Below are 118,599 nucleotides of genomic sequence, written 5' to 3' on the forward strand. Positions count from 1 at the left end.
AATGTATATTAAAATATTTTAATATTCGTACAACAATTTGTACAACATTTAAAAGTCTGTGTTGTGCACTGAAAAAAATGGTATTGAAACTAAAAGTAAATAATACATTGAAATAAATGTAAACAATTTTAAGTAGAAATACGATTTGATATTAATGTATTTATTTTGTAAAATGTACTGCATCTTTGTATTAACAACCTAATTTTTTTTTTTTTTTTTTTTTTTTTGCTGTGCAACCAACATGCAGGAAGGTATTTTGTTGTGATGTGACATGCAGAGAGAATTAGCACTGCTCACTGTTACACAGACAGCATGGCATTTCATTATATTTTTTATGAATGACAATCAATGGCAGAATAAACAACACGTTTGTCTCGCTCTTTCTCTCTGAATTACAACATAATTAGTTTTGCTTTGGGACTAGCAGACACAGTGGATTTGCCACTGATTTTATTTTAAACCCATAGCTTTAATGAATCTCTGGGGACATCGTCTTTCATGGCTGATTTACTCTCACTACAGTGAGTCAGTTGACCATTCCCTTCTCTGTCAGTCTCTCTTTTAAAAATCCCTGCTTGCTGTGTGCCAGTGTAGAGGAACGGCACAGAGTTCTTAGTGAATTGGGCTGTGGGGTATTGGTTTGTACATTAATTCTCAGCAAAAACAGGACCACCAATGCTAAGGAAGGCTATTTTCCCTGCTGCTTTTGAAACTGCAGTACCTAACTTCATTATAACTCCTTAAAGACATTCAGAGCTTTGCCTCATTGCAGTCAAATTACTAAGAAATCCTACTGGGTCAGTTATATGTTATTTTATTTAAAAAACTGGTTGCTTAGATGATTACTCTTCAAGGTGAATCGGATGTCAAATCAGTCAATCTGAACTGTATCTTATCATTTGAAGTGCTTCTGCAAATGTACTTACTGCCTAGAATATGATGACTCATTATTATGAGTGATTCATGTGTCTGGGTTTGTATCGGGGATGTCTTTGTGTCTCATTTTAAACCACAATAAATGAAGGCTGAAAGATGCACAACATACTGTATATGTCTTCATTCATTTCTAACTGTTAATAGCATATAATGTGAAAGCGTTTATAAAATGAGCACATCAGGGAGCTGTAATGTGTGTCTGAAATACTCTCTGTTGAGTAGAGGAGACAGGCGCTCAGCTGTCTGAAGTTCACAGTACACGGGTTCACCACACACCGTTTTCTGCTTGGTCACCTGTTCTGAAAACATGATGCAGAATTAAAAGAACATGACATTTATGAATAGTATTGCCGTCAAGCCTCATTAGTCGACAAAACCCAAACAAGGGAAATATTGTTATAGCATAAGCCTAAACTCTTATTTACTGCATTGGAGCCCAAAGCGCTGTCAAGTCTTTAATAAATCTGCAAACATAGATAATCTACTTTATTTTGCAACACTAAAGTAAGTGAGACTTCTGATTCATTTACTGCAACAAATAGCGTGGTAACCTTCAGTTTGTAATATCAAGCAGCATAAATAACTATTTTTGTACAGATCAAATAACCTTGCACATTCTAGTTACAATATGGCTGCACCCGTTCTTACATTAAGAATGAGCTGGATAGATTTATCTAGTTTTTATATCTGACTGCACAGACAAACATAAGGTGAGCAACCGGAATTACAATGAAGTTCACAAATCTGATTTGATCTGCTGGTGGACTGGGTGCAGAAGATAACATTCCCCATGTTTCTCTGGGCCTCCCACCAGCAAGGAAATGAAGACTGAAGTAGAACATGTGGGGATTAAGCAGAAGAAGAGGAGCGGAGTGCGGATCAGAGAGATGGGGAGGTCTCTGTCATAATAACTGTGCAAAATCCTATTCCCACTGATCCCATAAAAGCACATATAAAAGTCGTCACTGCAGGGCAAGGGGCACAGGCACATGAAAGTGTTAGACCCACTTCTGAAGAGGATTGTGTGTGTGTGTTTGTGTGTGTGTGTGTAAGTGTGTTTGTAAATCATCTACAATTCAGCTTCAGAACTGTTAACAAGGCCATTTCCATTTCTTCACGTCAAAAATATGATTTGATTCCATTAACGTTAATGCAAAGAAGTGATTATGGTTGCACAAATCTTGCTTTTCTTAACAGTGGGAAATTATAATACAACGATGAACACTGCAACAGTATAAAACAAGATTAGCCTGCTTAAAGGGTTGGTTAAGCCAAAAATTAAAATTAAGCCATAAATTACTCACCCTGAAGTCATCCTAGGTGTATATGACTTTCTTCTTTCAGACGAGTCCAGTCGGAGATATTTTAAAAATGGTCTTTGATCTTTCAAGCTGTTTGATGGCACTCAGCGGGTGTTGCACTGCATCGGTCCTTGAGAATTTTAATAAAAAGAGCATCCATTAAAAAAAAAGTGTCTCACATGGCTCCGGGAGGTGAACAAAAGCCTTCTTTAGCGAATTGATGCATTTTTGTAAGAAAAATATCCATATTCAAAATGTAATCACTTTAATCTAGCTTGCACTCACTGTTGAAAATGAAGCAGTTCTGGGGGAATGACGTATTGAGGTCAGCTTTGCGCATGCGCCGCTCAGAAGAGACCAAAGAGATCAAAACTGTCACTAATTAGAAGTACAAAATGAGTATTTGTAAAGAAGAATGTCAGATGATTTCGATATAAGCCAAGAGGAGACTGGTTTTCTTTACTAAAGTAAGGAAACTTTGCTTCCGTTGCTCCTGTTAACAAATTTGGCGCTTTTGGCGCATGCTGACCTCATGCGTCATCCGCCCGAAACTTTTTCTGTTTTACAACAGTGATTAAAATAATTTTTACATTTTGAATATGGATATTTTTCTTAAAAAACCACATCGGTTGGCTATTTAATGGAAGTGCTTTTTATTAAAAAAGCAACACCTGCTGAGTGGCATCAAACAACTTGAAAGATCATAGACAATTTTTAAAATAACTGGATTCTTCCATTGTCATTCATGTGCAGTTGATGTGCATACAACCGCTTATCTTTGCTGTTACGTGTTTTCCTTGTATATGCCACGTTTCCACCGAAATTACCCGGAACATTTGTACCAGGAACTTTTTCCCCCCAGACCTGTTGCTTTCTGCGTTTCCACCTGTGTAAAGTACCGGGAAGATTAGGCAAATAGACTCGTGACGTAGATCTGCGCGTGTGCCGCTCAAGGCGGTGGGCTGGAGTGAGTTGCCGGGGACGGGCGAGCTCGCTGCCGGCCGCCCGTGATGTGGAGGGGCGGCTGCCATCCGTGAGGGAGCGGAGGTGTCGGCGCCGTTCTTCCAGGGGGCCGGAGCCTGCTGCCATCCACCGGAACGGGGAGGAGCAGGGAACGGGGGACTCCTGCCGTCTGGCCAAAACCAGTGGGGCCGTCGCCATCCACCGGGCGGCGGAGGAGTGTTGTGCCGTCCGCTAGGGCCATCCAGTGCCACCGACAGGCACCGTGTAGGAGAGCACCCAGCTGGTGGAGGGCCAAGCGGCAGTGTGTCGGGAACCAGATTTTTTTTTCTCTCTCATCTCTGTCGCTCCTCCTTCCATCTCCTTTTCTCTCACCTCGTCTGTCCTACCCCAGGTTCCCGCAGGTCCCCGTGAATGTTCCCCCCGGAGGGAGGGGGGGGAGTAGAGCGCAGTCTCTCGGCAGATAGATGAGGACTGAGCTCTCGCTGATCGCGTGGAGCTCATCGTCTCCGAGATTGCCAAAACACATTTTTAAATAGGCGCTATTTTTATAAATAAACCACAGATTTGAGTTTTAAACAACTACATTCTCGCCTGAAATACTTTTAAAATTACATTTCATGACACATTAACAGTAAAATTTTGAAAATGATCCGAATAAATGGTGGTTGAACTCAACCAAGACTGTGTGACTCAACAAATCAGGATGTTTAGTGCCTAGTCCCGCCCCCGAAAGTTCCTGAACTTTGAAAAAGTACCACCTCGCCAGCAGGGACTTTCTGAGGGGCATTTTTTTACCCAGAACTTTATTTCCTGGTTCCTGCGGTGGAAACACACCGAGTACCAGGCCAAAGTCCCTAGTTCCTGGGTAAAGTTCCTGCAGTGGAAACGCGGCAATAGTTGAATGGAGGATCGAGGAAGTGGCATGTCTCTTATAAATTGTCTCTGATTTGTCTCTCTTGGATTCATCTAAAAGAAGAAAATCATATACACCTAGGATGACTTCAAGGTGAGTAATTTATGGGTTAATTTTCATTTTTGGGTGAACTAACCTTTTAAGCCCTTGGAGGTCATTACAATTGTTAAACTGAACCACAAGATGGTACTATTGCTTTTTTTTATGAAAAAAGTGAGCATGGTGTGATCATAAACAGTAAAAGAAACACAAAAGTAGCACCGGATGTAGTTTACGTGGTAACGTTAAAAACACTGTAGGAAATATCTGAACGCTGAATGTTGCGATTGACCTGCCAGAATCACCTATTTCAGAGAATACATTTCAGATAGAAAATTTACAACTTCATGAATTAACAACTTCATAAATTTGTTGTTTTCTGTCAAAATGTCACTATATCTATCAGTTAAAGATGTTGAAGTAAACAATTCCACCCACATTTGTACTTTAAGGCGAGACACTGCAGGTGAATAGGGAAAAAAAAATAACTAATAGTTATCACCTTACTTACCCAGTTGATTGATTACCTTGATTATTGCAAACATTTTTTGTATTATAAGTTTTCAAAAATGTTATGTTTAAATATGCAAATGAGGCATTATTTAATGAAATATGTGCTAATTTGCATAAATTTCTGGTGCAAAAATCTGAACACTAGATGAAGTCAGTTTCACATTTTTTGTTTAATTTTTTTGACATATTAGAGTCAAATGTTTTTACATAGGGAATTCTGGTTATCTTTTTTTGTCACTCCATAATTCAGAAAATACTTTGAACAGCCAGAAAACAATATATTTTCACAATTTTGGGGGGAATAAAATGTTGTATATAATCATGGAAAATATATGTGAACAAATCCCTCTGTAAAAACCTTCAGAATATAGACAGGAATAAAAATGTCATGTTTGGTGTGTGTAAGTGCTACTGAAGTGGAGATTTATGGCTCAGTGTTGAAGAAAAAACTCATTTTGAGAAAACGGCCTTTAAAAATATGTTTTGTAATTGAAATCTATTGACACAAACAGATAAAGTGCTATAAAAGAAACACTTAACAGTGTCTTTTAGATGTTTTCCTTCCACTTATTTGAAAAAGCACTTTATGAAAAACCAAAAAGCCCAAAATCTCAAAATTGACAGGTGCTTGAAAAAACTGTGTTTTTGCCTGCAGTGTCTCACCTTAATGTGTAAATTAGAATTGTTGAAGTAAACATCAAATCAAGGACAGCCTTTCAGAACACTTTCTTCCACTTGTACTGAAGGATGAATCTCTAGCACATGGACAGCTGCAGATATTAGACCGGTTTATTAACTCTAGAGATGCTTGTTACTAGGCTTGTTCTTTCTGCTGCAGTAGACGTCGTGCAGTGCTTTTAAGAGCAGATCGTCCTAAACTTCCTTTTGCACCCCATGCACTGATTAAAATTATTTTTTTGGTAAATAGTACAATAGTAAATAGGCTACTACATAAATACATATGTAATTTCTACATTAAATAAGTTAAGGCAAGAATGAAATAACAAAATTAAGTAAATTCTATATTATTACTCAATTTAAGCTTGTAGAAATTAAAGTTTGAACTTATACAGTAAGTATATTTTACTTAGAGTTGTTTGTTATGTTTGCAAGGATAAATAAATAAATATCAAAGTTATGATCCCACATTTCCTCTGTTGAGGTGGCTATACACTAGCACATCATTGGAATGAATCTTCACAACACAAAAACAAGTACACTCTTTGTGGGAGCCATTTTTTTTATTATTCATATTGCAGTAACACAATTTTGCATCAGGGCCACACATCTCCAATATTAATAACAGATCAAAGAGCTCTGGACATTGAACACTGGTCACAGAAACCATGAATGAATGGGCAGGCAAAAAACGAATAAATACATAAAACAACATAAAAACAATATCTACACACACTACACTTACACAGATAAATACAGCCACACAAATTAGTTCACTCTAAAGCTGATCTGTAGCATTTTATTGATGCACTAAATCAAACACACACACACATACACACTCATGTAGTGACAACAGCTTTTCAATCCCCTGTACAACTGATCAAGGTTGTTCTCAATGTTCTGGCTTCTGCAACACTAGTTAACATGAATATACTATATATTAACAGCTCTAACACTGTAAAATTAAACTACATAAAACTGAAACAAATCAAACTAGTCATATTTTTAACCTATGTACAATATCAAGTAACACTGTGATCTATATTGTTTTCTTGTTGTGTTACCACAACACAATCACAAAGGAAGGGTTCAGCGTATGCACACTACGGACAGCACGTCTCATCTTCACAACTGTATATACACACACACCAACAGCTTTCTTATATCCTACTTACAGATTCATAAACTGCATGATATAGATATGCTATATATGTTTTGCATCCAGCAGCATATGTACATGTTTTTTAATCTGATTTTTTTTTACATCTTCATGGCTTTGAGTAGACTGAAATAGATATATTTATGTAAACAAACAGGGTACAGAAATTTTACACAATGCACAAGACGATATCTGCTATTGGTTTGATATGAGGGACGGCTGTGTGACCTCTGCCAGGTTGTCAGTATTGTGAGGGTGTGGTTTGGGTGGAGTGTGCTCATAGTTTCCAGGGGAACATGCAGTTGGGAGGAACCTCTCTCCTGTCCTCTGTTACTCATATACACCACGATCTCTGCAGAGAGAAGGATGGAGTATGAGTGTTTACTCTGTGGGAGAGTGTACTGTATGTCGGTTGGTTTTGGGTTTCACTTCGGCCCCTTGGTGTTTGGGTCCAGTCCAAATTACAGACAAGCTCTGGCACACAGACTCTGTGACTTTGATGGCTGCCAACTGAAAGTCAACCATTACCAATACTGACTGTTTTTCTAAGAGATAATGTCAATATGTATTCAAAATCAACCCTACTATCTGTTTTATACTGCACATTTCTACTCTTCCTGCACATGACTGGTGCACATTGTTCTAAATAAAAACATTCATGTTATATTCTTTTAGTCTGCATCTAAAGGTTTAGTTTATGCTAAAACATTTTATAGAACAGTCAATATTCATACATTTTTATATATTAATAAAAAAAATCATGTGAAAACTCTCCTTGTTGTGAAAACCACAACCTCTGATATAAAAAATATGCACTAATTTTTTGAATTTTTCCTTTCCTTTCCTTTTCTTTCCTTTCCTTTCTTGAATATTCTGTTTCAACTGAAAATATCAGATTCTAGAAGTAAAATTATTTGGAAACAGTGTGTTGACTAGATTGCGATGATTAGCAGTGGAAAAGTCTGACCTCTGCAGGCCCTGAGCAGGAAGATCTAACAATCTTATAAGTAATAAAGCTAATAGTTGATTAGAATAAAATACATATATGGTTCAAAACAGCTATTAAAGCAGATGAAGAGATCAGGCTGGCTTGGAATGGCTACAGGACTCTAGTTTTTAGGTTCTGTGTCTTTAAGGGAAAAACTAAGGATCAAAAAATGTCAAAGCAACTACTCTGATGGCTCTGAATACAGCACACATATTTACCATGACACCCTTACCATCAGTTTTCACCAGCAGTGTTAAATTCGAATGTGATTGTTTTCATCCAGCCTGTCAATTAACAAAATCAAAAATAAAGCAAACTTAATGCCTGTTTAACTCCTCGTCAGGATCCTGATCCAGTGAGTCTGTGGCAATAACTCTTTTATCAGACATTGATGTGCCAAATATGCAACATATTATTATAGTGGTGAGTACTCACGCTCCCTCTTCTTTGAGTAGAGTGAGGAACTTGCTGACTCTGTACGCCTGATCCATCTAGAGAGGAGAGTAAACACAACATGCTATAAATAAACTTTCATTTTCACGTATATGGTTCCCTGCATGTGACTGTCACGAGATGAAGTGAGCTCATGAGATTGCTAGAAGGCACTTTAGATGTAGTGTGAGGTTCTTCTGTGCATGAAACAGCTATAAAAATTGAACTACTTAGACCGCTTTTCAAAAAGTATGCTGGAAAACTACTTGAGCTCATTGAGTTTCAAGTTCTATTTCTACATTTCTAGTTTCTAGAGAAAATTTCCAGATGAACACTGGATACAAATCCAAAGATGTAATGGGTTTGAGTGACTCTTAATAGTCCACAGTAATATTTACAGACTTTGTCTTGCCTCGTTCTGAGGTAAACACAGACGAAGCTTACCTGTAGAGACATCTCTATAAGCATGAGAAGCTTTTTAATGCCAATCCACACTCTTTTTCCTTTCACATTCTGGGCGATGGTGGTTCTCTCAGCATCAGTGAAGCTGCCCAGGAGCTTGGAGTGAACAGAAAAAAGATAAGTATGAGAGAAACATTTTGTGCCGTAAATGAAGTGCCAGAAGAGTGGTATCGCCCTCTACTGGCTAATGCTGAAAAACATTAAATAAACTAGAACGCTGAAATGACATCCTGAATCTCCTGATTTTATGTCATGTATCTTGCATAGCTCAATACTAGTTTTTCTTACATTTGTAGAACACATCAGCTTAAAAAGAAGCTCTGACTTGGGTTTTGTCTCATCTCACCTCTAGAGCTTCAACCAGATGTTCACCACTGGAGATATTGTGCACATGGATGGTGGTGCTGAACGCATCCAGCATCTCCATCTCCTGCAGCACGTCTTTACGGCTGGTGGTACCGATGATCAGCAGCTTACGGCCCTTTAGATCAAGAGAAGAACACCAGGCGTGTTATTCCCATAATCTAATACACTTACAGTACATAGACAAATGCATGTGCAGTGACAGAATAAAAAGATTAAATCACTGTCACAAATGCACATATAAAAACATCAGATTTACATGAGGTGGAGTCTTCTTCAGCAAGACCAGCAGGGCCTGAAGAACCAGGTTGGAAAATCGAGGACCAATCGGCACGTAATCTGTTTCACCGCACATAATTCATAGTATGCTGTTAATAGTGCAAACAGTAATAATGTCTGCATTCAAAAAAGAAATAAAAATCAACAATCTAAATAATAAAACGGTCTAACCCAACAGACGCTCAATGTCATCAACCACAACACAGCTCAGCTGAGACTTGTAAGCATCGTCAAAGACCTGAGAAGTAATATTGAACATTTATTATTATGGTGTGCAAAGCAACAAGACTGTATTTAAATTTATGAACACGCAATATGTTACCACTAACCTTCTTGATTGCCTGGCATTTGGAGATCTCTGAGAAGCCAATCATCTTGTCTGGAGAGCAGATCTTAATGAATGGGAACTGCGAGTCCTCTGCGATTTTGGCGGCCAGAGCTGTCTTACCACTGTGAGGAGGTCCTGAGGCAAAAAAACAAGATCTGTCAGAACTGCAGTCTACATCAGGGTTGAGTACAGAGATTATCCTTACAGGAAGCGTTCCCACAACTTTAACATTCATACATTAACAATGTAAATATTAGAACAAAACATTCTTAACTTTCCTATAACATTTCTACATTAGATGTTTGCTTTCTGTAATGTTCTTATTACTTGATGATAAATCACGAACATTGAACATATTGACAGAAAACGTACTTTCTCTGAATGTTCTTATGATGTTAATAATGTTTGCTGAATGTTTTTGTAATGTTAGCATAAAACATTGTGAGAACATTTTCAGAACGTCCTTACTATGCTTTTTTATGCAAATTTTCTAATAATGCTGAAAGAAAACATACTTGGAACCACATTTTCATACGGTCCTTGAGATGTTAATATTTGCATAATGTTTTTATAATGTTGGCATAGGACATTCATGGATCATCCTTACAAAGTTCTTTCTACTTAATGAAGGTAAAAATGACAGCTGACCCTCGAGAAGCACAGACACGAGTGGGGTGCGGTCACTGTTCTTAGTCTGCTGCACCAGTAGCTCTCCGTCCTCCAGCACTCGGGTCACTGGATCACCCCACTTAATGATGCCGTTCATGATGTAACTGGAGTAGTCTTCCTGGTTGGTGCCAAAAGCCTGACAAAAGTAAAAGAGGACATGGTTTCATTTGACCAGTTCAACTACAAATGACTCTCTGAATTCTTTAGTCCTTCCGCTGATGAAAACGAACAATTATCCAACAAGGCAGATACTTACAGGTTTAATGTCGTTATTCAAGGACCCCATGAAATCTGATCGAGTGACTTGCAGCTTTTCTGCTCGCTCCATGTCCACCTCTACAGTAGATGTGGCCTGGGATACAGTTCAACACAGGCTTAGACCTTTCAAATGGGGTATTATGAAAGATGCATAGATCAGTATACAGTATTTTGTACCTTAATGTGTCGGTTCATGGCAGTAGACTGGGCCGCTCTGACCAGGCCCTCCAGTTCAGCTCCACTGTAGTTCTTGGTCTCAGCAGCCAGTTCTTTAACATCCACATCATTAGACAGAAGGTTAAACTCTCTCATCTTCGCTGTGTGAATGTTCAGGATCTGAACACGGCCATTTTCATCTGGCAAACCTGGGTGATGAGACGTAGACAAATGGGTAAGAATGAACCAAGATAGAGAGAGTGTTGAATTGATCTATTTATTTCGCTTTCTTGGTTGCTGAACAAAGAGCAAGGTCCTACCAATTTCCATCTTTACTTCAAATCGGCCAGGTCTCATCAAAGCATCATCTATCAGATCAGGCCTGTTTGTCATGCCTTTCAGATAAAGACAAGTGCACAGGTTAGAAAACAAAAACAAAAACAAAAGAATAATAAAAAAAAGATTATTTGAATTTTGCAGTGACTTTTATTATGAATAATGTTAAAAAAATTCCTAACAGTAATTTAATAATAATAATAATGTAATAAAAATGTATTAAAAATGTAAATTATTTTATGAAAAATTTATTTTTGTTATTATTATATTACATTTTTTTAGTTTTAAATAATAATGATATTTCATAATTATAATCATTGTTATCAGTATTATTATTAAAATCAAAAGTTATTTTTTTCCAATAATCAATCACTTCTTTCAAGCCAAATTAGATTAGATATAAACTTAAATAGAAATAGCTAAATACTACGCTAATAATAATTAAATACTATACTAACAACAATAATAATAATAATTATTATTATTATAAAATATTTAGCTTTTAATAACAATCAAAAATAATTGATCATATAAATGTAATATATGCATTTCTTTTGATATTATTGATATTATTCTTTTCATGTTATTCATGAAAACTACCGACCTTTTGGTACATTAATCACTCTTTATTTTTCTTCAAAAGTCATTAAATTTGCACAAAAAAGGTATGTATGTAGTATGGTATGTATGTGGTATGTAGTATTTATTTGCATTCATAGATTTAGAGCTCTATTATGACCACCTATTATTGCAAAGCAACAGAACATATAATGACTTCTGCTATTCACCGATGACAAGGATGTTGTTGAGCTGCTCCACTCCGTCGATCTTGGACAGGAGCTGGTTGACCACAGTGTCGTGCACACCTGTGCTGCCGGCAGCTGTACCACGCTGCTTACAGATTGCATCCAGTTCATCAAAGATGAGGATATGCAGGCCACTGTTAGCACCCAACTGCACAGAAAACCACAGATTTATAATGAAGCAATAGAAGACAGCATGGTATGCTATAGTATAGTAATTTATGGTATCATGAGGATAGTGTGTTTAAGAGGGCATTTTGTCATCTCACCCTTTTCTGTTCCTCCTCAGCATCTGCAAACAGTTTCCTAATATTGGCCTCAGATTCACCAACATACTTGTTGAGGATCTCTGGTCCGTTGACTATCTTTGGCTCTCTGGCATTCAGCATCTTTCCGATTTGCCTGGCCATCAGTGTTTTACCACAACCAGGAGGACCGAAGAGCAGGATGCCTTTCACATGCTTACACCCTGCAGAGAAAACAGCTCACTTTTACAACACATGACCCACAATCAATGCATCTGAGTAGTTACAAATAATAACATAAATGGACCGTTCTGGTCAATGGATGCTTTTAACATAAGATTACACAACAAAATGAAAAGGGAAGACAACACATACCCATCTGCTCCACGATGTCTGGCGGGAAAACTCGAGAGGCAAAAGCCCTGCGGAAGATATCGGAGAACTCCTTGTCTAGACCACCGATGCCCATTTTCTCGAAGTTCCAGTCAGGGTTAATGATGGACTGACGGGATTCTTTGGTCTTGGCCTTGCCTAGTGAAGAGGAGGAGCCGAGTTACAAGGCTGTTTATATGACAATGAATAGAAACTTATTGTCAAAAGTGTGACAAAACTCACCAACTAGAGTAAGAGACGAGCCCTCTGATTTTTCGAAAATCACTTGACTGTTTCCAACCAACAGACCGATCTCAATCTGAGAACAAAGGATAATTAACTGTGTATTCACATACATTTTCATAATGACATTACAGTGCAAATTCAGAACATCTTGTTCTCTTTCCAATACCTTTTGCTTTTTGCCAGATTCTGGTTCGCCCTTCAGTATGCTGGAGTCCATCGCCTCAATGTCTTTGATAACTAGGCCAAAGAGCTTGTCGCAGAAACTGAAGACCAGCTACGAAAGGAAAATCAGAAGAGAATCCAAAATGAGCATGTATAATTAAACATCAGATACCATTTATTCAGTTCTTGTGACGTGATTCTGACCTGCTGTCCCACAGTGAAACCCTGATTGTTGAAATGCTGAATAAACTCAGCAGCCATATTGTCTGAGTCGTAGGGACTGGAGTCAGTGCTCTTCTTCTGCAGGAAGTCAATCTCAATGGTCATGGCACCAATGCACTGCTTGGATTTGTCAAAGTTGTAGTTGGCCACTGGAAAAAATGCATTTCATTTTTATATTATTTGATCTAAAAAAATGTGTTTTTGTTGCAAATGTTCATCCAAGAGCAATGTACACACCTTCTATTTCTTGTCCGATGGACAGGCCTGCCCATTTCCTCTTTAAGAAAAATAAGAAAATTAATAAAGCAGCAAAACGTTGCTGTTTGTAAAAATATAAGCACTGATTATCCTTCCTTAAATGGACAGTTCGCCCAAAAATTAAAATGATTTCATAACTGATTTACTCTCGTGTTATTCCAAACCAGTTATTTCTACTGTGGAACATACAATAATATATTTTGAGGAATTTTTCTGTCCATGCAATGGAAGTCAGTGGCAACCAAAACTGTTTGGTTATCAGCATTCTTCAGAATAACTTCTTTAAAATTCCACAGAAGAAAAAACATTTAATTTAAATCTGTTGGGTTAGCTGTTGTTTGGGCCACAATGTGAAGTGTTTGTCTTCTGTTGTGTTTGTATCAAAAGTAAAAGATCTTGGCAGGAGTCTTGTACCTGTGGCAAACTGAAAGCGATGGTCCCAGGAAGCACCGAGTGGTGACACTTCACTGTGAACAAAAACTTGTGAGCGGGGGTTGTCCTCACAGTCACATGCCTGGCGAGAGAGGCAGAAGATATTCAACTTCTAATGACACACGGATCCAAAAATACAATGTGTAACAGAAACTATGGTGGTTTTATGGCCGGAAATATCATTTTAACATGTTTAACAGTTTTCCCCCACATTTACAACTGCACCAATCCAACACAATCTGAGATTAGTACATAATATGGATAATATGTGAACGACAATTAATTCAGTTTAAGCACAGGTTAATCATAATCATGGATAACATATTTATTCATGTGATGACTTAATGGTTAGGGTCTAACTGGAAGCTTTGGCCACTATTTTTATTTTTATTTTTTCCACCCCAAAAATAATATAATAGTAATTAATAATAATTTAATAATTTTGTAATGATTATTATTATACATAATACTAATTGTTGTAATTTAATTTGGATTAAAGTGTATATATTATGTATATATTTTCTTTTAAATATATTTTTATTATTTATTACAGGATATATCAGTTGACATCACACACTAACATGCCATACATCAATAATATGTCGACACAAACCCACACAAATCAGCCCTCAAGTTGTGATATTCTTGGACATGAGGCATCAGCAAGAGGCACTGCGGCAGACTCTGTCGGCCTGAGTTAATGTCTGGACTGATTCAGCATTCAGGACACACACACCACACACACACAACACACGCACGCGCACACACACACTTGAAGCCTAGGGAAAATCACGAGCTCTGCTGCTAGAGCACTTATTATATGTTTGTTTAAACTTTCCCTACAGTGTTAGATACACCCATATGATAAAACTGCTAAAATATAATGTGTACTACACATTACATATGATTAATGAGTATCCATTGTCAGGGGTCCATGACAAAAACGACTTTATTAAGGGGCAGTATTTGCCCCATAGAGTAGATTTTTAGGGTTATTTTTTCCCTTATAAATCATGTTTAGGCTTTTTTTCTACTAAACCTATAAGAAATAAACTTTCTACTAAATCCATGAGAACTGAATGTTATGACATATGAAATGTTTCACTTTGGTCACTTTCATTTCTTAGCGCTTTTAGCAGTGTACATGGGTCATCAAGGTCATTAAGACCGTCGGCCCCATACACAACAAACTGTTGGACTTTATTGGACTAGACAGGCTAGCCTTTGCTCCCCATGTGGATCAGCGAGCCTTGGGGGCCAATGACCCTGATGCCGGTTCACCGGTCGTCCTTGCACCGTTTTGGTAACTGTGAACAGGGAACACCCCACAAGAACTGCCATTTTTTAGATGCTTTGACCCAGTCGTCTAGCATCACAATTTGGCCCTTGTCAAAGTATTAATATCGTATCAAACCTATGGAATTCAAGAACTGACTGTTTACTTCTTGCTGCTTAATGCTGTTTATCCCAGCCCTTGACTGGTGCCACTGCAACAATATAATCAATGTTATTCACTTCACCTGAATAACATTATAACATTATGTATAATATATATATAGAATCATTTCCTATCTACAATAATGCTAAATTGCGAAGTATCTACTGGCCGTCATATTTCCGTGTGCAAATGTGATGAATCTGTGGTGCGGGTAAATACTCACTGCCCAGACTGCAAGTCTTTCTCACTCACAACTGCACAGTTCGTCAGTGACAGCTCATCTGTCGGGCATCGAGCAGCTTGCATCGTCTGCACAGAGACAGATAATAATAAAGAGAGAGAGTAAGATGGTGAGAAGCAGAAGAGAAGTTTGCCTTAATGCGAACAAGACATCTGGTTATTGATGTTGAAGCTTGAAGGTGATGTGTGTAATTTTTTTCTTCCGTTCAGTTAATAGCAGAGAGAGGTACAAATCTGTGGCACTTTCATTTGAGAAGCAAAACAGAACAACATTGGCTCAACCAATGGCATGGACTGGGGGGCGGGACTATGTGACTGACTGGCCAATGGCATTTAAGGAGAGTCTTCAGGGAAACCTGTTTGAGAACTAGCAACTTTGTAGTTTCACTTGGTGGCACTAGTGGCACAGAAATTACACACTTCAGCTTTAATATTTGCATCTTGCTAAAGCCTATTAGCTCACTGGTTATCATTTCTCATGTGAAAAGCTTTTTCTCCTCATGAAAAATTTAAACCACACCATATGATAGAGTTCCCATGATTCTCTGCAGGGTTTTAAAAATAGGAAATCCCATGCTGAAAAACAGCAAGATGGAAAGCTGTTTTTACTGTACAAGCTAAAAACTTGTTCAACAATTGAAGCATCGAGAGTCTTTTAAAGATCTCATCTAATCATCCCTTCCAGGATCACATGCATCATGTTTTATTGCAATAGAGATTCTACAAACCCCAAAACAATAATACTAGGGTTTAGACATAAACCGTGCTGGATAACAACACAAAGGCGATAAACAAAAAGGCAAGGGAACAGTAGCAAAAAATATAATCATAAATCTGTCTACAAGAGAGCAGCATTCACCTAATGCATTAAACATGGGTAAATGAGAAACATAAAAGACAAATAAATATTTGAAGCAAAGACTGACAGTGAAGGTTCATGGGTGTTCTAGCTTTATTTGCTCCTTCTTTGGCTGCAACCAGCCAAAGAACCATAAATAAAACAGACTACAAAAGAAAGAAAAAGAAAAAGGAGAGATAATGGAAAAGCAGGGCTGCACACTGTTTCCATCTGGATATATGATATATGAACAGAAAGAAATGAATGACTCAACAAGAAAACAAAGCTTCAGTGTAAACAATTCGAGATTAAGAGAACAAAATCTACATAGCTCAGATTTATAAAAACATTTTTAATAGATTTTTGCATTTCCAGTTAGTTAAAGCCACATTACATGAACCTAAAATCAATGATTTCACTGCATTTATTCATCAAAGTTACTGCTTATTTCTAGTATCAATTCATAATTAACATTATGAGATACATAAAGAGAGAGTGAATTTCTCCTAAATGTTTCATAATTCTTGGAACATTTTATCAGAGCTTTAGCATCCTAAAGACTTAGTATTGTAAAGTATTGTAGTATTATCCTTAAAATTGTGACAATAAACATCAGTCCATTGCGATAATTTAACAATGACTGTTGTTAATGAAAACATGGCAATGCTTTTTCTGTACATAATGAAGAGCACTTGCCTATAGAACAGCACATGATTAAAACTTAAACTTAATACAAATAAACACAGAAAATGTAACCTACACTTAGAATTTTGGAAAGTTAATAACACTCTCAGACAAAATATGCAAAACTTTATACCATTATAAGATTCATAGTGCTACTTAAAGGGATAGTTCGCCCAAAAATTGAACTACCCCTTGATTTACTCATCCTCAGGCCATCCTAGGTGTGTATGACTTTCTTTTTTCAGACAAATACAGTCGGAGTTATATTAAAAATGTCCTGGCTCTTCCAAACTTTATAATAGAAGAGAATGGGGGTCAAAAAAAAGCTTCCATCCATCATAAAGTATATGTCGTGCATTCGTCACTTCTCACCGGTGCTTACAGTACACCTACGTCCTTCGTCATCCACTGGAACGCCACTCTCTTGGAAACATGCTCACGACAGTTAGCAGAAACTAGAAATTATGGTTTGTAAAGTTTTAAATATGGATATTTTTCTTACACAAATGCATCGATTCACTTCAGAAGGCCTTTATTAACCCCCGGAGCTGGATGCACTTTATTTTGTTTCAAAATATTGACCAAAAAGAGACAGGACATTTCTCTTTTTTTTTTTACACACACACACACACACACACACACACACACACACACACACACACACACACACACACACACACACATATATATATATATATATATATATATCTCAGATTGTATCTCTTTAAGGGTACATATTAGGTGCTTATGTATACTTCCATAATATATACTTTTTAGAGACATTTTTTAGAGGAGTGATAAGCTGTTAAATCAGCATTTTTGCAAAAAATAAATAAAAATAAACTGTATTAAAGTCAGCTTGAAAGCTTTGATCTTCTTTTGTCCTTATTGTGATGTGTATATACACGAGTGACATGGCTTCTCAAATGAGAAAAAATTATGGGACTTGACATGGTCAACCTGAAATTCAATTAAAAGTTGGGTATTTGCTACTTTTGAATTGAAAATGGTGACTGACATATTGCTGGAGGGGAGGCCAGTGCACACGTCATCAGAGAAGAGTGATTTTAATAAAAGTTAACGAAGACAAATGAATAAAAAAATAAAAAGAAACACTGCAATGTTCCATTGCAATATTCCAACACTGGTTTTATTCCAGTGTGAGGCCAGGAAGCAGAACTAGAGGACAGTAAATGGCTCTTTGAGGGCTCATATCTGATTGAAAGCCTGGGTGTGGATGTAAACTCAACAGGCAAACATAATCCCATTAACGAAGACCAGTCCAGGATTTAGACTTACTTTAGTTGCAGGTCAGAATAGCAATAATCCATGTCTTCCTGCCAGCATGCACAATAAACTCACCACAGGCCCTCACACCATTCAGTCGTTAAAGCTTTAGTGCTCAACCTCAAATCAACATTTATTTGTCCTGAGAGTGAGAACAGAGCCAGACGATCTTGATTTGAACGGTTTGTGTCTATGGCATTGTGACGCAGTTCGGGCATTGTAACGCTTTAGTGCTCCCTCGAGTCGTTGTTACTAAGAAGTGTCATGGCAACAGGTGTTACATCCTGTCAGCTCTCAGGACACTAAAGGCGATGCAGAAAGCTAATGTAAGGGAAGCATACAGCTCAATCTGGCAAGCGAGACAAGCAGAGGCAGAGGGGATTTCAGAAAGCATACATACCTTGAAAAATATTACAACCTTGGAGGCCAATGAATGCACGCAAGCAAGAGGTAGGGCAGAAGGACATAAGACAAACAGTTGAGACAGCCAGCACCACACTGAGCCAAAGACAGCATGTGGTTGAGAAACAATAGAGTGTGCAGCATGAAGCAGCATGCAGAGCAGAATCAGGATCAACTGCAAGTGTGCTTGAAGGAGCAGCAAAGGCAAAGCACAGGCGAACCAAACCCTGATATGGTAGTGGAATGTATATATCCTTTTGTAAGTCATATGAAATATCAAAAGATGCATTTAAAAGGTTTAATGTATGGGGGGCCAGAAGGTCCAAAAATAGGGCTACTGACTTGTTGCGTAAATTCACTATACAATTTCCAGTAGCTACTGAGTTTACCACTTATTGGCCGGCGGTCCATCTGTATACACACTTTCCCCACGCAGTGGACGACTCACTTTCCCCACGCAGTGGACAACTTAGACATTTATTCTTTAGACATTTATTACACCTTTAGACTTTCATTGCAATATTATTTCACAATATTACCGTTTTACTGTATTTTGGATCAAATAAATGTAGCCTATGTATGAGCAAATAAATAAGCTTTGAAAAAGACAACCGCAGTATAATTCAAAACTGAATTTACTAAATAAAATGCTGCATGCCATTTCGTCAGTCAGTGTTGTGAGTAAAAATCTATTTCAAGCAGCACTACTATCCATGTATAATGAGACTGGGCCTCTAGAGAGATATTCATTGAGGAATGAGGAGAAGTCTGATCAATACTGTTGAAAAGAAACTCCTGACTGCACAGAAGACGTCCTGTCACAGGGCTGAAAACAACTGCTCTGTTAACCAGCTAATGACTTTATCTACCCTGAGCATATGATTAAGCATCATTAGTTTACTAGGCCATTTCATAAGTGGCAGAGTTAAGATCAACAGACAAACAAAACTTCAATCAATACAGAGATTTCTGGATGTCACAGATGCCTCAAATGGTTAGACTATTGGATTACACTGGGATGTAGGGGTGGCTTGTATTACTTTTGGTTTATGGATTGTACCCCTGATGTATCACCCTTAATGAAGGATGATCCTCATATCACAGCAAGCAAAACAAGAAGATTAATGTAAAGAACCCATAACCCATTATAGAAATTATGCATTCAAGCTTCCTGATTGGTCAACTGCAAAAGACTAAACTTCAAACTCAAAACCAAGGACGGTAGCTATAATAACTATATAGTTTAATTATCATTCAAATTCTGTGAGAATAGGGCAATCCACATCACAACTATAATGACAACAATAGAACCACTTTTGCACGATAAAAGCACTGACAACCAGTCAGAATCCACATGACTTTAAAGAGCTTGAGCATTGATAGCAGACGACAAAACAGCAGCACACTCTTATAATAAACAGAACGATACAGTGTGTTGGTGTGGACACTGATATAATTATCATTATTGTTATTATTATAGTTTAACAGGCTTAAACTGAAAATCATTCTGAGAAAAACTACAGTCACAGCAGTTTAAAGAAAAATAAAAATGTAAAAAGGTGAACAAAAAAATTAACATTAAATTAGCCTGATGTAAATTTTAAATCACTGTTAGAACATGACTTGCCATTTCTGAAACACATTTCAAGCTTTTCCAATTTATCACTTGCTTTTAATTATCCCAGAGGAAGATTTTAGTGATTTCCGGGACTGAGAGAAAACTTTAAATCATTTCTGATCAGTTTATTTTTATTCATTTTATTTTATTTTTTTGCCATGCATTTAGTTGCTTGATGTGAAGTAATTGCATGATGAAGATTGCTGCTTGTCAGTTAATTGAAGCAAGAAAACCATTAATGTCCACTAAGACTGGTTTTAAAAGACTTGAAAAGAGATGAATGTCAAAATGCTGCTTTATATGTATAGATGATAATAAACCTGATATCATGTTTATTAGCTAAATGGCATTCATAATGATACAAAAAAAAAAAAAAAAAAAAAAAAAAAAAGCTTTCATGCAGGGCTTTGATTAAAGCCACAAGTGATGGGCTGGATTTCTCAACAATGTAAATTATTAATTCAAATTTAATAGAGCTTGCCGGTTATTCTAGTGCCCATGCCACTTTTTAATGCTTACAGAATCCTTTTCACTAATATAAAAAGATTTATTTGGTAGCCATTTTTTATTAAATAAATAAAGCAATCTATATTGGTGCTACAGAAGCAAGAAACATTTATTTAAAGCAGAGGAAATGGGATATAAAGGGGAAATTCTCTTAAGAGACGACCAGTGCTCACGGGAGACACTCACAAAGGAAAATCACATATTCTTCCTTCAGTTCATCCTAACAGATATTGAGCAGAACTCACCCTGTATCTCACATACATCTAGAGTGCATTGTGATAGACACAACCAGACTGTGTATCATTCATACTCTCTGTGAGAAGCCAGTGAAAGTATTCACTCATTTAACACTGAGCTGAACTCTGTGGGTGAAGGATGCCCATACACAGTTCATCTGCCTTGGTCTAGTTTGATCAGTTCAGCTTACAAGATATGTCTCATTATTGATCAAAAGAATCAAAAATGTGTTCTGATGAGAATGGCATCTCAGCAAATACAGCCTGAATAACAGATTTCCCAATGTTCACTCTCTCCATTCTCATCTTGATTTATACTCTTCTTCAGAACATGATGCTCACTGACACTTGTGTGACTCATAAATGCTAGTCTTTTCTTACAGTTGTTCGTGGGTGTGTGACAGGCATTTACACATTTCTGAACAGCTTTCACCTGCTCTTTCACTGGCATGTTCTGTCATATTTTAAGCATACTTAAGCCATTAAATACAGTGACAGCTATAGTAAACTGTGACTATATAATCTGCCATCTTTTATGCACAAATATGGTATATATATATATATATATATATATATATATATATATATATATATATATATATATATATATATATATATATACACAGTATATATACACACACACACACACACACACACACACTCACACAAACATAGAACAATTATGACAGAGGCAGATTGCATAAAAGATAAATAATTTAATGGATCAAGTTGTTTATTTTTATTGCATTTTGATTGTGCCTAATTTCCATTACATACCACAATAATACCTATTGTGATTTATTATTAAAGTCAAGTTATCTTTATTTATATGGTGCATTATACAATACAGATTGTGTCGAAGAAGCTTTCCAGTGTTAAACTGGAAAAGTGTGTGCTGATAATGCAAGAGCTCAATGGAAAACAATCAGTTTATCAGTTAAAAGTCAGTAAATTGTTGATTCAGCAATGTCATCGTCCAGCTCAGTTCAGTTCTCTTCCTATAGTGTCTGTGCAGTCAACAAAGTTGCCAGAAATTGTGTCCCCAACCAAGCAAGCCAAAAGTGTCAGTGGCAAGTTGCCAAAACTCCATCGGTGACAGAAAATGAGAAAATAAGTAAATAAATTGGGTAAAACCAGGCTCAGTCAGGGAGGCCAGTTCTCCGCTGATAAAACAAAAGCAGCATGGCTTGCTTTAATTCCAGATTGAGCAGAGGTCCCTATATTAATACTGCAGTGCATTTAGAGAGTATATGAACAACATGATCTTCATTATTTATAAATCATGAAATTATCATTAAAATAAATTATAAGGTAAACATAAGTAAACAATGGCTTAAATTAATCTCAGATTACCCACAAATAAAATTAAAGACAATGATGCCATTTTGAAAGCATTATTCTAAATGAGAAGCAAAGCACCCGTTCAGACCTACAGAGCTCCATCCTGCAGCACGGAGAGGGAGTGCTGTAGTACTGCGCACAAGATACATTCGTTTTGATGGGAGCAATGTGTTTCTGAGGGGATTTGGACGCGAATGCGCGATTTTAGACGGGAAATCGCAGGCTTGCACATTCATCGCGAGCGTTCAAAGCAGAAACAGTGTGTTGTGAGATGAGCTTAAGTGAGCATTACGCGAGCCATGTCAAGGTTAAATCCGCTGAAGGAGCACAGTCCTGTCATTTCACTCTTCATGACAGCGTTCCGCGGCACAAAATACGGTACATGGCTACTGAAAATAGACATTAATATAAACGATATTAAACGATTAATATGAAACAACCGCCTGCGGGCTTACGTTTTACCTTATCGATGGGCTAAAATAAATGGACAACCTCATCGGTTCTATTTTAAGCTTTTGCCTGTTTACCGATGGGCTGACACTAGAAACAACCAATCACCACTATTTCACGATGCACCTAAATGCTGGAAAAGTGCCACCACCGAGATTCGAGCACTCTTGAGGGTGTATTATTATTATCATTGTTCAAAGCTTCCCGCGGTAGCCATTTATTAGCATGCTATGAATTGTAACATAAACCAGCAATATCTCTGCAGATCTGCATTGGTGGTCACAATAGACCGTATTGAAACCTGCTACTGTCTGTAGAGTGTAAATTGTGGAAAGATGTCAGTGGCTGGCATCAAAAAATGTTTTGTCGTTGATGTTCTTTTGGTGAAAAAAATAAACGCTAAAGCTCTTCTCCAGAGCGATTATTGTGAAATATTATGTTACATTTAAACGAATATCGTAAAAGATTATCCGTTGAATAATTCGAATAGAAGCATATCTTACCCGGGTCGCCATGTTCGCGTTAGGTGATTCCTCTCAGAAGAGCTCCACGCAGCAGTATTAGAGCAGCACCACAGCAGCGGACAGCGACACAGACGAGAGCTGCGCATGCGCGCTTCGCCCTAGAGACGGGGATTGAGACTCATTTCGTGAATCGACTCTTTTGAACAATTCGTTTCAGAGAACAGTTTCAAAAAACGAAACGAGTCAGTTGTTCTTTACGTAATCACGTAGTACTTAATGAGGTCATGGAATGGCATGCTCGAAAACGTTCTAATAAGATAACACTTAAAACATACGTTATTAAGAGATACGGGCATAACTGACCTCTAGCTCGTATAATATATCTATAATCAAAAATATTTTATTACTACTAAATAAAACGTGGAATCGAAATTATTCAATTTAATGATTATTTTGCATTACAAAACTGAATATTTTATTATTATTGGGGCCCTATCAATCAAAACGTTTACTAGAATTGTTAATGGGTAAGATGCTTTATCAAACAGGGTGTTCTACACGTTTCAGATGTATCAACAAGCAAATCTCTTATAAGCAGTCATAGTAAGCTGTGAGAAGAAACAGTATTACACATCACTTTCATACAGACACAGAATAATTAGGGCCCGAGCACCGAGGTGCGAGGACCCTCTTGTATCTGCTTTGTTTTCTATTATTATTATTATTCCGCTTCTTCTTCTCCCGAATGAATCGCATTTTTGAGGGCTTAAACATGCTCAAAAAGTCATGAAAGTCATGAAACAAAATGGCTCGACAGCGCCACCTATACTAAGAAAATCAACAGCCTTCCAGCTATGTTTCACGTACATGCACGAAAATTGGCACACATATGTAACACACCAATACCTACAAAAAAGACTCTTGGAGCAAAATTCTAAACCCAAGAGGAAGATTGGAACATAGTGTATATGCAATGTACTTTGATATATTCCACTTATATTTATGACTTTAAATGCATATTTCTCACTGTTCACCTTTTTACTAATGCCACTCATTGGAGGGGAGCCCGGGTAAGAGGGCCCGTTCATCGCTGCTTGCAGCTTTAATTCAAATTAGAATTTTGTAGAGTGCAAGTGAAATCCCCAAAACATGCCAATCAGGTGATCTTGTACAGAAGCACTCAGAATCTTGTTTTCTTGGTGACTTTATTATGATTTTTAGCGTTATAAAAAAAGGGAAATAGCAGGACAGGCCATACAGAGGCGATTGGCAACATTATGTACAAAGAGGAAGATATAGGATGGTCAGGATGGGCCAGGGAGTGACAACAGTTTATGACCCCTTCCTGATGACAGCATCTTATCAGAATATTTCCACCAAAAATAAAAAGTCCAAGTATCTGTCTGCACAAGAGGTAGGCCTGAAATGAGGCCAGGGGCTTCTTTAGGGGACCGGAGTTTGGGCTAAAACCGTTCGAATGGTGATGCAGGGAATCTTGTTGACAGCTTAATACGATTGCCCCTGGATTGGCAAGGGAACTGAACCATTCTCATATCAGCTTTCCTCTATGAGAGATTTATGTATATACATTTCAAATAGAGTTACAATGCAAATGAGTTTTTATTTTTTGAAGATTCCCTGATGGCCTATTATAGGCACAGCCAATATTCAAAGAAACGCATTACCAGCAAAAATAAAAATAAAATGAAATAAGTGGACAAAAAAAAATCCCATGATCCCATGGTTGTTGAAGTTGTTTGAGGAATGTGGTAAAAAATGTCCAAGTGTAAGCCAGAGAGGACACAGCAGGAGTCAGTCCATTTTTGGGGTGTTAGACATTTTTTTGCAGTGTCTATATCACATCCCACTCCCTCAGAGTCCCTTACACTGGCCATGCTCTCAGCTGCAGGGTCCAATGCTCAACCTGCACAAAATAGATCAGCCAAGACAAGCCATTTTTCAACATGATGCCATGTCACTCTGAGGTGTATCAATATAATGCACAAAGCACACCATGCACTTGCCTATGTCAGTTTTTTGGCTTTGTTGTAGAGCGAGTCCACTACTTTGCTCATGTTCTGAATTGTTTCAAGGGCGGCTTCATACGTTTTGTCAACTGGAGGTTCGTCAAATACAATCAGGACACCTTCCCCTTGGTCAAGGATACCTAAAGGCATTAAGAAAGCAACACTATTACTCAAAGTGAATACATTTGGAGGCACCACAAATATTTCATTTTATACATGCATGTTTGACTAGGGCTGGATAAAAAAAAAAAACAGAACATAATATTCAGTGCATCCAGAAAATCCCAATTACTGAAATTCATTGCTTTTTTTTTAGCCATTTCTTGTAATATTCTTGTTTGAATCAGTCTGAAACACTGCTCTGTAGACTATAAAGTCCATTTTATTTTTTTCATGTTATTATTTTCAATCCAGTAAAGTTTCAGCTTTACCAGGTATTTGAAAGTATTCATAAATATTACTTTTGTAAACTTAAATGGTCCGAGGCAAACAGTCTCAAATAAATAAAAATCAATTACAGTGCATAATTTACAGCATTAGAGATAATTTATTTTATTTGTAACTAAAGTATACCCAAATAAATCTAAATCGCAATCAAATATGTACATCTGTATTGATACCCAGCACACTTCTCAAGTAAAAGATAAGGATGAGGGCACACCATGGAATTTCTGGTCTAGAATCATCTGTGACAGTTTCCTTTCAACATCCCCCTGAAGAGAAAAGAGAAAAAAAGATAATTGCTTACAGCAAAACAGCGCACAATACTGACATGCATGGCAATAAAAAGAACAGTGAGAATTTGCTTGCCATATAAAGCAACAGGTAGAAGGTACTGTTTTAATTGCAAACTTGAAGGGACGAGTCCTTACCATGGAGAGTTTTATTAGCTCAGAAATGTGTTCAATCTGTCGGAATGAGAACAAGGTTAGTACACAATGTTTTAAGCACACATTGCCTCCCACTCAGGTAAACCATGTCATTACCTGCACTCTGGAGAAGGGCTCGATGACCCTTATTAGGTTTTGTTCCAGCAGATTGTCATAGAGTGTGGCCAGGTGGGTGCTGATGATAGGATCATCCCGTAGCTCAGCTTTGTATTCCGTTAAAGCCTAAATGCAGATCAGAGAGTAGGACATTAAATGTAAAAAACAGGAGGTGGAATGAAAACATGGAAACATTAAGTCAGGGCATCTGACCCACCTTCTCAAAGTCTGCAAGTGACCTGTTCTTGCTGGCTTGGGCTACACATTTAAGTGCATCTGTCTACAGAAAGAGGGAGAAAGGACAAGTTAATCCACATAAAAGAAAAATGTTGCCTTGTCAAGCAGCACACAGGGTCAGGTGCTCTGGCTAATTGCATATAAGAATGGGAAAATGGTTGGATACTATGAAATGTGTGCTGCAGTCTGGGATGGTATTTTAATGTCAGTCTAAGTACCAGGTAAGTATCAGGCTCCTCCGCCCCAGGCAGTAATTTAATTCACAATACACTACTATTCAAAAGTTTAGGGTCAAAAGATCTTTTTAAAGATGTTTCTGAAAGAAGTCTCTTATGCTCACATAGGCTACATCTATTTGATCAAAAATAGTTAAACAGACCGTAATATTGTGAAATATTATTACAATAGAACAATAACGATTTTCTATTTTAATTCATTTTAAAATGCAATTTATTCCTGTGATGCAAAGCTGAATGTTCAGCAGACATTACTCCAGTCTTTAGTGTCACACGATCCTTCAGAAATCACTCTGATGTGCTGATTTGCTACTCAAAAAACATTTCTTACTATTATAGCTGTTGAACAACAGTGCTGCTAAATATACACTGTTGCCCAAATTATTATGCAAGTGACATATCAGTAGTATTTCGGTACAATAAAGAGTCAGATATTAGTTTGTGTTGTTTGGTATCAATCTCAGACTGGTTTGGTCAAGAGTTTGCCAGGTCTTAGTTAAATGAAAACCCCACTTAAAGAGGTTGTTCCGATTTAAGCAAGTCCCAGTTCTCATGAGATATGGTGAGGAAAAAAGAGCTTTCTGAAGATGAAAAGTATGAAACAATGCAATGTCTTGCAAAAGGTATCAAAACAAACAATACTTTGTTAAAAGCAAACAGAGATTATTAAACCGTCAAACGATTTGTGAGTGACCTAGAGCACAGAAGATCTTGGTCAGATGAAGATTTTTCAAGGAAAGTTTCTGTCAAACAAATTAACTGTATTGTAATGCCAGCTGTAAAAAAGCCAGTGCTGAGCAGCAGACAGGTGTTTGAAGCTACTAGAGTCTCAAGATCCTCTTCATGCAGACTGACAGTTGTGTGTAAAGCTGTGTTTCAGGCACTGCTAACCAAACCTCACAAATAGAAACCTGCACAGATTAAGACGCATGAAGAGGATCTTGAGACTCTAGTAGCTTCAAACACCTGTCTGCTGCTCAGCAATAGCTTTTTTACAGCTGGCATTACAATATAGTTCATTTGTTTGACAGAAACTTTCCTTAAATCTTCATCTGACCAAGATCTTCTGTGCTCCAAGTCACTCGTGAATCTATTGTCAATTAAAAAATCTCTATTTACTTTAAGCAAAATATTGTGTTTTGATGCATTTTGCAAGTTTCATACTTTTCATCTTCAGAAAGATCTTTCTTCCTCACCATGTTTCATGAAAACTGTGACTTGCAGACCAAACCAGTCCCAGATTGATACCAGTTAAGTGAAATTATGTTAAAAACACCACAAACAAAAATCGCACTCTTTATTGTACCCAAAATTGTTCGATATTCTGAATTTATTTGAACTTTTTTTGTAACATTATAAATGGCTTAAGTGTCACTCTTGATCACTTTGATGCCCCCTAGCTGAATAGAAGTATTAATTTCTTTAAAAAAAAAAAAAAAAAGTATTAAGCCCAAACTTTAAAGATAAGTGTAAACGGGCATTAAGTGCAGTTATTTACTACAATAAAAAGTTTAAGCATGGGAAGTTTTTTAACATAACATTTAAGATAATGTACATGCAAGAACATGCCTGATTTGTTTGTGGTAAATAACCATATCTGATTTTGACCTCAAACTATTATGAAAAAAACCCCCACAACAAATAACATCATAATGTGATCTGAGTCGCCGACTCTTTTCTTGCAGAAGTCATGGCTCAGACATCTACCTGTCTGCCGGCATATCTGAGGGCAAGCTTTCCACTGATCAGGGCCTGCACGTCCTCTGGCCTGTAAAAACAAACACATACAGCTTTAACATGCTCAGAGATTTTAATAAAGAGAGGGGGAAAAAAAAGGTGAGAGACAGTAGAAAAACCCAGTACTCACGAGTTGAGCATGATCTTGCAGAGGAGCATGTACTTGAGTGCAGTGATGGCACGGGGACTGTCGATAGAGTCATAGCCTTCAAAAGCCTCATAAAAGTATGAATAAGCCGTCTTCCAGTCCTTCTCCTCAGCAGCGTGAATAATGCCTGCAAGTGGAAAAGAGAGGATGTGATGCTCTCAGTACAATGACTATAGGTATATCCACAATTCTTATGTTGACAAATTGGGTAAATCATTTTAGTACACACAATCGGTTTTTAATTAGCTTACGCAATGAACTGAATTGACACTGTAACTTTACTTTGGCATTTACAAGCTTCCAAATGTGATTGCATATATGATTAATTAGGCCATGTGTTAAAAAGAATAAAAGATTAAAAACACTTGCAACTGACACACACCGAAGTGGAGGTGATGTAGCATTATAAGCAGCACTAAGCAGAAGCGTAGTGTCCATTCACAGCAAGCATTTGGAGACTGAGTGCATGTGTGCTGCATTAATACCTTTTCTATCAATGCATGTGAAACAATACAAATAAATATATTCTGAATAGCTGCTATTGTATCATGTTGAACAACAATTTAGATTTCAGTGTGGAGGAACATATTAGGTGTCATGCCTGGTTAGGACCAGTTAGGATGTGATAGTGAGGGTCTTTGTGGAAGGACTTTGGAAACGTACCTGACTGCATGTCTAGAGCAGCCTGCAGCTTTGGAGGGCAGTAGATGGCGTTTGCTGTGGTCCTGGCAGAGGTGAGAGCCGCTCTGGCCTTGGGCAAGTTGCTTAGTGCATGATATGTCTTGCTTTCCAGCAACTGGAGCTCCACCAGCAGAGCTTTATCATCCATCTTCTTCAGCTCTTGCAGGAGCTGAGTGCCTGATTGGCGATGAGGAGGAGGACAGTGGTTACAGAACGCAATTACATCGCTCAAGAATATGAATGCGTCAACAATAGGGGTGACAATGTTTTGTCAGGGACTCACCGAGCTGTAGAGCCTCTTGGTAACGTTTTGTCTCAAAGTATAAAGAGACCAGACGGGCCTAGAGGATTGCAGTAACAGTGATAAGAAATCAGAACTTGTGTGGCATATCGAACTCAAATCCGTTTAGTTTTAGTAGCACTGACAGCAAAACAATAACCAGAATCCAATGTTTGCAAACACTCTCCAAACAGCATTGATATGTGGTTAGAAATCTGATTCAAATCTGATTTGGGCTTTTGGACAGTAGTGTATACAACATCACAAAAAAAATGCACAATATTGAATGAATTTGTTTGAATACACTCAATCCTTCCTCATACAGTGGCCTGGTGACAGTCATGTCAAGATCACATCACCAGTCAAATACTAGTCACAGTAATACATTGTCCCAGCTCAACATAACACAAATAGGGTGCACCTTCTGAAAAAAGACTATTCTTGCAAAAGAAAGGATGATATTTACGGTAGCAAGCCTCTAATTCACAAAACTAGTTGTGCTCACCTCCAGGGCCTGTCGGAGAAAGGTCCTCTTCTCTGATTTGGCCCATTCAATGCACTCCAAACATAACTCCACCTCCTGACCAGTAGCTGCCTCCATGTCCAAGAACATATCGAGCAGAGAGCGCACCAACCGTGCTGCCTTTGCTTTGCTGATGGAGTTCAGGAATGGTCGGACATACTTCAGCAAACCTCCCAATTCTGCAAAATAAAACCAATACATGTGCAGTAGTTACTAACCTTGAAAAAAATAAGTAGCTGACTTCAAAAACATCAGATACATTAATATTAATACATTATTATGTGTGTATACTGATTGGGTCATGACTGTGACTAGATCAGTGATCCTCAAATCTGGCTCGCGAGATCCACTTTTCTGCCGAGTTTAGCTCTAACCCTAATCAAACACACTGGAGTTCGCTAATCAGTGTCTTCAGGATCATTAGAGAATCACAGGTAGGTTAGTTTGATTAGGGCCGGACTAAACTCTGCAGGAAAGTGGATCTGGCTCGCCAGATTTGAGGATCACTGCTCTAGATGAAGATGTTTACCAGCAGCTTGTCCAGTCTTGGCCAGCAGTCCGCCCAGCTCCAAGATACTCTGTTCTTTGACTCGCACAGCGTCTTCATCATTGTCTTGGATGTCTCGCTTGACTGTGAATGCATACGAAGCATATAATTTTACTATACAGGCAAGTTCATCTTGGGCTTCATGATCTTCAGCTAAATTACTAGTTAAACTGGTGTGCTTCAAAGGCTGTTGATAACAGCAAGTGAACATGGATAACTTAATAAAACAGTAGCAGATTTTTTTTTTTTCATTTATAGAAATGTAGATTCCCTAAAGATGCCCCAAGCTAAATTAATTCAAATTTTAAAGCAGATAAAAAGAAGAATACATTGAAACTATCTAAATTACTTAATTATAATTATTTTAGAGATTTTTTTGTCTATGTATGCTGCTTGGATTTACGGTGTATAACAAACTCTATCTGTTTGTTATATGAAGAGATAAAAAAAGAAGAAAAAAAAGAGTTAAACTTGAAAGATGATATTCGCAGCAGATTTAAAAAAAAATGGTGTGGCATGCTATCAAATTATCCGTGACAAGCTAACACGTATCAAACTTGAAGCCAAACAAAATTTGCTGATTGTCAAATCATAGCAGAACCAAGAGATAAGAGAAAATAAGTAAGTTATTTGACTACTGAACGTAAATGTAAATAACCTGTCAATCATGTTACTGACTCATATCTGCCACAATTTAGTTAAAAGGACATTTCTCGGACGTTGTTGAAATTAACTGCCTTCCCACTAACGTTACATTAATTTATACCTAAATGTTATAAGAATAGACCAAAATATATCACTAAGTTAGCTAGCGAAACTAACGCAATTTCTTAGGCAAAGTTGTGGTAGTTTCTTCAAACGACAATTGTGTAGAAAACGTCAAGTCATTTCTCTAATTGTACATATTTCAACACATTTATGCGGCCGATCACATAAACACTTATATATGCCTGTTTTTCCAAACACATTCAGATCAGTAACTGTTACATAGATTCGCGTTCTTTGGCTACCGTTAACTGTTTACACTGGTGGTAGCTCACTGAAAATGGCCTTTTCTTCCACTACTGGCTACGAACAGAAACTTCTACATTTGAGGACAAAGTCTAAAAGAGTGTAGCAGCTCTTCTGAAACGTTAACAGTTAGTAGGAGTACAGTGTTTTTGTCCAGCTATAAGTTAGTCTTTCTCACTTCTGTCACAGTGAGTCAGCAGCATGAAACCGGCTAACACATTTAGCTGCTGTTCTACAAATCACATGAGACATGATCCTTGTGTCGGAAGCACAGCCTCTTCTGCTAAAATCACACAAGCTGTTCAAAGGCCGCAGGGACACAGGACGCTTACCGATAGCATGTAAAATGTCAATGGACGCATTCCGATCCGTGCTGAGCATCGACTGTGCTCTCTGAAACTCTACCGCCGCAGCCGCCATCTTACCAATTCACCAATTGCCTGATTCACATAACAATCATGATTACACACGCTACCGGAAGCGCAGCTGAGGCACGCTGGGAGATTGAGTCCACGGAGACAGTAGGCGCTTGGTTTGCGTTTAGCTAAAAATTATCAGTAATATGTGTTTTTTTTTTAAATAAACAATTACGAGCCAATTTTATTTTCACACAGTGAGCAATTTATGTATGCTAAATTCTCAAATTCTCAATTGTTTTAGCACATAATACATTTAGGACTTTTAATCTATATATTCTTTTCTCACTCGCTCACTTTTCTCACGCTTCTAAAATTCTTCAAACTTAATTTAAACCAGTAAAACCATATCCCTGATAGCACACGTACATCACGGAGATGTCTATTTGATGCATTCACTGCAAAACATTTTTCTCCTCTGCAATAGGTCTATATAGGATGTTTCCTATCAGATGTCAAACAGACGTTTTGAAAATGTCTTTAAGATGTTTATGATTTAGAATGTATTAAAACAGACATCTTAAAGATGTCTATCTGATGTTTGTACTCAGCAGATGCTTTCCAGATGAAGCGATCTTTAACAGACATATTGCAGACGTAGGCTACATGTGCTATCTATGTTGTGAAATCTAAAAAAAATTCTCATAATGAAATACAATAAATACAGAAGTTTTTGAGAACCTGCACTGCAGCAACATGCTCGTGGAAGAGCAATTGGAAGGAGTGTAAGAATACGCGGTGGTGGTAGAGGAAGAAATAATCGAGGAAGAGGTGGAAATAGTCAGAGTTTTTTTCCCCATGAATGTTATTTGTTGTTTGTGTATTTGTGGTAATACACAAATTTGAAATGTAAAGTGAAATCTTGTTACTCTTGTCAGTTACTTTACATGTACAGTAAATACACTTGTATTGTGTATATACACATGAAGTACAAAAATAAACACTGTAAAAATACAAATGTTCATAGACTTCTTTTTTTTTCTACATGCTATTGAATTTTCTCAAAAGAATATGAGATTTTTGTTTAAACCCTTAATTTTGTGGTGACTGTGGTGGTGAAAAAACAACTAAACATTTTGACCAGTGTGGGTCACACAATGACAAAAATACTTTAGATTTTGGTGGCCTTGGCCAAATTATTGACACAATAACTAGGTTTTGAAGCATGAATTAAATGTTTTGGGTGAGTAACTACATTTTGCAGACATGCTATAAAGTTTTGAAGTTCCTGCAAACAGTTGTGACATTTGCACTCACAGTTTAGAGAATGTTAAGACTGTTTCGAAAAATGTGCCAAGGCAATTGAGAAAAACTGTAACTGCTGTGCCAAGCAAAAAGTAAAGGTAAGGAGAAGTGTGTGATAGTTTTGGAAAACTGAACCAAGTATTGACAAAAAATGTGTCCTAGCGATTGTAAAAAATATTTTGTTGTTTGATGCAAACTGTCTTAAATGCTGTAAGTGACTGAATTTTGGAGAATTTTCTTGCATCACGTCATATATGTAGCCTGATAGACAGACAGACAGATAGACAGATAGATAGATAGATAGATAGATAGATAGACAGACAGACAGACAGACAGACAGACAGACAGACAGACAGATAGATAGATAGATAGATAGATAGATAGATAGATAGATAGATAGATAGATAGATAGATAGATAGATAGATAGATAGACAGACAGACAGATAGACAGATAGATCTGAAGTTGATCTGAGATTTAATCTGAAGTACTGTTTCATCAATGACTTCAGGATGAGATAAGCTTAAAAATATGCACTTAAAAGGGTGTAACACACTCAGATGGGTCGCCATTAAAACTAACTGATTGAAAAACTGTTGCTTACTATTAAAAGGTCAGAGCAGGATGATTGGATCAGCAGAAGAGACTGAGAGAGAGTGTGGGTGGGTGAGAGAGAGAGAGATCTGAGGGGGTGGGGGTTGCCCATTCATGTCAATGCGCCAGAGCTCTACAAAGCCTCGGCGACATTACTGCACATCAGGATTTAATTTAATCTGTCTCGAGCGTTGCGTGAGAGATTTTTACACTCTTTGGGTTTTGATTAATTAATCTGTGTCAACAGCTGTAAAAACAGGGCGTCTAAAGTCAAACGTCCACCTTTCATGTTCAAGCTCAGGAGGTGTTATAACAGATGCTGGGGCTGTGGAGAGCGATGTCAGCGCACACATGACGGACAGCATGGACAGATAACCAGAGGGAGCTCAGCCAAGTTCCCACCCATCTGAGACTCAGCATCTCCATAAGAGAGCACCAATGCGTCCACCCCCCGAAAAATAATGAACGCAATTCATCGACTTCATTAAGGGATTAGTCTTTAGACCTTTATTTTTAAGAATTTCCAGTAACATTCAAGTGTAGCGTGTTATTCATACGCCTGCGCAGTTCAGCAAGGATATCACAGACGAGCAGATGTGTAACAGAGCCGAGATTCATTTTGATGAAAGAGAAAAACAACAGAATTGCCATGTATTGAGGGTTTTACGTGGGAAGACGTGGCGTGCATCTGGGAAGAAACATTAGCAACCAAAGAATCCTGATCATCTTGCAGAGCTGCTTTACGTAGAAGCATTATTTCATCGCCGACATCCCATTTTCAGCACCTTGGACAACGACGAGCACGCTTCACAGTGCGAGGGAGAAAAGGGTAATCGACGAATATTTCTATATTTAACAGATCTTCTTCTTCTCTATCTACATTTATCAGCACGAGGGAGATTAATTGATTAGTAGGCTGAGTAACAAATATTTTCTATGTAGCCTATAACCTATTTATGCTTGTTTTGAATCAAATTATCTTCATTTCAAAAACGCCTTTAAGGGGCTGCTCTTAAATAGTTCGCGAAATGTGAAAATCTCTATTGTACCGTCCAAACGAGCCCGTCGTTATAAAGATTATATCTTGATTTACAACAGCTCGTTTTGTCTGAAGCGTGATGTTCTCATTTCCTCGCGTTGACCTGCTAAACGCATTGAAGATCTCGATCAATTATGAGTTCATAAACGTGTTAAAGCTCAAATTGAATCATTTTTTAGTCAGCTAACAATTTCTAATTGATTTTTCTTACGAATAGATATGAATTTGGGAATGAATGTGTTTACATTCTTGCCTTCCATTTTGAAGCTAAGATGGATGCTTTCGCATTTTCTGCTTAATCTCATGGTGAATAGCAAATCAGAGGTTCAGTTCAGTAGGAAAAAAAAAGAAACATTTATCTGTATGTCTCAAAATATAATTGTAAGATTTTTACATTTGGTTTTCTATACACACTTTTCAATATATATATATGTACATATATATACAGTTCTTCTATATTTTGCACGTGTGTGTGTATGGTGGTATCATCAAAATCATTGCTTATTTAGATCTGGAAACAGTACTGTGTCTCTAAACATCCATATTTATTTATTTTATGGACAGATTCCGTATCTAAAGACCCTGTGATAATCAAGGCAACATGGGAACTGTGCTCTCAGTGTCCCCAAGCTACCGAAAGGCAGGGCTGTTTGATGAAATACCACCCCCACTGGCACATTATACAGCTGTGCAGAACAGTAAAAACGCAAAGGACAAGGGCCTGAAACGGCAGTCACTCATCAATGTACTGCCATGGAAGCGTATTGTGGCAGCTTCGGCCAAGAGAAAAGGTTCTAAGAAGCTGGCCTCTGGGGACAGTCAAGATGAAGAGAGCCTGGGCACCCTTAACAGCCAAAATCTGAAGAAGTCCCAGTCCTGTGCCAACCTCTCCGGCTTTGCCCAGGACCCGGCCGTGAGCTCCATTCCCACATCGAAAACCACCACCAATGTGGCCTCCACTGCGAAGAGGACCTCCATCACCGGATCAGTGGGCCAAGCGACTAACGCGGGCACACCCAAAAGAGTAATCGTGCAGGCTTCCACCAGCGAGCTCCTGAGGAGCCTGGGCGAGTTCCTGTGCCGGCGCTGCTACCGACTGAAGCGCCTCTCCCCAGCCGACCCTGTTCTGTGGCTACGCAGCGTGGACAGGTCCCTTCTGCTGCAGGGCTGGCAGGACCAGGGCTTCATCACCCCGGCTAACGTGGTCTTCCTCTACATGCTCTGCCGTGAGGTCATTTCGGGCGAGGTGTCCAGTGAGCGTGAGCTTCAAGCTGAGCTGCTCACTTGCCTCTACCTGTCCTACTCCTACATGGGAAACGAGATTTCATACCCGCTCAAGCCCTTCCTGGTGGAGACGGATAAGGATGCCTTCTGGAATCGCAGTCTGGCGATCATCAACCGCATGAGTACCAAAATGCTCCAGCTTAACTCTGACCCGCACTACTTCACACAGGTTTTTGCTGACCTGAAAAATGAAAGTCAAAAGGAGGAGGAGAGCAAGCTGCTTATAGGCCTGGATCGATAAGTAAGGCACCTGTGCATAAACAGAGAAAAATAATGTGCATAAAAAGTTTGTGCACAAAATTTTATTTTTATTAGTATTAAAAAAACTTCTGATAGTTTTGAAGCTTATTTGTAGCAATGAATGCCACTAGATTGGCCATTCTAAGGAATAGTTCACCTACAATGAAATGTTTTTTAATTTTTTACTCATCTTTAGGCCATCCAAGATGAGACTGAGATTTATAGAAATTGAGCATTACATCACTTGCTCACCAATGGTTCCTCTGCTGTGAATGGGTGCCGCTGGAATGAGAGTCCAAACAGCTGATAAAAACATCATAGTTATCCAGAAGTAATCCACAAGACTCGAGTCCATCAGTTAATGTCTTGTGAAGTGAAAAGCTGCGTGTTTGTAATAAAAAAAAACTCACCGTTAAGACTTTAATCTAAAATAAGAATCTTCTATCCATATATTATTGCTTTCTCCAGTGATCAGAAGAGAAACCAGGAGAGAAACGTGCACAGTTAAAGAACCATTTACATGTGAAATGCCATTCTAAACAAAGATGTTGGTGGATTTTGATATTAATGGACAATGGGGGATGGACTTTTTCACCGGAGGAAGCTTTAATATGAATTATGGACTAACATTTTAAAGTTAAAATGCCTTAATAATAAATTTGTATCTTACAAACATTCAGCTTTTCTCTTCCCAATGCATTCATTGAAGGACTGGAGTCATGTGGATAATTTGGATGTTTTATCAACTGTTTGGACTCTAATAATGGTGGCACCCATTCACTGCAGAGTGTATATATATATATTGGTAAGCAAGTGATGTAATGCTGAATTTCTCCACAAACTCATCTACATCACGGATGGCCTGAGGGTGGGTAGTAAATGTTCAGCAAATTAGCATTTTTGAGTAAACTATTCCTTTAAGATCTGACCAAGATTCAGGACAACACCTTCCTAAACAACAAGGTGTTCATTGACTGGTCTTGAGGCGTTCCTGAAGTCAACGGATCAACTGCAGGATATACCGACCGTGCAGCATGTGGACCTTTCCAAGTGATTCCATCCATACAAAAACATGAGCAGCAGTCTTTATGGCTCCCAATAAAAAAAGCTTCTTGACTCTCAAAAGAGACTGAACAGCATTAATTGAAAAGCACAGCTTGTGCTGTATTCTCACAACAAATTGAGTAGTTTGAAAACGAGAGCCAAGCTAGCAACACTTTCAAAATGATACAAACCAAAGACTTCAGTCTGACCTTCTGCGATTTGTACATTGACAAAAAACCTCCACATTGATGAAGTGATGTATGAGGTCCATGAACTGCTGCTCTTGCATGGCATCACGTTTTCAACATGTTAACATTTGTTTAGCATATCTTAGTGGCCTTTATAGAAGGTCTGGGTCTTAAACTGCTGCAGTTTCAAGGCCATTTAATCTGGTGGTCTGTCCAAGGGACATTCTTTTAAGGAAATTTATGAGCTAAAATGATTGAAAATGTATGATGAAGAAACAACTGCATAGCTTCCAAAAGAACAGAATCTTTTACCTTGAGCAGGAGATGTGTTTTCCAAGTTGGCTACCTATTGTCATCATGAAAAGAACTGAAACGTCTAATAGGGAAACAAACAAATGGAGAGGTAGATATTTGATGTATTTTCAGCAGCAAGTACTGTATGTTCTTATACGGGTGTTAATGCATGCTTCTTTGACCAACCACACACTTTTTAAAGATATTTGTTTATGATTTGATGGTCACAGTTTTTGTATGACATTCTTTTGGACAGGGTTCCAAAGATAATGTGCCATAAAGACATAAAAGTTATAAAAGTCAGCTAGAAGTACACTAAGTTTTTGTAGCCTTCTCATTATGAAAGGGATATTTTTGAAGGAGCAAAGGAGAAGGGACATTATGGAAAGACTTGAGCGGAAGACATACAATGTCACAAATATTTTGTTAAAAAAGAAAGGAAAAATTAGAAAATTGCCATGTTTTAGTTCATCATAGGTCCAGGATACTATTTTCATAATTATTAACCCTACAGTTATTTTAAATACACAAAAGCCCTATATCAGATACAATAAACTATAAAAACCAGTACAAAACATAACAGTGCAAGGGTCACATGCAAAATTAACCATAAATAGCCATTGTTAATTAAGTTAGAAAAGGATTTTTTTACAGTTTTAAGTCAGCCTGTTTAAAGAAAGCACTTACAAACATGATAAGTGTTTATTTAACCCAAAATGCTTCTTTTAAATCTTTTTTTCTGCATTTTCATGCTCTCTCATGGAATTTGAGAGGACAGTTGATTTTGCTTCCATAATTTGAAACAAATTGCAAACCAGTGTTAATATTATATTGGTTGCTGATGAGATATTTTGAAGTGATGTGATCAGTAATCATCCTGAGAACGAGGTGCAGTCATTCTGTGAATGAGAGATTTTTCTCGATACATTGCTCACTCACTATTCAAGCTTCAACATGTGTTGTTAGAAGTGATGAACTGATGGAGGAGGGACTTTAAAGCAGTTCACATGTGTATTCTTAACATTTACAAAGTGTGCTTTGAATAGATTTTTGAGGGGCTTCTATAGAAGTACAGCAGCTTTTCAATATGCAAATGAGGAGATACTGATGACATAAAAATGAATTACCTGTAGCACACAAAAACTGATGAAATCAGCTCAGATGGCAGGTCATCTGATTGCACTACATTTAGCAATATGCACATTTGAGGTTTTAAAGATCAATGACAGACAAAAGTTAACAGAAACCCATTTATTTGTCTTTTGTCAGTTAAAATAGCTCCCTTTTTCCGTTTCTGTATAGGATCATTTAAACAAAAGTCTATTTACATACTTCCGATCACTTGCTGATAACACATTTACATTTATTCCCCATATTTGGTGTTTGGCCTCATTCTGATAAAACACTGATGGTGCTATTAATGCAGATATCACATATTACCCATAACGAGATCTTTCTAATTGGTAAGCTGAATGTAGTGAAGTTTTGTGTATAAGGCAAAAAGACTGGACATTTATTGATGCTAGAACAAAACTGGCTCTGTTGGTAGAACGGGATACTGGATGTGAAACTGGCCATAATATTTTGGTGTGGAGAAAGGCCATTAATTACTACTCTGTTCTTGTCATAGATAATGAAAGAGGCAAAATGTGTTATGTTTTATAAAAATTTTGTGGTTGATGTAACATTTTTCTTCTTCTTCACAAAAAAAAAAAAAAACAAACAAACAAAAAAACAGCTGTACAGCAACAAAAGACTGAAATATGGTTTTCTCTTTTCTTTGTTTCAAGCTGTGTGAACTTTATTGATCAAAATAAAACAAAAATTAGATGTAACTAATATATTTAAAGAAGCAATCTGTTACAGTATATGGGTGTGTATGAATATGAGTTTGTGCAATGACTTTGGTCAACTCTTCTATCTACTTTATATAAAAATGTGCATTTGCAAGCAAAAGCATTGATTGTGTATCTTGTTTTTATTCAAATTCATATACAAATGGCTTCCTATACCTTTTCAAGTTTTCCTATTTTATTTTAGTTATTTTTAAACAGCTTTAATTGTATTTCAGTGTATTATTTTTAGTTTCAGTAATTGTAGTACTTAAATACAATGTATTTATTTCATAATTTTAGTCCTTGAATTTATATTTTATCTTATTTTATTTCAGATTTATTTTTCAGTTAGTTGCCAAGGCAACGCTTCTATTTTTTTACTTCTTGACTTACTGCTTGATATTTGCACAACATAGTTTAATTTCTTACATATATCTGATATTTGTCTCCTAAATATTTTTCTATTTTTTTATTTTCTATTATTTCAGCCTCAGCACACATTACATATAAGACACAAGCACGTGCAACCCATTGACTAGTAATGAGGGGTAACTGCAGTATTACGTAACTCAACATGGGTGCACATCACAATGCAGCAAACTGCCATCTGCTGGAGAATGAGCCGCGTCCGAAATCGCATACTTCCATACTATATAGTAGGCGAAAAACAGTATGCGAAGCAAGTAGTATGTCCGAATTCTCAGTATTCGAAAAACAGTAGGCGAGATGTACCCGGATGGCCTACTACTTCCGGCCGAATTCCGTAGTATGCATAGGATGGACACTTCTCTATCCCATGAGGCACCGGGAGAGGGCTCGTCATACTCATATTCGAAAATAACGGAAAATCGGAGGATCGTGACGCCGCTGTTTTGAAGTGTAAGTACCTTATGGATAAACGCTGTTCATTGTGGTAAAAGTGTACTTGTTTAACATAATCCAAGTAAACGACTGATTTGTTAAAGCTTTACACATTGTAAACTGATGAGACTATTTTGTAAATTGAGTTAAAAAATATGTTTAATAATCATTATCGATCAGAGGCTGTGCCTCAGCTTGTTAAGGCTGTTTCTACAGACGGCTCGTTAAGTAATTTAATGATATAAAGTTACAAAATTTTAAGTAATTGAAACGAGTTAATTTACATTTTACTAGTGTTGATATTTTGATTAAAAAAATTGTTGGATAACTTACAAAGCAAACTATTGTAGGTGCCTCAGTCTGATTATAAATCATCAGTAATGTGTAAATCCTGTTCTGATGTTACAGAGACTGATGAACACACTCTTGTTCTCATCCACTGATGAAACCCTATTCACTGGAAACCATAATTCAGTAAGTATATAAATTAAAATTAATCTTAACTACACACACTCTTTACATGTATTTATGTTAGAATCATCACTGATTTATGCTGTTTTTTTTTTATTATAATATGAATTTCCAGGTATTTCCAGTTGCTATTTTGTCAGTTGCAAAGTACTTAATAGCAAATAACTTTTGAAGCAGTTGTGTGCACTGATTTTGTAGCAGTTTCCAGTTGTTTTTTTAACATCTGAAGAATGTTGTCTTGAGAATGGGTGCCACACTTTAGAGAAATACTCATACAAATTATTCTCTTTATGTATTTATTTATTTATTTTTTCTACATGGATAAGAGCACAAAGCTTCAGACAAAACCACATTAACATTTTCATAAAGTAGTATAATAGAGCTTAAAGCAACAGCAAAAGGGAATTTCTTTAGACGTTTCTATAATAATGTCAGGAAAATAAACTTCAGCAGCTTAATTTCAATAACGTTTAAATTTAAATACATGTGTATTTATACATATTTATGTGATTTTATAGTATTTATATTTCTTAAAAAACTAATACATGTATATCTTGATTTGACAGTCTTAAAATTAGTCTTAACCTGTTCGACTGTCCTACAGGTAATCTGCTCTTGAAGAGCTGCACACGGTCGTCTGCTGTGACACAGCTGTGGACAGATTGTCCCGCACATGCTCTCCTGTGCTGACTTCTGTGTTTTGGGGTTCCAGTGTATCATCGTCATGATCCTCCACAACTTCTGGATCAGCAATGTCCGCATTCAGAAGATGGAGGTTGTGGAGCACTGCACAGCATGCAACAACATCTGCACAAAAGCAGAACTCACTTCCAGGGCCTTGAAGAAGAAGAAGATGGAGCACAGCTGGTCTTCATCATCCTGAAGGCTCTCTCAACAATGTTCTGTGCACGAGCATCATTGGTGTTGAATCAAAGCTGTGCAGGATTGTGTTCAGACTCTCTGTCTGCTGTGATGAGGCAGATGTGTGCACTCAAACAAGGATACCCACCATCTCCCAGGATGTGTTTTCCTGCAGGTGGATAGGCCTCCAGAGTTCTTCAGCACCCTGGCATCATACACAGACCCGGGATACTCAACAAAGATATCAAGGTACTTCCCATGGTGGTCACCTGCAGCTGAACAGAATGAAACCACTTCCTGTTGAAATAACATTGGGCTTCACTTGCTGGAGGTTCAGTTTGTATGTGACAGCCATCTATTGTTCCAGCTACCAGAAGAAAAGCTGCTTCCACTGCCTGTCATCTGTGGTGGAGAAGGCAATCAGCCTCCTCAAAATCCCCATGACAGACCTGCTCATTCTGTGCACAATGTTATGCAGCTCTTGGATGTCAAAGGCCAGGGACAGCAGTCTGTATGATGCTGTTCACAGTCTGTAAATGTCTAGTTTTTGTTTTTTAGAATAAAATTTCAATAGGTTACACATTTTTTTGCTGATATATCTATATCTAACTATATATATTTATATATGTGTTTATATTGTCTATAATGTATATATTATGTATGTATTTATGTATATATTGTGATGTGTGTGTGTTTCTGTGTATATTTCTATAATGTATTTGTGTGTATTTATGTGTGTGTGTGTGTGTGTGTGTGTGTATTTGTCTAAGCATTCATTCAAGTTTATTAATTTATGTTCGTTTTGTGTAATTTTATTTGTATTTATTTATTACAATAAATTACTTTATATCCTTACATAAAATCAGTCTGTCATTCTGTTCACAGCTGTAGCTGCTGTTATTCTGAGGTAGAAAATTAAAAGCTAAATTTATTTTAGTAAAGGATTTACAAGCTGTCAACGAAGGCATGATCTGCGAACAGCTGACCGACGCCTGCTTTGAATTGTTAATTCAAACGACATAAAAACCCAGATGAAAGTGGTAAGAAAAACATCACCGATGTTCGCTCAGTAGATTGGGCTCTTTAAATTTACGCGCTTTTGTGACGACGTATGTCATGTGACAATGTCAACATGGCGAAGTACGTCCGAATTCCATTCATACTACCCACATTCATACTATATAGAACGTACTTTTGTAACGGTCGAGTAGTACGTTCAAATTCAAATGTAGTACCCAGTATGCAGTATTCGATTTCGGACGCAGCTCATGTCACAGACTTAATGAAGAAGCTTGTGTTTTCACATCAGTGGCTGTGTCCAAATTCAGGGTCTGCATCCTCCTTAGGATCCTTCCTACCCGGTTGAAGGAGGATGGGTCCTCCGACGACCGCAAAAACCGGAAGTCGGTGTTTGTGAATTTGGACAGCCTACACTTCTTTCAGTTCCCTCCCTTAACCGTTGCTCATATCCTGTCGCCTAGCAACCGTGACAGCGCCAAGCAAGACGCCGGTGAAGAGCTCATCGTTCTCTCCCCGGAGCTTTATAAACACTTCTGTCTGCTCTTTCGTCCTTAGAAGCGTTAAAACAGCTTCAATCACTAACAAATAAGCTGTGTGTAAGGGGATATTCACACAGGCAGTAAGGCAGAAGCTAGTTTACAAAAGTAAACGTTCAGTTTTTTATTTTACATATACACGTACACATGTAAAAAAATGCTTAACGCTAAAACAAAATGCCTAACTAGAAAACCACTGAAAATATATCTTTTTGAAAAGCCAGTTTTTAAAAAACATCGAAAATAATACTCCTCCCCCACTCCGCTACCGCTCGCTTCGTCCTGCCGAAAAGAATTATGGGATAGGTAGGACGCGAAAGGATCCATCACACCCATCCTTCGAATTCGGGGAAAAGGAGGACGCATTTGTGGGCCGCATTTGAAGGATCCTACGAATTTGGACAGCCTTCGTCGCGGCGCTGTGACGTAACATCCTTCAAATGCGTCCTCCGAAGGATGTAGACCCTGAATTTGGACACAGCCAGTGTGTATTTTTGTGTATATGAGCGGAGTGACGCTTTCAGTGCCGCCTCCGTTCTGGTGCTACCTGTCATCTTCCCCCCGCTAGAAATAAAGTAGCAATTCGCGGTTATTGGATTTGTAAAACGGCTTTATTACAGTCCCTTAATTAAATATTAAATTGCTCAATATGTTCAGTAAGGTTTATTTAATTATAATAATAATAATTATTATTAATATTATTATTCTTTATTATTCTCTTTTTGTAATTGAAATACAGGTCAAATAAAATATAAATTATACAAATGAAAACTTTAAACAAATAAAAATGAGAAATTTTATTTTAGTGAAATAAACATATTTGTAAAAACTGATTAAAAAAAAAATTACAAAAACAATAACCAAATCACTAAACTAAAATAAAAACTTGAAATATAAAAAATCAAAGCCCATTAAAAAAAATAAAAAGCAGCATTGTCCAAATAACACAAACATTTTATTTAAATAACACTGGGCACTGTATATGTCATGATGACTTTAAATTCAGCGATACAGGGAATTTGTCTCCCAAAACTTAGGTTATATACTCTGTTCTGTGTCTGACATGTCCTTAAATATCCCTTTTTAAAATATGTGATATTATTAGACATCAAAATGTAAATGCCTTTTAAATTGTGTAACTCATATCATAATTCAATTATTTATAATTTGTTCCTTATTTTGATTTCAGATTGCACTCAGTGTCAAAAACATAGATAAAAAATAAATATAAAGTAACAAAGATTAATAAAAAATAATTGTACAAATATTATCAAAGATCAGAATTTACATGACAGTCAAAGGAGAAATATTGATTCTAGTTCACATTCATTTATCGACATCATTGCTCTGGGTTTTACCATATAGCCATCACTGTCAAAAATGCCAGTAAGTGTATAAGCATGCAAGCTACATTCATTGCCCAAATAAATATTATGACAGGTTGTGACCAAGTCTCTGTAAGCTGAACACCTATTTGAAATCTAAGTGCATGGACACTGTTCAGCCAGCTGTTAAAACAACCAGCTGTTCCTAAATATATTCCTACCTTGTACAGCACACTGCAGAACACAGATGGAACAGGGTCCGTGTACCTTCGTATAATTCGTTTTTTAATTTAATATTGAAATCTGAAAAATGAAAAAACTGCACATTTTTCTTTTTTTCATTTGTCCAAACAAAACGAAAAATCAAGACTTCGGATTAATTTTTTCGTTTTTATGTTCAGGGACAGAAAACGAATAAACAACTTGAATATTCGATCCCTACATGTGGGCGGTAATGAAACGCCCCCCTCCGCTGATTGGTCAACCAAAAATTACAACATAATAATAGTCCTAAAAACATAGTAATAGTCCTACAGATTCTTAATGTGTTTATTTCTACTACATTTTATCTCTTTCTCTTCATCATTTTGGTCCTTTGGCACACGGCTGTTTTATTATAATAGGTACACACCTATCAAAATCTGTCTGGCAAAGCTCCGTGACGCACTGCAGGGCGGGGAGAAGTGCAGACCGCTTTCAGTTTATGTGAACATGTAGTCATAACTTTTGTTTTAGACAATATGCTGCATTTTGAACTATGGGGTCAAATAGGTTGCTGGTTTTCGTGCAAGTCAGCAAATCATTTACAGATTATCAATGTATAATTTTGGAATATATTTCCTACATTATGTGTATTTTTATTTTTTCTGCCTTTTTTAATTTTTTCATTTATGAATTCATTTAAAACAACAGCAAAAACGAATAAAAAATTTACAATAACGTACAATCAAATCCTTATAATCACATTGCACTTGCATAAAGTTTAATGTCTAATCTGCTGATTGCCCTGCAGGTGACCGCATAAATCTTTCTTCTTACAATGTTTTTTTTTTTATTATTATTATTAAATAATTAAAAAGTGAAGAAAAAAATAAAAATACATATAAATTAAATGATTGAACAAAAAAAATTTATAAAATAAGTAATGTAGGAAATATGCTTTGGGGTGGGGGGGGGGGGGGGGGGGGGTTCTGTCAATAACTTGCTGACGTGCAAGAAAAACAGCTTAAAATCACGTTTCTCTCTCTATATATATTTATTATTGTTAATATTATTATTATTATTATGTAAAGTATAATATTATACACTATACCATAATAATATAATATATATAAAATATATAATATAATTGTTATTATATGCGAGTTATCTGTAACGCCGAGATATTAGGTAAACATTTCAATAAACGATTGTGTAGGCCTAAAATTCTGAGCCATTCTTCAAGATGACATTTCATCACTTGACAAACGGATAGAGACTCCTAAAAGTAGCACTTAAAGCACGGCTACGTGCGACTGTGTAAGTGCATTTTTTGGGAAACGCACATGAAACAATAACGGACGATCGTTAAATGACTCGTAGAAAACGGTCTACAATAAGCTGAGTTTATTTAATTCATATTGGGTACTAGCCATCTAACTGATAGCATAGAAAAGTTTTATTTTCGCTGCCCACTTCACAGAACCGCTGTGTGACTCACAGTACGAGCAAAGAATGGTGTAACGTTCCTTAAAGAATCAGTCTTTGAAAGATCCATTATTATAGACAACAATTCACTGACCAATTATTATAGACAGCAACTTGATTTTATTTCTGAATCAATTAATGAAGAATTTTGAACGAATAGATTGAATAAAAGGCTTATTTATGAACACAATGAAATACCGCCACCTAGTGGTGATATTACTATCATAATTCAAGTTTCATTTTCATTTCATTAAATAAAATCATATTTCTGTATAAAAATTTTTATAAAATGTATAAAACATTAATCTTATATCATTATACATTTGTAATTGCTATGTAAATGCACGTACAACTGTCTGATCAGCATTAAACTAAATACATCTATAAAAGTATCTTCAGACACAGGGTCTATACTATTTTTTTTTACAGTCTATGGGTCTATATCTCTGAATACTGATTTAATTGGTAACATCCTATTGTCATATTATTCTAAATTATTCTATATTTTTTATGTAAAAATGTAGCTAACATTAAATATGACATACTAAAGGTAAAATGTAAAAAAATTTAAAAAAAACAACAACAACAACAACAACAACTGAAAATCAGGTGCCCCTTATGGGAAAGTTAATTTCTGACACTGATCTATGGTTTATTGTTGGAAGTGTTATTTCAGGGTTTTGATATGTTCTTATAACTCAAATGAGTTTACATTCAAATCATGACGTCGAATTCACATTAAATTCAATCACTGGAACAAGCACTCTGATGAACCATTAGTCCCATGCAAGTGGGAAAACAACCTATGATTTCCGAGATTTGCCTAAAGTGATCTATGAATAAAACTCAAAATAGAAAAATAAAATATGTGCTAATTTCTATTCATATCTGTCATTTTATTTACGTTCCCCCATAGTTTAAAATGCATCATATTGTCTAAAACAAAAGTTATGACATGTTCACATAAACTGAAAGCGGTCTGCACTTCTCCCCGCCCTGCAGTGCGTCGTGGAGCTTTGCCAGAAAGATTTTGACAGGTGGGTACTGTAATAAAACAGGGACCAAAGGACCAAAATGATGAAGAGAAAGAGATAAAATGTAGTAGAAATAAACACGTTAAGAATCTGTAGGACTATTACTATGTTTTTAGGACTATTATTATGTTGTAATGTTTGGTTCACCAATCAGCGGAGGGGGGCGTTTCATTACCGCCCACATGTAGGGATCGAATATTCAAGTTGTTTATTCGTTTTCTGTCCCTGAACGTAAAAACGAAAAAACGAAGCCGAAGTCTTGATTTTTCGTTTTGTAGGGACAAATGAAAAAAAGAAAAATGTGCAGTTTTTTCATTTTTCAGATTTCAATATTAAATTAAAAAACGAATTATACGAAGGTACACGGACCGAACAGGAGCCACATCAAAGAGACACACAACAGATTGTCATGGAGCAATAACTGTCACAGCAGACACAGCACAGCCACTGCGGTCCGTGTAACGCTTTGCAGTGCTTTGTTCAATTTGCACCATCAAAATTAACAAAATGAAAAATTGGTTTCAAACTTTCATTTTCAATTTCTTTGGAAGAATTCACAAATGGATAATTGTTTCTCAGTTTAATTTTCAATTCTACAATCTTGGGTTGTTGCGTCCGAGTCTGATTTTTGAACAAACATAAAAAAATTACTCATTGCTCTGATTTTCCATTTCTCTGTTTTGCTCGCGGTTGGACCGTACCAGTTCCACCGGGGGGGGGTGGAGGGTCAGGCAAACCGTTTACCAATCACGTTTCGCAATCGCACACGCCTCTACCAACACGCGATGGGTGACTCGCGAAGCAATGTTCCTCCGTGTTTTCGGATCGCCTGCATTTATGTCCAATAACAATATAACACGATATAATAAAAATCAGAGATGGTTTAAATGTCCTTTGAAACAACGCTAACCACTTGTTTTGATATGTGGGATATTTTAAGTAGATCATTAATTATTACATTTATATTAGCAGACTATTTTATTACTAATGAGATCAATAAAAGCAGTCAAAATTAACAAAAGAGCAATAAAATGCAGATGCTATGACAAGTCTCGATTAGCTCAATGAAGTTAAAGTAGCAAGTTTATATATATATATATATATATATATATGATAACTTTGGTTAAAGGATTTGATCTACTTCAAATGTTGACTACTGTACACACACACACACACACACAAAGAAAACAAGTAGTTATAATAAATATATAGAAAGAACGTATTTTTTTCATGAAAAACAAGTAACCTAGAAGACGAACAGAGAGCAAGTAGTGTGTCAAGTGTTTTCTTTATTTAAATGCAAACATGTAAACAAATATGTACAGAATTATGTGAAGTTACATATTTACATTATTTTTACAGTTACATTGTGAGTAGTTCTCAGAAAATAATGGGGGGGGGGGGCATTTTCTTGACGTCATCAAACCAAAGTCATGCACTATCGAGTATCTTACCTGACTCCTGATATGAATCAGTCTTTGAAAGACCCATTATAATAGACAATTCAGTGACAAATTATTAAAGACAGACACTTGAATTTATTCCTGAATGAATCAGAATCTTGAACAATTAGATTGAATAAAAGGCTTCTTTATTAACACAGTGACTTACCGACACCTAGTGGAGATATTACTTTCATAAGTATCATAATGTAGGCCTATCATTTCATTTTGTCATTACATATTTCTGTGTTAAAAATGTTGCATTAAACATTAATCTCATTTCATTATACAGTTGTAATTGCTATGTAAATGCATGTACAGCCCAGCATTAAACTGTAAATACATCTAAAAGCAGCTTCAGAAGCAGCTTCTATCTCTGAAGGCTTGATTAATACTGATTTAATTGGTAACAGCCTATTGTCATATTATATGTATTCTTATTTAACATTATCATTTAATAATTTAACATTAAGGATGACATACATATTTAGGCCTAATACGACATTCTGTTTAAATGGTTAATAAAAATCAGTTCCCCCTAATGGGAAAAAAAATTTCTGACACTGATAAATTTCAAAGTAAACTGCGTAATAAAGGTGTTCTATTCTATAAGTTCAGTATAATGAAAGTGTGTAATATGTTAAACTGATACAGTAATTGTCAGGTAAAATACTATTACAAACATTATCACATTGCCAACCATTGCCTTTTTAATTACATTGTTACCTTTAAAATTGTTATATAGCAAAGCAAAATAAATTTTACATGCAGTACATGCATCTTCAAGAAACATCTAAAAACACATATCTTCCATCTTTATTTGACCCTCGAACTCTAGCACTGTCTATTCTAATTATATTTGATCTATTTTTATTAATTTTATTTAAAAAAAGAAAAGAAAAGAAACACTTGGCACCCTCTGGCACTTTTCATTCATTTTCTGTATTCTTTTTCAATTATATGTATTGTTTTCTTTGTATGTGTTTATGTATGGATGTGTGCTGTGTCTGTGTATATATATATTAGGGCTTGGATAGACTGGTCGAGTAGTCGAGTGATCAACTACTTCAACCACTAGTCGGCGCTGTCGGAAACAATCGACTACTCGAGCATGCATTAACCAAAATGCATGCAAAGAGATAGCAAGTACAATTGAATTTTAGGATTACAATACTTTATGTAGCTGTTACTTTGTATGACTTTATCTATGTTGCATGTAAAATTAAAATATGTAATGTAATAATTAGGGGTGTGTCCGAAGCAGAATACTTTATTTGGAATGGCAAGGATAATGTCTTCAAAAACTGACAAGGAATTCTGCCTGAATATTCGGCTGAAGCTGGCACAGTCTAGTGTTTGCTAGATAACAGTTGAGGGGATCAGCGCGATATTATACACAGACCACTAAAGTCACGTAATAAGTGTGTGAAATGAATGAATGCAATCTTTATGAATGAAAAGAGCGCAAATCAAACACAGCATTGCTGTTGTCTCCCCGTGCATCTCTCAGAAATCAGAGCTTGGCAAGAGAAATATCACCTATAATAATACATAATACACGTTCTATTATTTATATATATTTAAAAAGCAATGATTTAAACTACGATATGAAACGAATGAATGGAACAACAGCGCGCTCACCAATTAAACAGCCGCGCTGCGCGTCTCAGTCTCTCAACGACCAAACCAGTTCTCTCTCAAGAGCAGGCTAATAATCAACTTAGATACGGATATTTTTTTTATTTGGTATACATCTTTGCGTCTTTATATTTTGCTGGTTTGCCTGGCACACGCACATTTGTTTAGTGAAGTTCACAAAAAGACTCGCTAGTTCTGCGTTATGAAAATGTGCGCATTGAATTAATTCAGTCGTGTTCAAACGATCACTTTGTCATGGTATCTCTCTTTGCATGATAAATATATTTTTAGAAATTAATAATTATTTTAGTTTAACGGTGATAACTATGAAAAAAAAAACATGTAAGACGTTCTATCCGAATGCAGATAGGAATAATTTTGTAATTTTTAATGATGCAAATACAGATACAAATACTGGCTGTTAGCCTACATGAAAATGTAACATATAATATCATAATTATGAGGTTTTTTTATTATTTACATATGTAATTAGGATATAAATTAATACGCGTTTATTGATAAGAACTATTTAATGTCTTTTCATTTACAGTAGCATGGAGTAGTCGAGTAACTCGACTAGCAGAAATCAGTAGCTGTGCAACCCCTAATATATACACACACAAGTGCTTTATTTCAAAGGACATTTCAACCATCTCTGATTTTTCTTATCGTGATATATTGTTATTGAACAAAATGCAGGTGATCCCCCCAAAAAAATCGTGTTCTTTAGCCCCGTAATGAATATGCGGAAGTTAAATATTTTAACTGTTGCCCCGCCTTCTACTTCTCAAACCTCGTATTTTCTATGATATAGTGCTAAAACACGGAGGAACATTGCTTCGCGAGTCACCCATCGCATGTTGGTAGAGGCGTGTACCACAGATTGCTTTGCTGATTGCGAAACGTGATTGGTAAACGGTTTGCCTGACCCTCCACCCCCCCGGTGGAACTGGTAAGGTCCAACCGCGAGCAAAACAGAGAAATGGAAAATCAGAGCAATGAGTAATTTTTTATGTTTGTTCAAAAATCAGACTCGGACGCAACAACCCAAGATTGTAGAATTGAAAATTAAACTGAGAAACAATTATCCATTTGTGAATTATTCCAAAGAAACAGAAAAATGAAAGTTTGATGCCAATTTCTCATTTGGTTAATTTTGATGGTGCAAATTGAACAAAGCACTGCAAAGCGTTACACGGACCCACTGCACACACTACACCGGACATATGGCAAACTCACTATCTTGTAAGCAGAAAAATACATGTTTGCATGGGGTGACTGCATTTTATTAGGCAATAAAAAATATCTGTACAATGCATTGAGTGGCCAGCAGGTGGCACTCAAACTGCACGTGCTCAGCCTCAAATGGAAGACTTCACATAAATCTGGAGTGTTTTCCTTACACTGGTAGACATGGAATGCCTAAAATAATCATAAATTACTTAACATATCTCTTTGTTAGAATATATGATATAATATAGGCGAATAATAATAACAATAATGATCCTTCTTTGTCAAATCTTACGCAGTCTAACAATCGATGACACTGCATTTACATTTAAAGTCTCTCTGTCAGAAAATACAGTTTCTGAAAAGATGAAAGTCTGTTCATTTGTTGCATTTAGAGACGCTTTTGGAGAGATTTATGGAAAACCCGAGCCCTCATAATGAAAGAATATTACTCATTGCTCAATGCTGTAGTCGCTTTTGAATTATTGGACCGATAAATTACTGGCGAAAAATTTGTGTCGCTGCAGAAGACTTTAGGGCTCGGTAATATTGTCTGTAATTAACATTTCCTAATTATTCTCTCCTGATTATTCTGTTAATATCTTAAAAACAGCTTGGTTCGTTAAAATTAACATGCTAAACACTTGGTAATTGTCCTTTTTCAGCTATGACTTCTGAACCCACACAAAACAACTTTACTAATTCACCGGCCTGTCAACACAATTATCCTAAAGCACTAGATTATCAAGAGGAAATAAATGAGGTGTAAAATAGATGAACATGTGGAAGTCGTTTTCACAGTACACTCTAATCCAGGCTGTGGTCTGTTTCACAGATGTTTATTCAACTTCGCCTGACAGTAATTTAGAGATAGACTGAGATCGATATCAGAAAACCTTCGATGTGACACACTGTCTGCACTTTTACCACAGATAAACAGCATCCTTTATCACTAGAAGTGGTAGGGGGTGGGGGGATAACTGAAACCAATTCTGCTTTTTGTGTCTCTCATATCACACATTGCTCATCCCGATGCCCTAATCAGCTAGAGATTTGAAGGGATTGAGGGTGATGGGAACCAAAAAATGTTCCTTGGGTCCATTGTTATACAATTAAATAAATGCAAAGAATCTTGGGAGCTAAGTGTCCATCAGTCATAACCTTCAAAATCATTCCGAATGGCTCTTTAAAAGTGGCCAGTTTTGAGCACTTAAGTTTGGAACAACCCTTTAATATGGCAGCCATGATTCATCCCATTTGGAACACAAGGACATTCTCTTTTCTCATATGCAGTTGGTGCCATCTCGAAACTCAGAATGTAGAGAAAATGACTCATTTTGCTGTGTCTCAATACACCTACTTATATGTCCTAAAAGAACATATTTTTGAATGTGCAGCAGAAAAGCATGCAAGCTTTGGGACATACTCCTTCATCATAACTGCATGTTTAATGGCCTGCACTGTCCCTTAGTTAGTGTCTATCATTCCAATCGAATCTTCGTCCAACATGCAATGGGTTGTAGGCAATTGCCTCGTCCAAATACCCACACTGACGGTCTTTGCACTTGACCACTTGACTGTTTCTATGACGTATTTCCTGTATTTGGTCAAAGTGTTCAAGTGAGCATGAAGACCCCAAGTGTGTGTCGCACTTTTCATTACCTGATGGGACACATGTATAGTGTTGAAAAATGCAAGTGTTTACAGACCTTTATTTTTATTTTCAATATTTTGCATTTTAAAATCAACTTCTAAATATCAGTTCAGTAGTCTCTATAACAGATGACCCAATTTAATACCTTTTAGGCCTTTATAATTTGATTCTGGTGACACTCAGTGTTGTAATGTAACAGAGTATTTTTGGACTTTACTTGAGTTTTATATTTCAGGCAACTTTTACTCCACTACATTTCCTAATTAAAATGTACACTTTTATTCCAATACATTTCCCGTAGGTATATTCGTTACTTACTACAAAATAGCCAGAAGAACACAGACTGCAGGAAAGCAGGTTTGACGAATCAGTGGTCTGGCGTTTGCAAGTTATGCATGACTCATAAAAACACCTTTGCTCACGTGCACAACCGCGGATAATTTAACTTTTTCATTCAAGTCGAGGCTGGGGTGTGCGATATACAGCATCATGTGTGATAATATGGTAAGTGTTGTTGTAATGATGTGCAATCTGACATTATCAAGTACTAGTCTTTATCACCGAATCATAGACAGAGAGCACGCACATTAATTTATTAGTCTATTAAAACACTATATTGCAGGCATTCTACATTTTAGACTGCAATCATTTCTCTGTATGCTTTTTATATATATGTATAATTTAATGTAGGCCTATTTAGGGTCAGAGTTGAGAACTTATCATTTTATACAAGTTCAGTAAAGCAATAAGTGACAAACATAATATTGCTCGTTTTAGCTCAATATTGCTAACTAACAAGAGTAGTTCCAAACAAAGATCACAGCACTGTTTTGCATCTCTGAGCAATGGACTGTGTGTACTTATTGAATGAATTAGCTTTTTGAATGAATTGTTGAATAAATTATTCAGTGATTCACTCATTAACACGGTCAAATTGCTGTTTGAATAAATCGGTTAAATCTCAATGACTCACTCATTAACATTCACCTACTGGTGGTTTTTATTTCACATATGGACTATTTTTTCCCCCATATTTTAAATTAATTCAAATATCAGTATTCAACGTTTTTTGTTAAAAACTAATCATTTAGCCTATTTCTGCATCTGTAATTGCAGTTTAAATGAATCCATGTCCTAAATGCTATTTCAGGTGCACATGAAATGAAAGACACTAAGTACAGGATGAAGGGCTTCTTATTCTTATCCAAAAATACAAAATGGAAGAAATAGTTAAAAATGAACGCTACTCAAGCTGTGCATGAACACACACACACACACACACACATATGTATATATATATATATATATATATATATATATATATATATATATATATATATATATATATATATATATATATATATATATATATATATTTGCTTTTCCATTTTGTATTTACTTATACTTTTACTTTCAATACTTTAACTAGATTAAAAAAAAAAAAAAATACTTAGCCTAAGTACAATAAATATCAAATCCTTTAAGACTTTTACTCAAGTAATATTCTAAACGGTGACTTCAACTTCTACCAAAGTCATTTTCTGGTAAGATATCTGTACCTTTACTTGAGTATGACTTTCAGGTACTTTATACACCACTGGTGACACACACGCAGTGTTTGCATACTTTATCACAGATGAAGTTAATTAAATGCGATATTTGTCAAATACACTGACATTTCAGAATCATTTCCATAAGCAACAGAAACACTTTTTATACACTGCTTAATACATCCCTTTAAGAATAAATTTCAACATAATCATATACTATTTAAATACTAATAAAGTGGGGGAATATATGTGTTTATCAATGTTATGTGATTAACGTGACTCAATAAAAAAGCTTTTACCATTCTAAAAACACAGATTTGTGGCCATTATTGGAACTGAAAAGGTTTGAATAACCCGAAACATCCGTGATCTTGTTGTCATGAGGTGAATCTGGCCAATCATGAAACAGCTGTGTCGTCATCAGCGCTCCTGCAGTCGCTCTGGAGAAACTGCGGCAGCCAGTGATGGGAAATTCAGATCATTTTACTGACTCTGTCCTTTGAGTTTCTTTCAGCAAAATTAATGAAAGTGTTACTTCCCCAACACATCTAGTACTTCCACAAACGTTAATCACACTACAAACAATACAAAACTATAATGCTATAAGAAACAGAAAAGATTAATTACTTATTTACCTGGGTCTTTAGCCTATGATTAGCTCACCTCACCTCTTATCTGACAAGTCTTCGGGTTTGAGCCTTTCCTTCATCACATGACAACCCCATGAACTAAACCTATGCAGTCCGAGCCGGAAAGAGAATTCATTAGTTCATCTTTCGAGTCTTCAGGTTATTCGAGTCGTTCGTTCATCATGTTACAATCCCATAAGCTTACAGTCTGAGCCATAAAGAGAATTGATTAGTTCACCTTTCGAGTCTTCGGGTTTGAGCCGTTCCTTTATCACGTGACAGCCCCATAAACTTAAAGGGGGGGTGAAATGCTCATTTTCACTCAATATCCTGTTAATCTTGAGTACCTATAGAGTAGTACTGCATCCTTCATAACTCCAAAAAGTATTTAGTTTTATTATATTCATAAGAGAAAGATAGTCTGTACCGATTTTTCCCGGTAAAACACGAGCGCCTAGAGGCGTGACGTGTGGGCGGAGCTAAAGAATCACGAGCGCCAGTAGGCTTTTGCGTTGAGAGCATGTGGAAGCTGTGACAACTGTGAAGGCTGAAACTGAACGAGAGCAGCAGCAGCAACGACTCGCTCCGAGCGGGGCTCGAACCTGGGTCTCCGATGGGAGGGGACGCACTAACAAGGAGGCAGAGATATTTTAAGCAGTTTTACTCACCTCCTGTGGTTCCAACACACGATCGTGACCCTTTATCGTTGGGATTGCATCATCCTTAAGAAATAAACGATACGCAAATCCGTTGTCAAACTGGGCTTTGTTTGTAAAACAAGCATCTTCGAAATGCAGGGAACAAACACTTGCACAACTCCGTTGATGCTCTGTAAAAATAAACTCCATCCACTGGTCCCTTGATGCTGTTTTTTCTTTGGTAATCTGTGCAGGGTTGTCTTGCCCTGGCAACCAAAAAAACACTCCTTTTGTGACATTTCGCGACGCTCTCACTCTGATCAGTGAAGTCTGTTGTGCTCTCAGTGCTCTGCATTTACAGGAGTGCGCGCTCTTCCGGCAGACGTGCCTCAGGACCCAGATAAGGAAATTCCGCTCCATCTAACGTCACACAGAGCCATACTCGAAAAAAACTTTCCGAAACTTGTGACAAACCTGAAGGAGGATTTTTGGAACAGAAATACTCCTTCAAACGTACAACTTAATTTTTGAAACTTTGTCCATGTTTAGCATGGGAATCCAACTCTTTAACAGTGTAAAAAACTCAGTATGCATGAAATAGCATTTCACCCCCCCTTTTAACGTATGCAGTCTAAGCTGGAAAGAAAATGTATTACTTCATCTTTCTAGTCATTCTTTTGTCACATGATGTGACTGCATTGGATAGAGAAATTAATTTCCTTATAAACGGGTATATAGTTTTATTATTATAATTATTAGCCTATTATTACTATTATTATTAACATTATTATAATTATTATTTACTCTTACAGTTAGGTGATGCATTTTTGGTCTCAAATATTAGCTTTTTATTTCTTACAGCAAATAAATGTGTGAATTTCTCTCAAAATGGTTATTTTCCATCACACTGAATGTGGTGACACTGCGCCCGACTGCACAATCAGAGCTGCCTCACGTCATGTGAGTTTTTTTGGCTTTAGAGCAAGGCGGACGTAAATTGAGAAGGGTCACGCTATTGGAGACGTAACTGTCTGCCATGCATCTCTCGGTGATCACCGGTGATCTGTTCTGTGCAGATCTTGCTAATCTCAAACAAGCCTATAGGCTGAATTCAAAATTGCATCCTACCATGCTACTCTTACTATTTCTGCTACTTATTTAAAGCAGAAAAAGATTTGTTTAGGGTTCAAAGCAGTGTTTTGAAAGCAACCTTCACTAGCTGCAATGTTTGTCTTGTTGCTAGGCCTTGTCTTTTTGTACATTTTAATGGACTTAATATAGTATACAGGTGAAAATTATACATAATTATATATTTTCAGCAGGGAAAGCAGTTCAGTGTTTTACAGCTGAAGGTTGTGTTATTCAGTTTACGTAGGCATTCAACAAAATTTACTCAATTTACTTTAGATTAAGATTACACATGGTAAAATCACCATGATGTGAATGTGGTGAATATGATCAATTTAACCTAATATACGTTCCATCAATGCTTCACAAGTTTTATAGACCAGAGGTTTTCTGAGGTCTGGGGATCCTTTAGGGATGCACAAAGGGGTCCCTGGAAAATTTAGGAAAAAAATAAAATACGCCTACTGTTCATTTTCATTTCAATATCTTTTTTAGATAATAAATAAATAAATAATATCTCTCCTTCCTCCAAATGTGCATTCTTTCAAGTACAGTTTGTACTATAGTTTGTAGTAGTTCTTGCCTTGGAAGAATACTTACAGTGAAAACCGCTATCCAGACACACTTAAATTAGACTCTAATTAAAATGTTTCTCTTATGACAAAGTAAATATTTTTCAGGAGAGTAGTTTGGTTTGTAGTAGCTATAATGACAATATAAAAGCTAAATGTTTAACTCGGAAAAAAAAAAACATGTTGTCTTTTTAAAATATTATTAATAAAATATATATTTATCAGTCATTTAAAATGACTTCAACATTTTTCCACTCACAGTACAAATGTATCTTATCCATGAAAATACACAGCTGCCTGGATATTTCAGGAAATCTTCCCTCGGGGGACCATATTAAAAGTTTGAAAAGCCCTTTTCTAGACATTATAACAGAGCGCCAATGTCAGAACAGGCTAGCGTGTGTAAGTCCGTCCTCTATCAAGGTGTTCTCGCTCTCTGTATTTCAGTGCCCTCCGGTCAGGTTTTCACCGATGACTGGCGCGAACACCCGGAAGAATGACTACGAGTATGAACTCTCAGTTCACAGCGTCTGACAAACCAGCTCCTGTTCAGACCCTGACAGAGTCATTTTACTCCGCGCTCTGTTTCTGTCTCGTCTAACAAAAGAGTGACTTAGAAAAAATGAATGTATTTCACCAGCAAGGACTCGGTAAAAACACGCTTGTCTTGGTGTTCGTGTTGAGCGCCGCTCGTTGCTGTCATGCGTTCAACTTGGACGTGAGGTTTGCAGTCGCCAAAGAGGGAAAGACAGCGGGCAGTTTGTTTGGGCTTTCTGTTGCACTGCACGAGCAGCTCGTAGGAGAGAAAAGACACCTGTAAGTATTTTTGACTTTTTTTTAATTAATAGGCTACTCCAGGTGAAATATCATAGGACAGAATCTTCTCACGGATGTGAACCTGTTGAGCGTTTTATTAACAATATTTTATAGTTACTTTGTATATGGCGCCTATTCTTTTGTCTGGATTTATTTAGTTATGCAGCCAAGATTTAATCACATATGCGATTTATAGCCAACTTAATATTACCTGAATGCTTTTTTTTTCTATGATGATCATGTTGATAGTCATTTGGATATTTTTTAAGGGTTTAAAGTAAAAATAAATGTAGGTGGTGTAATTGTTCAGAGTATTTTCCCAAGTAAAATAAATGAAATTAATAAATAAATTATTCAAGAATTTCAGTTTTTAGTATTATATATATATATATATATATATATATATATATATATATATATATATATATATATATATATATATACATAATATTTTTTATTATTATTATTTTTTTTATTTTTTTTCCACCAAATCAAAGTCAGTATGGTGTAACTATCACGCAGAAAGCCATTTTGTTGTCATGTGACCAGAGTACACCTTTAGACCTGCTTCATGAATGTGTCCTGGGGTCATAATGATGCACTTTCATGTTTTCCTTTTTCTTTGGAGTGTTAAAAGCTGTTAATGCTTACAGAAGGTCTGTAGTCCAAAAGAGATATTCTTCAAAATTAAGACTCGTTCACGCCCTCCTAAAACGCCTTGTTTAAACACGCCCGGACATATCTAGGTCACTGTTTGTAAAGATTTGCATAACACCACCCAAATGTTCACACAAAGAAAAAAGGCATGCTGTGGAGACACTGTTTGTTTTGTTGCGAAAGCCAAACTATATTTTTTACCTTCCAAAAGAAGACACAGCTAGAAATCAGTGGTTACATTTTATTTACAACATTATTCAAGAACAGTACAATCCTAATATTCGAGTGTGTGCAGCACATTTTATGGAGGAATGTTTCCTGAACCATTAAGGTGTGTAAAATTACTGTCACACACTTGAGGTATTCGGCCAATCACAACGCACTGGATAGCTGGCCAATCAGAGCACACTGCGCTTTTCAGCACGATGAGCTTTGTAAAAATCTACGCATTTCAGAAAGGCAGGGCATAAAGGATCGAAAATAATGTACTTTATAAGGAAAATAATGTGTTTTTTTAACTTTTATTCACATAAACAGAGTGCATTACACCAAATACATAAAGTATTATATATATATATATATATATATATATATATATATGTATTATTGTATATTATGTATGTTTTATATACACACAGTATGTACATTCATATTATATGTATTATTATTATTATATAGGAAAGTATTGCTCTTTAAAAAAAAAGAAAAAAAAAGAATTATTTAATGAGAATTTTTGTAGAAACTTGTGTGTCCTAAAATACACATCATGTGGTAAAGTCTAAAACAAATACAAGTCACAAATAAGTAGTAGTAATGAATATTGACCTGAGTATATTAGCCCATACCAACGAAAGTAAATTAAGGATAGGATCAGGTAGAAATAGATCCTTATAATAATGGCATCTTACTACTACTACAGTGTAATCTGCACACCTTATTTTTTTATCTTATGACTGTGTGATATGAAGATTGAATAACCTGAAAAAGTAATGTTTTCATTGTTTTTGAAATGTTTGAAATGCTCTTATGACCTTCTTGTTTCTGTTCTTGTGGCATTGAATTAACTTGATTATTTCAGGTAAATGATTAAGCTCCATTTCACAAGAGGATATGAGACATAGATAAGAACGCCCGTTACTGACTTAGGGCTGGGCAGGTCATGCACCTGCTTGTCTAATGTTTTATGGTTTCCACAACAGTTTTTGCCTTTATTCTCAAAAACTGTTGCTCACATTTTGAGGTTTGATACTGAAAGTGATGAATACAAGTCTTAATGGGTTCCAGAGTCAGGAATAACAGTTGTGAATTGGGCCTAGTAACTTAATAAACAATACACAATAACTAATGTTGGTTAAGGCCTTCGGAGCTGTACAAACTGATCACCTACCCCCTACTACAGTGAAATATCTCTGTAAACCAACTGATCATTTACAATAGCCAGTAAGTTCCTCTGAGACCCATTTTTCTCAAGAATGAAGTGTTTGGCTTTGTAGTTCACTCATTTATGATTCTCACTAAATTAATTGGAGCTTATGAGCTCACTGGTTATCAGAGAGAGTTGGTAGTATGCAAGAAGACTGAACTCAACAACAATATCATATACCGTAATCTGCAGTCTAACACCTATAAATACATTTTATAGTGGGACATGAAGTCTTATTCAAAGACGCTGAGTGGGAGTGGTAAAAAAAAACACAAGCTTTGCAAAAAGTTGTGCACGATAGCACAAGTAGATACTAGTTTGCACACAATTCCTTTTTTCCTCTCCCCAGGAAATTAGAATTCCAGAGATTTGACAACGAAAGCCAGACGAGTAACTGCAATGACTTCCACAGGCTGTTTTCTTTGATTACAGATGGCTATAGGCCTATATATTACTTACTTACTTACTTACCATAACAGTGCAAAATAATGATTTGTCGTTTGTTTTCTGAGTGCTCAGGCAAAATACTTGGCTTTTTTTTATAATAGAACACCCTGTCTTTTCAATTTAGCCGACAGCATGTGATTGAGCCGCAACAAGGTAGCATTTTATAAACATGTTAAATACCAAAACACGTTAAAGACTCCTATATAAAGGATAGCAGTGAAACCACAAATCTATCTCCTCTTATGACTTTCATGTGTAGTTTCTGCGAGCACAATGGAGATAAACAAACCGTCTTTGATTTGATAATACTTAGATTTGGCTGTATAGGACCCACTGCATAAACAGAATGAATGAAGTATATATAAAGAAGACTAAATGAATCATAAGGCATGTCTCTTCATTGTTAACAGATGTAGAAAACTGTACCACAAGAGAACAGTGGTGTCTGGACTGGCCCATTTCCTTTTGTGGTATGTGGGTGCTATGCGCTCAAAAGCAGGGAGGTGTAAATGTTTGCTGTTTGTCGTATTAAATGCAGCTAAGTTCAGACAAAGGAAAAACAGATTCAGTGTTTGTGTCTGCCCTTGTCATTGTCCTTGTGGAGTCGTCCCAAACTAATGTGAAGCTGTCTGAGTTGCTAAATACATTTTCTGGTGACTTCCTGATTGCCTGTCATTGAACCTCAGTGGAAGAGCGCTCCATTTGTCTGCTTCCCTGCATCTTGTTTGTTGGCGGCAATTTAAAAAACATGAAGATTTCCTGATTTCTGATTTATGTATGCATCAACTGTTCAGAGGTCCTCCTGATCTTATCAGCGCCGACAATTTGAGAAACAAGATCAGTCAAAGTTGATATTAATTAGACTGGCTGGACATCCATCATCTTGTCAAACACATAGAGGACTGTCTCAGTGGTACACAAGGACATCCTGTGTTAGGCTGGCTATTTCTGTGGTTTGATCTTTGGTCATTTGTCTCACACAATGTCAGACTAATAACCTTTTTCCTTCCAGTGATGGCGTATGCTAGAGCAGCAGAAGTGGTTCTTTAGTGCTGCTGGTGTGCTGAATGTTCTCAGACCCTCATGACCATAGACAACTTCTCACCATGCTTAAATTCCTTTATAAAGCCAAGTTTCTAAAATTCTCACAGCTGAGATCCAGTTACCGACTGAACAACTGCAGCAAATGTTTAAAGCCTACATGGTGATTATTGATCTATAGCATGTGAGAAAATACATAATCAGTGTGAGTTATATGCAGTGCCTTTGTTTTGTGTTGGGACTTTTATTTTGATTCGTTTCCTGTTTACTGTGCTTTTTGTAGTCTTTTTGTTAATTTGTCCCCTTTTGATTGTCACCCTTGTTGCCTTGTTAGTCAATTACTCGTGTGTGTGGTACTTGTGTTTCTTTTGTTCTTGGTCTGGTCTTGTTTTTTTCACCTTGGATGGACTATTTTGTGTTCCTCTTGTGTTCTTCTTAGTGATGGGAGAAACTAAACTTTTTGAAGCTTTGCATCAATTGAACCAGATGTTTCGTCAAAAAGATTCCACTGATGTGGCCTGCTGATCAAAACCAGAGACGATCTTATCATTGGGAGGCCCATAAATGTGGCATTGTAGAAAGCGTAACAGTCAACTTGTCACATTATAGCCTTGATGTCATTGAATTTCTGTCAGAGTTGTCAATCACTGTTTGCGGATTAAAATGTTTTGTTTGTTTAATGGAAGGTTTGAATAAACAGAACAATAAGAGTTTTGTCTTGTAGGTTAAACATGATGTGATTTCCTGTCTGCTTTAGATTGTGGTTTTGTTTTCTGCTAGCAGCTGAGGTTATCTGGGTGATGGCTATAGGTGTCAGACCGTGTACTACCTCAAATCTCAAATGAACGGTTAAAGCATTGCCTGAATTGGTATTTAGTGCTCTTTTACATGTAGCAAAACTTGAAAATGCACTTAACAGATCTTAATCATATTAGACACCTTATTAAATTTAAAGTAACACTTTATTTTAAAGTTCAATTCTCACTTTTAATTAGTTGCTTATTAGCATGCATATTACTAATATATTGGCTGTTTATTAGTACTTATTAGGCACATATTAATAAATTATTCTGTATGACACATGTTCTAGATGCCTTAACCCAATACCTAAAATTAACAACTACTTTACTAACTATTAATAAGGAGCAAGTGAGGATTTTATTGAGGGAAAACTCTTAGTTAATAGTGAATATGTGTTCCCTAATCTAAAGTGTTGCAAATGAAGATGTGAGGGATGTGTCTTTACAATGGCGCACACTCATGTAACTCGTGAGCTCATTTTCTCAACTCACAACTTTCAAAAGTGTTTTTTGGAGTTTTTGTCGATTGAAAGGTTTTCTTTAGAAAGACGTTTCATCAGCTGGACAACCAGCATGTTGTTAAACTTCATTACCATTCATTGAATGCACTGCATTTCTATCCTTCACAACCCGTTTTAATTCCTGTCAAAAATATGGTGCTATCCTGACTAAGGTTGGTTCTCGTTAATCTCATTTGCGAACACGCAATCCCATCCATCATGTCTTACAAGACTTGACAAGACTTGAAAAGTCCCATAATGATCAACAAAAAGATGTTTTTACGTTTGAGGATTATTTAAAAAAATATCATTATGGTGCTTGAGTTGTCAATTGAGTAGGGTAGGCACTATGAAAACTTCGTTCTCCACTAATTTAAAATCATTGAGTGGTCTAGACAGCATCTCATAAAACAATTTCAGCTGAAGGAGAGTAGGTTTGTGTCGCCTCTGGGCTGGAAAGTCTAGAGGGATAATGACTTGCTGTGCATGTGGAGCGTCCTGGGTTTTTAGATTAGATATTATCCATTAATCTGTAACAGCTGGAATGTCAAGAATGAGATTTGTCACCTTGTGAGTGTTCTGGTTGACCATAGCAGCTCTGATCCATGAGCTTCCTGTGAAGAAATATTTGTCATAAATGATAAAGATTGGTTTTACGAAATGTGAATTTAAACTACTGTTCAAAATTTGGAGTTGAGATAAGATGTGTAATGTTTTGAAAAGAATTCTCTTAAGCATACTAAGGCTGCATTTATACAGGAATATTGTGAAATATTAGTAAAACTTAAAATATCGGTTTAATAAATTAGAAAATGTCATTTATTCCTGTGATGCAAAGCTGCTATTACTCCAGTCTTCAGGGTCACATGATCCTTCAGAAATCATTTTAATATGCTTATTTGGTGCTCAAGAAACATTTCTTATTATTATGTGAAACATTCTTATTATTATTAATCATGTGAAAACAGTTGTGCTGTTTAATAATGTTGTTGTAAACCGTAATTATTTTCAGGATTCTTTAACGAATAGAAAGATCACGAAAGAAGGTTCATGAATAAAATAAAACAGAATTTATTGTTGTGCATATATGATGGTGAACAGCTTTTAAACAAATATGTGAATATCATAATGTTAACATATTGCTCAGCTAATATTTAAATAATCTACTAATACACATCGCACAACACATAAATATTTGGTAAAATAATAATTTTCAATTAGATTCAACTGGTTTTATTAATATTGTTCAGTTTTCTTGTTGTTTTTTTCTTAACTTATCCACCATGATGGATTTGTTTTTTTCACTGAGCGCAGTGCATTATTGGACTGACTTCTCTACAAAGGACATATGCACTACTTCCTAGAATTTGGCCAAAAGATGGTTCCTTTAGAAGACTTTAAGTTGCTTAGGTTTTGAAATAAACTTTGCAGAAACATTATGCCTTAAACTGCTGCTTCTCATCTCTACTCTCCCACTCAGTTGAAAGTGAGCTGTCTGTGCACGTCATTTATTGTGCAGCTTAATGCTGACTCTGTTTTGGTTGCATTCCAATTCATTTGAATGCGTCTCTTATTTTCTGGCTTATTATATAATCTACACGTGGTGTGCTTTGTTGTTTTACTTGTTTATGTAAAGCGCTTCGAGATGTAACATTTAAAGGCGCTGTAGAAAATCAAGATGATTATTATTTGTATTATTATAGCAGTATGTGAGAGATAAGGGACGTGAATTTTACCTGCCCGAATGTAAATGTGTGCAAAACTGCCAGAAAGTTTCTCTCTCCTAATCAAGCTCTTTGTACATTGCCAGACAGTCTCAAATACTGAGTGTGGCCAGTGAGATATTTTGCTTTAAGGTCTATTTACTGAAAGCTCAGGCCTTTAGAACGGATCCTTTTGTGCCGTGTGGAGGCACACACATCAAACAAAGGTGCAAAATGTGAACTCTGGCCCTGATATTAATTCGGTGAAACTGTCGAAGCAGACACACCTTCTTCAGCAGGTTACAGGAAGTTGTGTTCCCTGTGATCTGACTCATAGCTTTTTTTCGTTTTTGCTTTTTCAGTTCAGTATCACTGGGTAAATCAAAACGAGTTAAGGCTAGAAAGGTTTTTAAAAAGTAAGCCAATCTATTAAAATATTCCAGCTTCTAAACTTCTTAAGGAAAATACCAAATGTCAGTATGTGCCTTCAAAAGATTCACTAGACCATGAAGCAGAAGTGAAATATCAGTGTTATTTACAGTTCAGGCATACTGTAGTTTGTTCTGACAGTAAAGCAGAATGAAGACTAATGCTGTGGAAAATATTAAATGAATCTATTTAGGTTGAGTCATATACTCTCAAGCGGAGTAGCTTAAAAAAAAAAAAAAGGAGCACCAGTGAATGCGAACCCCCAAACAGCTTGTGATTGGTAATCTTTCCTCTGTGGTGTGTTGTCCGGTGTAGTGCACTGGAAGTATGCTTCACTGAACAATCTGCATGAAATCTGTGGGATGTTCTTTGTGTTATAACTCAGACTAATCACTTCTTGTTTTTGCACCAAAACCTGTTCTAATATAGTTTTCTGTGACTATTTTAATGACCACCCTCTCACTTAGGCGTAGAATTAAACAGTGCATTTTGTTGCTTCTGTACCTTTAAGACTCAAGTAAAAGTATCCGCCCTTTTCACTTATGAAGGTTAATAAATAATAAAGGTAATTATAATACCTCATAATAAAAGGTTCTACTGTGGTGAACATGTAGCAACAAGGAAGCGTCTGACATTCTTTCTTGCTCATTCACCTTCTCTTGACTTTCTCATTTCCTGTCTTGTCCTTGCTGAAAGCATATTTGGAGTCACATGACAGGATTTGAGGCAGAGACGGCAGTCGATTGTTTGTAATGGTGGTTTGAGGGGGACGATCATTGGGGTCCAAATGAAATTAGGCCCAAGGGGAGCGGGAGGGATGTCTTTCAATTCACCTTTTGTCTTTCGTTGTCCCTCTTTGTCTTCTCCCCATCCCTCCCTCCCTCTCTCCCTCCCTTTGACTCTGACCTCAGTCTGTGTCCTCATTAAAGTCTACCTCAGCGCAATGTGTGATGAATATGAACAAGTACAGACACGAAAATAAATCACCTCTGAAAGGAGTGTTGTCAAAATGAGCATGTTTACTTGTGACAGTGTATTTCAGTAATAATGTTCACTTGTAGAATTTGTGTATATGACAGACAATTTTGATTTTAATTGTTTAATTGTTATCCACCCCCATGTCGTTCCAAACCTGTATGACTTTTCTTTTTCTTTAGTATACACACACACACACACACAGACACACTTTTTCTTGTAAAATATCTTTGTTTCTTTATGTCCATATAATGGAACCCAATGGAGCTCATTGGTTTTCATTAAATGGACAAAAACAGATAAAACATTCTATATATAAAGAATAAAAAATAATATTCAAAAATACCACTTCACTGTGGCAAACTTCGTTACTTATTACCCAATTTCTTAGTTGGAGGAATGAAATCTGTGATCATTAGTCTGTCAGACATAATACATTTCTGTTCAAAATCACCAAACAGAATTTTAAAGATGTTGAAATGACCGTATCACCAACTAAAGCCCGATCATAATCCCGTTAGACACGAGTCATGATCTGATGAGATCTCATCCCTCACAGAGTGGAATATTTATGAAGCCTCAGGCTGCAAGGTGGATGAAATAGCAACTAGGGTGCTTGTCTCCAAAAATCATGAAACATTAATGAATCGAGCTTGCAGGCAGCATTGCTTTAGTCATTATTATGTCTGTCGTGCTTTCGCGGATATTGAAATTAAATTAATTGATTTTGTGATTAGAGTTTAATGAAATGCCTCTTTAATTCTTCTCACGTTCCTCAAGGGCTCTAGATGATTGCACCTGTTCCATGATAGCTGATTTGGGTTTCCTAGTTTTTGTGATCAACATCAAATCGGTTGCATAGGAGGAGTTTGAGTTTGCAAGGAATAAAGGATGTATGTATCATAATAGCTCATCTGTGGAAAGAGAGGGAGGGAAGTATAGACATGAAATCCATTCACTATACTGTCTGAAAATGTGAAAATGAAATTAAAATGTGATCGCCATCTCCTGTGGTTTTTAAATGCTTTATGCTAATTAGATACTTTTAGTTAAAAGCATGTAGCATGTTTTCTGTCCATATTGCACTGTGTCCTGGATGTAGTGTGTTCTGACAAGCCCTTCCAGTCGAAATCATTTCACGTAGTCCGACAAATCCAGACAGATAATGGTTACACATGCTGGAGTTTATCTGCAGTGTTCACTAAATTCAGAGGATAAGGTCAAATTTAAACAATACCTGACACATGGCCGGATGTGAATTTCTGCCTTATCCTTGAAAGTGCTGTGTGAAAAATAGTTTTTTTGTCTCAGAAAGCCATTATTGTGGTACTGCGGCAACTGTGGCGTAATACCCTGCTTCCAGACAGACTCGAGATCAATCAGGTTTACACATGTTTCAGACTTCTTGTAGGTGCACCGAAAGAGAAAGCAGAGGCAGGAGTGCCAGCAAATGAGACTGGAGATGTATATGCCTGTCCAATCACGGCAGACACCAAAGACTGCAGAAGACTGAACCTTCTCACCTCAAGTAATTTTCCTGACCTCCATACAAGCCATGAGTTTTCTTCTTTATCTGATTTATAAATACTATTGTTGTTATTACTAATCATTCATTGTCCTGCCAGTCATATGAGACATAAACAAATGTATTTATTTACTTATTTTACCTTCATAAATTTCATAAAGGGAAAATTATATGACATTTTACATAATTAATGACACTTCCGAAAAATAAAACGTAAACTAAAAATGTATGGAATAAAAAAAAATTAATGAAATTAATTAAACGTATTAAATGTATGAATAAATAAATGGTAAATGTCAAATCTGTTGATATTTGTAAATTGCATAAGTTTCAGATGTATTTGTCGTTATTTATTTCCTCCCTTTTATGAATAATATGAATAATTAAAGATATAGCAATACAATATTAATTCATAGTGATATTTAAAATATGAATTAATAAATATGATGTAATTTGTAATAATATATAACAATAAAATATGATTTATTATTATTTATACTAATAATAGTATAAATAGTTACATAATGCCTCAACATTAATAATAATAATAATATTCATAATAATAATAATAATACTAATGCCGTTCATTCAAGGCTTAAATTATTATTATTGTTTTTTACTTTTATGTATTATTATTGTTGTTGTTGTTGTTGCTGTGTCCCACATGTCTGCATGGTACAACAGAAAGACCAAATCAGAATAATTGCTTTGTGTCACGCAGATTTTGATGACAGACCAGACCCTAAGAACGATGTGATGGATGGGATGTGGCTAGGTGTGTCGATAGCCAGTCAGAGTCAACCAGGGGGCCGTGTCCTGGTGAGTTTCAAAATAATGAGCTCTTTTATGTTGGTCTATGAAAAAAAAACATAATATTCATCACCCAATTTGCTAGGCCTGTGGCCATCGTTATATACGGGACTATGGAACCAACTTTCGGATGATTGGGAGGTGCTATGTTCGTGGAAATGATTTACAGTATAACGAAGAAGACTCTGAATGGCAGTCATACAGCGAGGTGTGTGAGCCCAGAGATGATCAGATGAGTGAAGGCATGTGTCTTGCTGGAATGTCTGCTGCCATCACTCAGACGGAGATCTTCCTGGGTGCACCTGGATGCTTTAACTGGCAAGGTGAGGGGGATTTGTTTCCCTGTAAACATTCTGCTTCTGCATGCAAGAATGATGTAAAATGCCCCTCTAATAATTTTCTGTCATATGCAGGAAACACATTTTCGCTGTGGTATAACCCTGAAGTTAAGTTTGGTGAAGTGAAGAGCAAGCTTCCAAACTTCCAGAATAGAGGGAATATTTATACTGGTAAGGCTATGCTGCAACTTGGCTTTCTGGATTTTCTGGGATTACTCCGTTTTCAAAACAACAGCAACAACGAAAACATTCTTTTAGTTGATTTATTTCTGTTACAATTGTACTGTACATGTTGTATTCTTATAAGCATTTGTTGTCAATTGTTGACTGACCTGTATCCTATTCACATAAAGAATCCCTTTTTTTCTGAAACACAAAATCTGTAACTTGTATGTACTATCTTTAATATCACACTTCCTTTGTAACTATGTTAATATGTAGGCAGAAAAATGCATGTTGTTATTGTTGATTGATTGCTCTTTAGGTTACTCTATAGCTGTGGCTCAAGGTGTGCTAAGAAAAGACAAAGACACAGTGGTAACAGGAGCTCCAAGAGATGAAGCCAAAGGATCTGTGATGATGGCTGAAGTTTTTAAAGACAGTGTCAAAGGAGAAGTCAAAATAAAAGCCACTGTCATGGGCGAACAAGTCGGATCCTATTTTGGCAGCAGTGTTGCAATTGTTGACCTTAACAATGATAGGTAAGGACAAATCTTGGTGTTTTGTTTCCCCTCAGCAAGAGGTCATTGATGAAACAGAAGATGTTGACATGGAGATTTAACTTGTCTTCATGTTATCCATATAGCTGGAAGGATCTGATTGTTGGAGCTCCTTTCTATTTTGACCGGAAGAACGGTGAAGGTGGTGCAGTGTATGTCTATATGAACCGGATCGGGTCTTTTCTTGGAAAAGCCGATGTGGTCCTCACTGGGCCTAAGGACTCAGCTTTTGGAATGGCCGTTGCTGCTATTGGTGATGTTAACCAGGATGGCTTTCAAGGTAGGTTTGGGATTTCTTGTCTAATTGCACGCTTGATTGTACAAAGTAACATGTATATGGCTTTCAGTTAGTTGTTGCTAATTTGCTGGCTCTTTGCATGAATTCACTTTTGTGTGCAGCGCTTACTCAGAGCAGCATATTATACAGTCAAGGACATTTTACTCTGCTGCCTTCTTGTGGCATTACTAAGAAGTATTTTGACAGTGATTGTTTCTCACTCCTCTGTCCCTTAACAGATTTTGCTGTTGGTGCTCCATATCATAATAAAGGCAGGGTATATATATGGATGGGCAACAAAACGGGTATTTCCCAAACGCCAAGCCAGGTGAGATGGGAATATTAAAAAAATATTTAGAGTTCTAAGAGTGTACAGTTACTACTAATATATTAAGTAATAAACTAGCTTGTTTGTAGAGCTGTTCAGTCCTAAAACCTGGGCCCAGATTCACAATTCCTAGAAGTTTGTATGACTGTTCCTATGTGCAGTTCTTTAAAAATTCTTCTGAAGTTCTCAAATATGTGACCCTGGACCACAAAACCAGTCTTAAGTCGCTGGGGTATATCTTAGCAATAGCCAAAAAATAGCCATTAATTAAAGATTATGTTCCATGAAGATGTTTTCTAAATTGCCTACCGTAAAAATATCAAAACTTAATTTTTTATTCGTAATATGCATTGCTAAGAATTCATTTGGACAACTTCAAAGGGGATTTTCTCAGTATTTAGATTTTCTTGCACCCTCAGATTCCAGATTTTAAAATCGTTGTATCTCTGCCAAATATTGTTAGTTTCTAATAAACCATACATCAATGGAAAGTTTATTAATTCAGCTTTCAGATGATGTATAAATCTCAATTTCGAACTGGTTTTGTGGTCCAGGGTCACATTTGTTCTTAAGAACGTCTTTTTTTCTTCTTAAAAAGAAATTGACAGTCTTTATCTGACTGAATACATGGGGAATCTTGCTGAAGACCCACTGAAAAGCACTTCTAGGGTTGTCTGTTCAAACTGCCTGCAGATTCCAGTAGTTATCATAATAAACATTCACAGGATTTTCATCACAACCAGCTTGAAACTTTGAATGTGTCATGTTTCTGAATAGTTATTTTTAAAGAGGTTGTCTCAAGTTGGAGCGCTCGGTTTCATTTATTTAGCAAAAAGTAATCACGTATTCATGGCCCATCACTGTTACAGATTATCAGTCATTGGTTAATAGGTGCACATCCAACTAATAGTCCCACTATGTATTATATGTAACTTTTGCTTTAACATTATTCCTCAGGTGATTGATGGGAAAGACATCCCAGGTGGTGGATTCCAAACATTTGGCTATTCTGTCAGTGGTGGCATGGATGTGGACAGGAACGGTTACCCAGACATAGCAGTCGGATCATTAGATGATCGTGTGGTCTTGCTAAGGTGATTTGATTGTGTCACAATATTTCAATATTTTGCATATTTTAGTTGCATAACATTAGGGTAGCAGACAAAGACCAAAACCAGTCAATCAGTTAACAATTATGTCACAGTTATGAATTATCACACTTTGCATATTAATCTTTTTTATCTCATTGTGTTTTCTTTAATTTTCTCCTTGTAAGAGCACGTCCTGTGATCCACCTGAATAATTCTTTCCTTGTGAAACCACAAGTTATCAGCCCAGAAGACTGTGATGCCTGGTAATGAATCCTTAAATGTCACACTCCAACTTTCACACTTGTTTATTTAACAGGAAATGAGCCACTTCAGTAGTCATGTCAGAAGTGTCTACAGTGTCACAAAACAACAACTGCTGATTATTTTCCAAAACATAAAATATGGATGGATCCATTATGAATCAGGCTGACTCAATAGAACCAGTTGTCAGTACTGTTTATGGACCAATTTAAGCTCTTTTGATTGCTTAAATGAATGTGATGGTCAACAAAAAACTGGCTGTAAATAAAAACCTTTGGCATATTTAGAGTAGATTTAAATAATGTGCTGTAATCTATATTTGTCATAATTTAACCGCAACGGCTGTAATCTTAATATTGATTATGTCTCTGTGACAAAATCGGTTAATTCTGTTGTGTTTTTCTCTTACAGTATTGAAGCAGAATTCTGCTTCTCCTACACATTCAGCACCGGCAGTACCAGTTCCCAGAAGAGTATTAGTAAGTCCCACATCAAACTTAATTACCCTAAATATAAATGCAACCTCTCTAAATGTCATTGTCATGCAAAATGTACACTGTTAAAAATGATTGTGATTTTAACAGTACAAGATGCTACAGAAAAGTGCTACAGTAAAAACCTGCTAATTGATTATCCGTAATGATTACATTTAATGTAATTTTACATTAAAATACTGTTTAAAATTAGTTATTGGAAGTGAAAGAAAAAGTCATTGTGTCATTTAAAATGAAGAAATGTAAATTGTGTTCCTGTAGCTCAATTGGTAGAGCATTGCCTTATTAAGCGCAAGGTTGGGGGTTCAATTCCCCGGGAACACATGATAGGTAAAAATTGATAGCCTGAATGCACTGGAAGTCGCTTTGGATAAAAGTGTCTGCTAAATGCATGAATTTAATTTAATTTAATCTATTTTTTTTTTTAAATTGACATTCCCAGAATTCCCTACATAAAACTGTTTTTTTTTTAAATAACTGTTTCATAGTTTTTTCTCATCGGATGTGTACATTTGGGTTTTATGTTACATCTTATGTTTATCTAATGTTGTTAAAGTATTATTTATTGCATTGTTTCAGTATTCTGTTGTTTATTCAGCTTTTCAATATACGGTGGAAGCCGATCAGCAATCGTCTCGGAGCCCTCGTGTTCGTTTCCTTGACAACAAAGAGGGCAAATACACTGGCAATATGTCTGTTAATCCGTCTGGAGATTGTCATTCTCTGAAACTGGAGCTAGTGGTATGACACAAGGCCATCCTTTCAATTGCCATTTTATTCTTTGTGACAAAAAGGCTCTTAATCAGCCTGAGATCAGATTGGGCTAACTGTATGCAGAGATTTGTATAACTGTGATATATATCGCCTTTGCATTTTACTCTCACAGTCCAAAACGATCCAAAACAAGGTTGCTCCGATAGTTTTCTTGCTGAGCGTGACTTTGGTGGAGCCTGTTCCCTCGGGCAGGCAGACGCTGGAAGACCTCAGTGCTTTTCCTGTGATCAGCCAAAGATACGCTCTGACTGGCAGAGCTGAGGTACCTTTGACAGCATATTTTTCCTCACTCAAACACAAAATGATGTTTTCTTTGGAAGCACAATGTCTGCCCTTAACCAGCTGCTCACATTCCCGCTTATATTCCACCAATGTCATCTCGTTTTCTTTAGATTCACATTCAAAAAGCCTGTGGATTAGATAACAAATGTGAGAGCAACCTTCAGATGACGGCTGCATTCACAGATGAGCAGAACACACCGTTCCCCACGTAAGCTCAGTATTGTTCTTTAAGTGAGAGGGAAAGTAGATGACTGAATAAAATATCTCCCATCATGCTACAAAGAAAGGATATACCCAATATGATTCTTACGTCCTTTCAAGAATGACCCATTTTTGCACATGAACACTCACGGATGATCCAATCACCTGAGCCATAAAATAGACAGGGATGGAATAGGAATTGTCATTACTTCAAACAGGTGATGTGAACTGCTTGTTGGTGTATTTCTACAGGCAGAATGGCTTCCAAATTTTCAACTACACTACTGACATGAAGAAGCTGAAGTTGATGGTGAATGTTTCCAATGTTATATCACAGGACAGGAAAGCAGAAGACGCTTACGGTGCTCTTCTAAATGTCACCATTCCCTCCTCACTCAGCTTCTCCAGCCTGAAACCCAAGGTACTGAAAGATCAATAGATGTCCTCAGAACTTACGCCTTAGTTCCTTTTACAGTTCTCAGCACTTCCACACAGAATCCATAACAGTTCCTCACGTAATAATCTATATCAAAGATCATCGATTAGTGCATACAGTATAGTGACCCAGATCTAGACCCTGAATTGATTCCATTTGGTACCGTTTCTCATAAATTAATATAATTGTAAAAAAAAACATGCAATCTTTAATCTTTTGTTTATATTTGTATGCAAGAGTTGAAGTAATTTTATAGCTCCTTGAAATAACAACTGTACATTTTCCCTTTTTACAGTGTATAATAAACAAAGCAGCGGTTTTGGACTAAGTAAGACTATTTAGGATTTGTCTTAGGATACTGCTGCTTTCTGTTTGGACATTTCTAATAAGTGTTCCTTACATGCACCAATTATTTCATTTCATGGTAGTACAAACTGTATTGCCAACTTTTTGTAGAAGTTATAATGGCCAGACCTCTTGAACTGTACAAAGAATACCTCTGCAGTACATTATCCTTGCATTCACACTACCGTTCAAAGGTTTGGGGTCAGTAAGAATTTTATTATTTTTGGAAGGAAAGATGCATGAAATTGATCAAAATTGACAGTAACAGTCATATGTTACAAAATATTTCTATTTCAAATCAATTATTTTCTTTTAAACTTTTTATTCATCAAAGAATCATGAAAAGAATGTACTGTATCATGGTTTCCACAAAAAATATTTATATTTAACAGCACAACAGTTATTATTTTAAATTTGATTTATTTCACAGTATTACTGGTTTTACTGTATAAAAATAAATGTTGCCTTGGTGAGTATAAGGGACTTCTTTCAGACATTTTGAACAAAATGTACATTTAGAAAGTAAACAGAGTTTGATTTGGTTCTTGTTTTTGTTTCTTGTAGAACTTAAATGTTGAATTGTCGCCTGGGGTGCCTTATCTTCTGTGTACACTGGGGGACCCCTTCAAAAGCAATCAGAGGGTAAGACTTCAATGGTATCAGTGACTTGACATTCATTGGTTTTAAGCACATTTACCCTGGGATTTAACATCAGACATACTGGAACGACCATATTAAATGGGTATTGGATGAGACTTTATGATTATTTGTTGGATACAGGATGTAATAATAGGAGTGTTGTAATGAAGAGCATTTCTATGAGCAGATGAAATGAATATGAAGATGGATGTCTTTATTTTTTGGTGTCTTTCACAGGTGGAGATTGAGATCACCTTTGAAACGGCAGATATCACAATAGACGTGCAGGAGATTCAGACTGAACTGCAGCTCTCAACGTATGAGAAATCTCCATTGTTTTCTTCAGATTTTTAAATAGGCTGAACGTTTGGGGAGAGCTACATTGCAGGAAATGAGCTCGCCAAAAATCAATATCTTCTAAAGACACAAGAGAATCATCATTGTGCTCATAAGTTTACATAACCTGTGCAGAATCTCTGAGATATTAAGCATTTAAAAAAAAAAATAGAGAGATAAAATCTAACGATTTATTTATTCATTCATTGTCTAAAGAAGCTGCATAAAATATATTTACTTATTATACAGAAGACAAAAAAATTACTTAAATTATGTCCCTTTTTCATAATGTTGTGTTGGATGTGATAGTTTGTATTTGTATTAGTTTGTGTCATTTCAGTGATTAGATAAAATGGCTACTATAAAAAAACTCTAATTTTTATTTTTAAATCATAAACATTTGGCAAAATCTTTAAGGAGCATGCAAAGTTGAGCAGAACTGTATATAGAAAGAATATCATTACCCACCCACAGGAACGAATCCATTGCATAAAAACCCGGGCAAAAGCATTCAGTGATTCACTGTTCAGTTCTGCAGCTTTAACCACTAACATACGGCTTATATGCATATGAAAGAACAATTGTCTGTAAAAGAGGTTTGTTCAAAGGGTATGACTCAGATTTGGGCTGATGATTTCATCTACACTTCTCAGGTGGAGCGATCAGAATGATCTAAAGCCCCTGTCGAGAGTACTGAAGGTGGAGTACGTCCTACAGCCCCTCTTTAATATGTGAGTTATGCGCCATTTCTATCCTTAGAGCATTTCACCGGATCTTTTCTTTTGCTTTAACGCTTTTCAAAGCGATGTCAGAATGACTCATGTTACACTTCAGTATTATACAGACATTTCATACTTTTTTGGCCTGACATTAAACTTTAGTAAGAGCTACAAAAATCAAATCAGTTTGCTAATAAATCAATCTGTTTTTCTTGTAGCCCTCGCTTCGAGTTTAGGACAGAATTCAGTGGAAAAGTAGTAGGAGAATCCGCCATGAAAAGTACCAGTGACATTGGAAGCCCAGTGGAATTCAACTTGACGGCAAGATGTTTTTTACACCCTACATTCCTAACTAGTTGTAATGTGGCAAGTCTCCAGTGTTGGACAATTTGTCCGTCCACACTGTAAGGAAACTATGCAACACAGCACAGCATTTGAGAACGTTTAATGTTTAACATACAGCATCGTGGAGTGGGAACTTTTGGACCAATGAAATGTCATGGTAGGCGGAGCTACCTGGCACTACACTGTGGAGAAAGAAACCAAGAGGACTGATAAAATCTCGTTGTTTGCAGCAACCGATTAGACAAAATCTCAGACGTACTACATCAGGCCTATTTGGGAAATGGTGTAAAGAGATTCGCACAACAGACGTAGAAAGATAATGACAAACAGCGTCCTTAAATCTGAAACGCTGAATCCAATCAAACACAAAACAAAACCCTAAAAAAAGGTCATCAAGATAACTTGCGAACAAAGCCTAAAAGATAGATTGTTAATAAACAATTATTCAGTAACAAGTTGTTGTGTGGTTCGACGGCTTGAATAAAGTAAACTTAGCCATCAATAAAGAGTAAGTAGACTGTATGAAAATTTACAAATGAGATTGTATGTTTATGAGAAAATTGTAAATTGCGACGAGCCCTAAGTGTGAAACCTGTGCTTGTCCTAGATGTGGTGTGATGCCTTAAACAAGTTATTTACTAGATACATTCAATAGACACAATCAGTTTACAATTACTCAAAGTAATAACTTGTTTTATTCCTTTGTCTTCAGGTGGCTCTTTCTGGAAAACCTCTGGGAAATCTGGGGTATCTGGAAGTGGTCTTTGAGTGGCCTTATGCTGTGGCTAATCAGAAGTGGCTGCTTTATCTGTCAGAGATTGAGATGGCAGGAACCTCTGAGCAATTCTGTGTCCCTGAAAATAACATCGTAAACCCCCGTAATCTCACTGTAAGTGATTGGTTGTATGATTGTCACTGATTGTTTTTCTGCAGTACGGTGTTGATGAGCGAGCAATTTAGCACAATCCAGCCTTTGAATCCTGGAGAGAAGCGGCAGAAGAAATCATGCTGGGACTGGGACCTCCTCCTTTCCCAGAACTATATTACCCACAGCTCGCACTGCAATCTCACTCAATGTACAAATCCGAGTGGGAATTATTTCAGAAAAAGTCCATCTCCTAATGTGTACCAGGGCGGTTCGGAGACTATCTATCTCTCTGTGCTTATAAATCAGTGTGACATGTGCTTAGGAGGTCTAGATGCTCTACAAATGAATCCAAGAACTCCAGAGAGGATTAACTAAGACAGAAACATAATAAAATCGAAATATTCTCATTCAAGGTGATTTATGCTTAATAATATGACATAGAGTTCCGTAATGTGGTGGAACGTAATCTAATAGAGCGCAACAGGAATGACGTATTTTTATAAGGCCGTCTCGGAAGTTAGTATCTCCCTGGTTTTTGTATTAGAAAATAAGCTCTGTGACCAACAAACGTTTATGATCCTTACATATTTTGTTCACCATGATAATCTTTGCAAATGAACACAACTTTAAATAATTAAGAAGGGAAAATACAACCACCAGAAATTAAAAGCAAAAGTTACAAATGAACTGCAAAACATCACTGAGCTTCCAGAAGTCTTTATATAAAACATTTTCCCTCAAAATTTCAGTTAGAATCGCGCAATTATAAACATGACAAGGCTGTGAAAGCGGATTAGTGAGAAGATGAGTTTTTCTGTTCAGTGTGATGATATTTAATGTGCTCAGCAACCTCTGTAATTCAATTTAGCCACTTGTTAGCAACTTGACTTTGTCAAGAAGCATAAAAGCTTAAAAAAATTACAAGGTGGTATTACTGATGTATTTTATGTTTTAAAATGAAACAAAAATATCTTGTGCTTTTGTTAACCGCTGATTTTTCTATAAAAATCCCATCGACTTCAGAAACCAAGAACTGGTGCTAAAATGCTTACTCGTTTTCAGGTTTTGGCTTGCAAAAACATGAAATCCCTGCAGTATTTTATAGCTAGCACTCCATATAATGTGCTTGTTAATGTGATAGATGTGTTACCTTCTGTGGATTAGGTGTCAGAGCGCAAGACAAGAAGGAGGAAAAGAGACGAGGACTCCTCTATGTCTGAACAGACTGAACCGCAGACCCTCCCGAACCCACGGGCCGTCCAGAGGAAACCGCCCGCCAACCTGGTGAGCATATCTGTCTCCCTCAGCCATTGTTTTGTTGCTAGGCAACTGGATGATACTGGCATGTCTCCTCTGATACTTTGCATGATGTAGTATGCAACAGAGACTAGACAAAGACAGAATTAAGAGTGTTTTGGCTGTCACTGCTCATTGTCTCTCTCAATGTCAGAACTGTGGCATGGGAAGCGCCCTCTGTCAGACATTCAGCTGCCCCTTGCATGGCATGAACACCTCGGCCAATCTCACTGTCAGAGCACGCGTATGGAACAGCACAATGCTTGAGGTCAGAGCTCCATTTTCATTTGAAACTCCACATCCTCTTCTTATTACCGCAGGCTTGTTGCATGCCAGACTCTCAAGGATAAATTCCACACTTGCTTTGTGACATTTTTCGAGTTTATGAGGGTTTAAGTGGTTTAGGTTTTGTTACTACCAGGTGCAGTCCTTCACACTATGTTATATACTTTAGGTTAAAGTATGATACAGTGGCACCAAAAACTATTTGGATACTTGAGACATACTTAAAACTGGCGTTAGAAACAAAGGGCCATCTGCAAACAAATGATGCTTTTGTAAGCTATTACTTTTAACTGGTCCCAGTGTGGTTTTTAATGGATGTCGTATTGCCTCAAGTTCTTCACATTAACTATGGAAATGTTCCACTAACTTTGAACACAGTATGCTGTATATATTGTTTTATCATCGTAAAACGTATTTTTGTGAAATGTTTTGTATAGTGTTTAATATTTTATTTCCATCATTTATATTTTGTATTTATGACATTTAGACATTTCTAACTGTGGGTTCTTCCAAATATATTTTGGGACCCAGTGTATGTGGAAATTAAAATTGTAATCTAATCTGTGAAATATATTAAGAATGTTAAATGGCTTATTTAAAAAACAAATTTAACTACAATTTTATATTTGTCAGCATTTGCTGTATAGGTTTGTGTTTCACTAAACACAGGAAATCATATAGGCCCAAAGGCTACATAAACTATTGGTACCACTGGTCTCATTTGAGAACGTTGCTCTGTAAGGCCGGGCATACACTGTGCGATTTTCATCCGATTTTGAGCCGAATTCTGACTCGTGCGACTCTTTTTCGGGTCGGGCCGAATTTCAGCATTTTCGTGCGTTGTTTGTCGTGCAGTGTTCGTGCAGTGTACAAGGGGAAACGAGAGGCGATAAGCCTCTCCCGACCGGCAATCGGTTGGTCGGATGGATTTCTGACATGTCAGAAATTTTGGTCGCCTCTCGTGAGGTATCGCACTATTGAAGCGGGCTACGAACCGATTTTCCGCGTTTCCCTCACTGCGCGTGCATGAAACCATAAACGAAACCATGGTGACACCTGACACAGCGTGTAGTGTGGACTGAAGTGATGGAGGGATAACTTGTGGAGTTATGGCAAAGAAAAAGAAAAATAAAAGAGGGGAAAAAACGCCTGCTTACCTCAAGTTCGCGTTGCAAAATGGATTGACCACATTGGCCACATCTTCCCAGCCACCTGCGCATCTAGATACGCCGACGCCTGATTCGGTTGATTCCTCACGGATAGTGTGAGCAGTCAAATCGCAACTCGGCAATCGGACAGTACAGTGAGCGCACAAAAATCGTGAGCTTTGGCTTTACATTGCATGTGATCTACCCGTACAGTGTGAGTTGGTACCTTGCCGAAATCGCACAGAAATCGCACAGTGTTTAAGGGTTTTTAGTCTGTTCCTGGAGTCTCATCATTACCAGTACTTCACATTTTGGATGTCTTCCATATTTAACAAAGCTGAATTAACTCATCAGCTGATTAGTGGAGTACTCCATGTCCTGAGCAGACTGTGTCCAATATAATCTTAAATGGATCATTTTACAGAGTCTCTCGTTCAGCAAAATGAACTAATCTATATTTATGTTGATTTGTTCGAGTTACAATTCCTCATACACATTCTTATACACAGTCTTTTATCATATTGTGAAATCATAATAATTCAATACAATAATGTGAAGCACAGTTGATTAGCTCACCTCCCAAGTCTTTCGTTCATTTGCCACATGACAGATGCCGTAAATGAATCGTCCATTAATGACCCACCATCACTAGTCCAACAAAGGAAGCATGTGCTGTACACAATACTCTGAAGTTCAGAAAATAACATTGTTGCAGCTCTCTTTTTACAGGACTACAATGGTGCAAGAGTACTTGTGTTTGGTAGTGCCACACTGAGTCTAAAAACAGAGAAATCAACCATCAAGATGAAGAATTACGACCGTGAGGTACAAACTCAACATCTCCGAGTTTCCTCTTCTGTCTGGAACTCTTTCATGCATACATTTAGCATAAGTGAGGGAAAATCAAATAATTATTAAAATGAGGCAATTTCCTGTATATGATTTCTGGTGCATTAGAGATTAATGACAGTAAACTTCTTTTCTGTGTTTAGTTTACAGTAGCTATAGACCCTGCAGAGGTAGAAGAGCTTCAGTATGAAGTGCCTCTATGGATAATCATTGTGTCCGTGTTGGCAGGAGTGATTCTGCTGGGTCTGATTGTCATTTTACTGTGGAAGGTGAGGAGCCTTTTGTACTTCAGTGCTGCACACTTTCTTTTTGTTCACACATCTGCGTGTTATTCTCGATGGAATGACACAAACAACGGCTTTATTTTATCACATTATGCTTTGACACCATAAACAAAGTGTTAAGTTTGTTTTTTTTTACCTCCACCTTGAGAGAAACAACACATACTGCTACACATTTTAAAAAATCTTTTTCTGTGAGGCAACATTTCACAGATTCCTGATGGCACTTTGGTGCCTGTAAACTTACTGATCATAACCATATATTCGGTTCACTGATAGAAGGTTAAAATACCTTCCTACGGCATTAAAATAGTAGGCCACATGATAAATTATAGTTAATTATTTTAGCTTTTACAATAGCAGTTGAACATATATTGACAGTGAACGGTGTTGCACACACAAACCATCACATGACACTAAAATTATGCTGTAAGCATGAATTAAATAACAAACAATCGATCATAACATAATGTGCCAAATCTGATTATGAAGGAACTTCATAAAACAAATAAATAACAAATAATAATAAAAAAACATAATAATAATAATAAACGATAATTATTTTTATAAAATATTACAAAAATTATCAATTATAGTGATACATAGCATAAAATGATATGTAATTCCCCAAATTAAAAGTTTTTTTATGTTTTATGGTGTTGATAGATGCTGCACATGGATCTATTTTGAATATATCACACATATATAAAAACATTTGTACCAGAAGAGCTGCTGATTCAGGTCTAGATCATTTCTTCCAGCCATGCCTTGTGTTTTGTTTGATTGCTCATATCTGAATCCTGTTCCCCAGTGTGGTTTCTTCAAGAGGGCCAACACCAGGGAGCTTTATGAGGCCAAGGCCCAGAAAGCAGAAATGAAAACTCAGCCATCTGAAAATGACCGCCTTACAGAGGAGGACTGAGATCCGCTGGCCTTTGTGGGCCTCTGACACAAATAGCGAATTCGTAGGTGCCACAGCCAACAGCTCTCTAGCTAAAACACTTGGCTTAATTAACAATAATGTATTCTATGCAAGCTCCGCTAATACTGTCTTTCCTCTTCCCTTTTGAGACACAACGCTTGCCTCGTCTGTTTCGACTCTCATCATTGCTCTCAAAAACACTAGAGGGTTTTTTCCCCCCCTGAAACAAATTGATATGTGAGGCTCTTTGTTATGTCCTCAGGCTTGTGATGCTGTTATCTTGAAGATAGAATGATGCTTTAAAACATCAACTGTAGTATACCGCTTTAATCCAACTTAAAGCAAGACTAATAACTTTCTCTGCATTACCATGTTCTTTTCTTTTTGGCAGTTTGAGAGCTTGCTTTCAACTGAGGCAACAAACGCCTTCTGATCACATCTTCTCTTACAGAGATAACAAGCTTTCTTTTCCCCTTCACAATCTGCAGCTGAATTTAGACTACATTTTAACACGCTTGCTCTATCTCTTAATAATTTGCTCTCTTTATTATTTTCACTTGAATTTAAGGAATGCTTTTTAATGTTCATCTTGTAATCTCATAAAATAACTTCAGCTGAAGCTCTCAGATTTCTCAAAGCTTCTCTGAATACATGCCGCTTACCTTGTCACTATAATAATCCTGGTAAGATAATGTGGTAGGATGCTTGCTCACAGCTCTCTTTTTTATTTATTTTCTTACAGAGTGGCTTTTTTAAGCGGGCTGCCTACTTCCGGACTATGTCAAAATACCGAGGCGTGAAGATTTGTAAGAAGGAACAGTACCAGGTAAACCAGGGCTTTTTGATTGTGGACACCACAAACAATAAGAAACACTGGATTGCGAGCTGGACCGAAAAGACACAGTACTACTGATGAAAGCACTCTTCAGCTGTCTCTCTTAGACAGTGGAATAGACTTTACAGACGTTTATGTCTGAATCAACGCAACTCTACCTGATTTGATCGAACTTCTAGATATCAGGTATAATTAAACACGTTCATTCAAAACTGTCGTGAACTGATTATACAGACGACTCTAGATTACATACTGTATTGATGTTTATTGGTTTACAGTTTTTCAACTGAATATGTGTATTGTGTATGTTGACGAGTTCAACAATAAGGATTTTTCCTTCTGGCTCAGTAGTTCATATTTGTGCTTGGCCTGCCAGCAATTTCACTGTCACCCACCACAAAGGAATGATCCGTTTTTATATTTATGCTCTTGAAAATGAATGTTCTTTATTGGCATCTGTGGTTCATCCATGGAATCTTCCCAATGCACACAATGTTCTGGAAAAAAGGTTTATTTAGATTTTTTCTTTAGGTTCTCTGGGGAAGCCAAAATAGTTTTTCTGTGAAAACACAGCAAAAAACTACATTGTAACCTTTATTTTTAAGAGAATAGCAATGTGTTTTTACTGTATATTTGCTAGAAATTTTATTGAATGTTACTTTAGATTTTTTATTCATTAAAATGATTTCATTAAAATTGCAAGAAGACAACATGCAACAAGCTGGAAATTACACAGCTAAAATACTGTTATTTATTTCTGCTGAAAAATAATGGTTTAGAAACAAGTTTCACTCAGAGATTTCAAACATTTTACAATTAAGTACAAAGAAATGGCAAGTGACATATTGAGTTAAACATGAAATTTTAAAGTAACAAGACTAAAATAATATTTTGTCGTAAGGTGTACTCAAGTTGTCCTGTTTTATTTACAACTTTGGAAAATAATTGTAATTTATTGGCATGCATAGTTTTAAACACATTTTGATTCTCTCAAGATTATCTTTCTTTTTTTTTAATTTAACAAAACCTTTATTTGTTAGCCAACTAGAATGTAGTATACAACCCAAACGCTTAAGTGTGAAAAGCATGAAAATGGATGTACGAAATCAGTGATTGAAATTTTAAAATCAGTGTAAAATTGTCCTCCACTTTTCTAGTGGTTCATCCTTGTTGTTGAGCTCTTTGTTATGTTTGATTTTCATTCTTTCGCATTCATCTGTGTGAGGACTTGTATGCCATGTGCCCTAACTGAAAATAGCACTACATTTTCTCTACCAACTTTCCAATAGTGCTAAAATCTGTTGCCCAGTCGTGACTCACTATTTCATCTCTCTCATTCGGTTCTTGCTTTATATATTTGTATCTTGCATCAGGTCACGTTCATGTGGTACACTGATGGATTTCAAAGGATAAAAAAGCAACATATGAATGTGAATCGTTCAATGCAGTACAGTAAACAGATATGCACACAAATAGGCCTACTCCTGCCTATGCAATTGGGACAGTACCAGATTTCAAATTCAGCCTTTTTTTTTTTTTTAGCTCAACTCTGTGGTGCTGTTGCGTGTGACGTGAACATGCGTGTATATCTCATGCCCTGATTATTGTTAGTTCATTTTTTATATCTTGTTAGTCAAATTTTAAATCCTGTGGGGTATTATATCTGTTGTAAATGTGCCTATTAAATTTGTCTAAATGTGTCCAAGTGTTTTAAGCTGTCATGATTTTGTTGATTTATATTTGTATTTAAAATGTTTTATAAACAGTGGATGTAGGTTCCATGTGTAAAAGTCGTGTGCTCATGTGTCAACAGACCTGTAAATCTACGCAGCTAAAGGATGTGTATCAAAGCGTGCATTAATTAGCTCTCAAAGCAGCATTAGTAAATAAATAAATAAAGTGATAGCTTAATAAAAGACAATGATTGCTTGTTTTTTCCTAAATGCGCACTCGGGTTACTAATTTTGTAAGTTATGAACAGGAATGCGATGATTTTTAATCCCATTAATCCTCGCACCAGCAGGAAAGTAATTGCATTAGAGTTTGAATAGATGTCAAAACTAACCGCATTCTCTAGCGAGCGTCACGGGAGCGCGAGCCCCGCCTGCAGGGGGATTAGCACGCGCTAAACCTCAGATCCGCGCGCTCTGTCAGGTAACGCCGCAAACAGCATCCGCGACTAACCTAACAGCACAAACAAGGATAAATAAAGGTGTTGGTTTGGTCTAATAAGGGTTTCGCGACACCAGTCGACAGGTCGGTCTCTGGACTTGCAAGTTTCTACGCTGTGAACTGTCGAGTGGCTTTTCGTTCGGTTAATTTCAGATTGGGTTAATCTGCGCGCGGTGGGTCGCGTCTTTTAGAGAGGACGATGTTCATCATATTTGAGAGTGACGGGAGCGCGCGAGTCAGCGTCGCTCGCGAGGAATGACGCTCCAGACTTTGACCAAGTGTTATCAAGTTAATTACCGGATGGACTAAATGAAGAATGCCGCACGTTTGGGAGTTCATACTGATTCTCAACATTAATGTCGTCTTTGTAGAAGGTAAACTGTTCACATGTGAAAACTCTCTCTCAAGACGCTTAAGATGTTTAACTGCTGACAGCTCTGTTAATATAGCTGCGTTTTCATTATGCTGGCATTGGCTATGCATAATACATCCAAAAGCTAAAGAGGAGAACTGAATGTGCAATTTTAAAGTGATAGCCTAATTCATATTTTGCTGATAAAACAATGCTGGATATTTACTGTATGAATGTATTGTTTACAGGTTTAAGCAGGTTTTGGTCTCCCAACCTAATTAAGATAGTCTTCTGTTGGTCTAATCAATCTGAAAAGAACTCACAACCCTTCTGAAACCAGTCTATTAAACCGTTTGACCAGACTGGTAGAACCAGCCTGCTAGTTTAGGCTGGGTTTAGCTGGTGTGCTTTTTTTTTTCTGCAGCAGATTGGTCATCTCAAAAAATAAAAGATTTTGAATGTAACAGCAGGGATTTGGAGTGGGCAAAAAAAAAATCCCATACATTTATTTTTCCTGTTTAGCTGTGTTGTTTTCTTGCATGCCTTGCTAAAAAAAAACACCGGTTTTGAGAAAAGAATATCCAGGGATTAGATATTGTCTATATCCAATAGGAATAGAATATTGTCTTCATCCAGATTAAGAAATTTTACAGGTCTTTAGTGTGGTTTAATATGGTTTTCCAGCCTGACAGCTGGTTTTCAGGTGGTCCACATGATCTACCATCCTATTCAGGTAAAAAGTGGTATGAAAATAGGGAAACCAAGAAACCATCTCAGTCTGAATTCAGTTAGTTCTCAATTCCTTTCATCTTTGGTCATTCTTTTCTCAAATAATCATTCTGTAATGAGTACAAACTTATTATAGTAATATTGTTCATGAGAAAATGCATTTCATTACTAAAAAGTATAAAATAAAATTGCATGAAAAAGGCAAAGGAAAACCATAATGAGTATAACAATTGATGTAAAGAGGTTGTCAGTGAGTCATACACCTCCGAGTAAAGCTCATCTGGAGTCCGTGAGGTTCTTCTGCACTATTGAAGTAGCCAGTTTGTTTTTGGCAGTCCAGAGTTTGACGTCATCATTTCTCTGGGGGATAGGCATCTATAACACAAGTTAGATCTTCAAAGAGCTGGATATGTGCAAGAAGGGTTTCCACAGAAAACCTTGTAGTATGTTTGAAAGGAAGTTGACATGTGATCCGAGGTCAGGCTAGTTAAAAGGGGACGATGGCTGTGAAGAGAGGGGAAAAAAAAGTCAAGATACCTGGTTAAATGTGTGAGGTTTATTTTCCTCATTCCAGCCAATAATATCAGAGTGATGCATGCGTGTCAAAAACATGCAGTGTAAAATAATATACGAGCCCTTTTATGTTTGGCTCAATATCGCACAGGGAGCAGCCACACACAACAGGGAGGATATATTGGTAGCGGGGCTCCATTCGAGTGTCAGCATTTTGCGAATCTCCAAGAGTATGAATCTTGGCACCTGCACTTACAGCAAATCCGCGGCTCTAGATGCTTCTAGCTACTGCAGACTGTAGCCGCAGAAATAGCAGCTTCTTACTATTCACATAAGTGAAAGTGCACAAGCCTCTTATATCTCAGATACAGATGTCGATAAATTGGGGTGGAAGCAAATTGGGCTCCAGTCCTCCCGCCCCGTTCATGATGGGCACATCAAAGCGACCTGGCTTGAGAGTAGAGCCGTGGTGTGGTGTACTAAAGAGCAGCCCTGAGTGCTTGACTTGGCAGTGGATATGATGCAAGCCGCAGCCTGAAGCCAGAGGGAGAGAGGTGAGGGGAATAGTGATGTGAGATAACAGCGTGAATTCAGAATGCTGGAGTCTGCTGCCTCTGTGACCTACTTTCCTGCACCACTGACAAGGCCCAGAGCAGAGCATCCAGGATGCATCTGTCGTCATCAAACAAATGTGACTTTTTTTTTTAAATGTGCACTTTAGCAGTGCTAGGCAAATATTGACTTGATAAATTTGCATGCTGTTACTTTTTTTTTTTTTTTTCATGCATCAAGTTTTGCCTCAAAAATACTTTTTTTTTTTAAATGTGTCTTGAAGCAGACAACTTCATCTTCTCATTTGACAGCAGAAACGTCTCCCCGCAGGGAGCTGGGGTCTATTACAGGTGTGACTGTATTTTTCAGAGAGCTGTGGGTGAGTGATGTGTGAATCTCTTCTTTTCCCGCAGCACAGCCAGTGTCATCAAAGCTACACGATGGTTGGTGGGCATACAAAGATGTTGTCCAGGGGAGCTTTATACCAGGTAAGCCTTTCAAAAAAGAAAAGGAAACAGTGTGAGACTATGCAGAATGTGTCTTGTCAAGATTCATGCTGCGAAGCCTCCCAAGCTATGCACCAATCACCACTTTATTCGCAAAGGCTTTGTGTGTTGACATATAGCACATGAAGCTCCTGGGTGCCAGTGAATATTTTATTCTGTTTGATTCACACGTTTAATGTACGTATGCGGTGTGAAGGAGGTGGATTTTACACTAATCAGGGTGAAAAGTTATTCAACAGTACTTTGCACATGCCGCATCATAATTTAGGGCTTAAGTGTGGAGTTTATAGTGCTAACATTTCAACACAAGATTAGTTGGCCTGATACATTTAAGGTCGCTAAATGATACATGCAAGATAGAGGTTATTTTAAAGGTGAACTCTAAGCCTATAATGTGTAATTTTTCCCCCTCCGCTATCATCACCGATCATTGTCAAAAATGAGTTAGTACTGTTAGTACTTTTATTCAGCAAGGATGCATCAAATTCATCAAAAGTGGCAGTAAAAACATTTATAATGTTAGATAAATTCTATTTTAAATACATTTTAAATTTTCTCTTTATCAAATAATTTACATCACCGTTTCCAAAACATATAAAGCAGCACAACTGTTTTCAACATTCATGATCATAATCTTTTTTTATTGAGCAGCGAATCAGCATGTTATAATGAATTCTGAAGGGTCATGTGACTGAACATTCAGCTTTGTCATCACAGGAATTTTCTTTTTTTATATACACGTATAATAGTGGTTTTGAATTATAATATTTCACAAATTTACTGTTTTTACTGTATTGTTAATTAAATAAATATAGTGGGTATAGAAAAGAATCAATCCCTCTTCTGTTGCTTTGCACATTTTGTCACCCACATTTCGTTGCTTTGCAGCCTGAAATAAAGAGGGACACTGTTTTTGTTTTATCCGGCTGTATTTACTCAGTGCAACTTATAACATCCAAATACCGTAAAAGAAATAATACCCACATGTCAGAAAAAAGAAAAAAAAAATCACTGAGTTGGAAAAAGGATCACCCTTTTGTGTCAGTATTTTGTTGAACCACCCTTTGCTTTAATTACAGCCTTTAGTCTGTTGGGAGATGTCTCTACAAACTTTGCACATCTAGACTTAGATGTGGGCAATATTTGCATCAAATTCAGTTAAATTCGATGATGACTATTTGTGGACTGCAGTTTTCAAGTCATTCCACAGACTAGGTCAAGCATGGTCATTCATCTCTTTCTCCTTCAACCACTGAGTGGTCAGTTTTGCTGTGTGTTTTGGGTCATTGTCATGTTGGAAGGTAAACCTTCTTCCCAGCTTTCTGGCAAAGGGCAGCAGATATTTTCTCAACACTGTAAAAAAAAATCCGTAAAATGTACAGTTTAATACCATAATTTAATTGATATAAAATTAATATACCAATATTAATATACCAACTTTTTGATGTACTGAAATCTTTTTTGTACCTTTGTAATACACTGGTAAGCACCAAAAGCAGGTGGTGGTGAAGTCACGTGATGAAACAAAGCCCATCACAAGCAGCTTTTAAATAATAAGATATATAGAAGGTGCACAGTGTCATTCACACAAGCACTAAACACCATCATGGTGAGACTCATTAAACTGAAATATGCTATACACATTAATTTAACAACATTATATGTAACATAAAACCCTAATAAACATAACAGATAAGAAAAAAAATAATAAGAAGAAACAGTAATTTCAAAGGAAAAGCATCAAATTCAAACAAAATTTGAAATGCAATGCAGAGAATTCTGGGAACATCAGTTACGGGTTTTCCAGGTAAATCTTACAGGAAATTACGGTTAACCATTTAACAAGTTTGTACTGTAGCATTTTCACTGTTTTTTCCTGTTAAATTCACAGTAATTTTTTACAGTGAAGAATTTGATGGTATTTTTACCCCATCCATTTTTCCTTCTATCCTGACAAGAGCTTCAGTCCCTGCTGCAGAGAAACACCCCCATAGCAGGACATTACCACCTCCATGCTTTATTGCAGGAATGGGGTTATTTGGATGGTGAGCTGTAGTGAATTTCCACCAGACATATTGTTTTGTGTTGAGGCCAAGTAATGTAATTATTGTCTCATCTTTTTTGGCTAGTGGTTGACCAATATTGTTTTTTTGAAAGCCGATGCCAATTTCTTGGAAAGCAGATTTATTTATGTGTGTGTGTATTATTTTAACATTTCAAATAGAAATTTGAAATCATTGGACTATGGGTTAAAAAAAATAAATGTGTGAAATAAACATACTTTAGATGACAAAGTATTTTTCTATAATAAATAAATATTTAATACAAGTATAATTAAAAAGGAAGTAAACACTGTAACCAACATGCCACTCAGTATTCTGGGAAGTTTTTGTACATTGGGAATTATATTTTTCATACAAAGACAGGGTAACATTCATTTTACATACAGCACACAGACAAAATGACATGAATATGACGGTGGGCAAATGCATAAAGTGCAGCATATTTTGAAATCATGAGTTTAAATTTTAAAGCATTAAATTCACAAGGACTGACCATCACGCAGAAAACATGCCATCATGCAGGAGACAAATGCACACTTCACAAGATCTCACAGATGGATTCGAAGTTTTTAAGGTTTGTGATATTAAATGTTCATTACCATTCAAAGATTTGTTTAAATTATTTAAATGTAGCATTTGGACCAATCAGACACAACTATTTATGTTTAACAAATAATTTTTAACGCCTCCTAATCTAACCAAAGGGTCTAAGGACCCTTCCCCCAAAAGGCAACTGTCACCTCAAAAAGGACAGAACAGGCCTCTGGTTCCATAGCAACCAAAGGCACACTATCTGATAACACTAGGTTTACGACCCCCAGGAAAGTGGCTAAGCAACTCTCAACTCAAGTCTCTAAAAAACAGACACATAATGCACATAAAAAGGGACTCTTCTCTAATTCATACAAAACCCTTTCTTTGAATTAATTCGCATAAACTTTAGGGCATTGTGTATGCTGTTTTTGTATATTGTGTATTGTATATTTTTATACATGCTTATGATGGATCACTAGTTAATGTAACTTCATCTATCTGATGTTTGGTATCTATGAGTTTGTATTTTCTTGATCTAAATGAGAGTGTAGATTACATGTTGATGCTTATGCAACACATTAGTTTTATAAGATTTTTCTATTGAACCCCCGAATCTAGTTTCATATGCAAGACACCATACTAGAAAACAAAGAGTTGTAAAACTGCCCTCCAAAAGATACCATTCCTCATTGGCTCACTCAGGGTGTCACCTGAGGTTGTGACATCATCCCCCTATATAGATCACTGATCACCAGATCAGGGCGGTTCTTTTAGATTCGGGAACTCCAGGAGAAGATGCTGAGCTAAGAGCCTTAAAAACCACGCTAAGCTTGTGCCAGGCTTCGGCCTTGACTATTCATTCATCAAGATCCTCTGATTTGAGCTGGTCTTTCTCATAAACTCACTTCAGCAGAGACCAACTGGAGACCCAAAGTATCGGGACTCTTTTTCAAACAGTCGAAGTGTGAAAGTATCAAACTTACATTAGGTATCATATGCACCTTTCTTAAAGGTGTGTTTGAACTAAGAAACAGATGTTTCCTTCAGGCTGTAGATCTGCTGAATATCATATTGTATCATAGCTTCGTGTCTTTATTTCTCATCTCTTTACTGCTTAAGCTTTAAAGCTTTTTCCTATGCCCACTGTATGCGTGTGTGTGTGTGTGTGTGTGTGTGTTAGACTAGTTTAAGTGTTTATGTAGTTAATAAAGTCTTACTTGTATCACACTTGAGGTTGTTCAATGTTTGCTTATAAATGAAGACAGTTATTATATTAGTTATTAGACAACTGTTAACGATGACAATGAACAATAGGGAGAATGTGAGCACTGTGTGTGCTCAGGTGCTGCCTTTCTCAACACTGTCAAAATAAATGTCCGGCATGCAGACATCGGCCAAGCAGAAAAACGTATCGGCCGATACCAATATTTCAAAAATGGGCTGATATCGACATTGGCGATATATCGGTCGACCACTAGTTTTGCCAAAGCTCAGTCGTAGCTGTATGTGGCCTGTCTTGAGGAGTGGCTTTTTTTTCTTTCAGCCCTCCCATACAAGCCACATTTGTGGAGAATTTGTGATATTGTTGTCAAATGCACACAATGACCAGTCTTTGTCATAAGTTGCTGTAGGCCTCTTGGTCGCCTCTCTGACCAGTTGCCTCCTGGCTCTTTCATCCTGTTTGGAGCAACGACTTGATCAGGGAGGGTCTGTGTTGTACCAAATACCTTCCACTTCTTAATAATAAACTTTGCTGTGCTTCTAGGCATTGATAAATCATTTGAATTTTTTTGTGTCCATCTCTTTACTTGTGGCTGTCCACAACTTTATACGGAGATCTCTTTACAGTGTCTTGCCACCCATAGTTGATTGTTTGCTTCAGTTGCAATACCAATGACTGAAATGCTCCATGAAAGCACTTTTCAGGCTGAGCTGACAAAAATTCTGATGCTAAATCTGAAGAATTATGCAGGATGGCTTTAAAAGGGTCATGAACCCCCCGTTTCAGCACTGGTTTGTTCTCACCACAGTTTTGAAAAATGCTTAAAACCTGGTCGTTGTGCACAGCGGAGCTGAGGACGAGGAAGAGGAGAGAAAGACTAAGACAACACACACAGCTTCGCATTCATAAAGTTTCATTTTGCTCCCAATGAGTTAAAAACGAATAAATGCACAGCCGTTTGCACTCTGCATCGAAAACCTATATGAACGCGCTGTTGTACCTCTGAGATCTTTTAAGGCTTATTCTGTGGTGTTTATATAGGCGTTTTGATGGGTTGTATCAGAGATGTAAAAACTGTGTTTCGCATTGAATGGTGTTTTTGCTGAACTCTTATTACAAAGCAAAAACAAACACTCTTCTTGAATCCATGAATGTTTCTCTCAATCAACGCAATGTCATCTCACAGTCTGAAATGTCTGACATAGCGAATCAACACATGCTGTTGTGAATAATTAAGAAACGCGTCTTCTTATAGGATAAGAACACGCAGTCTCATTAATAATTTAATAGACACTGACACATAATCGATATACTATAGTCCATGGCCACGTCCAAAAATTGCGACGTCAACACAATATAGATTTTAAACCCAGAAGATGAAAATAGCGCAAAAAAAGCTTAGAATTTTACCAATTTTCTCCAACAGATACAATTATCGGATACTAACATTGTCTGCTATGATGTGTAACACAAACACCTCTACTATAATCTCAGAAAAAGTAGTCTGGGGTTTCATGACCCTTTAAAAATGGTTAAATGTAATAATCGAAATTAGCCGAAATATTTAATAACTGAACATGCAAGAGTAGGACACTAGAATGGTGGATGAATGTATTCTCCCCATATCTTGTTCTGCGGGCGCAGATCCCGTGTGGGCCTGGTTATAGCTTAATCTATTTTTACAGCTTGTGGTCTCAGCTGATTAATGCTTACTATTGCAGTAGAGGTCTGAGACACTTTATGAGTTTTATTCGAAGTACTTCATTATGTAGTCAGTCAAAGTAATGTATGTAGGCAGCAAAGGAGCCCTTTGAACACTGACAAGGACCATAATGGTAATTTCCTTTTAGTATGCTTAAAAGCTTTTAATAAAGAAGATACCTGTAGAGGACAGAACCATACAATTCCTACTTATTCATGAGGAATGGTCATTATATTTCCAAAAAGAAATGCTTGATCTAGTTACAAGGACACAGCATGTAGTGCAGCATCAATCTGAGTTGTAGGGGATATCAGGTAAGCCCTATAGCAACTCATAAATATATGCATTGCACATAAATTTACCTCTTTATTAAGTGTTCTGCAAGGGAGAAAAAGTCTCTGGATTTATGTTGCTTAAATGTCCTTGAGACTTAAAAAGGACTGTGAAAGGAAGAAGATGTGAAAGCATTCAAATAGCAAACGTCATCCCTTTCCCAGATCATGTCTGGGTTGATTTCAAGACATTCCTCACAAGAAAAATATTCTTTTGCTTGTCCACATGCATGGCTTGAGAACACTTAAGGCAATGGTTTAGTAGTAATCCTTTAAACTTTAGTGTTTGCCTGAAGTGCTTGTGACGTGTTCACTTGTCAAAGAATATATCTGATTTTACTGTAATATGTGAGGCATAGGACAGATGAAGTGTGAAGTTTCTGCACCACCAAGTGAAACTGAAAAAAGAATGTTTGTTTTCTCAACATGTTTTCTGGCCACTCCGCTGTCTTCCATTGGTCATAAACAGCTGGCCCCGTTCTCAAACTGTTGTCTTTGGTTCAGCCACTGATGCAGTTGCATTGATGTGGTTGGATGCTTAATAAACAAACAAAGCAATATTTTGAAAGCACCACAGAGACACAATGTTTACACTTTTCAGTTTGGAGAATCAGCCTGACAAATTGGCTTCCTTATAGCTGTCTCTGCATATTAAGCTGCAATAGGAGTTTAATTACACACATCAGTTTTAAGTATGAAGTGCATTAATGATTAATTCATCATACTTACAACAGGAATGAAATGTAACTCTCTGATCATGCCACCCACTCAAATTAAATGCTTTAAGAGACTAACTTAGGTTTAGGAGGAAGAACCCATTTTCATTTCATAATTTTGTCTTATCAGTTGAATGTGATGCTCCAAAAAGTCTCATGCTAGACATGCATATGCTATTTTCAGTCATGGACTTCAATTCACTCCGGTGAGAGATTAACTTTGCTTTAATGTGTGCATATTCATGAATGAATATTTCTGTCCTGTTTTTGGCATGCGCTCATTATAATGCTTACATAGCTATGGCGGGAAGTTTCTACATTGTTAACTTCAAGAGAGCATCTCTTCAATTCTCCTGAGGGTTTCACTGAAGCTGCTACATGATCTATTTTTTAAATTCATGTTGAAAACTTGTCTCACTTGCTCTAAAAACACATTATAATTCATTAACAAAATCAGAGACCGTATTTAGGGTCAATAAGTTTTGTTTTAAAGAAATTAATACTTTTATTCAGCATGGATGAATTGCATTGATCAAAAGTTACAGTAACTATTCATCAAAGAATCCAAAAAAAATTGGCATTGATTATAGTAAGAAATGTTTCTTGAGCAGCATATTAGAATAATTTCTGAAGATCATGTGACACTGAAGACTGGAGGAATGATGCTGAACATTCAGCAGTGCATCACAGGAATTAATGACGTTTTTAAATATGAGAACACATTTTTTTTTTTATCACAATATTATGGTTTTTACTGTTTTGGATCAGATAAATGGTGAGCCTAAGAGACTTCTTTCTAAACATCAACAATGTAGAGTGCATTTTCACATTTGAAAAATAAGCAATAATTAAGTGGTGGTCTGATGTTTCATGTTACTGCATTTATGTGCTGCTATTAGCGAAACTGAAGAAGCAATTGTCCATTATACTGTGATTTAAATGTATATGTTCAGCTATAGGGGATAAACAAACATCTGGAAAACTGCACTGTTGAATAAATTCTCAGATGCAGAAATGTGTAAAGCCAAGAGATTAAGTAAAAAGTAAATATTTGTAGCATTAAAATGTTACTTCCACATGTAAGACTTAATGCAACTTTCAGTATGATGTAACAGCAGTGCTCAGCCTTGCACTGTACTGTTCGTTGTTTAGTTTATGTATTTGTCCCATCATACCATAAAGCACTTTGAGAGAGTTCTCATTAATGTATTGAACCCAAAGCCAAATCTGGCACAGATCCCTGATGATGAGGGTGCCATCTGTCTACTACTCATCAATTGCTACGGCAAAATCATTATATCACTCTAGATGGGAGCTCAAAATACTCGGCAGACCTTAACAATGGATTCAGAGAGATTTAAGCTAAAAATACAGACTCAAGACCTCAAACATACAGTAAACTCAGGATGCCGTTGCTGCTTCTTTCTTCTATTTTTTTTTATGTTGGTTGCATGATTTGTTATATTGTGATTTTTTTTTTTGTCTGTCTGTCTGTTGATTCACTTTAAAGCAACTGTATTTATTTTATTTTATTTTTTACCTCAAAATTATAATAGTACCCTGATTGCTAAAGGTGAATGTATTTTATTTCTTTCCTATGCATTCCCGAGATGTATTATCTGGGAGCATGTAAGTTTTGTGAGCATGGGTAAAAATCCGCTGAAAGGGCTGAAATTGTTTTATGTCAGCAGCAAATACACGTATACAGCAATTCACAGAAATGTACATATTTATAGTAGTGAATTGCACTTTATTGTAGGGGGCTCTGAAGTTGCAAAAATTAACAAAACTACATGCAGTTGCTTTAAAAACAAAAGCATCATATATTGGTACTATATCGTTATTGACCAGTACCTGATATTTTTTAATTATCAGTATCAGTTCATACTGGATATATAATGCCAATATTGGCTTGGATTTAAATGCTTGTGCCTAATTTCTTTATTTTTCTGTTTAAATGCATTTAATGGCATCTAACGCTTATTTTAAAAAACACTGATATTAAATAACACTTAAGTCTCAAAGTGAATAATAATTTTTTTAAGAATGTGCATTTTAATGTTGTGATGGCGAAATTCACTTTTAGCATTTATACCAATACATTTTAGTTTTTAATGGTGTTTTTATTTTATTTTTTAAGACAGAATGTTCCATATTTCTGTATTTAACCTTTATTTCTGGTGTAGCACAGTGGGCGCAAGTTGCAAGAAAAATAAAATCTGTATCTTGAGGAAGAGTCCCACAACAGGACAAAGCAATAATAGATCAAATTCACCTGCTAATTTATTTCTTGACTCATTACTAAAATGTTATAATTTACTATATTATACCTTATTCTATAATTCTATATGGATAATTAGTTGTTATATTATTAGTTATTGTTATTGATTTTTATTAGAAATAGGATAGAAAGAGTTTGCTGTACCACACTTTGCTATAGAAGAATACTATACTGGAAGCGCTCTGAGATTTTAGCAGAAATACATAGACAGTTGGCGTCCATTATCAGCTTATCGAATCACCCAAGATTTTAATATCGGTGGATCAGAGAGGGTGGAAATCATTTGACTTTTCAGTGTTTTTGGTGAAAAAATATTTTCATATTTACATTTTTTTTGTATCTTTTCCATCCAAGATGATAGCTAGTGTCTGACAACCTTGTTTCTTTAGGATTTGCTATCTTACATTTTGAATTATAGGCTGAGACAGCCTACTTTTAAAGAGCACAAATGTCTTACTCATTCCTCCCTCGGTTTTATAAGCAGTTGCATATTCTGTCTGTCCTTGACATTTAAAAAAAAGCACAGAGTGAGACATTTGAGAAGTGAAAATAAATAAATAAATAAAGACCAACTGGACGTAATGAGCTCAGTGACTGTTAGGATGCCATACTAAAGCAGCGTTACAGGTTGGATCACGGGTTTGGAAATAATCATTTATTTAGGTCACTGTATAAAGAGATGCTGAAAATAAATACAAATACAGAGTAAATTACCTTCATGAATTCAAAGGAAAACAGCTTATGTTATTCCACAGCTTCCTCGTATTGCCTAATCTTTGTATCTAAAGTGTTTCCGCTCTCTCTAACTTAATATGGTAAAACATCAAGTAGCCAGTCCAGTTTCACTTCTACAAAGCTGGAGATGATGAGAGGATAATCAGACCAGGGGATCACTTGTTCATGCTGGATAAAACGGTTTATAAACTCAGCCTTTGTGGACTAAAGATGATATTCTTTACATTGAAGCGTCCAAGCTCTTGGTGATCTAATGAGTTTGACTTGACCAGAGTGGAGGTCAGGATCACAGTATCATCCTCTCTCGCGCTGCTGTCACACACTCAAGCTCACACTAGATACATTCTGTTAAAGGGGTATCACACCCTAAAGTCGGTGAAAACTCAAAACGTATGACTGTTAAAGTTAGATTTTTTTTCTTCTTTTCTCAATACATTTGAATTCAGTGTTTGTCTTCCAACTTTCTACAAAACATTTAGTGTTTCACAAAAGAAAGGAAGTTTTACAGGTTTGACGTTAATGACAGGAACTTCCCAGGTGTCGGGCTCTTCCTTGATCTGTCATGTTTAATTTAAATATGATAAGTGAGATTTGAGGTTCAGTGCACCGATAAAAGTCATTGCAATCAGCAATAAAGTTGTTCACTGGTGTAGGACTGTGAAACATCTGTGAGAATAAATTAATCATATAAGGTCAAGTATGTCCTTTGGCTGTGTGGCTAATGTGACTAATTCCATCTGTGTTTCTTTTTTTCGTGAGTTTGTTTTTGTGAAGCGAATCACATTAACATGCAGTTCTTCCATTTGGATGCACGATGATGACCTCGTTTTCAAATGAGAACCCGTCACTGCGCCTGGTAATTAAGTGTTCAAATTGATTGCTAGTCAAAAGGTTGTCTTAAAGAAAGTCAACTACTAGATCCAAACTCAAAAACAACAGCACACCATGGATGCGAATGACAGAGGAAATCTGGGATGAGCAATTTGTGATAATCAAAATAAAACCCCCGCCAATCCGATCATGACCCATTACAAAACGGCGAACACAACAGTCTACGGTTGAAAATAAAAGCTAATGCTCTGAACTTTACATTTTCTGTTTGTATTTCGCTAGTGCCATCTTTCTGGGGACTAGTTAACACTGCCTGGAACCTGTGCACGATTGGGAAGAGACAGTCGCCAGTCAACATCGAAACCAGTCGAATGATTTTTGACCCCTTCCTCAATCCTCTACGACTCAATGCAGGGCAACGGAAGGTAAGTACTGGAAAGGGTAAAGCTCTTCGTTGTACTTTCTTCAAATATCACAGACACTGTGATTGACAGTTGCATCATAATTCTTTTTATTTTATCTGTTCTAAGTCATAAAATAACGATATTTCACATTATTCGAACTGGTAGAAGATGGACAGTCGCACATTGTTCACTTTAGACCACTGTCCCATAATTCACTAGGATTTTGACCAGATCGGGTCACACAGCATAACCCCAGCTTAACGGTCCATTTGTCAAATCTAATCGCATTCTGTATTTACTTACATGGCCATTGTTTAGACAGCTAGTTTGCTGTTGTTGCTGGGTCTTAATTCATCGGATGACTTTTTAATACAGCTCTAATGGCCAATGAAGCGGATCCTCAATTATTTTTGCCAAGCACAACAGTGAAGCTTTTCCAAATTAAGCCTTTGAAGATGGCTAATGCTCCACGACTGTTAGTTTGTTACAGCAGTGCCGTAATGAGATCGCTATTTCTCCCCGGGTGCAAAATTGCTTACCATTTGCTTTCGATAAGGTGCACCTGCAGTCAGTGTGCAGATTAGTGCGACTAAACTCATTTACCAGACACCAATCCAGTGTTTGATTATCGATGGTTGGTGCACATTAGATATTGCTCTGCCCTCTAAAGGGATTCAGCAGTTGTTGTCATACAGATCTTGAGGGCTAAGGGGGATTCATTCCACAGAACGATAGGGAAAGGAAGGAGTTAATTCCACATTTAACATCCTGTTTTATGATTAATGCTGCTGTGCATCTGCTGGGGGAGATTAGGAAGGCTCACCATCTGTGCTGACAGGGGCTGTCAGTGAACAATTCTCCAGTGGAGCTCCAAGAGGTCGTGGTTATGGATGATATACCTTAGTTCATCTTCGCTCAATAATACATTAGTACCCTAGACTTAGAAATAAAAGTGCACTGCTGTTTCCCTCTGGAGGTTTTTCTGCTCTTATTTCAAGAGACCCAATTACATTTGTGTATGCATTGCTCCTTTGAGCATGCTATGTGGGGAGTTGCACGTTATTCCTAGAGAAAATTCCATTGCAGACCTAAATGTTCTCCATGAATTCAAGTCGGTTTGATTGGATACCAGAGGGCTGTTAAAAAATTGAATTTATGCATGGAAACTCCAGGCTATAATGGAAAAGTGTATGGTCTCTTTTAGATGGACTAGCTATATATGTAACCTGCATTTATTCATTCTTAAATTACTGAATTCAAATATCTAATGGACTTGTTCTTTCTCACATTTCTTGAGTTCAGGTAATTGTGAGATATAGGTTTAAATATGAAAAAAAATTATATCGTGAATGGCAACTTTGAGGCACAGCTGTGAGATACAGTGTTGTTATTGTAAAATAAGGTATTAAAAGAGATTTCAAATTCAAATTAGAAATGTTTCCTTTCCAACTGAAATAAAATAAGTTTGTTGAAGTGTTACTAAAACTTATACTGAAATAACCACAAATCAAACCTAAATATATATATTAAAATAACAAAAAGAATAAAAAAAATGACAAAACTGTTGTTTCAGATTACTAATACTAAAATTAAAATGAAAGCTGATAATATAAAAAATAGAAGTCAATTCAAAATATTTTATATATACTTTATACATATTTATAACATTTTAAATAATAAAAAAATGAATGGGGAGATAAATTTGCAGTTGTGAGAGATAAAGTTGCAATTAAAAACATCATTCACAAGTCACAGTTACACTCTCAAGTAAAAAATTGCCTAAAATTTTACGTTTAAGGATATAATCCTTGTCACTTAGACAGTGCCCTTAAAGGGGCACCTTTCTACTTTCTTTACACCTAAAGGGTGCATAATAGTACCATAAGAGTACATATTACTACTCTAAGGCACCAATATGCACTTTTTAGGAGGTAAAGATGTAACAAAGAAATCCCTTTAATGGGACCGCCCCAGTGGCAAGCTGTTGTACCCCTAAAGGTAAAATGTTTGCACTTTTTTGACAGTGTATGTGTAATAAAATCATAGTTACGAGGGGAAAAAAATCACATTTCCATTCTCTTCTCTTGAGTTGGAAATAGGCTTCCATAGTCTTTTGAGTTTTGGTGGACAGTTGTGATTATCGCTAAGAATAATGAGTGTCATCCCTTGTGCTGTAGTTCAGCTTAAGTTGCCATTTTACTCTGAATTATTTCAGGGCTAAAGTTTAAAATGATCGTAATTACCTCCTGCTAAGTATTTATCCAGATGAGATGTCAGGCTAAATGTATTGCTCATTCTCATGTTCCTGAGGGATCAGCAGTTGTTAAACTGTCTCCAGATCACAAATGAGCCAACTATATTAAACTAATTTGAAATCTCCCATTAGAATACATTCTTGAACGCTCTCACAGCTGTTTACAAAGATGTTCTGATCACCAGGGCGCCTTAACATTTTGGTCTCGATTAGAAATCCAAAAGCAAAGTTGCAAAGTTACCACGAAAGTGAAGACAAACCATTCCAGGTATTGTTTTCCATTTATAGCTTCCCGTTTTTAAGCTTTAGTGCATTTGCTTCATAATTACTACGTCAGCGGTTGCACCTGTCAACCAGGATTACCTGGAAAAACCTCAATCCATCAGAACCAAACAGTCTGTTCATTACATTCATGCCTGATTTTCCAGGAATTCCCTTAATGTCCAGCAGCGCGTATGTAATGCCTTTTAGCCTATCCAGCTGAAAACTGCTTCTTGTCCTCCCAAATGTACTGACTGTAAACATAGAAACACTTATTATTGTTTTATCATGAAAGATCAGAAATGAGAATCACAGAAAACATCTGATCTAGGAAATTTAACCTAATTTTGTGTAATTTACACTCAGAAATAGCTTGTAAATTTGACGTGGAATTAAATGTGAAATTTTGAAGTAGAAACACTGAAATAGTATTTTCTTGTAAGAAGTACTCCCATAATCTGTTTTATTTACAGCTTGTTTACAGTGTATGTTTGTTTTTCAGGTCAGTGGAACGATGTATAACACGGGCCGACATGTGTCCCTGCGCCCAGACAAGTCACACCTGGTGAACATCTCTGGCGGGCCGCTGAGCTACAGCTACAGGCTGGAGGAGATCCGGCTTCACTTTGGCGCCGAGGACGGTCGGGGCTCTGAGCACCTGCTCAACGGCCAGGCCTTCCCTGGAGAGGTGAGCCAACATAGAGCCTGGATATACATCACTTATGTGGGATTCAGTTAAACCTGTCTGCCTTCAAAGGGCCTGGATGGAAAGCCCTTGAAGTACTGGCACTGACGTTAAAGTAGTAGGCAAAATTCTGTCAGTTTATTATATAATAATGAAAACTAGAAGTTACATTTGACAAAGGACTAAGAATTAGACTAAAATAAAAATAGCTGACAAAATGAACACTATATGATTATGTGATGAGCATGTCATTTCTGAATTAAAATTAACTTAAAATATTTTTGGTGACAGTCAAAAAACATTTCTGATCATATAATGAAAATGAATGAAATTGTTGAAAAGAATCCTGTTTTATTATTATTAGTTTATAATCAAATCTCAGGTCAGTGAGATATTTTATCTTTTTATTTTATTTTTTATTTTTATTTTTTTTAGGAAGGATGCATTAAATTGATCAGAAGTGACAGTAAAGACAATTTTAATGTAAAAGGTTATAATATTCCACAAAACTGTTAAGCAGCCAGCAGCCTTGGAGAGCATAAGGGATTTATTTTGTGTGTGTGTGTGTGTGTGTGTGTGTGTTTATGCCATATGTGTTTTTATTTATTTTATTTTTTTTAAGAATTTGCACATGGTTTAAAGTACAGTTTGATTTATTTTTTAAGACATACATTTCTTTGTTGTAGTGACCCTCATACTGATACAGATCAGACAGTTCTTAATGTACAGCAAGAGACGGTTTTCAGACTTTCAAGACCACCACTTTGTCCCAGAAATATGAAATAATTTTAATGAGTTTACACTTTATCTTATTGTGGCGCAAAGATGCGCGGCCCTCTCAGATCCTCACCTCACCTCTAATTTCACTGAAGTCAGCAGCTTCACTTCATTTTCCTAATCCAAATGAGGTTATATGGGCAGCAGCTTTCCAACAACTTCATTTTGAAGCTGACAAGCAAGCTCATTATAACTGATGACTGAATTATATTTTCTAATGAGTTCCAGTGCATTTTTGAACCACTGAAAATTAAGCAGCAGCTTTCCTGGCTTCCATCTCTCTGGTTTCATTGAGCTGCGGAGCATCAAGGAGCTTCATAGTATTCCCATTAAAAATTCATTAACAATTTATACACCACACACAGCAAAATATTTATATGGATTAATGTACTGACCCTCATTACAGTGTCACATGTGATTACAAGCTGACACAATTTAAGTTAATGGGCTTGTATGCAGTCATATACATATAATGTGTGGGCATATTTTATGCATTATGGCTTTTTCTGAAAGTATAGCACAGCCAAATGTACAATCACACTGTTTTGGATCCATTCCCACTAGGGTTGTAACGATATACCGGTATGACGATATACCGTGATATAAACATGTACGGTTATCATACCGTGTACATTTGCTTATCTACAGTATTGAGAGAAAATAACAGACACAGAATCTCACCTGCGCATAGGCAACAACTTTCCACATAACTGTTCTCTTGCTCCACCCACACGTACAGCGGAGACAACATCAGAGACAGAGTCCATTATCTCTAATCTCTATCCCATGTCAAAATATGAGTTAAAATTGCCACTAGTATGGGAATACTTTTTCTATAGAAAAGACGAATGGTTATTTGTCCTTGAAGGTATGCAAAGTTTTCCAAAACTTTGATCGGAAAGCGGCTGCAAAATGGGGAAACGCATCCAACATGTTTACCATGTTTACCGACTTTTACAGTACAACATCATCCCGTGCAGATACAGCTATGTTCCATTCATAATTTAAGGTTAATGCATTATGATTTCAGAGTGAAGCACAGAATCCATTCATGACAATGAATTTACAGTAGCTAGCTACTCTGCAGATGTCACATAATACGAGCGATTTGATGGATTGATGAATAAATAAAAAACAAAGCTGTAAAATAATGCCAAAAGCACTGCTATATAAATATATAGGCTAATCTGTTTGTTTTGCATGTCTCTCTGTGAATGTACTACATACTCAAGTATGCGCCAGCGTGGCTTAAAGTGGCAGGTTTAACAGTGCCTGCTGTCTCACTATCTGAGGACGTGAACACAAACAATGAGAGCCTTACTGAGAGAACAGTTAATCATTTCATCATTTTATTTGAGAAAACCACTGTCAAAAACAAATACGTACTGTACATTGAGACTCAAAGCTCTTCAAAACAATCCGTCCAAATAAAAGTCTGCTTTTTAACTCGAAGAAATTGACAGAAATTTCGATTGAACTATAATGTAGCCTACTTCTAAAATAATAATAATAATAATTGACATAAATACATAATATAATATCATTTTTTCCCTCATTTTTATTTAGTAAATCTCTGTTGTGTAGCCCTTTGCAAAAACATAAAATAATAAAGGTTTTAAAACATCGATTAAATTGTTAAATTTGTATACATTTTCACTACCACCATTTTTGATAGTATATTTGTATTAAATCATAAGTACAGAATCCAGAAAAATTAAGTCAAACTGGAATTTATGAATTTGTATGAATTAGTAATGATACATATAAGTTATTAAACTAATAAATAATCAATGGTAAAATTTTCTTGTTTTTGTTTAATGAAATTTGAATACATGCTTTCAAACATTTTTTCAACCCCCCCCCCCCCCCCCAAAAAAAAACCCTGTTTTGATTGTTTAATACAGTATACCGTGAAACCGTGGTATTTTCTGAGACGATTATCATACCATGAAAATTTCATACCGTTAGAACCCTAATTCGCACTAAGCAGGTGTTTGTTATCCAGATTGGGTTTTTTGTTGTTGTTGTTTTTTTATTTTACTGCAAGTTACACTTCTTCTTCTTTTTTTATTCTTTTGACAGGTGCAGCTCATCCATTATAATCAGGATTTGTATTTAAATTACAGTGATGCAGTCCGGAGTCCTAATGGAATAGCAGTGGTTTCTATTTTCATGAAGGTTAGTAGTCTCAGCTGCTGAAAATATATACATTGGAGACATGGCACTTCATTAATTAGTCTTAAACTGCATTAATCTTTAGCAAACGTTACATAGCCTTTGGAGATCAGAGGTTCATGTCCAGTGAGACATGAATGTGCACAAATTAACATGCCTTAAAAGTGCTTGAATGTACTTGATTGATTTGTTTTTTAAGAATTATATAATATATTAATGTAATTCATTTAAATTTGGCATGCAAGGAATTAAAGCAATCTTTAACTATCCATAAATATGGAATAATCTAGTAGAATTCACTCTTAGATTAGCTTTTAATAATTATTTTGCTCCAATTTGAAGACAATTAAAAAAATCTAGATACATAATAATAATAATAATAATAATAATCAGACTGCAGTATTCTGCATCCGTTGTTTCATATCAACTAAATTAATTATGCACCAATGCTGCATAATATATGTATAACTTAGGTTTCTTGAAGAAAACTATTTCTTTTTTAGCAATCCCACATAACATTTAAATTATTTATATTAATCTGAATTATTTAAAACAAAGTTTACTCAATGATAAATGAGAATCATATTTTTGATGGGTGAAAAAAATGAATAAAATGCTTTTCTGAACCATACAATTTTTTCTATGACTGCCATGATGAAATACGACCACAAAAAGCTTTTTATTGTTTTATTCAAAGTCCTATGGTCATTAATAATCATCAGTATTCCCATCTCATATGCATTGTGCGCTTGCAAGGTGCACTGGAAGAATTCTGATTTGTAGATGGTGAAAAAATTACCCAAGATGTGCTTGATACCTACCATTCCTCTGTTAACTTAAAAAATAAGAAATATTTAAATTTTAACTTAAAGGAGTAAATTGTTCAATATTATCTTTTCTATGAGACATTTACAGGTAATGAAGAGCTGAACGTGCTTGATATCTTGGAATGTTTGGCTTCACACACGATTACAAACAAAAGCAATAAAACTGCCAAATGGTCAATCCATATTAATTTTTCAAGACCCAGTGCATTCTGGGAAAAGCGAAAATGGGCTTGAATGCACCACTATTCCATTTTTTCAGAGCATGCCTATTTTGAACTAAAAATAAAATGCAATGCTCTGAGCTGCTCTGGAATTACTTGTGTTCCTGAGAGTTATTAACATACATGTTACATGTTAAATATTTGAAATATATTATAAATAATAAAGTAATCATTTTAAAATTCATATGTTTATAAATTATTATATTTAAATGATGGTAGATATTAAATTTAAAGATGTCTTAAATAAAAACGGCAGACTGCGTTATAGAATTTTGAATATGTGGAATTTGTCTTGATCTTTGTTCTTTAACCACTTAAGTAAGAAAATGAAGATTCTTTGGCATTTAACCTCCTCATGAAGCACATCATCATCAGACTCCCGAATCGCTGCGTGACTCTGTGAATCGTGACTTGTGTGTAAATTGGTGCAGAAGAGCCAGAGTCCAGATGAAGATCTTGCCATATTGCAGACTACCCCCCCCCCCCCCCCCCGCCAGACCCAGTTCACTTTCATCCCAGATGGAGGTGATGGTGATGGCAGGGAATCTCCTCCATTCTGCTGCTAATGAAGGCACATGGATGAAAGCCATTCATCTTCAATACATGGAAAAAACTCATCCAGATGCCCCTAGAATAAATTCTACTAGACTATTATTGATTATAGTTGTGATATGGTGAAGCGGTAATGAAATATCTCAGCAGTAAGATAACGGTCATGTCATTTGTGATTAATGCATTGAACAAAACCATGTTTTATGAAACTCTGCCTTTTCATCAGAAAAGAAGCTGCAGATGTCGGGGCTTTAAGTAATGTTTTCTTTGAAATTTTTGACTGATTTCAGATCTCAGAGCCTACAAATATATTTCTAAACCGTATGCTGAGCAGAGAGACCATTACAAGGATTACATATAAACGTAAGTATCCGCAAAATACCCCTCTCTTTATTCATGTCAGTGGCTTAGTGAGCTCCTTTTCACACTCGTTAACTTTTAAAAGTTGCTTTTGTTAACATGAGTATTATTTTTATTAACATTGAATTGAAATTATGTTAATATTGTTAACATTAAATTCCATTTGATTGAAAACTGCTTGCATCTGTATTAATAAATCAAGTGGTTTCCACAGTCTGGGTGGGAAATATTGCTTCAGGGAAGGCCTTCATAAGTCTTAATGAAAAAAAGAAAAGGAAAAACAAACTTAGCTTTGCATTACCACCTGGTGGTCTTGGATAAGAAGTGATATTTTATTTCTCTCAGCATTGCCATCAGAACAAAAAAAAAATCATAGTAGTGGTAATAATAATAATATTCTGTGTTGAACTGTATGAATGTTGACAGCTTGGAGAGGATCAAATATTCAACAGATTTCATCAAAGAGTGTGTGATTCATCTCAGGCCATCGGCTGTTTCATACTATGTCTTTTCAGATGATGCATACTTACTGATGGGGCTCGATATTGAGGAGCTGTATCCCGAAACCTCCCGTTTTATCACATATGAAGGGTCGATAACTATTCCACCGTGCCTTGAGACAGCAACCTGGATATTAATGAATAAGCCCATTTACATCTCACAGATAGAGGTGAACTGCTGAAAACTCCTTACAATATTACAAAAGCATTTTCTCCAATTTGAAATGTATGCATTTAGCAGATGCATTTATGCAAAGCGACTTTCAGTTCATTCAATCGATCAATCTTTACCTATCATGTGTTCCCGGGGAATCGAACCCCCAACCTTAAGCTTGATAGCACAATGCTCTACCAATTGAGCTACAGGAACACTTAATTTAATGCATTGTTTCTCAATAAAAAGTGAAAAAATATTGTTACTTAAAAAAAATCTTACTAGCATTATATTATATTTCAGATGCAGTCCCTTCGTCTCCTCAGCCAAAACCAGCCGTCTCAGATCTTCCTCAGTATGGGTGACAACATGCGGCCCACGCAGCCACTCCACCAGCGCTGCATCCGCACCAACATCAACTTCAGTCAGAGACGGGACTGTCCTAACAACCGTGTGCTGAGGCTGCAATACAGAGGTCTGTGTCACCCACCAGTTCCTTCCCATCAGTGACACACACATGCTATGTGTCATGAGCGCACTGCTGCATGCATGCTGTGTGCAATAAAGCTAAGTGCTCTAATTAGACACTTGCGATTATTGCTCTTGGAACAGATGGAAATGATACATTTGTCTTTATGAATAAGTGTTGTGCTTCACAAAGAAAGTTATCTGACAGCATATTCTCAACTTCTGTTTTCAGTGAATGAATGGCTTCTGAAATAACAGCTTGACGTGGATTAGTTACTACAGCAGTCTGGTAATTGCTGAAGAATATGGCCTACAGACAGAACAATGGGATACACACACCGAGATCAAGACAAAGGACTTAACTCTTCAGTATATATATGTGTGTATAAATAATTACTTTTATACATGTTTATATGTTTATAACACTATATATCAAATACGCTTTGAGTCAGACAGGACTGGTTCTCATTGACACTGGCTCTTCAGCTCACTCTTGAGGTACTGTGTGCTCTTGTTTGCATCTGAACATCAGGTGCAATCTAGCCTTGTTGCAGCGAATGGAAAACTACCTTTGCTCAATGCACGGGGATTTTAACTTTACTTTGACATGTGGCAAACAAAAGGATTTCAAGCCTATATCTTGGACTATCTGGAGCATGTTGCCTTCTCTACATAAGTGTTTACAGTGCTAAATGAATTGAGTGATATCTGGCCAATAAATATTTGAAGTGGTCATGGTGAATGTTTCTCTTTACTTTTTAATGATGTTTTTGAATCTTGAGTCACAAAGCTGCAAAGTTGATGCCAATGGATTGCCAGTCAAATTAATGGATAATTCAGTCTGTTGAATATTGTTGAATAACATGTTGACATCGTGCTCAAGCTTTGAGTCGGATTATATGGATTTACAATATTAATATTTATTAGGGTGGTGAATGTGTAATAGAGTGTGTTACAGGAAAGGGACAAATCTAGTCAGATTTAGCATCAAAAACTGCTATATTTTGTTGGATTTAATAAAATAATAAGCATTTAAATATTTTCTTTTTTCAAATGTCTCAATATTTATACTTGTATGGTTATTATATAATATAATCTTTTACATCTTAATGTAAATTTGACCATAAATGTATCATCTAAAACACGGGAGCATGGTAGATTTAACAATGATTATTTATGCTAAAAATGCAAAACATTAAAAAATGTAAAGAGAAATATTAATGACATCCCTTAAAATCTGGCAAATATTAAGGGGTAAAAGAAAAGTTCTGGTAAAAGAAAAAAAAGTTCTGGTAAAAGAAAAATTAATAAATACAGTAAAAGTTATACTGTGAAACATCAATTTACAAGAGTTGTTCATTGGTTTTAATGTATCACGTTGTTTTAAAATGTATATGTAATAAATAATTATTTTAAGATGTGATTCAATCAGGTGATGGCAAAGCTGAATAAAGCATCCATTACCTTGATCATTTTAACTCATCCTTGCTTGAATAAAGGTATGTACATCTAAACAGTATGTATATATGACCAAGTTTTTTTTTTTTTTTTCTTGGCTAAATCTACCTAAACTACGCAGCTTCTGTTGCTAATTCAGAAATGCACAAAAGGTGTCAGTTTTACATTGAGCCCCCATATTCTCTCTCTGCCTGTCGTCTGGTCAGTGTAGTATTCGTTCATGGCCACTAGGGGCAGAAATGTGCTCGAAAATCAGGTCAGACGCGGCTCCAAATGTGTGTCACATCCTGGCGGAGCAACACTGAAGGAACAAAGGAGCTGGGGGTGAGTCCTCTCTAGCGTTGCCTTTTATTTCACACAATTGGTTTCCGCGTACAGCTTTTTTATCCATGTTATAATACATCAAACATAACCTTTTTAAAATGCAGTTCTCTGACATGTATCGTGATTTTAATGTCTTAAAGGGATGTCCGACTTTAGCGGTAACGTTAGCCCGCTAACGTTAGCTGGTGCTGTTTCGATAACAACGAGATGTGTTTGTGAAATACGACACATTAAAAGCTTTTGAAAACGTTAAACGCAATCCAAATAATCTAAAACACATGTTCTGCCTGAAAATGCAAAGACGAACTGTATTTCACATGGGATTTCACACTTAAGTTATTGAGCTAACGTAGCGTTAGCCAGTTTCATTCATTCATTGATATTTTTTTAGCATCTATATCGACTCGCGTTCGTTTCCTCGGGATGTTTATAGCTCGCCAAGTGCAACACCTTTACATTATACTTCCTGTTAATAACCATTAGTTTGTTATGTTCCCCATGTGGCTGTCGTTTTTATACATTTATCTTTAAATAAACCTCTTTGCGAGCTTCAAGCTAACTCGCCTCATTGTGTGCGACGTTATCTGCATTTAGTACAGGCCTGAGATCTAATTTAATTCTCCTTAGATCCACATCTTAGTTATTGTTATTATTATATAACAAACATGTGGCCAGTTCAAACAAACATGGTCTCGAATTTAACATTTAAAGCTAAACAGGTGGGTGTTTTGTTGTTAAACGGCCAGAAAATCTCAGATTAAATCAGTTTGTTGTGATGGTACTGTATGTTTTTTTGTTGTTGTTTTTTTTGCACATATTGAAAGCATGCCTATTCGTCTAATAAGTTTTTGCCCTATTTCAGAACCAAATGGTGGGGATAGCCTGATATCCTCAATCCTACAAACAAGATGTCAAGTAAGAGCACGTTTCAACTGATTGATTTGACCACTTAGTTGGCTTAGACCCCCTTGAAGCCCACCCATCTTTATCAGATCTTCAGAAATGAGTTTATTAAAGATGCTTTACCATTCATTCATTTATCTGATATTACCACTTTCTTTAATTTGTAAATGTGTAAATATGGGTGTGCTTGTCCTCGTGTAATTGACTGACATTTTTGGTGTAACTTAATTTATACACATTGAACTGATGCAGATGTGACGAATAAGTAGGCTTTACCACTGGTTAATTTTTGATCGAGTTTCAAAAATGGATTAATTTTTCCCCCCTCCTTCTCTCTCATGCAGAGCGGCCACCCTATGCCCCAGCCCCCGCCCCAGCCCCCACAACAGTAAGTAAACTGAACATGCCAATCATCCATACAGTCCTTCCCCTCCATCACCCAAACCTTAGAGATGAGAGGTGAGGATTGTAGGAAGTACACAGTATCACATGGGGTGGATTTAGCTATTTTTATGCCATTTTTTCAGGCTCTCTTAATCCGTAAGGTGCAGAGGAGACCTCTAACTTTAGACTCTAAAAGCATTTAATGAATAACCATTAGGCCTGCATGAAATGTCATTGCTATATATAGTTATTCTGAAATGTGTATATATACATAAAAAAAGGGATTTCAGCTGGATTAAGTTTAATAGAGTTAATTATTCTAGAATGATTGGGGTGATTTTGTCAAGTGAATATGCATAGAACATAAATAATGTTTACAAAGTTGGAATATGATGATCTGGAGTTTTTTTGTGAACCATCCTTCTGGAGCTGGCTTATTTGGGAAAAAACTTCACATTTTACATTTGAGTGTACGCTTTGTCTTTTTTTTTTTCTCACTTTTTGATCTATTCAATTATTAATAATATATATATTTTTTATTAAAGCAAATAATAATCAAGTATTAAGCAAAATACATTTATTTTAACAAAACAGATGAAGATAAAAATCTAATATTTAATGAAAATGTAATATTACTGTTAAGAAATTAGAATACTACTATATGCGCCTTGTTTTCTTTTAATTTTAAAAAGTTAACCATCAAGCTTTTATTTTGAAGTAAAAATTAAGAGTGAAGCCTGGTACAGTATTTATTTATCCGCATGCAGCTCGTGATTTAGTGAGTGGCTTGGTTCATTTTCTGTGATGGTATCATGAGCTGCATGAGTGTAAATGCTTCACTTCAAATGGCAGTATTCCCGATCTGTTTATTGCACTATGAGATATCACAGAATTAATTTTCCTCATATATATTTTACGGTCATATAGCAATATTGATTTTATTGGGATATGTTCTGCATCCTTGACTTTATAGACTCATATGATGCATCTTCCTGGTTATTCATTAAACACTGTTTGGAGCAGTAAGTGTGTGAGCCTCCTTTTGTGCTTAGGCTTTCACATATAATTTAATCATTGCTCAATACAATACATACTGAGAGCCGTTAGCATTAATTTAGCATTGATGCTTCGCTCCACACGCATCCTTGGAAATCTCAAGTCCCTTACGGTTGAAATTTGATCCAAATCCCCTTTAATTACTTTTAGTGTCCCAGAACTGTTATTTTTGTCGGTTTAGAGACTGATTATTCAGGTCATACATCACCGAGAGCTTTGGCTCAAATACTCCCCATCTCGAGAGTTAACAAATCCTTCTAGCACCTCATTACGTCCCACTACAACCACCCATAGTGCCTGTGGCTTTGCTACAAATGGATGTAGAATAATGCAAGGGTTGTGCTGTTATCAAAGATGGCTGCTTTTTGCATGTTTTATGCAAATCATGACTGAAAACAAAAGCAGGTTCTCCTTTTTTTCATTTTTTTTGTCCCTTCCTCCCTTGTTTGTGTCATTTCTCATTCGTGTTTTGTCTCATTTGTCTCCATCAGCAAATGCCCACCACCCCTGGGTTTGTGGGGTACAACCCATACAGCCATCTGGCCTACAACAACTACAGGCTGGGAGGGAACCCCGGCGGGAACAACAGGGTAATGGTAGGACCGGTGCCAACTAGGGCCCTAGCGACAGCAGAGGGACTAAAAGCCCAGACTAGAGGACGCTAAAGCTAACGTATATGGCCTGAATATGTAATCGAGTGAAATGCTTTGCTATTACACTGTACAGACTCATTTCATAGAGTTGAAGGTGTCTGTTGGGTATCAGAGTCGAGTCTTGGGTAGTTGTGTAGCTCTCAATTAGTAGCTTCCATAATCTTCATGCTTCTGTGAAGCACTCACTCTCTGTCATGTCTGGATGGGAGTGTCTGACGCAGTATGAATTGTAGATTCAGAGTGATTGCTTCTCAGAACTGTTCCCCCTTTCCCCTGTTGGCCATCCTTTCACCTCATCATGCACAAGAGCTGACGGCCGCCTGCTCGCATGGCTTTAGATGCCCGTGCCAAACGCAGTAACTTGGCATGGCTTCTTGGCAAGCTTGAGGCATTTTAGCTGTTGACTGGTTTCATTCAAACCTCTGCAGATGCATTTCAGGCGTAAAAGACAGTGGCTTTGTGTCCAAAAGAGCTTAATGCATGGCCTTGTTGGCATAATGTTAATGTGCTGTATTTGGTTTGCCATTTAGGTACGTCTCCCGCCCCCTTTGCGAAGCGCCTCACACTGTCATTGTTTCTTTCAGTTGTGCTTCCTGTCTCTTTCTCTTCATAGTACTCCATTATGACAGTTCACTGTTTTCTGTGATGACCATGTGTGCCCTTTGTGGTCTCTAACACCCCGCGTGGGCCTCTTTCCCTCTCCCACAGAACTCCTCAGGGATCACTGTTCCTAAGCCGCCCAAACCGCCCGACAAGCCGCTGATGCCCTACATGCGGTATAGCCGGAAGGTAAGCAGGAAGGTAAGACACCCACGGTGTCTGCTTTTACTGCTTGTAAATTGAGGAAAGTGCTTCTGCAATCAGCTTGAAGGCTGAGGGGCAGTCAGTGGTCTGATTCCACCCCTTCAGATGGTAGAACCCAACATCACTTCATTGCTTTTTTTCTGTTAAACAAGGCTGAGAAACTGACATTCGTTGCTTCTGATCCACTGAGCAAAGAAGTGTTTTAAAAGACGAACATAAAGAAGTTAGGTTTGTTAATGCTATTTGAATCTGTAGTAGTTCATGTATTAATATTTTACATTTAAACATTGTTTAGATTCTAAACATGTTTAAGATACCTTTTCTCTCCTGTCCTGCATTCATGCTTTAGTTTTGGACAGAAATATAGGCAAAAATTGGTGCTCTATCTTTTTGGGAAAATGCAACCCTCTCCGCCCAGGAACCCAGGCTGCTCTGTGTCTGCTCTGAACTGACACTTGTATCTTCTTAGGTTTGGGACCAAGTTAAAGCCTCTAATCCTGACCTGAAGCTATGGGAGATTGGGAAGATCATCGGTGGCATGTGGAGGGACCTCACTGACGAGGAAAAACAGGACTATTTAAACGAATACGAAGCAGAGAAGGTTTGTCTTTTTCACTTTTTTTTTTTTCTCGCTTGGAGCAAGATTCTTGAAGTCAAGCACTAAGCAATTTTCCTCCCCACAGATTGAGTACAATGACTCTCTGAAGGCCTACCACAACTCTCCAGCCTACCTGGCGTACATCAACGCTAAGAACCGTGCGGAAGCTGCTCTAGAAGAAGAGAGCAGGCAGAGACAGTCACGCTTAGACAAGGGCGAGCCCTATATGAGCATCCAACCTGCTGAGGACCCTGATGGTGAGATTAACGTGAAGTCATTTAGATGGCAAGAACATGACAATTTACATAAATGAACAAGCCCCCAACATTGTATAAAAACGTCACTGAATTTCTAAATTTTTCATATATTGTAGCTATTTGGGAAAAAGTTATTGCCAGTTGGTTCATTTTGAAACTGTGGCATTTTTAATGAATCCTTTTTAAGTAAAAAGGTGCATCCACACAATTTTGTCCATTGTCCACAGTCGGGCTACCTAAATATATCAGACTGATGGCTTATCTTAAATACTGGGTTCCTGCGGCTCCTTAAAGCGTTCACTTTAGTTTTAAAAAAAAGTTTTCAAATACTTTAAATGGTGTAAGAAACTTCTTAATTATAATTTCAAGAGCTCTTACGTTTAGTGGTGGAAAGACAAGATTAGCAATATGGTTTAATGTGACGATTAATGCTATGATTTCATTTGAATAAATATGAGGTGCACGTTCTAAAGTCAAAATGCACATAAATTAATGTCTAAAGGGAACCGACTGTCTTCAGAAAGGTTTTGATGGCGGTTTCATTTCATCTTGCCTGTAATGCCTGATAAAGTACAGCCATTACAGGGAAAACCACTGTACTTCAGCTGTTTCAAAAACCCCTCTAAATCATGTCATTTTATGGTTAAGATACACTGTAAATAAAGTCCCTTCCTTGATATTTCTGTGTTAAAAATGTTTTTGATGGTCATTTCAACTCCTATCCTCCTATCCAATTTTCAAAATGAAAAATAATTTTTTAAATCTGGGCTAGTTCAATTTATTTCAGCTACCAAAATCTGAAGATTGCCTGCCTGAGGGCTGTACAGTGTACTGTAGCAATCGCGGCTCACTTTCAAACCAAGCAGCTTTCTTTTGGTCAGTGTGGCTATTCTCTATAAACAACTTGTCTTCAACCAGTTTAAAGTCTAAATGAGGAGCTCTTTCTCCCTCATGCTAATTTCCGATTGCTTACTTTTCCTTCTAAAACGACTGGATTCTGCCTATGAACAATAGCTGATCAGCGGTCAATGTATCTGCACTTTGAGTATTAATGGCAGGTGTTTTTATTGTTACCAATTAGTAAAAAGCCATATTCTGAAGCTGAGTGTTTCTCAGAGAGATATTGTCAAATAACCGGGAAAAAAAATTCTCCATCTTTTTTACATTCTGAATTACCTACTTTTTTTTTTTTTACATTTATGTTTAAGGCTATAGATAATTTTTGTAAAGTGTTACTTTCAGCAGATGTCAGGGGTTTAAATAAGACAAAATGTATATATTATGACCATGTGGTAAGTAAACTACCTGGATTGTTCCGGTGGAATAATTGGCATCTAAATCCAGTTTATAATGGTTGAGCTATTCAGATTTTCTTTTACAAGCCTCCTGCTGAGAAGTAATTATCTGAAGAACTATCTTTGGTGCTAAATTTTAAAAGGAAGTTCTGAAACTTGAGAAAAAACACTGGTTGTGTTCTCTATTGCTTGCTTTCAATTATGAAATGTCTCTGTAGACTATGATGACGGGTTCTCCATGAAGCATATAGCGGCAGCTCGTTTCCAGAGGAACCACCGGCTCATCAGTGACATCCTGAGCGAGGTTGTGGTGCCTGACGTTCGCTCAGTGGTGACCACTGCTCGCATGCAGGTCCTCAAACGACAAGTCCAATCCCTCATGGTGCACCAGGTATGTTGGACATGTTAAACACACAAAGAAAAACTCAAGACGTGATAGTTTAATTGTTGTGTCTTGATTTCCAAACAGAGGAAACTTGAAGCAGAGCTGCTTCAAATCGAGGACCGACACCAGGAGAAGAAGAGGAGGTTCCTGGAGAGCACAGACTCCTTCAATAACGAGCTCAAACGGGTGTGAAATTCAGTTTGTTCTGTGAACTAATAGCCTTTGTGTTTAGCCTGAGCTCAGTCAGTGAGTGATGTGTGGTTTTTGTTTGTTTAGCTGTGCGGTCTTAAAGTGGAGGTGGACATGGAGAAGCTGGCAGCTGAAATGGCTGCTGCAGAGGAGGCAGCGCGCCGGAGGGCGGAGGAGAGGGAGCGGGAGGCAGCAGAGCAGGTGGAAAGAGCCGCTCAAGAAGAGCAACAGCCTGCCGCCGGCACCCAGGCCAATGCCAACCCTGAACAAACCTCTGCCAGCGAGCCCAAGGATGGAGAAGACAAGCCCACCCCTATGGAGACGGGTCAGACCTGCACCATTATGTTCTCTTACTTTGAATGTTCAACAAAAATGGATAAGATGTTTGGCTGACCTCTGTGTTGTCTGTTCTGTAGAGTCTCTGGCGGAAACTTCTGAAGCATCTCAGGAGGCTGAGCAAGGCCCCCCGGCTGCAGTCGGAGATAAGCCGGCCCAACCTGAGCCTGCAGAGGGCGCTACGGACGAGGGCACCAGTGACAGCACTGCTCCGTCTGAGAGCAGCTCTGGACCCCCAGCAGAACCCCAGGCCTCAGACACCCCTGAAGAGCGGCTGCCCACCCAGCCACAGTAATCCCACCCATGTTCTTCATGTTCATCTACACAGTCTCACTTTGATCTTGTGTAAAGTCATTCCACCTGCAAGTCAGTGTGTGAACAGTGAAAACTGCTCCCAGTCAATGTTGTACAGTGAAATGTTTTGGAAGGACAGCAGAATCTTAATTAGCACTCCACACACACACACACATCCATTCAGGTACACCCGTTTATTCGATCTAACCCTGATATTACAAGCCCACTCGAGTATTCCTAAAGCTTTATTGCCATTAAAAAGCTGTTTTATTGTAAAGTGGGCAAATGTTGAGGAAAATATAATGCTTGCATCCTGCAGTCACCAGTTGTTTGCGAAAAGCCGAAGTGCAAGGTTTTTTGCTGTTGCTTACCATGTTTTATCTTACTGTGGCACGATTATGTCATGGTATATATTTGTTTTATCTTTTCACAGTTTAGTTGAGTAGTCTGTGGATTGTAGCCCCCCCCCACCGCCATGGTACTTAAAGCCATGCTACCACTCATGAATTTCCATCGCAACAGATTGACCACACAGATATCTTCATGGAATAATACATGGACTTTAAGCCTCTGGATTAATGTTTTTGTATTGTTGCAATGTATTCCCTCAATAAAGTGATTTCTATGTCTGTTTTAAACATCTGCTCTTTTTGTAAAGTTTTGCTAAATTTGCTGCTTAAGCTGTTGTGGTGTTGTTTATTCACATTGTTTCTAGATTCTGTAGAGTGATCAGATGCATTTAAAATAATTCCTAAAAGCTTCATTGGCCAAAAAAAATTATATATATATATATATATATATATATATATATATATATATATATATATATATATATATATATATATATATATATAATTAATTAATTTCACCTTTTTTTTTCTTTTATCCTGACACAAAATGACCAGCTAACATTTATTGGCTAATCATATCAGAAGCACATGTGAAAGTGTGTACTTGTACGAGTCAGGTGAATCACTATGGTTGGGTTATCATAATAAATAGTTTGTAAGAGAAGACCGATTGCTATAAAAGAGGGGAAGAAGCACTTCAATCATTGTATATCTTGTTAGCGATGTATGTTTACATCCAAAGAAACGTGCAGCCTTCATTGCGGTGCATCAAAATGGCCTCCAATCCAAGGAACTGGCTACAAAAAATATTGCACCATGAAAGAACCATTTACCAAATCAAGAACCTCAAGGAGAAAGGTTCGACTGCAGTGGAGAAGTGTGTCCAGCAAGTGCCAGGACGTCTCCTCCTGAGGAGTCTGCTACAGAATCGTGTCTCCGGCAGCGCAGGGCTTGCTCAGGAATGGCAGCAGGTTGATGTTAAATCATCTGCGCACAGAGTGATGCCAAGACTTTTGGACAACGGCCTGGTGTCAAGAAGGGCAGCAAAGAAGCAACTTCTCTCCAAGAAAAATGCCAAGGAAAGCCTGAAATTCTGCAGGAAGTACAAGGATTGGACAGCAGAAGACTGGTGCAAAGTTATTTTTCTGATGAAGCTCCATCCATGTATGGGGTTTTCAACCACAGGGGTGGGCTTTCTTATAATTCTGCACCATGTCACAAATTAAGAGTTATGAAGTGGCTCGGAGATCGTTATATTGAAATTTTGGATCCATGGCCAGGCAGCTCCCTGGATCTTGATCCCAGAGAGAACCTGTGGTCAGTCCTCGAAAGGCACAAATTGTGATCAACTCTGAG

The 118,599-nt window shown here is 36.8% G+C and overlaps 6 protein-coding genes and 1 long non-coding RNA gene across 13 annotated transcripts; 5 read left to right on the forward strand and 2 right to left on the reverse strand.

Annotated features, from left to right (window-relative positions):
• Window positions 1-5,887: 5,887 nt before the first annotated feature.
• LOC127950846 (vesicle-fusing ATPase) lies at window positions 5,888-23,176 on the reverse strand. 2 transcript variants are annotated; one of them, XM_052548187.1, is made up of 22 exons: window positions 23,058-23,176; window positions 15,175-15,260; window positions 13,496-13,595; window positions 13,061-13,100; window positions 12,806-12,972; window positions 12,606-12,713; window positions 12,437-12,512; window positions 12,197-12,352; window positions 11,846-12,045; window positions 11,562-11,727; window positions 10,758-10,832; window positions 10,459-10,646; window positions 10,280-10,375; window positions 10,003-10,159; window positions 9,356-9,489; window positions 9,198-9,264; window positions 9,007-9,086; window positions 8,731-8,865; window positions 8,367-8,480; window positions 7,926-7,981; window positions 7,723-7,774; window positions 5,888-6,854 (listed from the first exon to the last, which is right to left on the reverse strand). In XM_052548187.1, the coding sequence occupies exons 1-21, from the start codon at window positions 23,067-23,069 to the stop codon at window positions 7,744-7,746; spliced, it is 2,244 nt and encodes a 747-aa protein (XP_052404147.1). In that variant the 5' UTR covers window positions 23,070-23,176; the 3' UTR covers window positions 5,888-6,854; window positions 7,723-7,743. The 2 variants fall into 2 exon arrangements, with proteins under 2 accessions (XP_052404147.1, XP_052404157.1); XM_052548197.1 differs by lacking the exon at window positions 7,723-7,774.
• Window positions 23,177-24,206: 1,030 nt separating this feature from the next.
• LOC127950857 (26S proteasome non-ATPase regulatory subunit 11A-like) lies at window positions 24,207-31,928 on the reverse strand. Its single transcript, XM_052548209.1, has 13 exons — window positions 31,764-31,928; window positions 30,403-30,504; window positions 29,856-30,052; window positions 29,354-29,411; window positions 29,053-29,247; window positions 28,372-28,516; window positions 28,212-28,272; window positions 26,249-26,311; window positions 26,032-26,157; window positions 25,918-25,953; window positions 25,707-25,758; window positions 25,043-25,185; window positions 24,207-24,942 (listed from the first exon to the last, which is right to left on the reverse strand). The coding sequence occupies exons 1-12, from the start codon at window positions 31,849-31,851 to the stop codon at window positions 25,043-25,045; spliced, it is 1,266 nt and encodes a 421-aa protein (XP_052404169.1). The 5' UTR covers window positions 31,852-31,928; the 3' UTR covers window positions 24,207-24,942.
• Window positions 31,929-33,831: 1,903 nt separating this feature from the next.
• On the forward strand, window positions 33,832-36,912 carry LOC127950865 (cyclin-dependent kinase 5 activator 1-like). Its single transcript, XM_052548218.1, has 2 exons — window positions 33,832-34,514; window positions 35,289-36,912. The coding sequence occupies exon 2, from the start codon at window positions 35,326-35,328 to the stop codon at window positions 36,247-36,249; it is 924 nt and encodes a 307-aa protein (XP_052404178.1). The 5' UTR covers window positions 33,832-34,514; window positions 35,289-35,325; the 3' UTR covers window positions 36,250-36,912.
• A 3,320-nt stretch (window positions 36,913-40,232) lies between these two features.
• On the forward strand, window positions 40,233-42,847 carry LOC127942993 (uncharacterized). The gene is made up of 3 exons (XR_008149519.1): window positions 40,233-40,488; window positions 40,879-40,944; window positions 41,546-42,847. It is a non-coding gene; the product is annotated as an uncharacterized LOC127942993 (long non-coding RNA).
• Window positions 42,848-58,252: 15,405 nt separating this feature from the next.
• On the forward strand, window positions 58,253-84,779 carry LOC127950869 (integrin alpha-3). 3 transcript variants are annotated; one of them, XR_008152556.1, is made up of 27 exons: window positions 58,353-58,700; window positions 68,076-68,203; window positions 68,922-69,019; window positions 69,096-69,333; window positions 69,424-69,519; window positions 69,833-70,049; window positions 70,154-70,347; window positions 70,584-70,672; window positions 71,630-71,766; window positions 71,949-72,026; window positions 72,436-72,503; window positions 73,117-73,259; window positions 73,405-73,554; window positions 73,685-73,782; window positions 74,028-74,196; window positions 75,121-75,198; window positions 75,433-75,512; window positions 76,185-76,262; window positions 76,469-76,571; window positions 77,308-77,484; window positions 78,628-78,747; window positions 78,914-79,027; window positions 80,922-81,017; window positions 81,185-81,310; window positions 82,134-82,291; window positions 82,394-82,481; window positions 82,987-84,779. XR_008152556.1 is itself a non-coding variant. In XM_052548224.1 (26 exons), the coding sequence occupies exons 1-25, from the start codon at window positions 58,507-58,509 to the stop codon at window positions 82,242-82,244; spliced, it is 3,180 nt and encodes a 1,059-aa protein (XP_052404184.1). In that variant the 5' UTR covers window positions 58,253-58,506; the 3' UTR covers window positions 82,245-82,287; window positions 82,987-84,779. The 3 variants fall into 3 exon arrangements, 2 of the variants coding, with proteins under 2 accessions (XP_052404184.1, XP_052404193.1); XM_052548224.1 differs by lacking the exon at window positions 82,394-82,481 and having other exon boundaries at window positions 58,253-58,700; window positions 82,134-82,287; XM_052548233.1 differs by lacking the exon at window positions 82,394-82,481.
• A 424-nt stretch (window positions 84,780-85,203) lies between these two features.
• Window positions 85,204-108,690, forward strand: LOC127950884 (carbonic anhydrase-related protein 10-like). Its single transcript, XM_052548250.1, has 9 exons — window positions 85,204-85,625; window positions 87,811-87,885; window positions 98,602-98,744; window positions 101,741-101,926; window positions 104,783-104,878; window positions 106,766-106,838; window positions 107,351-107,505; window positions 107,793-107,964; window positions 108,190-108,690. Exons 1-9 carry the CDS (start codon window positions 85,568-85,570, stop codon window positions 108,210-108,212), a joined length of 981 nt encoding a protein of 326 aa, XP_052404210.1. The 5' UTR covers window positions 85,204-85,567; the 3' UTR covers window positions 108,213-108,690.
• Window positions 108,691-109,656: 966 nt separating this feature from the next.
• smarce1 (SWI/SNF related, matrix associated, actin dependent regulator of chromatin, subfamily e, member 1) lies at window positions 109,657-117,531 on the forward strand. 4 transcript variants are annotated; one of them, XM_052548264.1, is made up of 11 exons: window positions 109,657-109,739; window positions 110,602-110,654; window positions 110,987-111,030; window positions 112,574-112,678; window positions 113,444-113,536; window positions 114,009-114,140; window positions 114,223-114,394; window positions 115,908-116,080; window positions 116,159-116,260; window positions 116,351-116,588; window positions 116,680-117,531. In XM_052548264.1, exons 2-11 carry the CDS (start codon window positions 110,648-110,650, stop codon window positions 116,892-116,894), a joined length of 1,281 nt encoding a protein of 426 aa, XP_052404224.1. In that variant the 5' UTR covers window positions 109,657-109,739; window positions 110,602-110,647; the 3' UTR covers window positions 116,895-117,531. The 4 variants fall into 4 exon arrangements, with proteins under 4 accessions (XP_052404224.1, XP_052404245.1, XP_052404235.1 ...); XM_052548285.1 differs by having other exon boundaries at window positions 113,444-113,524; XM_052548275.1 differs by having other exon boundaries at window positions 112,574-112,672.
• Window positions 117,532-118,599: the final 1,068 nt, after the last annotated feature.

Source organism: Carassius gibelio, chromosome A3 (assembly GCF_023724105.1).
Source record: "Carassius gibelio isolate Cgi1373 ecotype wild population from Czech Republic chromosome A3, carGib1.2-hapl.c, whole genome shotgun sequence".
NCBI classification, from domain to species: domain Eukaryota; kingdom Metazoa; phylum Chordata; class Actinopteri; order Cypriniformes; family Cyprinidae; genus Carassius; species Carassius gibelio.

Coding starts and splice junctions, on each gene's coding strand:
- LOC127950846 (XM_052548187.1), bottom strand. Junction 12,353..12,436: donor CTCGTCTCTTACTCTAGTTG/GTGAGTTTTGTC, acceptor CCTCTTCACTAG/GCAAGGCCAAGACCAAAGAA. Junction 12,046..12,196: donor AGACATCGTGGAGCAGATGG/GTATGTGTTGTC, acceptor TTTTCTCTGCAG/GGTGTAAGCATGTGAAAGGC.
- LOC127950857 (XM_052548209.1), bottom strand. CDS start 31,851: ATGGCGGCTGCGGCGGTAGAGTTTCAGAGAGCACAGTCGATGCTCAGC. Junction 28,517..29,052: donor TGCTCTAGACATGCAGTCAG/GTACGTTTCCAA, acceptor TTCCACTTGCAG/GCATTATTCACGCTGCTGAG. Junction 26,312..28,211: donor TCAGATATGCCGGCAGACAG/GTAGATGTCTGA, acceptor CTCTTTCTGTAG/ACAGATGCACTTAAATGTGT.
- LOC127950865 (XM_052548218.1), top strand. CDS start 35,326: ATGGGAACTGTGCTCTCAGTGTCCCCAAGCTACCGAAAGGCAGGGCTG.
- LOC127950869 (XM_052548224.1), top strand. CDS start 58,507: ATGAATGTATTTCACCAGCAAGGACTCGGTAAAAACACGCTTGTCTTG. Junction 69,020..69,095: donor AACCAGGGGGCCGTGTCCTG/GTGAGTTTCAAA, acceptor CCAATTTGCTAG/GCCTGTGGCCATCGTTATAT. Junction 79,028..80,921: donor GGAACAGCACAATGCTTGAG/GTCAGAGCTCCA, acceptor CTCTTTTTACAG/GACTACAATGGTGCAAGAGT.
- LOC127950884 (XM_052548250.1), top strand. CDS start 85,568: ATGCCGCACGTTTGGGAGTTCATACTGATTCTCAACATTAATGTCGTC. Junction 87,886..98,601: donor CCAGGGGAGCTTTATACCAG/GTAAGCCTTTCA, acceptor GTATTTCGCTAG/TGCCATCTTTCTGGGGACTA. Junction 104,879..106,765: donor TGGTTTCTATTTTCATGAAG/GTTAGTAGTCTC, acceptor GACTGATTTCAG/ATCTCAGAGCCTACAAATAT.
- smarce1 (XM_052548264.1), top strand. Junction 116,081..116,158: donor AATCCCTCATGGTGCACCAG/GTATGTTGGACA, acceptor ATTTCCAAACAG/AGGAAACTTGAAGCAGAGCT. Junction 116,261..116,350: donor TCAATAACGAGCTCAAACGG/GTGTGAAATTCA, acceptor TTGTTTGTTTAG/CTGTGCGGTCTTAAAGTGGA.